Here is a 120,411-nt window from a genome sequence, read left to right as displayed (position 1 = left end):
CCTGACTACTTGCTTACTACATGAATCAAGTCAGGTCTAGGAAACTGGTCTTCCTACCTCCCAGTCATTCTCTTTTGTCCATGTACTACATTGCATCTCACTTGCTGACTTGGGAATGGTTGAAATGTTCCAGGTCTTTCAATAAAATGAACATTGCTCAAATGTTTCAGAAGGAAACTGGACAGCTGTTGTGATGTTGTGAAGTTGTGACTGGTATCTTGAATCGCTGGCTACACTTATTACTGGTGATACAGACTTCTTTCCCCTCTCTCACAACACACTGACTGTGCTTAATTCGTAGATAAAGAAATTTATACATAACTCATAGAAAAAGAGTGGGCCAGCCATCCCAAAATACATTATACCAATCTTCAGGACACTGCACTGCCAGACATGATTTCTGAGATCAACAACGTAGAGCTTCTTCTCTGACCTGTCTCCTGCAGAGAGAGGTGACAGTAGGAATACCTTGAGGGGTCCACAGTCACTGCCATCCACATGTTATTAGGGCTGGAGCACATGGAAAAGATGAATCTTAACAAATAGTGAGAGCGTCTTTATTGGTGAAGGCAGTGGGCTAGATGGGGACTTATTTGAAAAACATATTGCTTGAAAGCCTGGTTTAAAAAATATGTCTGTCATTTCATATCAGTATGGAAAAGATAGATTATCCAACAACTGTTTTGGGACAAGTGGGGGTAGCCATCTGGAAAAAAAAAATAGACAAAGTTGGATCTCTACCTAACAACTTATACCAATGTGTATTCCAGATGTGTGTATGTGTGTGTGCGTATGTGTATGTGTGTATTTTCCTCACTCTAGTCATGAATTTATACTCCTATTATTTCCCTCTGTATTGTATTTTTTTACCTTATTTATATTATTTTATTTTTGAATGTGTTTTTGTTCTAGAGTACCCCACATCTATTTAGCAAGTGAGGAGAATATTTGTTAAATATGTGGTCAATTGTTGTGTCCAAAAAATGAAGCACATCATAAGAGGAGATAATTGGTAACATAGAAATTTAAAATAGACTACTTGGAAAAGACTTTTTAAAGCATGCGTCAGAGCTTAGACACCACTAAAGAAAAGATTAATAAATTTAAATAGAAATTAAATACTTTTATACAGCAAAGTAAATAAAATAACTTTTTTTTTTCATTACATTCTGGGAAAGAGAATTTGGAACACATGCATAAAGTGCCTAATCACAGATTACAAAAAAGGGCTTACATAAATATATACTTAAAAATAATAGTTCTTCTTTAAAAAATATAGCTTTTCTTACTACTAAATGGCCATTTTAGAAATGACAGATCAGTATATACACATTGACATGATATGATATCATTATATGATATTAACAGGAGAATACATTTTTACTCCCACAAATAGTTTAAGCATGAATAATAAAAAATAGGTTATATATGTATTTTTTTCCTTCAAAAATGAGGTCATGCTATAGATATTGAAAATGCATCTGTGTACATGAAGGCATAGAAAGAGTATGGATTCTGGGGTGCCTGGGTGTCCCTGTCAGTTAAGCATCTGACTTGATTTCAGCTCAGGTTATGATCTCAGAGTGGTGATAGACTGCTTAAGATTCTCTCTCTCTCTCTCTCTCTCTCTCCCTCTCCCCCACTGCTTGCACCTACACACACTCTCCCTCTCAAAAACAAAAACAAAAAAAGAAGAAGAAGAAAGAAAGAAGGAAGGAAGGAAGAAAAGATTTCATGAATATGACTCCAAAAGCACAGGCAACAAGAACAATAATAGACAAATGGGACTACGTCAAACTAACGAGCTTCTGCACTACATAGGAAACAACAGAGTGAAAGGCAACAATTGGAATAGAAGAAAATATTTGCAAACCATGTATCAGAATGGATTAATTTCCAAAATACATAAGGAAGTCCTATAAATCAATAGCCCCCCTCCCCCAAAAAACCCAGTTGCCCAATACAAAATATAGGCTAAAGACTTGAATAGACATTTCTCTAAAAAACATACACAAAAGACCAATAGGTATTTGGAAAGATGCTCGATGTCACTAATCATCAGGGAACCATAAATCAAAACCATAATGAGTTATCACCTCACCTTTGTCAGGATGACCACTATACATTAAGAAAAGAAGAAAGAAAGAAAGAAAGAGAACAAACATTGGTAAGGATGTGGAAAAATTGGTACTGTTGTGCGCTGTTGGTGGGAATGCAAAACGATGTGGCTGCCATAAAGAATAAGATGGAGTTGTCCCAAAAATTAATAATAAAACTGTCACAGGAGCCAGCAATCCTGCTTCTGGGTATTCATCCGAAAGAAAACTGAAGTTCTGGAAGAGGTGTTGGCACTTCAGTGTTCACTGCAGCCTTATTCACAAAAGCTAAGATGTGGGAACAACCTAAATTCCCATTTATATATGAAAGGACCAAGAAAACTGTGCATATATACACGGGGAATAGTATTCAGCCTTTGGAAAGAAGAAAATTCTGTTGTAAGTGACAACATTGGATGAACTGTGAGGACAGCATACTACGTGAAATAAGGCAGTCACGAAAGGACAAATCCTGGAAGTTCTACTGACATGAAGTATGTTATTTTAAAATAGACTCAGAGGCGCCTGGCTGGCTTAGTCAATGGAGCGTGCGACTCTTGACCTCGGGGTTCTAAGTTTGAGCACCACATTGGGTGTAGAGATTACTTAAAAAACATTTTTTTAATCTTAAAAAAAATAAAAATAGAAAAAATAGACTCAGAATCAGAAAGGAAAATGGTGGTTGCCAGAGGCCAGGAGAAGACAGAAATGGGGAGATGTTGATCAAGGGGCATAAAGTCTCAGTTAGGCAAAGTAAAGAAATTCCAGAGACGTCTTGAACAGCAGTGTGCCTATCATTAACAGTATTATACGGCACACTTAAATTTTTGTAAAGAAGGTAGATCTCATGTTAAGGGTTCTTACCACAATAAAATAACATTTAAAAGGAAAGAAAACATATGGAAAGATAAATACTGCTACAGTGGAATTGGAGAATTGGAAGGCATCACTTTTACTTCTTTATTTTATAAAATTTTGTATAAAAATATAGTTTTTCTCTCTCTCTCTTTCTAACTTCTTAATGTGTTTTCAACATTTTGGCAGTAAAGAAATTTTGGGGAATAGGGCAGGAGCAAAGAAACATGAGGTGTGACTTGCAGTAAACCAATTAATGAGGTGATTTTCTTCAGGTTGAGGGATAAAAATATCTCAGAGGATTGGTTTCAGCTGTGATATAATAAAATGTTGGTAGTGGCTTTATGATTTCAACATAATTTTTATGTAACTACTAGATATTGAACCTCAGCAAGTGATATAAATATGACTAAAAGTTATTTCTCTTCTTTGGGAGAAGGAGATATATGTGCAAAAAAAAAAATTTGCAAAGCATTTAAAGGGGTGTGCTTGAAGCACACATGGAGTATTTAAATTTATTAAGATTTTGGCATTTTTAGTGCTGGAACAATCAGGGAAAACTTCTTGGGAGAAACTGCATTTGACTTAAACTAAGGGCTTACGTATATTTCATACAAAAGGACAGCTACTGTTTAGAAGTGAGAAAAATTTTGATAAATTTGAAGAATAAAAGACGCTTTGACAGTGGGTCAAAATATTATAATAACAAAAAGTCTCTATTGTAACATTCTTTTTGTCTCAGAAATAGTTTTTAAAAACCAGTTTAGCTTGGAAATAGTCACCTCTCTGATTCTTTTATGGGTAGCAGGTTGGTCTGACCGGTGATACCTGGAGGCCCGCTCATCAGGGAAGGAGCCCTGGTGCTGTAACTTCAGGATTCAGGATTCCTATGAAAAGCTGCAACCCAGCCATCAGGCCTGCTGACAGACACAGGTGGGGAGTCCGCTTCCAGACTTTTGACCACAAACAAGAATTTCAGGGGCGGTGTTTTTGTTTGTTTGTTTTTCTCTAGAGTAGACCCTTTCTTGTTCCTCCCTTTGCTTTATGAAAAGTTAACTGTTGGAAATGTACTTGCTCCCGGCTTCATGCTGGGCGGTTTATGTCCTTTGTCTCTTAAAAAGATGAAAAGAGAAGCCAAAGAAACTGTAGGAGTTGGGATAGGAACAGAAAACTTTTTAAAAGCCGTTCAAACACATATTGTCAATTAAGAATAAAAAGACATAGTCTAAAATGAAGATGGACAGCTAAGACACTCTTAAGGTCTTTCTCCTTTTTAATGAGGATTATGGGGTTTGAGATTATTACAGATAATTTGAGCTACTAGGCGACTAAGATTACCATCCATAAAGGATAAGACTAGATTTTTCTTAAAAACAAAAACAAAGCAAAACAACAACTTAAGGGGCACCTCAGTGGCTCAGTCGGTTAAGCACCTGCCTTAGGGTCAGGTCATGATCCCAGAGTCCTGGGATGGAGTCCCACCTCAGTTGGGGAGCCTGCTTCTCCCTCTGCCTCTCTCTCTCCGTCTCTCATTAGTAAGTAAAATCTTAAAAAATAAATAAATAAATACAAATAAAAAACTTAAGAGTGCAAAGGTCACTTGTTTTTGTCCTACTCCTATCATAGGACACCCTTTTTGTCTGTCACTTAATCCTGCAGGAATTATGAAACATCTTCACATAGCTGGTGGTGTACTATACCCAGTAGATTACATAAATATGAACAATCATCCCTATTAGACTAGTATTTTATAGGTAGGAAACTGATGCTTATGTCTGTACATGTAGATCCCCATCCTTTTAATGGGGAAGTCTACTTGTCTCGCAAGAAAATCCTAACGTTTGTTTATAAATTCTTAATCTCTCATCATAAACCAGTATTTTTATGGGGGGGGGGGAACCCATGAGACTGACTAATACAAAGAGAGTGTGCTGGCTCCGTGCCAGGCACCCTTCTCAATCCTTTAATATATTTACTCATTTAATCCTCCCGCAGCCCTATGACGTGGGTATCCTAGCACCGTTTACAGGTGAGAAAACAAACTGGTTACGAACCTTGCCCTAGATCCACAGAGGTGGCCTGACTGCAGAGTCCATGCTAGTACCCACAGAGCAAGGCTTCCATTGTGCCACAAATATTAAACTCCAAGTCTTTACAGCCGTGACCAAACACTGGTTTGCTGATTGCGCAAGGCTCCAGTCAAGCAGGCACTAAAGGCGGCTGGCTGAGTCTCTCCAGCCTCTCCCATCTATCTAATGGTAATGGGCTCCAGAGACAGCCAGGGGGCGCTCCTCACAAGTTTATATGTTGTTTGCAACCCCAGGTGTTAGGGTCAGAGGGCGCTCCCTTTGAGGTATGTAAGTTTATAATGACACAACTTCTTACTTATTTTATGTCACTGTTCAAAGTTATTACGGTATTGACTATATTCCCCATGATGGGCGGAGACATAGCTTTTTAAAAGAGCTAGTGAGATCTCTTGGGAAGAAACAAAATTGGTGCTGCCTTCACCATCCTAGTCCTTTCTTGGCCTTTGAGTGCCAATATAGTTGGAGAGAATTTTAAAGAATGTGGGTCCTAGCCATAGGAGCTCATGAACCAAAGAAATTCATGCCATTTACGAGACCCTGTGTGTCACTGGGGAAAACTACGGAGAACTAAAAGCTGAAGGCCTGTAAGGAGCTGTGACCTTGGGGAGGCAGGCAGTATTGCTGTGATCCTGGTTAAAAAGATAAGGAAAACTAAAGAAAGATTTTTAGGGATATCAGGGATGGTACACTCCCTAAAAGACTAAAGTCTTTGCCGGCCGGGCAACTGGGGCACAAAGCCTATTTTGTGGTCTCAGGCTGGGCTAGGATTCACGTTTCACATATGCTTTCTTCTGAGTGCCCCATCATGCCTCCTTTAAATCCTTCTAGTCTTAGAGTTGTAGTTCTCAAGCTTAGCTGCGTATGGAATCACCTGAAAACACCTGAAGCCCATGGCTTCTTCCAAGAGATTCTGATTGATTTCCTAGTGCCTTGATTGGAATGGAGGACCTGGACTCAGCATCACCACAACTTGTTAGACATGTCAGCTCTTGGGCCCCAACTCAGACCCACTGAATGAGAATTTGGGCGGGGGGGAGTCCAGCAATCTGTTCCTTAACCAGATGCCCACGTGATTCTGATGTTTGGATTCTAAAGTTTGGAAGCCACAAAGGTGTCACCATAGCTACAGCTCTCCAGGTAATTCTGTGCAACAATGTTTGAGAACCACAACTTTAGCAAAACTACGCCGCACACATGAGGTTCCAGAGCAGCTGCAGGTGAGTCCCCAGCATGGACGTAGCGGGTGAAGAGTATCTGAGAGAATCAGGAGCAGGGCCTTTAAAGTCCCAGACAACTTCTCAACGGGGTAAGAATGGCATTTAAAAACCCACAGCCGTGGGTGCCTGAGTGGCTCAGTGGGTCTCTGCTCAGCAGGGAGCCTGCCGCTCCCTCTCTCTCTCTCTCTGCCTGCCTCTCTGCCTACTTGTGATCTCTCTCTGTCAAATAAATAAAATCTTTTTTAAGTTTTTTTTTAAAAAATAAAAACACAGCCATGAGTGGCAAGAGAGGATGAAGGAATGTGATTGTGAGCCAGTGCCAAATCCCTGCTCCTGCCAAAGAGTCGATTGGAATGAATGATTTTTGTTTCCCCTTCTTAATCTTTCTCTGCCTCTACTGAAAAGGACAATGGCCACCTCCAACTGACCAGGCTTCCTCAAAGAGCTGACTTGTTCTAGCTGCTTATGCTTTTTAAACCATTTGCAACTGAATGTGGACACAGGTCTTGCTATGAGTGTCTCTTAAGAAGCTGGAAGGAAAGCCCGCATTGCACCTACCTCAAGGTCAAGGATATGTACAAGGTGAGAGATTGGAGGTGTACCCTGCAGGTAGGGATGATGGCTGAGATAACAAAATCCTCTGGAAATAGACTTAAAAACTCATATGTGATCCTAACCAAGAGAAACTGAAGAGGGTCTGTGTAATAGATCTGATGCTCCTTCGTGAGATTTGTTTTCTCTCTTGGGAACAAGAGTCTCACTGTGTTTACCACTGAGAAGGAGACGGAAATCTTTGAGGTAAGATTGTCTTGTCTTTCAGTCTCAATCTTACTACTTTGGGTTTTTAATGTGATATGCATTTAAATTATTTTCCTATCCCTGAGCTGTCAATCATGGAGGTTTGGGAGCCCCAAAAGATGCTTTTTGACTAGGAGTCATTTTCACCCTGTAAGTCCTGCCTAAGTGTGCTATAACTTATATTTGTATAGTTCTAGCATAGCAACCTCTGAGAGGAGTGAAGAGTGAAATTTTCTTTTCAGAATGAGGTCCGAGATATCCTGACAAGAGAGCATGTCCCTTGGAAGAGAGAAATGATCAGGTAAGTGTCCCTAGACTCTGCTGAATCAGAATGCACACATAATAAAGAAGAGTCTTCAGTGAGCCCAAGGCTGCAGCTCCGTCTTTAGGCTATAGTTCTGCCTTTACCAGAGCATCCAAACACCAGTTAACTCCAGTGCGAGGACCTGAATGGTACTAAAGGCTGACCTCGATGCCATGATCATTGATGACAGGTGAAATTCCAAGTCCAACTACCTATCAGACATCCTTGGAATTAGAGTAGGTCTAGAAATTGACCATGGGGCTAGAAATTCCATGCTCTACAATGCAAAATAAAAGAGTTGTTGCAGAAAATCACATTGGTTTAAACAGGACTGGTTCAAACCAGCATATTGCAGTTTTGCTCCAAGTAAAATCCGCTGAAGGTTAAGTACGTGGACATAGACAAATGCTGGAATCACTACTGTGGTAACCTGTCCACTGACATGATGGCCATTGAGTTCATACACTGCCTGCCTCGGTTTAACCAGATACTAACTTGGAGATGCTTACTGGGTTGTTCCTGTGTGCATTTTGTACTTGCCTCCCCACCTCCTTCAGCCTCAACCCTTCCCAAAACCTGTCAAATAATTTTACTCCATGAAAAAACCGTTGAGATTTTTTTGTTGTTGTTCATCATGTATTTTAATCTACTCCATGACTTTTTTTTTTTTTTTTTGAAGACTGTTAATGTTTTTATAAGCATCTGGTTCAAGTTGCACTGGGATTGAGTGTCCTGTTCCAACACTTATAAAAGCACTATTAGTGTATGATTTGGTGGAGTGAGGGGTTGTGTGTGTGTGTGTGTGTGTGTGTGTGTTTAGGAAAATATGTTATATAACAAATGCCTATATATAGAAAACAGAGCATTCCCCTCAAGATCAAGCTGGATTTAAATGAAAAGGACACTTAAAGAGTCCAGGAAGACAGTCATATAAAAATCTATCAAATGATAGGTGCTTGTTAAGAGCAGGAAGGTGTATCTTAGGCTTAGGAGTAGAAAGCTGGAGGGGCTATCAGGTCACTAACATGGTAAACTTGAGAGTGCTGCCAGGGCCTCTAACAAGATCCCGGTAAGTATGCCTGTGTATATATCTATTTTGCCACTGAATCATTAGATTTGGGTTCTAAGTAGATCTTAGAGATCTAAATATATGCAAAGAACTGTAATATTTACCGACTTCAGGTTCATTATTTCTGTAAGCTTAAGTTATCACAAGAATGTCATGCCTAGGGAGGTTTTAAGTCAAACCTCTGAAGTAGTCAAAGATACTGATTAGATTCAATAGATAACTACAGCCCGACTACCTGAAATGGCTTAGCCCTACAAATGGAACCAAACACAAGGCCTTTTGTGTGGTAAAGTTTGCTAGAATTATATAACAAGACTCAACTAAAACGTAGACATTCTTGAGTTTGCAAATTTGGTGTTTTTAAGACCAAACAGTCTAAATTCCTTGGAGGCACATTTTGCCCCCAGCTTGTGTTCTATAGGAAAGCCCATGTGTGGAAAACCCATAGGCAACACCATGTGAAAGTCTAATAAAAGGTTTTAGAAGGTGGAGAACAAACACATCTAGATGATAGGGGGAAAAAACAAAGAATGTGTTTGCTCTGTATTTAATAATAGCTTTCCCTTCAAACCACCAATCACTTTAAAGAAGATATCAAGCTTTTGCTTGACTGTTTGCCCAACAAGAAGCACCTTAAAAATGAGTCCAAGAGATGGATGAAAGCTACCTGAGCAAGATACGGGGAATCCTGGCTTTCCTAGCTCTCCCCTAGTTCCTACCTTCTTAGCGTCAGCTTCCTTGAGGCAGTATCTCCAGACCTCCTTAGGTAACCAAATTCCTCTTCTCTAGAAGCCATCTATTCCTTTGTACCTCTCCTTCATGGTCTTTGTGTTGCAGTTCATTATTTTTTTTAATTGTCTATCTTTTGCATTAGATTGCAATTTCCTTGTGTCAGTGTTTTTTTAAACTCTCGTGCATGACACATTGGAAGAAAGGCTTTTAATATGAGTGCTTCACGAACTGTGTGTCTCAGATTAACTTTGCCACAGGAGGCACCTGGGTGGCTCAGTGGGTTAAAGTCTCTGCCTTGGGCTCAGGTCATGAGCCCAGGGTCTTGGGATCGAGCCCCGCATTGGGCTCTCAGCTCAGCAGGGAGCCTGCTTCCTCTTCTCTCTCTGACTGCCTCTCTGCCTACTTGTGATCTCTGTCTGTCAAATAAATAAATAAATAAAATCTTTAAAAACAAACCAAAAAAAAAAAAAAAAACCTTGCCAGGAGAAGGTACTCAGAGTCATTAATTTTTAATTGTGGTAATGATTCAATAAACTGATAGCGACATACAGGCTAGACAAATTAACCTACGAAGGTAAGAAAATGTTTGTGTTTTTATACCATTGTGTTGTAACAATTAGTCAGATTTTTAAAAATGGCTGGATGAGAAGTATAACATGCATCTGTATGTTACATTTCTTTGTAAGACTCCCTTTGAAGGATTTTACTTCTTAAACTAGACAACTATAGCTAAGAATAGGTACTTGTTACTAGTTTTAAGACTGAAACATGCCACTAACTTCAACCGGGATGGAATTTCACAGTTCACTGACAATCTAACAACAAACCTTTTTCTAAATGGGTGAGAAGTTAAAGCTGTTGCAAAAAGTTATAAGATTCTTTATATCTATAGGAGACTTCTCTATAAGAGAGTTCTACAGAATCTGGTCAGAAAGCTGCTGAAACCAACAGCAATTCACTCATTTTACTGAACATGTTAAGACATTCAGGTAACTCGGGTAAATAGGTAAAGTAGGGCAAGTCCTTAAAAAATAAGAAATTATGTCCAACCTTTTGATTTAGGGAGAAGGAAGTTTCTTCCCCCTCTACAGGAAGTATAAATTATACTGGTCATGAAAAAAAAAATCCCAACTCAGAAATTCGTTTTCCAAGTTAAAGGCTGTGTCAAAGCTATCTCAGGCTCACATTTGAGGCTCTCATTGTGATCTAACAAAATCTTGTTAAAACAGAATTCTTAATGTGTTCTCCATATCCAACATAAGCTGCAGAAGTTGCCTGGAAAATCCATTTCTAACCCTATTTCTCTTCTTGGGCACCAAGTGGCAGTTCACCAGTGTTTGTACCAGCCTTATACTGCTGTGTAACAAATTATCACAAATTAAGCAGTATGAAAACCTCCACTTATAAGCTCATTATTCTGTAGGTCAGAAATCCAGCATGTCATGGCTGGGTTCTCTGCTCAGGATCTCACCAGGCTGAAATTATGGTGTTGGCAGGGATGTGCTCTCCACTAAAGTTTAAGATGTTGTTCCAAATGCATTTAGATTGTAGGCAGAATTCAGTTCTTTGCTGTAACAGGACTGAGGACCCATTTTCTTACCAGGTGAGGATGGCTCCCAGTTCCTAGAGGCCATTCCTTGCTCAGGGCCCGGTGTGCCCCACCCATCACCTAAGCCCCACATCCCTCCTGTAGAATCTTTCTTTCCACCAAGAGCCCAGCCCTCTTTAGGGGCTTACTTGACTAATTCAGGCCCTTTGGGGGGTCCTGTCTACCAGTGTCCATTTTGTATTTTGTTTCAGGCAGGATTTATCGAGGGAGTCCAGTGAGAGAAGGGAAGAAGGAAGCACAGTAACTCCATCCTTGTTCACAGGCACCATTTTAAGATTATTAACTTTTCCAAGGTGGTTTTGAGTCTTGACCACGAAGATAGAACAGATGAGGATTTTCAGGTGAGGTTCAGCAATGGTGAAATTGAGCTAACTTAACAAGAGCATAGACAATTCTATCATTTTACTACATCTCCAAGTTTGGAGCAATCAGTAAAGACCAAGGCTTATCCACATAGGACTAAGATCAAATGGAACTGTACCTGACACACAGAGCCTAAATATAAATACTGTTTTCTTTTCCTACCCTCTTTTGCTAGGGACTGCCAGTTTTGAGAGAAATCGTTTGAGTTTGGAGCTTTCCAATATATTCTGTCTTTTTTTTTTGTTCTTAAAAGCAAGTGGTTTAGAAAGCACAGAGAGGGGGCGCCTGGGTGGCTCAGTGGGTTAAGCCTCTGCCTTTGGCTCAGGTCATGATCCCAGGGTTCCAGAATCAAGCCCCACATTGGGCTCTCTGCTCAGCAGGGAGCCTGCTTCCTCCTCTCTTTCTGCCTGCCTCTCTGCCAACTTGTGATCTCTGTCTGTCAAATGAATAAATAAATAAAATCTTTAAAAAAAATAAAAATAAAAAAACCACCACAGTCTGAGTTCTTCATCATTTTTCCTTGCCTAAAGTCCTTCCTAGCATCCCACCCAGGCAAGGACAAATATTAAAGTCCTGTATCACACCCCTTGAGATAACTGTAAGATACAGTCTTTCATACCAGAGGAAAATAATTCTTCATACTAGCCCCCCAAATGCTGGCCTAAATGGCACATTACACATATAAATTCTTATAGTTCTTAGAGAGGTCTTATTTCTTACAGTTCTCTATAGAGGTCTTTCCTTCCTAGGTTCTCCTTCTCTCCTTAGTTTCATCTCCTATCCCCCAGCACTTCCTCTAAAAGAAAACAAAGATAACCAGAATGATCACTGTTAGTCCCACAACAAGCCATTTGTGTTGGGTCTTTCAGACTAACGCTGGGACAAGCAGTGTTATTAAAGGAACCCTCAGCTATTGATGAAGGATAGTGGGAGGCTGACAGGCTGGGACAAAGGACCACTCCACCCCCAAGAGGAAACCACCTTTGAAAGGATTTTACACCACCTGGGAAGGAGCCCTCCACCCTTTGCCCTGTGATAGATAGATGACAAAAACCTGATTGGATGACAGGCCCTTGGAAGGGTTAATCAGATTAAAACAGCCCCAAGAACCCATAACAACCCCTAGACTTAGAAACTTTGTGGCAACCCTCTACAGTCCCTTTCCTCTTCAGCAGGTTTGAATTGTGGCTCCATAAACTTCGTTATCACTCAATAAACTCTGCTTTGTTTCTCACCACTCTTCATCAGGTTTACCTCTTGGTTCTTCAAAGCAGTATAATCAAGAACCATGGGCACTAAAGGAGTAAAAAACTAATGGCAGGTTAAACAAGATAGAAGAGTACCAGTAAAAAACGAATGGCAGGTTAAATAAGAGAAGAGAAGTTCTTTTACTCAATCTACTATCTGGAAAGGCACTGTATATCTAAGGACCTAGACTTCTCTTTTTATTTCTCTTAATATGTATAGCTTTCCCCCCATAGAATATTTGACCCAAGAGAGCTGCTAGAGCTCCTGCTATTACATTCACACTGCAACCAGTTCTGGTCAAGTCTATAAGGTTGGCTTTTGCTCCTAGCCAGTAATTGGAGCAATCTTTATACATTTGCTGTTCATCTTTTAACACAAGTGCACTTTCAGGTCCTGCAGGATGTCCTAGTTGCTCAGATGACTTCAAGGTGTGCAGCAGACTTTTTGAGTCCTTGTGTTCTGTGAAGGGATAAGGGCGCATCACTTAAAGTGGTCACGCGCAAGCACACTTTAATATCTCGGTGATGGAGATAATGATTGAAAAGTATTTCTTTCCTAAGTAGGGACATGATAGAGACCAGTGATCTTGAAATTCTAGGATAAACATCTAATTAATAAAAACAGTATGTGCTTCAGTATAAATTAGTTACTACTCTTAAAGGGGCATAAAAATGCTCTATTTCTCATTTCCCAGTAACTCCTCTGTACCTTCTCTGCCACCTCAGTTGCACACTTCCTTTTCAGGAAGGCAATGCTTTTGACTCAGGAAGGAAAGATATTACTGCAGAGAGAAATTTCTCGTTACCCCCTTGCTCCTGTGTTTCATACAACTTCTTGTAATGCTCCCATGTAAACAAAAGCTGGTCATAATGATTCTCATTTTGCAGATGATGTTCAATGTTGCTTGCTGAAGGTCATGGCAGTTAGCTGGCAGAGCTAGAACCAAAATCCACTTTAGGCTAACTTCATCAGTTAGACATGAAAGTCTTCTCAGTGTGTGATCTTGGGCAAAAACCTGACCTTCATTTGCTCAGGGTCCTAACTGACCCCAGCTACAGTGAGCCCCTCTGCTTTGTTGAAGATTCTCTGGTTAAAAGAGAGGACTGGGGGCGCCTGGGTGGCTCAGTGGGTTAAGCCGCTGCCTTCAGCTCAGGTCATGGTCCCAGGGTCCTGGGATCGAGTCCCATATCTGGCTCTCTGCTCAGCAGGGAGCCTGCTTCCCTCTCTCTCTCTCTCTCTGCCTGCCTCTCTGTCTACTTGTGATCTCTGTCTGTCAAATAAATAAAATCTTTAAAAAAAAAAAAAAAAGAGAGGACTGATCCCAATGTTGGACTAGATGAGGTAAAGGTGACCTCTTCCTCTTACCTAGAAGGATTAGCTTCCTTTGAAAGAGAAAAAAAAAACAAAAAAACAAAAACCTGATAGGTTGGGTTTAGATAAGCCCTGATCTGCAAGGGAAAGGCAACAGTCCTATCATAGCAGTCTCAAGGAATGTTTATTCTTAAATAATGCCTCAAGGAAATAGCTGGACATGAACTTCTGGACCTCTTGGGAGTTGTGGGGAGCAGGCCAATGAGTGCTAAGCCATTGCTGCTGGTAGAACCACCTTGGAAAAGAAACCAGAGAACAGCTAGCCCTTCCTGAAGAATAAACACAAGGTGGCTGACCAAGAGGCACATCTCCACTACTTTCTGAAATGGGATGAGGGCGCTCTAATGCAGCAGAATGAGCCCAGAAGTAACAACTTAATATCTTGTTTGGCACCAGCCATATTTGTCCTCCTTAGAAGCTGAGCATATGATACCTTGGGATCTGTGGTGAGGGGACCCATGGCTAACAAATGTGATAGGACTAAGCATGAAATAAGCTACAAGGACCATGACCCAATCATTTTGTTCTCTGACAACGTAGAAAAAAAATTTATTTTTTTTAAGATTTTATTTATTTGACAGACGGAGATCACAAGTAGACAGAGAAGCAGGCAGAGAGGAGGAAGCAGGCTCCCCGCTGAGCAGAGATCCCGATTCGGGGCTTGATCCCAAGACCCTGGGATAATGACCAGAGCCGAAGGCAGAGAGGCCTTAACCCACTGAGCCACCCAGGCACCCAGAAAAAAAAATTTTAATCAAGGGCATGCCTATGTAAAAAGTTAACACTTTAAGTGATCTGTGCTCTTTATAATGTTGCTCTTGGCCTATTAAAGAATCTTGTGATAAACTGTAATGCAAACCTGAAGCATATTCTCTTGTAACAGGCAATGTGCCTGAATAATGCTTAATAAAGGTAATGAAGTATCCTGAAATTTGGCATCACAATCTTGTGACTCAAAACCTAGATCTGTAATCTTCTGTTACTGAGTACTTTGGGTCAATTACTTAACCTCTAAATCATCAGCTTTATCAGCTGTAAAATGTATTCTGACACCACCTGTCTCACAGGACTGTGTGATATATAAACAGAAAACTTTCTTAGCACACTACGTAACACAACTACTAGAATTATTTTAAGTTAAAATATTTAATCTTCTAGAATTGGTAATTTACTAGTTGCTTAAAATCTAAGATAGGCTTTAAGAGACTACTGTAGTAGACAGGAGAATTTTGCTTGATGTTTTATCTTTTGATGTGACGATTATGTCAAAATGAAATCTTATTAACTATGAAGCTTGGATCATGAGAATAAATGACAGAGTAACTGATAAAATCTTCACAAGTTGGGGGCATCACGGCTTAGGAAAAAAGGATTGGGTAGAAAAAAATATGTAGAAAAGGAGACTGTTCCAGCTGAGGAAGAAAGGGGCAAGCAAAAATGAGCACAGTCTCTCTGAAGGGGCCTGGGGGATCTGGGTTTAGCAGAGGAGTTAAGTGTTGAGATAAAGGAAAAAGATGTACTTAAAATTCCATGGGGTGGAGCCAGGTTCTGGAAAATCAGATTACATAGATAGATAGCAAGTGTGGAATTTCTCATTGTCTTGCTTGCAGTTAAAAAAAAAAAAATCACTGTAGTTTGATTAGCAGGGGATTGATGGATGTAGTGAAAAATGTTCAGAGGCAGAATTGTGAAACTTGGGAAGTTGTGCGTGTTTTCTCTACACTGAGGCCAAGGATGAACTATGGGATTATCCCCGGACTTCCCATGTGTGACACATTCCTCAAGCTGTTATTTCTACTCTTGATTTTTCTACCCACAACTAATGCCATGATCACTTCAGTGAACGTTGAAAACTTAACAGTGAACTCAGGTATTATTCTCTGATGATTTAAGATTAAGTTGTATGGCCTAGTTCTGAGGGAGCCTTCCCCACCCCGAGGGCCTCAAGAGCCAGGCATCTCAGGACCTCACAGTCCCATAGGTGGGCGGCCTCAGCACTGGGCGCGAGGGGGCTGGGGAAGGGGGGTGCTGCGTTCAGTCCCACCGCGTTTCTGCTGCCTCTGGACTCCAGTGTTCACGGTTAGTGGTCAGGCTCTAGCCCCTGCTGTTTGTCTACTCAGTGTGGTTGCTTCATGTGGATTAATTTATGGAAGCGTAAATCTATGTGTGTTCTGAGTATTTCGATGATAATGTTACTGGAACAGAAAATTCTTAATCCAGAAGGTAGTATTTATAATGCATCATCATTTCCTTATAGTGAAGTGCTTCAAGTTAACACTTGTTTAGATTTTTTTTACACTACAGCATTTATGCAGTGGTTTACAGAATTCATGGAATTATTTTTACCAGTCCAGGAATTAATTAAAACTTCGAATTTAAAAAAAAAATGGTATGGCTAAGGAGAAAACACAGTGAAATTCTGGGGTAAGGGCTTGTAGAAGGATTTCTTCCTTTGAATGAATGAATGAATGAATGAACAAATTAATTAATTTAAAAGGACATATATTTATTATATATACTATATATATAGTATATATATAGTTAAAACTTTAATTAATAAATTACACACAAAAAATTAAGGGGGTACTTTGTAGTAGGCATTGTTTAAAACCTTGGAGATAGAACAAAATAGTGACCCACCCGAAGAGATTAAACCAAGATCACTGGCTATACTGCACCTTTTAGAAGCTCATTAAAATATAAAAAGACTCCATACAGCTCTTTCAAATCCGAGGGGGGTGGAGCCCAGAAGTCTGATTCCATAAACTCAAATGATTCTAATGCTTGCTGAAATTTGATAACCACTATCCTAGATTTATTATATGGATAGAATTTGAAACATCACAGGTTTGCCACCTGAGGATGGGAGTGGAAGACCAGGGAGCAGCTGAACAGATAAAGGCTCTTCGGTTACCGATCTTCTCTTTGGCTTTTTCCCTGAAGGGAAATACCAGGATTACAAAGGTGAGCTTTCTCGGAAGACCGTTTCCGTAGTCATGGTTTTCTTTAAATATCTAGACTTGATCTGAATGTTTGTGGAAGATTTAATGTATATTATGGAATGTAACCATATAAAAAAATGAGAAAGCCAAGTCAGAGAAAAAAAATGAAATTAAGAAAAATGAAATAAGTGTTGGTAAGTTTAGCACATAGTCAATGTTCTAGGAAGACACACTATTCTCCAACTTTCCTTTCTCTTGTTTTCTGTAAAAATATCTAATCTCTCTTTTCACTGTCCTCTTATTTCCTTTTAACTTTGTGCTGACTTAAAACATTTCTTCAAAAAATATATATATATTGAGCATCTAGTATGTCAGGTGCAGATACATCTAAGAAACTCTAGTTTCTTGTGGATCGAGAGTGGCCAACAAATATATTCATTCATACTTTATATTAGATACAAAGAAAATGAGAGGAGTGAATGTTGGGAGAGTATTTTCAAAAGGGCCTCTTTGGAGGGACATTTGAACTGAGAACTGAAGGTAAGAAAAAAGGAACTAGAATTACAAAAATATGAGAGAAAATCATTGCCAAGCTGAAGAGCACAGATGGATTTATCATCATAACTGGAATGGACAATGGTTCGGTAAAGCTAGAGGTGAGATTATATGCAGGCAGGAAGACCACGGAGAACTTGGTTAGCCATTTGGATTATATCTATATCCTAAGTGTACTGGAAGGTTGTTAGAAACCTTGATTTAGGAATATATGTATATAAAAAATATATGTTTATAAAAAATAAAAAAAAATAAAAAATAAAATAGTACTCTGGTCGAACTGAGGATTTGGAGGTGTGAGTAGGGGCAGGGCTGAACATAAACTAGTTGAGATGTTGTAAATGAACGAATTTTAGGGTGAGCTGGGGAATCCTGGATAGTGTTTTAGAATTGCTAATTTGGGGGACGCCTGGGTGGCTCAGTTGGTTAAGCGGCTGCCTTTGGCTCAGGTCATGATCCTAGCGTCCTGGGGTCGAGTCCCACATCAGGTTCCTTGCTCGGCAAGGGAGCCTGCTTCTCCCTCTGCCTCTGCCTACCACTCTGTCTGTCTGTGCTAGCATGCTCAATTTCTCTCTCTCTCTCTCTCTCTCTGACAAATAAATAAATAAAATATAAAAAAAATAGAATTGCTAATTTGGGGTGCTTATTAGACCTTCAATTGCAAATGAGTTGGGAGTATTGTATGGAGGTAGAAGATTAAATTGGATAGTGGTACTTAAGTTTTTGGATATATAATTATTTGGGGAGACACTGAAACTAGAATAAGGGATTAGAATTGATCCATGAAGCACCCCAAAACTTAGAGGCTCTAGAGGATATGAGCTCAAAAAAGATTGCTGAGAAGCAGACCAGTAAAGTAGGAGGGATATCAGATCTATGATCTTGATAGCAAAAGAAAGAAAACATTCCAAGGGGATGGTCTTGGTCAACTTTGTTAACTGCTGCTGAGAAATCTAGTAAGATAAAGCCAGGAATGGTTGCTGGATTGTGAATGTGTTCAGTTGGCAACTGATCAGTCTTTTCAGTTGAGTGATCTGGGCCATGTTCAGGGAAGCAAAACAAAGGAAACTACAAGGAGGTTCAAGAATCCAAGCAGCAAAACAGAAATTGGAGCAAATTCAAAATGGATGGCAAGGAGAGAGAAAATATTTGCAATTTGTGTATTAACAAGTGTATGCTCTTTTCACTGTATAAATAGCTCTTAAAATGAAGGAAAGACGACCACAAAAATCAAGTAAAAGAAAACGGGTAAAAGTCTAAAACATATAGTTCACAGAAAAATAAATGAAATAGCCCTTTAGCATAGGAAAATAAAATGTAGGGGCTCCTGGGTGGGATGGGCAGTTAAGCAGACAACACTTGATTTTGTCTCAGGTCAAGACCTCAGGTGCGCACGGAGATCAAGCCCCATGTTGGAAGCACGCAGTCCGCTTGACATTCTCTCTCCTCCTTCCTCTGCCCCTTCCCCCTGCTGCTCACACTCATGCACACTCTCTCTCTAAAATAAATCTTCTATAAAGTGTAAGCTGAAAATATATAAAGCCAAGTGGGCAAAAAATTTGACACCCTTACTCATGTTGCTTGGAATGCAAAATTGTACAACCTTATGATTGGAATCCAGCAAAATGTACCAAAATTATGGGTATATTTTTACCAGGAATCCCATTTCTAAGGAATATGCCTTCTCTGAACTTTGGCCTCACGACTGCTCTGCACTCAAATTACTAATGAAGAGCCCAAAAAGCATTTTGTGTGTCGTATCTGTAGTCCCTGTATTACAAGTGAAAACTTAGTTTTAAAAAAAGTATCAACTTACTAAAAGTAATCCTAACATTTTTATGAGGAATCCTCTGAGCAGTTACAGGAAAGAGGGGCATGGTTTTACAATTTTGCAAATCTCTTTAATTTCTGGTTCATTCAATAGCTAGTACCTATTACATCTGCTCCAGCATTCCATCTATTACAGTGCTATTTTACTTGAAATGTATAAAGAACATCTGTCCTCATACAAGTACATTGTTGGAAAAGGAGAGCACATTCTAATAGCTTTTTTTCAGATAATTGTGACTTTTCTTCCTGAAATCACCAGTAATGTTTTCTGTTACATTAAAATATTGGTCTGTCTTACACTTTGCATCCACATTTTACCCTTGCATAATCTCATAATATCACGTATTGGTCTTTCAGAAAATATTGGTTCACTGAGTTTTCAGACTTTCCACATGTTGATGTATTTCAATATACAATATCCAAGTCACATTTGTTAATATCACCACCAATTTTGTCAGAAAAGAAGCTGTCAAAATCTTGAGGAGCTGTTAGGCTTACAATAGTGGATACAAGTTTTCCAAAGCCAGAGTTTTGTCATTGACAACTAAGACACTCAGTTGGTTTCCTTGAAATGACAGGGTCACTCTGTTAGTGTTTGAGAAAATATCTTCCAATTTGCTACATCTGAATAACCACTTTGTCTCCTTTCTTCTTTCAACAAAAAAAATGTGCTGTGAAAAAGTGTGGCTAGTATAGCTTGTAACTTAGTTATAGAAAGTGTTTTTCTTGAAACAACCACTGTATTTCTATATGCAGCATAAGTGCTTTATACATAATTTTCATTTTGTCACCCAGAATAGTAATTAAATCCTGTACTCAAAAGTTGAATTAAGAAATTAAGAATACTCAAGTAAAAAAAAAATTAACTGGGAGTATGCAACTATGTAGAAATTGAAAAATACAGTACAGGGGTGCCTTCCTGGCTCAGTCAGCTAAGCATCTGCCGTCAGCTTAGGTAAGGATCCTGGGTTGTGGGATCAATGCGTTGTATTGCTTCCTGCTCAGCGGGGAGTCTGCTTCTCCATCTGCCCCTCCCCCCAACTCATGATTGTGTGCTGGCTCGCTCTCTGAAATAAAAAAAAATTTTTTTCAAAAAGGAAAACACAATACATGACAACAGTTGGTGCTACTTTCTTGATTAATGGAAAGATGGCAACAGTTTTATCTGTGATTAGTGCACATGTCAACATGGTAAAAAGGCAAATCAGGTCTTGAGAACCACACTTTGAAAACAGCTGCTTATTCTAACAAATAACGAAGTTATCTCATATATACAGTTAATCAACTTCGGAATTATAAAAATGTTTTGCAGATCTTAAACATAATGAAAGGGCAGGAGGTTAGTTAACCACCAGGTTTCAGTGGTAGTGAGAGCATGGGGGGCGGGGAGGGGAGAAGGAAGTAAATCCACAGATTAGGGGGTTTTTAGGTCTGTCAGGTTGATTTGTTTCAAGGGACATTGTCCAAAGAGGTGGTTAATGAGATGAAATGGGAACAAATGTAAATAGGATAGAGGAATTTTTTTTTTAAAGAAATCAATACTTTGTACTATGGTGTACCCACCATAACAATGACTGGAGATGGAATTAGAAAGGAATTAAGTCAAGGCAATTAATCAATGGGGAAAAGTTTCCCAAATTAAGTGGTTAACCCCTTTTGAAATAATAAAATGTTTCTAGAAAAGACATAGAATTGTTGCTCGAGGGAATCAGAATTGTCTGGAAATGGGGATGCTGGAGATAACGCCTTGTTCTGTTTCCTGAACTCAAAAAAAATCCCTTTAGTATTTTTGTAAAGTTGTTATTTTGGGGGTTGCCTTTATATTTTCTTAACCGGTGTCTTTATTGGCCAGCTCTCAGGCGACACATGTGTTGGGCTTTGCACACGACACCTGAGGTGCCTCGCTCTCAGGCGCATGCGGACTTAGAAAATGGGAGCTCCTTAAAGTTGGCACCCACGTGCCGCTCCCTCTTAAGGAGGCACTGGAAGCAGCCAGCGCATTATGGTTTGCGCAATTCCTGGGAGAGGGAGCGCTTCCTTAAATGCCTAAAGCCAGGCTTTTGCCTCTAGTCCCGGATGTTCTCCAATGCTTATTAATGCGCCTTGCTTTTCCGTAAGTACCTTTTTTTTTTTTACCTTTTGCTGCCTTTTTTTGTTTTTTGTTTTTTTAAACACCTTACAGGACAACGATGTGAGAACATGTATAACTAATTCTCAGCCAATAGCTGTAAATCCTCAGAAAACCCGAGAGCCCCTCCAGTCTGAGGACTTGGTGTAACTCCTGGGGTCTTTCTCCCCAGGCGTGTGGCGGAGGAAGACCTGCCGGTTTGAGGCGCCCCGAAGGCGCGGCCCTGCTCTGAGGCTCGGTCGTGGGTTGCACAGGGACCGTGAGGTCGGCAGCTGTGAGTGCCCCGCTTCACCGTGACTCTCTTCGGTTCGGAGCGCAGGGGAATATTCCGCGGGAGGAGCCGTCGCCCAGGACACCTGCAGGGATGTCCGAGAAGCTCCGCTCCCAGTTACAGCATCAAATCCCAGAAGATGCCTACTGTGGGGAACACCAACAGCCACTGCAGCTGTTCTGTGATGACGACCAAATGCTGCTTTGTGGTCAGTGCTTCCACCCCGAGGGGCACGAGAGTCACGTGGTGTTCGGAGTCCAAGAGGCTGCTGGCCGCTACAGGGTGAGCCTCCTGCAGATCCCAGAACACTCAGGCACTGGCTGCCTCCTCTTACTAACTTATTTGGAGGACAGATTCCCTGACCCCCCCAAGACCATTCCCTCAGGCTCTGCTTATCAAAGAGTACTAGATAAGTACCGTACCTAGACAAACTTCGAGACTAAGCCAACATGGGGCTATTGGCCTTTTCCATAGTCTCCGATTAATAAGCTAACTGTTGTAAAGCAATTACTTGAGCTAGAATCCTGTGATCTGTTTCTCTGCAGGAGTTATTCCAGGAGATATTGAACACATTGAAGGAGAAACTTGAAGTAGCTAAAAGCATATTGGCTGATGAGCAAGAAAGAATGGTGATGATTCAGGTCAGTGCTTATCTCCAGCCTGAGCAGGCAATTACCTATAATGTTGGATCGCGAAAAGCATAAAGTCAGAAGATAAATAACAAAGCGGGGAAAATATTTGAAATCCATAGGTATGAAAAGTGTTAATTTCTTTACGAATAAAGGGTTCTTAAAAGTCAATAAGCAAAAGGCTAGAAATTCAATGGAAAAATGATTGAAGGAGTTTTCACAGAACAGAAAATGCAACCATCTTTTGAGCATTTAAAAAGATCCTGAACTTTGTATATGATAAGAGAGGTGCAGATTAACTCTTGAATTTGTGAAACATCATTTGGGAGCCTTATTGACAGGCAAAGAAGATTGATAACACAGTTTATACCAAGCCAGGGGAGAATGAATATCTCCTCTACTGTTGGTAGCCATATAAATCCTGAAACGATTTAAAAAGGCAGTTTGAGGGGTGCCTGGGTGGCTCAGTGGGTTAAAGCCTCTGCCTTCGGCTCAGGTCATGGTCCCAGGGTCCTGGGATTGAGCCCCGCGTGGGGTTCTTTGCTCAGCGGGGAGCCTGCTTCCTCCTCTCTCTCTGCCTGCCTCTCTGCCTACTTGTGATCTCTGTCTGTCAAATAAATAAATAAAATCTTAAAACAAACAAAAAAATAAATAAATAAAAAGGCAGTTTGAGAATTACGTCTGAAATGAGGGCTTATCCTCTGTTATGCCCACATTTCACTTCTGATTTCACATCTTTTCTTCGTATTTAACTGTGTTCTGTGCCAAGTATCCCAGATTCTGGGTCTTCTTCCTTTCAGTTTTTATTTTTTATTTTTTATTTTTTATTTTTTTTTTTTTTAAAGATTTTATTTATTTATTTGACAGAGAGAAATTACAAGTACACTGAGAGGCAGGCAGAGAGAGAGAGAAGGAAGCAGGCTCCCTGCCGAGCAGAGAGCCCGATGTGGGACTCGATCCCAGGACCCTGAGATCATGACCTGAGCCGAAGGCAGCGGCTTAACCCACTGAGCCACCCAGGCGCCCATCCTTTCAGTTTTTAAAGAGAATAAATGGCCAGTTGAGGATGGTAGAGGAGGAGAATTGACTGGCTCTCCAAGAATTTTTCAACTGATCCCCATACATTCAACAGATATTGGGGCCCTGCTTTTGGGAGAGACTATACTAGGTGCTGGGGATTTAGCAGCAAGAGAGGAGGGGAAAAAAGTCAGCCCTTCTGCAACTGAAGGAAGGTGAACAAAGCAAGTAAAATGAATGTTAAGTGGTAAATGCTATGCAGTCTTAAAAAAAAAAAAAAAAAAAGGAAAGCATAATGGGGTGTACTTTGAAATAAAGTGACCTTGTTCAGAAAGTGGCGTTTGAAAAAACTCAAGCTGGTGAGGAACTGAGTTACGCAGTCTTTTTTTTTTTTTTTTTTTTTTTTAAAGATTTTATTTATTTATTTGACAGAGAGAAATCACAAGTAGACAGAGAGGCAGGCAGAGAGAGAGAGAGGGAAGCAGGCTCCCTGCTGAGCAGAGAGCCCGATGCGGGACTCCATCCCAGGACCCTGAGATCATGACCTGAGCCAAAGGCAGCGGCTTAACCCACTGAGCCACCCAGGCGCCCCCTGAGTTACGCAGTCTTGGGAAGAATCTGGTATGTACTCATTTGGGGTTGGGAAGGCAGTGGAAGCTGGTAGGTGAGGTCAGAAGATAAGGGGGCCAAATCATACAGGGCTGCTGACTTTGAATGAAATAGGGAAACATGGAAAGTTTTGAACAGGGGTAGCTTGATTGAATTCCAGTTTTCACAGAAGCACTCTAGCTGCTGAGGTTAAGACTAGACTGTAGGAAGGTGAGAGCAGTGGTGGGGACACCCACCGGGGGACTGTTAAGGTCATGAGCCGTGGTCAGATTCTGGATAAATCTCAATTCCATGAAGTCTCATGAGATGAAATATAATTAAGCTGTCTACTCCCAATGTACATCTCTAGCTCAGTCTTCCAGGTGATAGACTTTCATGTTCATCTTCCTACTGAGCATCACTCTTTGGATGTCTGAGTGACTATTTAGAATCAGGATGTCAAAACCTGAGCTGCTGATACAGTCCCCACCTCGATCTATCTCTTTCTTGTTTCCCTTTTTCTGTTGCAGTTGCTTTCTCTAAAAACCTTGGGAGTCACCCTTTCATTCCTGTTTCCTCATTGATCCTATCCAAAGCTTTTGCAAAAGCCATTTGCCCCACCTTTCAGTTTTCCTGTCTCCTCTTTGTCATGTTGATCTTAAGATTTCTCAGTTTTCTAAGTCAATTAACATTTTTTTACCTGCATTTCACGTTTAAAGATTATGGTGATGTGTTCGTTAATCTTGGCTCAAAACTTCCTTTGTCCTTTGTATTTATGCCTTGTATTTCTTTCCCTGTACTTCAGATTTTCTTGTCTTTATGTCAGAGTTGGGTCTGGAAATTGACCATAAATATTTATCCTGGTGTTTAACTTGAAGTCTGTCATACCTTTATCTGTCTTGAAGGGAGAAGAACAGGATTTTAAAGACATGATTGAGTCTGAATATAGGATAAGGTTCCAGTTGATGGTTGAAGAGAAGACAAATTTCCAGAGGCTTCAAGGGGGTGTGTCCAACTCCAACACCAGGGAAGAAGGTCTGAATCAACTGATGGAGTTCGCCACAGAGCTGAAGGAGAAATCCCAGGAAACGCTACAGGTGAGAGGTGGAAAACTGCATGCTCACAGTGTTTGGGAACTGAGAGAAGGGAGAGCCGCGCATTATGCCAATTCTAAAAATGAGACATCCAGTGACAACCATGAACGTATTAAAAGAATATATATATATATTCACCCAGCAGTTCTGTTTCTGATCATTCTCTTATAATACATTTACATGCCTATAAAAAGATAATAGGGAATGCTGTAAATATTCCAGTATAAAGCCATGGTTTACAGGTAGTCTTTGAAGGCAGATTGATGAGGATCCTATCTGGCTTCTGCTATTTACTAATCTGTAAGTGGCTAATTTAACCTGTACACATTGTTCAACCTGTGACTCCATTTCCTTCACTATTAAAATGGGGATAATGCCCCTACTTTATAATACTACTGTGAGGATTGAGTGTGATAATCTACATAAAGCTCTTTTTTTTTTTTTTTTTTACATAAAGCTCTTTAAACAGTGTTTGTACATATTATGCAGTCAGTAACTATTAGGCATTATTATTAACACTGTAATGTTTATGATAGCAGGAGATTAAATACAACCTATATCCATCAATACAGGACTCTCAAAATAAGTTGTATTATATACTTACAGTGGGATGCTCTTCAGCATTTAGAAAAGATAACACAGCTTTATGTGTACAGATAAGGAATGCTCTCCAAGAACATATTATTTTCTAAGAAAAAAAGCTGTGGGGTGCCTGCATGGCTCAGTGGGTTAAAGCCTCTGCCTTCGGCTCAGGTCATGATCTCAGGGTCCTGGGATGGAGTCCCGCATTGGGCTCTCTGCTCCGCGGGGAGCCTGCTTCCTTCTCTCTCTCTCTGCCTGCCTCTCTGCCTACTTACGATCTCTGTCTGTCAAATAAATAAATAAATAATCTTTAAAGAAAAAAAAACAAAAAACCTGTGACATCAGCAGTAGGGTATAATATGCATCATTTATGTTAAGGAAAAAAAAACAGCATCTTTGCAAGGATTAAAAAAATCAGTGGCTTGTTTATTTCTTATTAATTGATTAAATTATTAGAATCAAATCTTAATGAAAGAAATGGAAACTTTCTGAACAAAATAGCAAAATAATATGATTGGTTTTACGGTCGGGTTGTTTTCTGAATAAGTGGACTACATGCACACCTTCCACATCAATATAAATACATCGTGTCAAAGAATCAAGTTTCAATTGAGATGTCTTCCTTAAAAAAAAGGGGTATTGGGCCTTATCTAATTATATGTATTTCTGAAATGGCAGTCAGTAAATTGGGTTTAAGGGATGGTTAAATTAGTGAATAAAAGAAGTTAACCACTTGTTAAATAGTAACAAGGAGATGCTTCTGCAGAGACTGAGCGATTTGGGGAAAGAGAACATGAATAAGCTGAAGGAGAGTGAAGTCAGGCTTTCTGAACATATCTGCAGCCTCCAAAGGATCATTGCAGAGCTAGAGAAGAAGTGTGGGAAATACAACTTAGCGTTCCTCCAGGTAAGATTCCAGAAATGATCGTCATTACAGTATTTGAGAAGGGAGAGGTGGATAGTACTCACTAGGGGTCAGTTGTAGAATATTCGATGGTTTTCAAACATGCATGAGGGTGGTATAGGCTATTTTTCAGTCACCAGAAACATTATGAGTTGTCTAAAATCCTGGCCTAGTGAAAGCTACTTCATGATGCAAATTCTCACCTTGAAGCTATCAATAATTAGTTTGAATTGAGAGGTCCCTCGGTAGGGTAAATAATTGATTAGTCCAACTATGACATCAATAGAGTAGAATATTCTGCAACCAGAAAAAAAAAAAGTGAAACAATTCCATAGTGGTAAAAGTTATTTTCAGGACATTTAGTTAAAGTGAAAACATGTAGAACTGCCTTTTGTTTGGTTTTAGTGGATATGTATCTATGTATAGACATATGGTCATTAACATTCACAGACTGCCTTTGGCAAAATAAACACAAAGAACACAAACTTTGAGCGGTAACCTTGGAAAAACAAGGGTGAGATTTATTTGTATAATATTGCATATTTTAAACCTTGTACCATGCGTTACCTTTCAACAAGTTAATTATTGTCTTTTTAAGACTCTATCCACATCCTTCTGCCACCAGGCTTACGTTTGCAAAGTGGGTGCTCTTATTTGGGAAGCCCCTGCACTTAAACTATTAGGTTCTATTCTAGGGCCAAACCTACTTCAGGACGGGTAAGGTAGGGGTGACTCCGTTAAGCTCAGCTTCTGACCTAGCTCCATCCACTGTCCTCAGTTAATTAGCATGTTCCTTCACCTACTCAACTCTTGTTACGCAGTGTATGAAAAGAAAGTAAATGGGCAGAGTTCGAGTGATGACTGTTCAGGATAAGATAGCTGAGGTAAGATATGGAAAATATGGCCTTTGAGAAATGCAAATCAAACCCACAGCTGTTAGGTAGATCCTCTCAGCTGTTAGAATGGCTATCATCAGTAAGAGATGATGTGTGCTGGTGAAGATGTGGCAAAAAGGGAGGGAAAACAATATGGAGGTTTTTTTAATTTTCAAAAAATTAAAAATTGATTTACTGTATGATCCAGCAATTCCACTTCTGGGCATATACTGAGAGGTAATGAAAACAGGATTTCCAAGGGACACACACACTCCCGTGTTTAGAAATAACCCAAATGCCCATTAACAGATGAATGAATGAAAAAAATGTAGTACCTTTATATAATGGGATTATATTGCATTTATGTAATGTAGTACATTTATATAATGGAATATCAGGAGAAAGGAAAATATCCTTCCATCTGGACAACATGGATAGACCTTGAGCACATGATGCCTTTAAGCAACATAAGGGAGAAAGACAACTATTGCATGATGTCACTTATATGTGGAATCTAAAGAAATTTAAATGTGTTTAAAAAAACAAGTAAAATGTTGGTTATTGGGGAAGTGGGGTAGGGGTAGAGGGACATTGATAAGAGTGATGGTGTTTCAAGGTACAAACTTGTAATGAATAATAATAAACCATAGAGATCTAATTCATGGTATAATGAATATGTAAAACAATACAGTGATATAATTGTATGATGTCATAAATATTGCTATATTGGCAATCATTACATTATACAAGGGTATCAAAATAACACATTATACACTTTAAGCTTACTGTTACATGTTAAATTTATTTAATAAAAGAAAAAAAGATACCCAGAATAAATATAAATCTTGCCAAGACATCATCTGATTGAGCAGGTTCCAGATGCCATATAAAATAACTATACAGTACCCAAAGAAGACAAAAACAGGAACATTTCCCTTGGGAATATAACAATAATTTCAAGCATTTTTCTGACTTTTACTAATCAGTGTTAAAATCTGATCTCTGAGATTTAGCACCACAAAGCTGGGGAAATTACATACAAATCAAGTTTCATCATTAGAACATAATTTTCAGGGGCACAGCTCAGAAGAGGCATGGCTCAAATACCAGAAGTGTGGCTCAGATAGTAACCTTATCTCTTTTTCACCCTGTAGAATGCGAAATATTCTGTGGAAAGGTAAGTTTTCATTTTGGAAAGGAATGGAAGCATTGGGGTGGGATCCAGGGTCTAAAACGTGAGCACACGAGAGTAGAGATACTGGGGTAAGTAAGGATCATGAGGTCATGTAATGACATCCATTCTCTGATTGGTGGGGGCCTTGGGTCTGCACAGATAGCTGAGATTGTCCTTTCTTTAATAGGAGCGAATCAATACTGCTTGAGTGTCTGGAGCCCGCCCATATCACAGACCTGAATCTGTGCCAAGTAACCGGAATGAGCAGGATGCTCAACACTCTCCAAAGTAAGTTGACACACATCCGTGATAACAGGGCACTTGATTTTTATATCTGAGAAGTCAAGTGAACATCCTACCATAAATAAAAGTCGATTCTGGAGAGCTTAAGGATTTAAAATGACTGGAGAGTTTAATACACTATATACATTGAATAACTATTTATAAAATAATTTTATGATCTTATGTTGAAAGTCTCTCTTGCATATCTTTTCCCACTTTTCCAAGCCTGAAACAGGATTGCAAGCAGAGTCTGATAGGGGAAAAAAAAAATTAAACTTCTAGGGAAAAAATGTTGGGGTGCCTGGATGGCTCAGTCAGATAAGCATCTTGATTTTGACTCAGGTCATCATCTCAGGATCCTGAGTATGAGCTCTGCTTGAGATTCTCTCCCTCCCTCACCCTTTGTCCCCTCAGGCTCCTACTTTCTCTCTCTTTCTTTCTCTTTTTGTGTCTCAAATAAATAAGTCTTTAAAAAAAGAAAGAAAAAATGTCAAGAAGTATAATGAAAGATTTATTATCTCCTACCCCATAGTTCTGCCTTTTCTGGAATGTCCCGTCGGTGGATCCATATAGTGTGTGGCCTTTTGTGTCTGGCTTTTTTCACTTAGTGTAAAGCATTTGAGGCACATACTGGTTTGTTGTGTATCAGTAGTTGATTCCTCTTTGTTGTTGTGGGATACTCCATTTTATGAAGATACCACCATTTATTCTCTTGAAATTCCAAGGCCATTTGAGTTGTTTCCACATCTATGCTATAAATAGTTGCTTACGGAGTTTTACATGGCCGTGACTTCATTTCTCTTCATTGTGTATCTAGGAAAGGGATTGTAAAATTTGTTTTCCAAACTTACTGTGTCATTTTGCATTCCCGCTGGTGATGTATGAGATTCAGTTATTCCATATCCTCACTAGCATTTCGTATTGCCATTTTTTTTTACTTATTTAAGGCAGACCTGGGATCCCTGAGTGGCTCATTGGGTTAAGCATCTGTCTTAGACTTGGGCCATGATCTCCAGAGTCTTGGGATTGAGCCCCACATCAGACTCCCTCATCAGGGGGGAGTCTTCTTATCCTTCTCCCTCTCCCCCTGCTCATGTTTTCTCTCTCTCAAGTTAAAAAAAAGAACAAACAAAAAACTTAAAAGAAAATTATATTTTAAAAAGTAACTTACTTTAAAAAATAAATAAAGCAGACCTAGTAGCTACGTAGTTGTATTTCACTTTAAATTTAATTTGTGTTTCTGAAATAACTAGTGATTTTGAGCATATTTTCATATGTTTATTTGCACTTGATTGTATCTCTTTGAAGTATATATATATATATTACTATTTTTTAAAATTGTGTTGTGTATTATTTAGTGCTGTGATTTCTTTATATATTATTCCGATTACCAGTCCTTTGTCAGATGTTTTGAAAATATTTCTCTCACTCTGTGATTTATATTTTCTTTTTTATTGTTTTAATCCTCATATTGTCATCAGGCAGTGTTATATTAGTTTCAGGTGTACAGTATAGTGATTCAGCAGTTCTCTTCATTACTCAGTGCTTATCATAAGTGTACTCTTAATCCCCTTCACCTGTTGCACCCATCCCCCACCACCTTCCCTCCGGAAGCCATCAGTTTGTTCTGTGTAATTAACAGTCTTTTTTTTTTTTTTTGGCTCTTTTTTTCTTTGTTTGTTTGTTTTCTTAAATTCTATGTATGAGTGGAATTATGTGGTTATTTGCCTTTCTCTGACTGGCTTATTTCATTCAACACAATGTATTTCCAACCGCGTTGTTTAAAATGGCAAGATTTCATTCTTTTGTATGGCTGAATAGTATTCCATTGTGTGTGTGTCTGTGTGTGTGTATATATATATACCAGTTTATCCATTCATCAGTCAGTGGACACTTGGGCTGCTTCCATATCTTGACTGTTAACGAACAGTGGGATGCATGTAGCCCTTGCAATTAGTGTTCTTGTATTTTGGGGGTAAATACCCATAGTACAATTAGATTGTAAGGTTATTCTATTTTTAAGTTTCTGAGGAGCTGTACTAGTTTGGCTACTACTACTAGTGGCTGTACTAGTTTGCATTTCCACCAACAGTGTATTAGGGTTCCTTTTTCTCCACATCTTCGCTAACACCTGTTGTTTCTTGTGTTGTTGATTTCAGCCATTCTGACCGGTATGAGATGGTATCTCATTATAGTTAGATTTACATTTCCCTGATGATGAGTTTTGAACATCTTTTCATGTGTCTGTTGATCTGTATATCTAATTTTGAGAATGTCTGCCCATGTCTTTTGCCCCTTTTTTAGTTCTATTTTTTGTTTTTCGGGTGTTGGGTTGTATCAATTCTTTATATATTTTGGATGCTAACCCTTTATTGTATATGTCATTTGTAAGTATCTTCTCCCATTCAGTAGGTTGTCTTTTAGTTTTGCTGATTGTTTCCTTCACTGTGCAGAAGTTTTTTATTCTTATATAGGCCCAGTAGATTATTTTTGTTTTTATTGCCCTAGCCTCAGGAGACCTATCTAGAAAATGTTGCTATGGCCTATGTCAGAGAAATTGTCACCTGTGTTCTCTTCTAGAATTTTTGTGGTTTCAGTTCTCACATTTAAGTCTTTGATCCATTTTGAGTTTATTTTTTCATATAATGAAAGAAAGTGGTCCCATTCCATTCTTTTACATGTAGCTGTCCAGTTTTGTTTTTCCATTGCATATTCTTTCCTGCTTTGTTGAAGATCTATTGACCATATAGTTGTGGGTTTATTTCTGGGTTTTCTGTCTGTTTTTGTGAAGTAATATACTGGTTTGGGGGTTTTTGGTTTTTTTTTTTTTTTTTTTTTTTAAGATTTTATATATGTATTTGAGAGAGAGAGAGAACACAGGAAGAAAGAGAAGTAGACTCCCTGCTGAGCAGGGAACCCAACGTGGGGCTCAATTCCAGAACCCTGGGATCAACACCCAAGCCAAAGGCAGATGCCTAACCAACTGAGCTACCTAGGCACCCCCCTACTGTTTTGATTACTACAGCTTTTTTATATAATTTGAAGTCTGGAATTATCCTTCCAGTTTTTTGGCAGCAAAACTTTCTGCTGGATTAGACATTAAAGTAACATACAAGGAACTATTCCAGGCTTTTTGGTTTATGATTTAGCAACTGAAGAAGTAAGTATACTATTAACTGAAGTAGAACTGAAAAGGGGTAGTTTTGAAGTTCCATTTTGGACATAGTATGTGTGAAATGCTTCCTTTATTTCTTACTGGTATTTGGCAGCTTCTTTACGAAGTAAGCCGTGAACCTATAGAAGGTATTGAAAACTAAGGCTAGGTGAAGTCACCTAGGGAGAAAGGAGTACAAGCTATAAAAAGGAAGATCCAATCCTATGCCCTGAGAAATCACAATATTTAACAGTTGAGGAGAAAGAGATAAGAAACAGTTTGAGATACGAAGTAAAGTGTCACTTTCATTCAAGTATAAGAAATCACATTGAGCTCTCTTGTTCACAGCTTGATTTTTTTCTGGAGGATTCCCACAGGCTTTCCCCTCTGTTAATATGTTCTTTTGATTTACTCAGTATTAAGAGCCTGCTGGCAACAGTTTCTAGGCATCTGTGTCACACTGTGGTGATATTTAAGGGGAGAGCAATTCAGTCACAGGGAAAACCCAGGAATCACGGGGAATCACAGCCAGTCACTGGGAAAAGCCTGCTCTGTTAGGAGATTCTGATGAGTCTTTAGGGGAATGAAGCCTGGAGTTCCAGGTTTGGAGATCTTTAGGGGAGCAGAGTTGGCTCCCAGCTGATGCGTGACTAAAATTGGATACCATTTTTACAGTCTGCCAAAATTCCTTTCTGGTCTGACAGGTTCTTCTAAACCTCCGAGTAGTCTTCTAACTAACTTCTAACCTCCGTTAGTCTTCTTCCTCCTCAGATTGCATCTCCTTCCAGTATCGTGCTGACCTTCTCTTCTGTGATGTCCAGTTCTTGAAACAAAGCTCAGAGGTCACCTTTCCTGAACTTCTGGATTGCCTCTTCCCATATCTATGCCTGCAACTTGTACCCATTCACTACAAGCCTCCTCTTGTTAGAAATCCTCCAAGTCTGGTGGTGGCATGGATAACTCTAACCGAACTTAAATGAATTTCTTTCTCCTTGCAGGAACTGTCACTTTGGATCCTAAAACAGCTCATCCCTTTCTGGTCTTATCTGAGGATCTGAGAAGTGTGAGTCTCAGAAATGTCCAGCAGGACATTCCTGGCAGCCCAGGGAGATTCATCTTTGGTGCCACTGTGTTGGGTGTGGAGGGTTTCACCTCAGGGAGGCACTACTGGGAGGTAGATGTGGAAAAGGCAACCAGGTGGCAGTTGGGGGTATCCAAAGACCCTGCCAGCAGCAATTGTGACCTACCCACTGTTTCCAGAGATAAATTCTTACTCACAGGTTCTATGATGGGAACCGATTATACGTTCTGGGTCTTTCCCCCTCTGAAAAGGGTCTTCTTGAGAGGAGAGCAAATGCATAAAGTTGGAGTCTTCCTAGACTGTGAGTATGGGCAGGTAGCCTTCTATGATGTGACAAATAGATCCCTCATTTATAATTTCTCTTCTCTCACCTTCTGTGGAGCTGTCAGGCCCATATTTTCTCTTTGTATCCCAAGTGGAGGCCCAAGTTCAGACTCGCTAAGCATTTGCTTTCCTCGTGTTTCTTCTTGTGATGTTAATGTTAGTCCACAGTCTTCCTCGGCATGAAATCTAAAACCACAAGGGGCCAGAAAGTAAAGAATTTGACTTTGTAAAAGAATCCATATAAAGTAATCCAATAAAAGTTTCTAACACTTGATTGAATTGGAATCCAGTTCATTACCCCAGAGTTTTCGCATTCATGTGGCTTTCAACACGTATTTAGTGAAAAAGGTTACGTTGAAACTGAGTGATGAATGATGATAATGGAAGGACCCTACACTAATTAGAACAATAAATGCATATGCAGCATAAAATTGGGAACTTAGAAAAGTAATATAGTCTGGGATCTCTAAGACTAAGTTAAGGACTCTAGTGTAATTTATGAAAACGCAATTAGATATAATCAAGACTTTAGATTTGAGGATATCATCATAGTGACATATGAAATGAAGACATCCTAAGACTGATCCTATTACTGACAGTGTTAAGACTTCCTGATATCATTCTAAACAGAGAACTTAATTTCCCTGGATAATGTATTTGGGTAGGGAGGTGGTGGTGTAGAAAATGTGAATATTTTAAAAATTTTTTCTCAAGTATTCTACTACTTTCTTGCAAGGAAAATTAGGTTTCTTAAAAGAAGCCTGATAATTCAATGCTTTGGAACATAGAAATAAAACTGTAATGTTGTTTTGTATTTTCTGCCTTCGTTGATCCCCTGGAAAGGTTTTCATGGAGCCTTGCTCAGGGGTGGTTCTACAATGCTGAGGTGATGATGACAGAATATTCATAAAGGGACTTTTACGTGAATGGTTTATCATACTGTATTTCCCTTCATATTTTTAACGACCTAGAAGTACATATTAATCTTAACTCCTCATGTAGAAACTGGGACTCAGAGGTGATTCAGTTTTCCCAAAGTCACAGTAAGTAATCAGGATAATCTGGATCATCCTATAAAAAAGCAAGCTCTGACTCAAATCCTGTTGCTTATGCAGTAGGTTCCATTACATGACTAGGTAGGTCAGTGGTCTAATTTTATTCAGATTTTCCCAAAATGGAAGCTAATTTCTATAGGAAGTGGCGGGAACATTTGTATTTGTTTCTGTAGATATTGTGGGGGCTGTGTTCTTCAGGAAGGACAGAGTAAAGGGGAAGAAAAGGAAAATACTACAAAATGGCTTCAGTCTTTTGGGGATCTGAGAAGGTGTAAAGTCTTACCTATTTTGGAGGACAGTTTTTTGTTTTGTTTTGTTTTTTACATTTATTTGAGAGAGACCGAGCACAAGCCGGGGAGGAATAGAGGAGGAGGGTCAAGCCAACTTCTGAGAATGGACCCAGAAGCAGGGCTCAATCCCACGGTCATAGGATCATGACATGAGCTGAAATCAAAGTGTCAGATGCTCAACCAACTGAACCACCCAGGTTCCCCTGGGGCAGATTTTTTTTTTTTTTAATTGACTATTTGCAATTCTCAGAATTTGCTTTTACTACATCATATGGATAATTTGTGTGTGTGTAGAGATGTAAGCTTAGAAAAAAGTAATTTGCACAAATCACAAAAAGTCTTGGAGGAAAATAGCCCCCATCTGAGAAGTGGAGGGTTAGGTTAGGTGAGTGAGTTGTAAGTGAAACAATTATTTGAGACACAGATCAAGAATTTGGAGCAGTGGCTCTCAAGCCTCTCTCCAGTTTCCTGAGGGAAATGATACATTATGTAAGAATATGAGAATTTAATGTCTCTGTGATTCTTAAACTCCATCCACATCTTGGGTCAGATTTCTCCTGCTTTTGCAGCTTACCTATTAAGAATTATTTCCGAAACTTGGACTCCAAGAGAGTGCAGTATGTCCTTGCAGTGCCAGTCTGGGATGAGGGGCACCTAGATGGCTCAGTTGGTTGGACATCTGCCTCCTCTCAGGTCATGATGTCAGGGTCCTGGGATCAAGCCCTGTGTCCAGCTCCCTGCTCAGGGGAGAGTGCGCTTCTCCCTCTACCGCTTCCCCATGCTTGTGTACCTGCTTTCTCAAATAAATAAAACCTTTAAAAAAAATTCACACGAAGTGGTTCAGTTGGCTAGGGCAGTCAGTCATACTGAAGTAGCACAAAGTGGGTAGCTTAAACAACTGAAATGTAGTGTTTCCAAGTTCTGGCTAGAAATCTAAAATCATGGTGTTGGCAAGGTTGATTGCTTCTGAAGACTGTCTCATGTCGCTTTCCTAGCTTATGGTGGTTTGCTGACGGTCTTTGGTGTTCTTGGCTTATTGATATTGATACCATCCCTTTCTCTGTCTTTAATCTTCACTTGGCATTCTCCCTATGGCTCGCTCTCTTCACATGACTTTTTTTTTTTTTTTTAATGAAGGAATCATTTATATTGGATTAGGGGCCCACCCTACAGTATGGCCCCATTTTAAGGACTGTATTTATACACGAGGTCATATTCCTAGGTACAGGAAGTTAGGGCATCTTTTTTTTTTTTTTTTTTCATTTATTTATTTGACGGAGGTATGACATGTAGGCAGAGAGGCAGGCAGAGAGAGGGGAAAGCAGGCTTCCTGCTGAGCAGAGAGCTCAATGCGGGGCTTGATTCCAGGACCCTGACAACATGACCCGAGCCGAAGGCAGAGGCTCAACCCACTGAGCAACCCAGGCGCCCCGGAAGTTAGGACATCTGGTTTTATATATATGCTACAGGGAGTAGGGACAATGACAGTTCAGTTCATAGCAAGTTATAGAAATTACTTTTCATGTACAGTAGCAGGTTTGCAAATTTGGTTTATCTTAAAATCACTTGAGTTTTAAAAAAATCTGAATATCTAAGTCACCCCTCACGACACACACCATTTACATTCAAATTTCGGTTGGAACCCTGGCATCATTTTTCCAGACTTCTCTGGGTGTTTATAATGTGCAGCCAAGATTAAGAAAATTAGGAGAGACAAGAAACAAAACATCTGGTTTGGTCAGTGGCTGTAGCCTTTTGTATGGCTCAGGGTTCCAAGTCTTAAAGTATAAAGACCTCGTGATAATACCAGGAAGGTGGACTCTTTGGTTTGCAGATGAGTCTTTTTTTGGCCTCTAGTGATGAGCAGGCATGTGTGGTTCAGGTGACTGGGACTGCCAATCAGACTGATGTTTTAGGAAAACTGTTGGTCAGGTAAGGTAAAATAGAAGTTGCTTTAAGAAACTATGTCTCTGATATCTGGGGTAAGTAAGCTAAAGAATATCTTGGGTCATAGGAGCCACCAGTGGTGTGAAATGCCTAGATTCATCCCACCACACTGAGGAGATACTGCTACCCTTAAAGCATTTTGCATATGGTTAAGTTTTTCACCTGGGATACATTTAAGTTAAAAATCCAATTTTAGGGGCGTCTGGGTGGCTCAGTGGGTTAAAGCCTCTGCCTTTGGCTCGGGTTGTGATCCCAGGGTCCTGGGATCAAGCCCTGCATCCGGCTCTCTGCTCAGCGGGGAGCCTGCTTCCTCCTCTCTCTCTCTCTCTCTCTCTGCCTGCCTCTCTGCCTGCCTGTGATCTCTGTCTGTCAAATAAATAAATAAAATCTTTAAAAAAAAATCCAATTTTATACTGCTCTTACAACTTGGAAATCGTGCTCTACAAATATGTAGCAAAGTCAAGCTGTGAGGCTCTTTATAGATGAACTACTGATACCTTTCTGGGTTAAGAATTAAGGGAAGGCTCACAGCAGCTACCAGTCTAGACCTACTCCTGCCTTCGGTTGAGAGTCAGGGAAGGTTGCTTGAAATTCTGTCTGTGGCTAAAAGAAGGAAAGGTAAGTGACCTCACTCCAGTTAATTTTCTTGATCTTGTATAAAGCAAGAAAAGGATAAAGAGAAGATAAAGAATTCATGGGAAATTATTTGAGGTTCTGATTTTTTGGCTTTCCTGATACAGCGTGATAAACATCATCCATCAGTGGTACATGGAAGTTTAAAAGCAAATAGACAGGGAATGTGAAAAGATGGAGAAGGTTACATTTTAGTTGTGTCTTGACAAATTGGAAAGTATAGGAGAGAATGGAAAATTGGTCCTGAGAAGAACCTAGTGTAAAACAGGAAATTTATACCCACAGGAGAAGAGGAATTCTCTGAAGCAATAGATGAATGTGGTATGATGACAAAAACTATAGTAAATTTAAATACTACATATTAAGATAATTTAAGTTGATAATATGCTGTCTGCAAGGTAAGTTTCCAAATAATTTTATATGTATCATCTTGTTCTTTTAACTCTCTTAGAATCAGAAATATGCTAAAAATCCCCAAATACTAATAGAAACTCTTAAATAGCAGGCAGCTTAATCTCTTCACCCACAGGTTGTATTTCCCAAAAGGTATTCAGTCAGATAACTGGGATTGACTGGAAGGGAAGGTGGGGGAAGTCAAAGCCTGATAAGATGTAAAGTGAAATTCACATTTCTCAAAAGCAGTTGATGGAGAGGTAAAAGTATTTTGTGAAAATAATTCTACATTATGTATTTGAATAGTAAAATTTTTAACAAATTATTAGAACTTAGGTGAATTTTTTTTCTAAATGAGCATTTCAATGATCTTTGTGTTTATTCTAATGGATATTCTCCAGTCAACTAAAGATACTCCTCATGTGTTTCTTAATACAGATAGAACTATGTGGTCATTCTAGATAATTCAGAGATATTCCTGTGAAGAAGGGGATGGATCTGAGGGACGAAGGGTACTCGTTGCAGTCTCCTTAACTCTTGTTCTTTGGCCTGTGAAATTTCTGAAGCTAAAAGCTATTTCTATGTTTTGGTGTTGAAATTCAGAACTTCAGAGGTGAGGAACCTTAAGTGTGAATTTTCTCTGAGAATATACTATCCTTTTCACTATTGTGGAGTTAGATGGCTTGTTTTGAAGGAAAAGGCAGAGATTCTACTTTCCCGGTCGAGTATTTTGAGGAACTGAAGACAGATTGTGACATGCCTCACCTCTTTAGGACCAAAGCTTCTTTAAAACCTGATGAAAAAGACGTGTGAATATTCATCAAGAATATCTTTCCCACCCTCAGAGCCCACGAGGTTCCCAAATGTGTCAACATCTTAGGCTTCCTGTGCTTTCTGTAAACTTCGTGAAGCTTTGTTTCAAATTACTCTGGAGTCTCACTGATTACTTTATTTCCGCTCCCATTCTATATTGAATCCATCAGCAAGTGCTATTAACTCTATCTTTCATATATATCCCAATTCAGACTTTAGTGTTTTTAAATTATTTCGCCTCTTAGAACACTAGTCCAAACTTGTCTTTCACCCATACAACTGTGGTGGCCTTTCTGAAGCGTTCCTTCCACTCTTGTCTTCCTCACTCTGCGTTCTATAAAAGCTACAGCTACTGATAAAAATGGGTCATTATAGGTTAAGATTTTGTACTAACTAGAAATCCCAAGAGCCCTTTCCCTGTTAGTTCATATTAGTTGCCCTGGGAAACTCCCCTGTGGCTTTCACATGAGTATCAAAATCCAAGGCATTCTGAAGAGGCCTGTTTGGCATTTGCCAAAGGAAAGCATTTGCCGTTCCTCTCTTTGGTTACTTTCCCCTAAATTAGAGCTTCTACACAAGGTTTAAAACTATTCTGTCATTTTAAAAACTAGGTCCAGGAGAAGATAATGCATATCATTAGGTATCAAAAGTATATATACATATATGTGTAGATACAGACATATATAAGACCACTAGCTAGTTGAGAACATGACGAGATTTATTCCCCTAGTGGAAGATTAGTGGCTTATTTTTGACAATAGAGCTATACTTTCATAGCGTATAGCTTAAATAATGCATTTTCCCTTTGGAAAAGATATCTTATTTACCTCCGTCTCACTTTAAACACTATGAATGTTCACAGTAGCTATTCATTAAATATTGGGGAAAAGATACCTGATTTACCTCTGACTCACCTTAAACACTCTGAATGTTCACAGTAGCTATTCATTAAATATTGGTGAATGGCTGCCTTGTTAAAAATAAATGGCCTTTTGGGGCTCCTGGGTGGCTTGGTCAGTTAAGCATCGGCTTTTGGCTCAGGTCATGATCCCAGCATCCTGGAATAGAGCCCTGGGTTGGGCTCTCTCTCTTTGAAAGAGAGAGAGAGAGCGCGCAAAGCAAGCAGGAGTGGGGGAAGGGCAGAGGGAAAGAAAGAATCCCAAGCAGACTCTACATGGAGCCCCATTCAAGGCCCAAACCACTAATCTTCCACTAGGGGAATAAATCTCGTCATGTTCTCAACTAGCTAGTGGTCCTATATATGTCTGTATCTACACATATATGTATATATACTTTTGATACCTAATGATACGCATTATCTTCTCCCGGGTTGGGCTCCCTGCTCTACAGGGAGTCTGCTGCTGCTTCCACCCTGCCACCACCCCCACTCTTGACCCTCACTGTCTGTCTCCCTCTCAAATGAGTAAAACCTTAAAAAATAGAAGGCCTTGTAATGTCTTGGCTGATAGTTTACTGAAAAGAGGGAAAATAAGTTAAAGCTCGACTAGTGAACAGTGAAACCCAGGTCCCTAAATGGCTTCTGGAATGTTGTCAGTCAGGTTTATCCCTTACCCTGAGGAAGACTAGAAAACTAAGAGGGAAGACCTTGTATTTGGTGTTTCACATAGCTTCTCAGTCACCTTTTACGTGCCCTACTCTGATAAAAATTAACTACAAGGGGGCCTGGGTGGTTCAGTCAGTTAATTTCCTGATTTGATATCTGCTCAGGTCACAATCTGGCTGTGGGACTGGGCCTTGAATGGGGCTCCATGTAGAGTCTGCTTAGGATTCTTTCTCTCCCTCTGCCCCTTCCCCCACTCCTGCTTGCTTTGCTCTCTCTCTCTCTCTCTCTCTCAAATATTTTTTAAAAACAGCAACAAATAAGGGCACCTGAGTGGCTCAGTGGGTTAAAGCCTCTGCCTTCAACTAGGGTCATGATCCCAGGGTCCTGGGATCGAGCCCCACATCGGCCTCTCTGCTCCTCGGGGAGCCTGCTTCCTCTTCTCTCTGCCTGCCTCTCTGACTACTTGTGATTCTGTCTATCTAATAAATAAATAAAATCTTTTAAAAAAAGCAACAAATAATTTAAGAAAACTCTGGAATGTGATAGACAAAGACCAACAGTAAGAAGTAGAATTTGGAGGAAAACCTCAAAACCATTTTCTCATAGAAACGAAAAGATACTCTAGAAATACTATATACAAATAAAACAACAACAATAACAAAAACTTCACAACATAAAAAACAGCAGTAACGAAATTGAGTAAAACCATTGGAAGAAAATGGAAATGTCCTAGATTAGGAAAACAAAAAAATGAAAAATAGTTGAAAAAGATAAATCTAATCCAGGGAGTTTACCAAGTGACCAATGGGAATTACAAAGAGAACTGAGAAAGTGGAGGGGAGGAAAATTTTAAACCATTTTAAATTGATGAATTTTTACATTGAAAGGGTCCCTCATGTGCTGGTATGATGAATGAAAACATCCACATCAAGGTAGAACATTCTAGGGCTATCTCTGAATATCAGGATAAAGAGAAGAGTCCTAACAACTTCCAGGAGTAGAGAGAGTAGGTCGTACATAACAAAATTCTATTTCGAAAGGGCTTTGGACTTTGCAATATTGATAACTAGAAAGTAGATAATAGAAATAAAAGGACTTATGCCTTTCCCAGTTTGGGGGAGAAATGCTTCCAACTTACATTCCATATCTAGCCAAATTATCAATTTTGTGTAGAATATCTTTGCTTGCAATGCCATAATAGAATGTGCTCCATTATAATGAGGGAGTATACCAAGAAAAAAAAAATCTCAGAAGTGCTAAGTGGAACACAGGAAAGAGGTAAGGGAATTACCAAAATCATGGTGAAAGACAAAAATCCCGAAGATCAGCAGTAGCTTGCCCAAATTAGAACAAAAGACTCATGGAAAGAAGTGGAAAAAATAAATAGAATTGATTTTGAGAGAGATCTATCAAGAGCTTGATAGCTCCATAGGAAAATTAAAGGAATGATTTAGGTGATTGGTACTTTGAAGAATAAGGAAAGAAAACATATCAAAAAATGATTTAATGGTTAACTCCATAGAAAACAATGTTGGTAAAAGAAGACTATATTTGCTCAGCTGAAGGATATGTCTTGGGTCATAAAGTTCAGTGAAATGTGATTTCAATCAAATGTTGGCATCACTTTATTGCAATGATGGGGGAAAGGAAATTTATCTGGGGGTGGGAGATAATAAAAATTCTGAGTTCTTATGGTAGGGAGCTACTGATAATGCCTAAAAAGGAAACATTAAGAAATCTAAATTCTGTAAGTATTGACTTGAGTATGTCTATGGAATGGAGGGAGGTGGAAGGCTTGGACATACAGATTTCATTTTGATTTTTCTTCATATAACCCTCATGGCACTTCTCAATCTTATGAACTAAGATTTTTATTTGAAAAAAGTAAAAACACTGAAGAGTCAATGGTATCATTTCATTTATAATGACTACACAATCTCAGCGTTTACCTTGACTATCAGATTATTTCCATGAGAGTATTAAAATATTCTAACTGTGGTGTTATCAAGATCTTTGGAGCTCATGAGAAAATTACATAATTCTGAAGAAAAGCAAAACATGCACACCTCAATTTCACCAATTTAAAGAGAGAAAGGAGAAAAAAAGGCAATGAGAGAGAAGGAGGCTAGGCAGTGAGAGCTTGTCAGACAAGCTTCAATGCTGGCAAAGAACGTGGAACTTGGGTAAAGATAAACTATCCACTGTTGCTGGATCGCTGAAGTTGGCACTTTAAAGAAACTTGATAAAATGAAAGTCGAATACAGAAAATTATTCTTGTAAGAACATAGCTGGAGGAAAAAAAAAAAACACCACATGAGACGTTCCAGCTGGGATTTGGTACAGAGCCCAGTGTTTAGCTACTGGTTATTTTGTGAGTGATTTTGGTCTCCACCAATACTGCTGTGTTTCCTTAAACTTGGGTTTAACAAAAAACTTGTGCTTTTCAGGCTACTGGTTTCCAAGTTTGACAGCTGTAAACAAGTAGTAAGCACCAGTTTGAATCCCGGATGGATGGGAATTGTTTTAAATATTTAAAATTAATAAATGTTTACTCTTAATTAATATGTGACAAATTGAAACTCCTTAATATTATTTATATTAATACCAACAATTAACAGGTCATAAATTAATCAGCTGACAATTGTGGAAATGCTAGGATCTTCCAGGCACTCAGAATAACAAGGAGATTGGGAACAATAAATCTAGGGGTTGACTGGCTTTTCTTGTCCCCTCAGGATAATGAGGTGTTCTGACACTTTCTGTCCCAGGTAGATCCCAATGTTTGCAGAATTTCTAGAAGTGGAAATATTATGAAAAAATCATGTCTGTATTTTTGAATGATAATTAAGCATTGCATAGAAAGTGTCTTGATTCAGCTTGAAACTGTACTTTGGGGATCTGTCCTGAGACTTACACAAAGGATGTCAGTAGTAACTGGAAGATATACTAACCTGTCTGCTCTTGCTCTGCGTGGCTGCCTTCCTCCAGTGAAGTTTCTCTGCTACTGATGAAAACAATTGGGGAATGTCGTGTGACCTTACTAGGGGTTCCTGCCTTTCTTTCATTTTTTTTTTTTAAGATTTTTATTTATTTGACAGAGAGAGAGAGATCACAGTAGGCAGGCAGAGAGAGAGAGGGGGGGAAACAGGCTGTCTGCTGAGCAGAGAGCCCGATGTCAGGCTCCATCCCAGGAGCCTGAGATCATGACCTGAGCCAAAGGCAGAGGCTTAACCCACTGAGCCACCCAGGCACCCCCCTGCCTCTGTTTCTGTGCATGCTCTTCCTGCCGGTCTGTCTCTCACTGGAAATGCTCACCCTTTGCCCTAACCACGTTGAGTAACAGGCAGCACGGAACCCTCTACAGCCCTCATAAACAGGGTGGTGAATCCCAGACTGATTTGACAGTCCCACCATCCGAAGATTGGTCCATGTCCTCTTCACCCTTGGCCATACTCCATCCATTCTCCCCTCCCTCCCTTTCTCAGTGTGTTGCCTTTTGTCTTGGGAGGGGCTGTCTTTGACCACAGGCAGGCACTGGTTGTAGCTTTGGGAATTCGTCCAAATAAGAGCATCCAGAGCTGGGCAGGGAGGGAGCATATGTGTTTTTGAGAATCTTTAAGATAAATTGGGAAGTGAGTGAAGAATATAGCGTGTCAAGGGCCTGTGTCAGGTAATTTCTAAGGTGGGTTTTGCAAGGCAGAGAGACTAAGGGCTTAAGTATTGCTGAGCATGCTGTTGGTCTTGCTAATCCAGTCATTTTAGGTGGTTCATAGTCTTATCTTTCAGGAGTAAATTGCCTGAAGTCAGTTGCACAATTACCTTTGGTCTTAATGTTTAACATAGGGGTGGGGCGTTATGTTGATTTCAGTTCTCATTTCGTAGGCACAATTTTTCATAGTTTCCAGAACGCTGCCCTTACCTTAACTGGGTCATGTATAGAATTAAATAAAACAACTTAGTGTGTTTCTCCGTGTATCTCTTGAGTGTGTGGAAAGATAAAGTATCATAGAAACTAGATCACATTAGAGATGCCCCCCCTTCTTTTTTTCTTCCTCTGTGTTACTCAGGGAGTTGGAAAGCATTATTCAGCCTCTTCCAGTTCCTGTTTGTCCCCATTTTGTCAGTAGACTTCTTTAATCTGAATGCTGATAATTCTGTGTGAGTCCCCCTTTCTCGTTACTGTGTTAAAGCTAGAGCTGATTGTGACATTCTCAGGAACTGTGCCAGCCAGCTGACATGACATTCAAAGCCTGAAATCGGTCACAATGAATGCCACCCCCCCCCCCCCCACGCCATGCTGCCATCAGAGCTGCTCCCCTCAGCTGGTTGGTAAGCATTGACCGGCCCAGCACTACCTATAGGTGCCACTCTTTAACCACATATTTGATTTTAAAATAACTATAGGGGCACCTGGGTGGCTCAGTTGGTTGAGCGACTGCCTTTGACTCAGGTCATGATCCTGGAATCCCGGGATTGAGTCCCGCATCAGGCTCCCAGTCCCATGAGGAGTCTGCTTCTCCCTCTGACCTTCTCCCCTCTCATGCTCTCTCTCACTCTCTATCAAATAAATAAAATCTTAAAAAAACAAACAAACAAACAAAAACTTTAAAATAACTATAATTAATTTTTCAGGGAAAAAATCGAAGAATTGTTTAACCTTAATACTCATTTGCTATGAAGAACAGCATTTCCTGTAGGCCTTCTGAGGTTATGACAGGGGAAAGTTATGAAAAACATAAAGGTGTTTCACTTTTCATGCATTTGGAAACCGAGCTTAATTAGGTTTATTATTCTTTGACTCTTTGACCCATCTATCTTGTAAGTGTTCCTCTTTCTGATTGGCTGTATTATTGTTTTCGAGATTTCATGGGCCTTTGAGCAAGCTGACTGGCATGTGAAATATGCTGATGAACTCCTACAGGTGGCTCATCTTCTTGAGTTGGTTATTAAAAACTTCATCTGGGGGCACCTGTGTGCCTCACTTGGTTCAGTATCCAACTTGATTTCAGCCCAGATCATGATCTCAGGGTCCAGGAATTGAGCCCCTGAGCAAGTCTGAGCTCAGTGGGGATTCTGCTTTGGGATTCTCTCTCTCGCACTCTGTCCCTCCCCCTACTCACTCGAGCACACTCTCTCTAATATAAATAAATAAATCTTCTTCAAAAAATTTCATCTGAAATTTTCCAGTTCTTTAAATGAGAATGTATGTGAGAAACGCTATCCTCCTCTGTGCACCTTCTATGTTGTACGTCTGCACACCCTTTTCCCAAGCCACCTTGCCACCTGTCCTGCAGTTTATCTCTCAAAATATTTGAAAAGTACCTTGGAAAAAAATGCCTGGTAGCTAGTAGGAGCTCAGTATTGTTATGCAGTTGTTATGCAATTGGAAAATTATCAAATATATCAGGCACTTTCTTAGTTTCCTAGGACTGTCTGCTGTAACAGGTTGTTATAAACTGATTGGCTTAAAACAATAGAATTATATTCTCTGGAAGGCAGTTCTGGAGGCCAGAAGTCTAAGATTAAGGTGGTTTGGGTGCTGTATTCCTGCTGAAGGCTCTAGGAAAGAATCTTCCTGTGCTTATTCAACTTGGGATGGCTCCAAGTGTTCTCATCTTCTGCCTGCACCGTTGCAATCTCCGCCCCCACCTTCAGTTGGCCTTCTCCTACTTCTCTGTATGTCTCTTATAAGGACACTTGTTAGTGGATTTCCTGCCCACAGGATAACCCTCATTTTGGGGTCTTTAACTTGATTATACTGGCAAAGACCCTTTTACCATCTAAGGTCATCGCCACAGGTTTATAGAATTAGACCATGACTATATCCCTATTTGAGGGCCACCATTCAACCCACTTGTATGACCTAGACCTAGAAAAATGATTAGAACATTCACTGAGCTGACCATGAGTTCACAGTATACAACCACAGAACTCAATGGCTGTGATCTTGAAGAATCACATACAGGGTATTAGCAGAACACAGAGGAAGAATGCTTTACCTCATTATAGTTGGGGTGAGGATGGGTTGCTGAAAAGTCCTAGAGGCAAGTGCCCTCTATACAGAAATTTAAAGATGAGTCTTGAGTTTTCTAGGGCAATGGGTGGCTTGGAGAAGGCCATTTAGGCAAAACAAATCACACCATAACAGCAAGAAGACAAGACACTGGTTTGAGTAGGAAAATCACAGTATTGCTATAGTATAAAGTTGCACATTAGTAGATGGTAAGTAAAGGTGAAACAGGAAGTGATCAGGGCCTCTTAAACATTAATGTACAATGAAATCTTCTAGGCTTCTTGGTAAAAAAGTGGACTCTGATGAAGCAGATATGAAATGGGCCTGTAATTCTGCATTTCCGAAAGTTCTAGGTAATGCTGGTGCTACTTAGCTACAGAGCACCCTGCGTACCACAGATTTAGATTAGTGAATTGAACTCCTACAGGTATAAAGAAGAATGAAGCAGGGCAGTGCTAACTAGGGTGTACTAGAGGCATTCCATTCCACAAAAATATTGGCTGGTTAGAAGCAAAGGGTCCATTGCTGCCAGATCTTCCAAGAGAAATACAAATCAGTATTTCTATTTGAAGTCAAATAGAATTCTAACAACAAAAAAAAATGTTTGTCTACTAATTTTTGACCCCTGGGAAGAACTTTGGATTCTTTTAGGAATTCTTACATCTGGGAAACTGAGATAGGGAGACCCTGAGGGCACCTTGGAACACCCAACAAAAGGGGCAGAATTAGCAAGTATCCTAAAGCCAATTACAGTTAAGAAAAGAATGACTTCGATCTGAGGAGACAGAATGACCTTTGGACATTGCCTAGGATCAAAAAAGAGGAATCAAAAGAACCCTCCTGATTTTATCACATACCTGTAGAAAAATGGGGTTTTAGTATTACCAGTGTTGCGGGGGGAGTGGTTTTCTCAAGGTTTACCCCAGGCATGATTTGGCTTTGGAAGGTTCTTGAAAAATGGTTTTTCCTCTACATGATAATCACTGAAGAAAGCACCAGAGAAAGGTATAAGTATAAATCCTTACAAAATCAAGAGCAGATGTACCCAATTTTAATTTGCATCCGAGCATTCTTTTCAGTGATAGAATGCATGTCTGACCAAGAAAGCCAAGCATCGGGCACCTGGGTGGCTCAGTGGGTTAAGCCACTGCCTTCAGCCCACATCGGGCTCTCTGTTCAGCAGGGAGCCTGCTTCCCTCTCCCTGCCTGCCTCTCTGTCTACTCTGATCTCTGTCTGTCAAATAAACAAATAAAATATTAAAAAAAAAAAAAAAGAATGAAAGCCAAGCATCATTCTTACTTTAAAGGAGGAACTGTTCTGGGCGCCTGGGTGGCTCAGTGGGTTAAAGCCTCTGCCTTCAGCTCAGGTCATGACCCCAGGGTCCTGGGATGGAGCCCCACATCGGGCTCTCTGCTCCGTGGGGAGCCTGCTTCCTTCTCTCTCTCTTTGCCTGCCTCTCTGCCTACTTGTGATCTCTGTCTGTCAAATAAATAAATAAAAATCTAAAAAAAAAAAAAGGAGGAACTGTTCTGGAGCAGTCAAAGCTATGCCGTTGGTGTAATCAGGCACCACTCTTTTCCATGTCCTATTTCCATTCTCAGGAATGGGGAGCTAGTGAATTGATACCAAAGGCTGCAGAAGAATATTGGGTTGGATTCCCGGCTTGGCCCCAAGTCTACAGCTTCCTCTTCACTATCCTTGAAGGAATTATGTAACCTCTCTTGTACCTCAATTTCCTCATCTATAAAACAGGGAATAATAATAAAGATCTCACTGGGTTGCTAGAAAGTATTAAATGAGTCAATAACTCTAAAGCTCTTTTTGTTTGGTATATAGCAATCCCAGAAAGAATAAAGATCCCTTGATGGTTCTCCTTTGATGCCAGGGACAGAGAAACCCACTTGGGCCCTGACTTGATGGATACTGACTGCTGACTGAGTATTAACAGCCCAGTATTGACTGGGCAGTTTTGTAGGGTGCAAGCTGTAGAGAGGACATGTATTTTCATTTTCTGGAGATTAAAGATATTCTGGATAACCTTAGGAAGGATTATGAAGACCAGAGACTGACGAATAAGAGAAAGAGTTTCTCCCTCAGAGAAAGGTCTGTGTCTTGTTTCATCTTTTTCTCTGATGCACAGGTTTACACAGAAAAACTATAGCCGTAAGTTGCATCTTCATATAATTGGCTGCATCATATAGAAGGATGGAACTCATATTCAATAAGAATATGAGTCAGTCTGCATCCCCAAAAATATCCCATTGCCTGGCAGCTGGGAGGCATTCAGTAAAAATGCCCTGGAGTAAAGATTTATCTAGAGTTTCTGCAAACCCCTTTGATTTAAGGTTTATCTCTATTTTCTCAGAATATAAAATTACTTTTACAAATATTAGCAATGATAAAGGAAGTTTTAGACCTCTTTCCATTTGATTTGTATGTTAGTATCTGTGGATATCTTAAGAATATCTTCACTTTCAGGAAGGAGTGAAAAGGTATACAATGTTTTTGAAATTAAGACATTGGGAATAGTACCTATTCTTGGCGAAAGAAAAGATTATAGCATAAACAATGTAATAAGAGAAAATACCATCGACCACAGATCTCACTGAGTAAATATGGCCCATAGAAAATGATGTAAAATTTCAGAAACCTTTCCAAATTATAAAGTTATACCAATTTCTAAAGATATTTTTACGTGGACCTCTATGGTGATTATATACACATAAGAACAGTGTAAACTAGGCTAAAAGATTCTCCTAGATTATTTAATATTCCTAATTTGGAAATATCCAAACTAGAACCAAATGGCACAAATCATACAAATATCCTCTAGGAGAGACTGGGCTTCAACTATTTAAAATGGGAAAGTGGGGAGGGTCTTAAAGATGATGACAAATGATGCACATGATCTCTGAAAATACAAGGAAGAGCAGTTTGAACAGTCTTAAAAAAATACTTTTTCTTGTTAAGGTGGTGTGGCAGACAGTCTGTAAAGGGGCCTCCTGACCCCACTGCCTGGTATTCGTGTGTGAGTTAATCCACCCCCGTGGAGTATAGGCAAGACCTCAAATAGAATACAGCAAAGGTGACAAGATACTGCATCTGTCATTATGTGATGTAAGATTCTAACATTTGTCTTTTTGGAGAGGCTTTCTCCCTTGCTGACTTTGATGAAGCAAGTGGACTTTGGGGTGGTCATTATGGCAAGGAACGGTGGGAAGCCTCTGGCCAACAGTCAGCACGAAATGGAGTCTCTCAGTCCAAGACACATCCAGGAAGTAAATGCTTTTAACAATCTCAAGAGTTTGAAAGTGAATCTTTTTCCAGTAAAGTTTTCAAAAGATAGGGGTGCCGGAGCGACTCAGTTGGTTAAGTGACTGCTTTCAGCTCAGGTCATGATCCTTGAGTCCCAGGATCAAGTCTTGCACCAGACTCCCTGCTCAGCACAGAGTCTGCTCCTCCCTCTGACCCTCCTCCTTCTCATTCTCTCTCTCTCAAGTAAATAAATAAAATCTTAAAAAAAAAAAAAAAAAAAGGCTTTCAAAAGATAACAGCCCTTGACATCTTGATTATAGCATGGCAGAGCCCTGAGGTGAGCCATTCCCAACGCCTTATCTGCGAGTTGACAAATGTTTTGAGGTAGGAAATTTATAGTAATATTGTTATACAGCGAGAAATAGTTAATGTAGGGTATATGTTGTTATGATAGTTCTTAAAGACCAGAATGATACCAATGTGTTAAAAAACATGTAGGTAAGGCACAGTAGTGTCTTTTATATAAGAGCACGACCCCTGCAACCAAAGACTCAGATAAGGCCCACTCAATCACACCCCAGTCCTCCACTCTTAGGCCTCCCGTATTAGAAATTGGCTGGGACTGGAGAACTTTCTATATTAAGTTTTGACTGTTCGGAAATCCTTCCTAGCCAAATTCTTCTTTCCTTTTTAACTCAACTTTTTATAACAAACAAAAAATCCTATAGAAAAAATGAAAAGAGTATCTGTGAACATCAATATAACTTTGCATTTTGCTGCATTGGGTTTATCACCTCTCTCCACTCACAAACACATTGAGTCTCTAGTTTTGATGTGACAAAATCAAATAACTCTGTGTAGTCTTTGGGGGGCTGTGTTGTGGTAATCTCACAGGGCAGTGTCACAAACTAGCCTAGATCCTCTTGTTGACTAGAAGAATAGTTACAACACTTCTCCTCACTTTTTCCCTCTCCTCAAGGAAGAAAGCAATTCACCTGGGAAGTTTGAATCTCTTCTGTTCTCCTGGAGAGGGTTTGGAATAGAATTGTATGTTTCCAGTTAAACTGAGGAGGTGTCTTTTTATTCATTCACCAACAAGCTACAAACTGTTACTCCAGCTTTTGTTAAATGATGTGAGAGGGTAACTGAAAATTTTCCCCACACAGGAGGAAGGAACTAATATTTTATCCTTTCTCAAATTTTGTCAGGACCAACTCTTTACGATAGCTCATAAAAAACACTGGAAGTTTGTGTTGTTAAGTGTCCATGAGCTGTCCTTATGAAAAAGGAGAAATGTGAATGAGCCTCTGAGCTCGGTCACAAAAATGCAACTATAATTAATTTGCTGTCGAGTGTTTCTTGCAATTTCCTTTCCTCCGTTAAGGTGTTAGTTTATGTAACAGGAATCATACTATGTATAATTATAAAATGTACTTAATTTACTTTGATGACTAATTACAAAGCTATGTGGAAACTTTTTTTTTTTTAAATTTATTTGACAGACAGATCACAAATAGGCATAGAGGCAGGCAGAGAGATAGGAGGAAGCAGGCTCCCCGCTGAGCAGAGAGCACGATGTGGGGCTTGATCCCAGGACCCTGAGATCATGACCTGAGCTGAAGGCAGAGGCTTTGACCCACTGAGCCACCCAGGCGCCCCTATGTGGAAACTTTTTATTTTTTTTTTTATTTTTTATTTTTTTTTTTTTTAAAGATTTTATTTATTTATTTGACAGAGAGAAATCACAAGTAGATGGAGAGGCAGGCAGAGAGAGAGAGAGGGAAGCAGGCTCCCTGCTAAGCAGAGAGCCCGATGCGGGACTCGATCCCAGGACCCTGAGATCATGACCTGAGCCGAAGGCAGCGGCTTAACCCACTGAGCCACCCAGGCGCCCCAAAACTTTTTAAATAAATAGATAATACTCACCCTTTCTTCCATCTGATCTTTCATCCAACCAAGTATCCCTCTCTAGAGAATCTGTAAATGCGCAAGCATGTATGTATTTCTTTTTAATAAACTAATTATAGCATATTTTTCCGCATAGTTTTTCACAAAATAATATATCATGAAATTCCTTTATCTGTCTTCTTTTTTTTCTTTATTCTTTGTTACAGCTGCATGTGTATTAAGAATATACTACTGTGTTTTATATACTAGGCTCCCTGTCAATAATTTGTTACTGTAACTCATGATGTTACAATAAATAGCCTTGTATAATGTAATTTCATATAATACACGTTCAAGTATATATTTAAGTTTCCTAGAGGTAGAAATATTGGGTCAAAAGTAAGTACCTTATAATTTTTATGTATGTCATAGTTCTCCACAGAAATATCAACATACATTTTCACTCAAAATTGTTTTTTTCTCTTTACTCTGACTCATAGGGAAATCAAATCTTATTTAACAATTAGTTTTTTTTTGGAAATATACATACAGAATATACACGTGTAGATAGATAGACTACACACACACACATATCCACACAGAGTGATTATAGAATAATCAAACACTTGTGAACCCATCACTTAATTGAAAGAAAAAAAAAGCTTACAAGTACCTTAGAAACGATCTACCAGCTTCTAATTTTCTTTTTCTCCTTTCCCAAAATAATGACTATTTTGAGTTTTTATTTATATCTCATGTATATTTTTATTCTCTGTTCTCTGGATTTATAGAAAATACCTAGGTATTAAGGAAATTTCTCCTGGATGGTATTAGTTGCAGACTTCTCAGTCATTTGTTTTGATACTGCTTTTTGTAGTTTTTGTCATGTAGCTGAGTCTTCTATAGTGTCTGGGTTATGTGCTGTGTTTAGAAAAGTCATCTCCATTGTGACATTATTTTTTAATCCCCCTTTTAATAATTAGTTTTCCTTTCCTCTTTTCAATTTAAATCTTTGAATAGATGGACACTTCCAATTTTGGGAATTGGTAAACATTTATTAGAATACTGCTCCCACCGTAGAATTACACTTGACATTGTTTGGGGACATATATGGAGTCTTTTCCAGAATCTCCATCAGTAGAGACCTATTGTTGAATAATTTAAAAAGCTAACCTTGGGATTTCTGTTTGCCTATTATTGCAGCGATGTATGGATTTTGCAGATAATGGTTACTAACTCAGAAATTACATCTGGTCTGGAAATATGCTGCTGGATTTGAATATGCTGTTTTCATTTTTAAAGAGTGTTAATATCAATTAGCATAGAAAATTTTGATTGACTACAAATTCTACCACCTGGAGATAAACTACTGCTGTTAATATTTTAATGTATTTCCTTTCAATTTATTCCTCTGTCAATGTCTACATATTTTCATATTAAAAATAAATTAGGATTGGGATGTTTAGTATTTGATATCCTGCTGATTTTATATTATAATTTGATATAAATATCTTTCTGTGTCAGTACAAATCTAAATCATTTTAATAGCTGTATAGTAATATCCTATTGGTATACCATAAATGAATCACCCAAGTTTTGATTGGATCCAATTAAGTTTATAATTTCTGCTTGTCTGTATATGTAATAGACAATATAGCCTGGCTTCAGTCACACATAGTATCTGTCATTTGGATTGGAGGCTGCAATAAAATGCTTTTTAAATGGGGGTGGTAAGTAGAAACCTTTGGGACACCTGTAGAACAGAGTCAGACAACTTAAAAATAATCTAGCATTTATGGTCACTGGTGAGAAGAGCTCTTTTTTTTTTTTTTAATTTTTAAGATTTATTTTTTTGTCAGAGAGAGAGAGCACAGCAGTGGGAGTGGCAGGCAGAGGGAGAAGCAGGCTCTGGCTTACCAAGGAGCCAGATGAGGGCCTCAATCCCAGAATCCCGGGATCATGACCTGAGCCAAAGGTATACGCTTAACCAACTGAGCCACCCAGGTGTCCCTGAGAAGAGCTCTTGAATTAAAAAGCATTCTTCCTCGATGACTGCAGCCATGTTAGAAGAACAAACCCAGCTTAGAGAAGTGTATTAGGCTGAATAACTTGTTTGTTTTTGACTATGAGGGATAATTGAACTGATATTGGTTCAGGAACTTCTCAGGTCCAGTCAGTGAAGGTGTAACATCTAATCCCATCTGTGGAGCTGTGCCTTCAGAACTGCATTGTCCAACCCACTGGACACTAGCCACATTTGGCTCTTTATGGTTAAATTAATTGAAGTGAAATGAAATTAATAATTTAGTTTTCCAGCCAAACTGGCCACATTTCAAGTGCCCAGTACTTGTGGCTAACACATTAGATGGTACAGCTATAGAATACTTCCTTCAACACAGAGAGCACCGTTTTAGAAAATTAAACTGAGAACATTTTGCAAACTACACTAGGACCAGAGATTGTGTGGGGAATATCCCATCAGAAGGCTATTTTTTAGTCCATTCGAAGATAGTGTTAGTAAAAAGGGGAAAAGAGATTTATATGAGATGATGTTCAGTTATTATAGGGCGTAAAACATGATGCTGTAACTTTTAGCTTGGGAGACTAGGAGATAGAAATGTCACGAAGAGAAATATAGGACACATAAGGAGCAGCAGGTGTAGGAGGAAAGATCCTCCAGGAACACGCTGCATCGAATATTGGGGGCTATCCAGATAAAGCAGACCGAAGCATAGGGGCTTAGAATGAGTCTTATGGTCAAGAGCAGATTTTTGAGGCAGGTCAGACAACTATTTTCTCTTTCTTTTTTTTTTCCCCCCAGTTTGATTTTTATTTTACTGACTGGATAGGCACAACCCTATTAGGAAGCTTACTTTTAAAAAATGTAGGTAAAATTTATGTTGAGTACACTTAACAAACCTTAAGCGTGTAACTCAATTATCTTTTACACATTTATGTACCAGTGATTCAATGAGTTACTTTTAGAGTAAAAAAATTTCCGTTATACCCCAAGGTCATTGGCCCACCTTCCTAGACAATACCTAACCTCTCCCAAAGTATCCACTGTCCTGAGTTTTATTACAAGATTAGTTTGCTGCTTCCCGAACTTCACTAAGTAGAGTGATGGCATTCTACTCATATTCATGAGATTTTTCCATGCTGTTTCTTGTATCAGTAGTTGTTTTATTATTGTTGGTTTGCTGTGTAATACCCCACAGCATAAACAAATCACAATTTATCTATTCTCCTAGTGGTAGACATTTTGGATTGTTTCTGATTTTTACCTCTTGTGAAAAAAACCGCTATAAATGTTTGTATACACATTTTTTTGGTGGACACATGCATTGATTTCACTTATCTGGGAGGGTAAGTGTTGGGCCACAGAATCCTGAAACATGTGGAAATAGCATGATGCACCCAAAGGTTCGTAGGTTCATATCCATCGCACATCTTAGTACTCTATTATTTTTTTTAAAGATTTTATTTATTTATTTGACAGACAGAGATCACAAGCAGGCAGAAAAGCAGGCAGAGAGAGAGGAGGAAGCAGGCTCCCCGACGAGCAGAAAGCCCGATGCGGGGCTCGATCCCGGGACCCTGGGATCATGACCCGAGCCAAAGGCAGAGACTTTAACCCACTGAGCCACTCAGGTGCCCCTTAGCACTCTATTACTAAACTCATTTGCGTGTGTGTGTGTGTGTGTGTGTCTGTACGCACACATGCAAAGATCCATTGTATGTTATAAATGTAACATTAGCAATATGTAAAATAATGTAGCAATATCTAAAATAATGTAAGGCAAAAATAATATCATTGAAAGGAAACAAACCCTCAAGGGTTGCCTGGATGGCTCAGTCAGATGAGCATCTACCTTCGGCTTGGGTCATGATCCCAGGGTCCTGGGATGAGTCCAACATCAGGCTCCTGTTTTTCCCTCTCCTCCCCACCTATGCTCTCTGTCGCTCGCTCGCTCTCTCTCTCTGAAATAAATAGATAAAATTAAATATATATATATATATATATATATGTATATGTATATACATATATGTATATAAATATAAAGAACCCTCAAAATCATACAATATATAGGAATTAACAGGAACTGAAAGACGTATGGAGAAGTTAATGAGAAAGTTTATCTAAATATCTTAGAAGAGGGAAGACACACTATGCCGCACAAATGGCAGTTCTCACCTAATACCTAAAGTAATTTCAAATGTAGTCCTTTCAGGATATTCTTGAAACACAACAAATGGTCCTAAAGTGTATGTGGAATAACAAAGGTGTGAAAAGAGCCGATACATAGTATCCAAAAAATAATAATAATGAGATGGTCACTCCCAGTTGGATATAAACAATAAATTATTCAGTAAGCAGTCTAGAACAGTTGGCTCTGCATTTAGGAATAAAATGCGTATCCTTACCTCAAACTCAGTAATGAAGTCCAGATGGATTACAGCTACAAATGCAAACAAATTAATCCAAGAGTGTGAGAGACTACAGAAAAAAAAATAGCTTTATAATTTTGGAATAGGAAGGCTTTTCTAAGCAAGCCGTAAATCCTGGATTCCATAAAATAAAGGTTAAAATATTTAAAACTACATAAAAACAAATGGCAAACTAGGGAAAATAGTTTCCAACACATACGACAAAGTATTAATAATCGTAATATAGAGAGCTCCAACAAATCAATAAAGACAAAGAATCCAATAGAAAAATAAGTAAAACAAAACAAAAAAAAGGTGGAAAAGTATTTTTCAATGACAGAAACAAAAATAGACACATAAATATACATTTACCCTCACTAATAATGCTGGAATACCTATTCAGGCATTAAGAAGCCAATGTTTTATTTTTTTACATGTACAAATATTTATAGCACCTCTTGCCAAGGTTGTGGGGAAACAGACTCTCTCATAATTACTTGGAGATAATGTATTTGAGTACAATCTCTTTATAGGGTAAGGTGGAAAAATCTATTTAAATGCATTGGTTTAAATCCAGCAAGTCCACTTCTGGGGCTTACCCCATGGCGATAATTGAACAGGTGCACAAACGTGTTAGAAGACATTCATTGTAAGGTAGTTACAAGAGGGGAAAATGTCAATGGGGAAGAGCCAAATAAATAAACATCATGTGACTGTTACCCAGGAGATGGATAGGTAGGTGGGAAGATAGGTGAAAAAGATTACTGAGATACATTTTGAGTGATAAAAGCGACTTCCAGAAAATCTTCTGGATTTATATGTATTGCAAATCCTGGGCTAAACAATTTACATGTATCATCTCATTTAATTCTCAAAACATCGATTGTCTCCTATATCCAAACACTTATTACAAATCTATCTTCCTCATAAGAACCTGCCTTAAATGTACAGAAAACAGTTAAGGCTTTTATGGAATTATTTCTTGACTTTTATGTTTCAATGATGTTTTATTTATTTTTTTAAAAGATATTATTTATTTATTTGAGAGGGAGAGTGAGTGAGGAGGGAGAGAGCACAAGCAGTGGGGAGCAGCAGAGGGGCAGGAAGAAGCTGACTCCCCTGCTGAGCAGGAAGCCTGATGGGGTCTTGATCCTGGGTCTCCAGGTTGATGACCTGAGCCAAAGGCAGATGCTTAACTGAGCCACCAGGTGCCTCTTCACTGACATTTTAATCCTTAATGAATTGATACTCTTTTTAAATTCTTTTTTTTTTTTTTTTTACTTTTATGGAATTTTCCAAACATATTCAAAGTAGAGAGAAAAATAAAATTAATCCTCTTATGCCAGCAACTTAACCTCAGTAAGTGCCCACTCACTGCTAGTTTTATTTCATCCATACACCTGCTTCTGCCTGTTGGAGGAGCCTAAGCCAGATCCCAGATGTCACATCCCTTCATCCACAAACACATCCATGAGCATCTCCAGAAGATGAGCCTGCTCTCCCCTCATTATGCCACTTTGCCCTTGAGATAATAGCTCTATCATTATTTTTTCCATGCTTTCAAACCTACTCCGTGCGTGTAACAGCTTCTTAGTTCTTAGTGTTCTATAGTGTGTCGATAGTATGGAATTTTTTTTATAACTGTTTCCCTATTGTGTTATTTCAGTTGTCAGATTTTCACTCTAGCAAACAATGCTGCAATAAATATCTTTGTAGATTGCTTTTTCTTTTTCTTGTTTTCCCTGTGTATGTTTGCGTCTCTTTCAGATGGATATCTAGAATTGAACGGGCTGGACACTTAACAGATACCAAAAATTTAAAAATTTTGCATATGATACTTCTCTGCTCTACTCTGCGTCGTATGTTCTAAATCTGCCAGGAACTTTTCATCCTATTCAGACTAGAAGCCAAAATCCTTATAATGATCTATAAGGACCGGTGTGACTTTATCCCTCACATTCCATACCCCAACCACCATGACCTCTCTGATCTTTTCTTTGATCTTTACTCAACTCATTCTCTCTGCTGCAGCAATATACCAGTCTCCACATTCTTCCAACGCATCAGACACACTAGGCCCTGACACACACTATCTCTTTGGCCTAGAATGTTCTCCCTAAAATAGTTCCCTGGCTCCTTCCCTCATTTCCTTCAATCTAATTCTCAGTACACATTTTAATTAAAAGAAGAAATTTTAAAGCAGAAAGCCAATTTTAAGATGTGTAAGAAAATTTTTTAAATAAGAAAAACTAGAAAAATTCTAAAGCAGATGAATACTCTATGCACGTGAGTGCCCTACAAGATAACAAAACAATATAAACAGTAGTAATTAAATCATGGCATTACTAGTGCAGGAATATATAGACTCATACCTGGGTAGCTCAGTCAGTTAAACATCTGCCTTTGGTTCAAGTCGTGATTCCCGAGTCCCGGAATCAGGTCCCGTGTCTGGCACTCCACTCGGTGGACCTGCTTCGCCCTCTGCCCCTCACCCTGCTTGTTGCTCTCTCTCTCTCTCTTTCAAATAAATAAATAAAATCTTAAATTAAAAAAAAAAAAAAGAAAAGAAAAAAGAATGGATCCAGTAAAGGACTCAAATACAAGAATCTGGTATTGGATAAAGGCAGCATTCAGGCAACATTCAAATCAATTGGGAAAAGATAGATTTTTCAACAAATGGTGTTGCAACAAGTGGAAATAATTCAAGAAAGATCTAATGGTATCCATACCTCACACTTTGTGCCAAAATAAATCCCAATGATCATGTATTTACACTTGAAAACTGATCAAATGAAGTACTAAAAGAAGACACAGAATAGGTTGTAATCTTGGATTTTACAACACTCCTCAATATGACACTAACCTCAAAAACAACATAAAATACAGATTGATTTGGGTTAAAAAATAATAGAAACTTTCTTCATCACTAAAAAATTAAAATAATAAAAATGAAAGGTATGTGTCAAATTAGAAAATGCATACTTCACATTGTAGACAAAAGATGAATTTACTTAAATAGAAAAATGTGCCAATAATATGTTTCTGGAGAAAGAAATGTAAATAGTTCTTAAACTTAAGAAAAGAGATTCATAATAAGGGAAATGGAACCTAACTCTATTGACATACCATTTCTTACCCATGAGACCGACAAAAATCCAAATCTTTGACAATTACCCTTGGCAGGGCTGTGGAAACATAGGCACTCTTCTGTCACTGTTTGTGGGATTGGAGAATTCCCTGTACCCAAGCACACTAGACTTTTTTATACCCTTCCTTAGGAACTTTCACTGAAGCTTTCTTTGTGTAGTGCCTAGGAACCCCTATTTAATTCTTGAGAGCCAAATTTAACATCACATGCTGAAGGAAGTCTTCTCTGCCCTTATCTCCCACCCCTAACTGTTCTGCCACAAATGCTCATTTGGAGTCCTCTTTCATAGCATCTCTCATAAATGGCAATTATTAACCTGGCATTTGTTTTCCCCACTCAAATCGAAAATTTACAAGGTCAGGTAGGTCAATAAACTTCACTATTACTTCAAAAAAGGAAAATATTCTAATATTTAATTATGATCATCATTATGAATGCAGCATGTTTCTGGCTGGCGAGTGATCAATCAACATTTGTCAAACACCATCCTTAACTCTGCTTCGCTAGTGTTGCAAGAGCTATGTTCTCTCTAAACTCTTATTTACTTAATTTTTCTTTGCTGTGACTGACTTCTTAAAATTAACTGTCTACTGTAACCTCATACCAGATTAATCTTCACAAATTATGGGTTTTTGTAATATATTTTTTGCAGTAAATCATTATCTAATAAAAAAGTGTTTCTGGTGACCAACTAAAATTATCACGAGAAGGGGCTACTTGACTCAATCTTTGGAAATTGCTGAGATAGATAATTGCTTCGTGTTTAGTATTTTCTTTCTTTGCATGTCTCAATTGCACCTATTAAAGTTATTTATCTCTGTGTTTATTTTCGTCATTAACTGGGATCTCTAAGGGCAAGGATTATGACTATAAATCCTATTGCCAGTGATTACCAAGATACTTTCCCAGAACAGCAGCTCAATAAATGTTTGCTAAGTGAATTAAACAGTTTTTGAGTACCTATATTGATTAAGGAATGTGCTAGGCATGTTGGCAGAATTCAAAGAATATATTATGCGTATATAGTTAGTTTTCATGAGTGTTAATTATAGTAAAGATAAATAACCTTCAGCTCAAAATTACACTTAAGCTATACCTAAAAAACAAGAATGGGAATTATTAACAAGTGTGTGTTAATGTGTGTGTTTGCTCCTGTATAGGTTACATATAAGCATTGTATAAAATCCAAAAGTATGAACGTTATTGCAATGAGAAGTCTAATCTCTGTTTCTGTTCACCCAGTTTGTCTACCTAGAAATAATCTGGTACAAGTTGCACCACCACCTGGAGATACTCTATGTATACGGAATTAGGATTCCCAGTTCAGACACAAGGCAATGCTGCTAACAAGCGTTTCAGGAAGAGGATTGCAAATGCAAAGCCAGTAAGGTGGGAAAGTGAGAAAAAGGTACCGACTTAAATTGCAGTAGAATAGAAAACAGTAAAAATAACGTTGATGATGTATAGCATTCCTGGCAATTCATAGAAATGAAAAGACAGGTGTCTTTAAAATGTGAGAATAATTTGTTTTAAAGATTTTATTTATTATTTGACTGAGGGAGTGAGAGAGCACAAGCAGGGGGAGCAGCAGAGGGAGAGAGAGAAGCAGGCTCCCCGCTGAGCAGGGAGCCCAATCTGGGGTTCTATCCCAGGACCCTGGGATTATGACCTGAGCCCAAAGCAGACACTTAACTGACTGAGCTACCCAGGTGCCCCTAAAATGTGGGAATAATTGATTCGATATGTCTGTTAACATATTAACATATATTATATATTATTTACGTTTCTTTTTCTTTTTTGAATTTGAACATCACATAATTTTATTCTGGTATCAGGAAAAAGAAGACAATTATTTTATCAAATTTGTATGCACATTAAAAATACTTTGTTATGACAAATTGCAGACATACACAAAAATTGAAAGGAAACATAAGCAATCTTCCTGTACCCTTCAACCACCTTTGTGAATAATCTTGTTTCTTCTATACTCATATCTGTTTCCCCTCTTCTCATTATTTTGCTGAAAATCTCAGCTGTTATACAATTACATTCATAAGTGTTTCCATAGATGTCTATAAAAGGTAAGGACTCGTAAAAAGAACATATTTTATTTATATTTAAAAAGGATGTGAAAGTTATAATGTGATACTATTTTTCAACTCATACGTGTAAATGATCTCAAAATCTGATGATCTTGTTAGATGAGTGGATAAAGATGTGGCTATATATATATATATGTATATATATATACATATATATATATATAAAGGAATATTAGCCGTAAATAAGAGTGAAATCTTGCCATTTGCAACACAGGTGGATCTAGAGAGTGTAATGTTAAGTGAAATAAGCCAGTCAGAGAAAGACAAACACCGTATGATTCTGATCACATGTGGAATTTAAGAAATAAAACAAAGAAAGGAAAAGAGAGAGACAAACCAAAAAACAGATTTTTAAAAAAAGATTTTTATTTATTTATTTGGCAGAGAAAAAGAGACCACAAGCAGGGCGAGAGGCAGAGGGAGAGGGAGAAGCAGACTCCCCACAGAGGCTCAACCAACTGAACCACCTAGGTGCCCCATACACTGGAATTAAAAAAACAAAACAATAAAAAAACTCAGATGATAGAAACATTAAAAAAAAAGAGAAGAAAAAAAATTCATGGTCTTGTCTTGGCCACTATGAAGGAAAATGGTACTCTTATACACCATTTTGGTGGAAATATAAATTGGTATGTCTATGAAAGGAAATTTGCCAATATCAATGAGAATTTTAAATGCATTTAATCTGGTGTAGCAATTCTACTTCTAGGACATTATCCTCCGTATACTGGCACATAGAAGCAATGAGATCCCTACAAGAATTGTTTAAAAATCACAAAATCCTGGTAGCCCAAATGCTCCCAATAACAGACTGATCAAATCAATTGAGTACATGTTCATTTGAGGACTACTATGTCATCTTTATAAAGATGAGAGAGTTTTCCAAAAAGAAATGACCCCTAAAATATATAAATTAAAAAGGTAAGATAAATTTGTATAGATTGTTCCCATTTGAGAAAAAAGATAGTTATGGTGTGTATACACACACACACATACACACAAAAACTCATATATCTGCCTGTCTGCATAAATGCAGACATGCTGATCGGACTTAACAATACCTCCAAAAAAATACAAAAGAAAATGCTAAAGTGGTAATTGCCTCTGGGGATAGAAACTAAGTATTTGGAGAGATGGAAGGGAAAATTACTTTATACCTGCTTGTAGCTGTTGCAGTTTATAATTTTGGACTCGGCAAATATTTACTGAGTACCTACCAAATGCCTGGCACTTAGGTAGTCACTGGAGATAAAGCACGTACTCTTATGGAGTTTACATTGTACATGTTCATAGTACAAACAAATTTAAAGCTCATAGGACAAATATGATCAATCTGGTGGTTGAAATAAATAACACTTATTTTTTCTTTCATTTATGTGCATACATAAAATAATTGTTCTAGCCCTTGCTCTTTTTCAAAGATTTATTTATTAGAGAGAGAGAGAGAGTGAGAGAGAGCATGCATACGTGCATGTGTGGGGCATGGGCAGAGGGAGAGGGAGAGAGAAACTTAGGCAGATTCCACACTGAGCAGAGAGCCTGACTCAGGGCTTGATCTCAGCACCCTGAGACTGTGACCTGAGCTGAAGCTAAGAGTTAGAGGCTTAACTGACTGCACACCCCGGCATCCTAGCCCTTGCTCTTTTTCAAATCCAAAACTCTTCTAGGGGCACCTGGGTGGCTCAGTTGTTAAGTGTCTGCCTTCAGCTCTAGTCATGATCCCAGGGCTCTGAAATCGAGCCCCTCATTAGGCTCTCTGCTTGGTGGGAACCCTGCTTCTCCCTCTCCCACTCCCCTGGCTTGTATTCCCTCTTTTGCCATGTCTGTCAAATAAATAAATACAGTCTTGAAAAAACAAAAACAAAAACTGTGCTAGTTTTTATAATGAAACACAAGCATTAAAAAAAAACTTCTTACATCAATTTTAAATACAAGTAAAACTGTGCATTTGAAATTATTTTTGTTGTAAATTTTTTAAAAATTTAGAAAGCCAAACCTTAAAGTTAAGTGAAGAAGTTAGGGCTCAGATAAAGGAGGCTAGAGTTTGAATACTAGACTTAAAGGATGAAAATCTCAAATTTAGTGGAGGAATTCAAGGATTATCACAGTGGATTTTTCAACAGGTTTTATGAACCTGAATAAACAAAGGGAATGGTGCAGGTGAAGCAGGAGCTGAGAGAGAGGGGGGCGGTTTAGAGGTTTCAAGGGCAAAATCTCAACTGTGGTCCTAAAGATTTGAGTCTTCTTGACTCTGTGGTAGAATATGGCAGAGTGAGAGAGAGAGAGAATAAAGTGTGGGCTGCATTTGGGATATGTTCAGTTCTAGATGATTTCAAGACTTATCATTTGCGGTGCACCTGGGTGGCTCAGTTGGTTAAGTGTCGCCTTCAGTTCAGGTCATGATCTTGGGATGCTGGGATTGAGCCTCACATGGGGCTCCCTGCTCCATAGGAAGCCTCCTTCTCCTCCTCCCTTTCCCGCTGCCTGCCATTCCCCCTGCTTATACTCTTTCTGTCAAATAAGAAAATAAATTCTTAGAAAAAAAAAAAAGACATCATTAGAAATAGCTGAGAATGGGAAAAAAGGTCGAGGGGAGGCAAACAGGTGGGGGTTTGAGATTTGCTTGGCGTTTCACTTGCATACAAGGTAACTATGGGATGACCAAGGTCAAGTCCACAGAAAGAAGATACATCTTTTGGGGTAAAACCTACAAGAGAAGCCATTGAAGACAGAGAGGCAACAAAAGGATTAAAGAGAAAATAAGGCCTCGAGGGACAAAGCAGTCAGGGAGGTGAGTTTTAGGATGACATAGTTCATGGGATCATTGTGCAGGGTGAAGAGGGTATCACTAGCCACTAGTTGTGCCACCTGAGGTATTTGCTTTAGAAAGGCACACTTCGGAAATGTTCTGAGAATAGAAGTTATTATATTAGAAGTTAAATAGTAAGCTACCAAGGAAGACAGAAAGAAAGTAAAGTAGAAATATAGATTATTATGAGGTCAAAATAGAAATGACTGAGGGAATGTTTGTTTCATACATTTCTTGCCAATCAGTTAGCTAAGTTGAAGTATCTTAACTTGATGTGCTTTGTGGTGTATCAAGAGGCTTGTAATTACTGGGATAATATTCCACACACCATACACTAGTACTGTATTTAATGTGATTATTCTTCTTGTTCAGTTGATTGAATTAAATTCCTTTTTATTTTATTGAGCTGTCTAATTGCTCTATTATAATTTCTGTGTATTCCCCAAAAGACTAGCTTCCTTATGATAGAATACAATGCAATAGCCCATGGAGATAAGCAAAGCATAGGCATATTACCGTTCCTTTACTTGAAGTAGAAATGTATTTGTTTTTGTGTTAAAATTAGATTGGATAGGGAGGTGAATTCTATTAAATTAAACCACAGAGAACTTACATAAATATGGATGGAGGGAATGTTCGTGAGGTCACTTTCCGGTTGTGTGCTGAAATCTGAGAGGAGAGATGCTTTAGCAAAACTTCTTTGGGAAAGTGCCGGGAGGTGGCCTGAGCCATTACAGTGTCCTTGAACATCACAATTCTTGGACAGCTTGGGGTCATTGGGTCTCTATGCCACTGAGCTGGTATAACATAAAAGAAGGGTACAGTTTTGTCTGTTGCTAGCTTTAAGGATCTTATCTACAAGCAAGGAAGATCCTTTTTTAGCTGTATCTGAAGATGACCAAAGATCACCTAGTTGTTCAGTTGTTGTTGTTGTTGTTGTTTTAACAATATGATTAAATCCGCAGTCTTAGAATGTAGGTGTAGGTCTTGCTGAATATCTCAACAATATCTGTAAGATTATCTGTAAGAAGAAAAAAAAAAAGCTTACCCCCATATTTCTGACTTGACTGGATATTAGCTTTGTATTTTAGAGATAGAGCCTTAAGTTAATTTGGGGAAGATGACCAAAATCAAAAGGAAACAAAGAAACCAGTCTCACTTTCTATAATTAAAGGTGAAGTGAATACAATGTGAAAACCAAAAACCGTAGGAGCAGGACCAGTGGAAACTACTCTGTCAGCAGAACCAGAGCCCTTGTGTGCTCTCTTTTCACTTCCAGGAGTACATGGCTCATTAAGTGCTTCCCAAAGAGAAGGGGACAGACTGTTGCTGGGAAACACAAAGAACTAGTAGTTCCTGCAGGCTAACCGAACATGTCATTTACCAGAATGTATAAACCGGAAAGCATAGTCTCCTGAAATTGAAGAGCTATCAGTCAGTACGTGTGTGTGTGTGTGTGTGTGTGTGTGCATGCGTGTGTGTATAATCTTAAATTAGGGAATCTCAAAAAGAGAATAAATCAGAAAAACAAAATAAACAACAAATTGTGTATGTGTATGTGTGTGTGTGTGTGTATGAATGCTCTCTGCAGATAATTTTTTAAAAAATCAGAACCTTCATTTAACCAGAGGTGTGCTACTAAATTGAATTTCTAAATCAGTTAAATTAACTAATTTTTTGTTGTTGATGATGGTGGTCATTCAATACAAACTATTCCTCTGAGGAGGTACAATCATTTTTATAGTAGTCTGCTTCTTACCTCTCCTATTTATCAGGAGAATTGTTCCTAGTAGTTGCTATGGTTGTTATTATTGTGATTTTTTTTTATCTTTGTGAAATCCAAGTTTTCAGATCTATAAAGTTTTCTGATTCCTGGGCTTTAGGTTTTCTGTAACAAGAGGGATCTTTGGTCGATCTTCAATTTCATAGTCGTATTTGTGGTTATATAGATTAGCCAGAGAATGCTTTAAAGTTGACCCGCTCAGATATAAACTCAATACAACTTATTTGCTTTTTTTACAGTGAATAATACTGAATTCTGCAAAAGACAGTCCTTTATTCTTAAAAATTTGAGAAGTGTTAGATATAGAGACTTTATGCAGTATATGCTTGAAAAGTAACCTGGAAAAATTTAAAGATTCAGGAGTAAGTCTTAACCTCAATAAATCTTTATTCAAAGTGGCGGGAGTGGGGGTGGGAAGTTTGGGGTACCAGGTGGTGGGTATTATAGAGGGCACGGATTGCATGGAGCACTGGGTGTGGTGAAAAAATAATGAATACTGTTTTTCTGAAAATAAATAAATTAATTAAAAAAATCTTTATTCAAAATGGATATTTTTTTAAAAGAAAAAAATCCTTGTCTGACCTTATCAAAGTTATCACTTTACATGTTCCTGTAATATTTCCTTGTGTATGTTTTCAGATATTCTCTAATTGTTTAATCAGTTATTTAAAAATTTTAAAACATAAATGGAATTACACTATATACAGTGTTCTGAAACTTGCCTTCCTTACTAAATAAATCTTGCCCAGCATTCTGTATGCTTACAAAGAGAACTACTTAATTGGCTTTAATGGCTACTTGGCATTTTTACTCTAAATGTTCCACATTAAGTTCAGCAAGTCCCCTCTTGATGAACCCTTGATTATTTTTACATTTTTGTAACTATAAGTATTCCTGTCTTGAATATCCTTCTACATTATATTTATGAACTTGACAAAGGTCTGTGGAATATCTAATCATTGAATTGGTGAGACCAAAGGAAAATTCTGATTTTAGAATCTAATTTTTAAAAAGTGTTGATATTTTCCTGTCCTTGCAATTTTCTTTTCTTTTTAAGATTTTATCTATTTATTTGACAGAGCGATAGAGAGCACAAGTAGGCATAGCAGTAAGCAGAGGGAGAGGAAGAAGCAGGCCCCCCAGTGGGCAGGGAGCCAGATGCAGGCCTGGATCCCAGGACCCTGGGATCATGACCTGAGCAGAAGGCAACCACTTAACCGCTTAACCGACTGAGCCACCCAGGTGTTCCTCTCCTTGCAATTTTCTTTTATTTACAAGTATATTCTCAAGAAGCTATTAAATACATTTATTGGAATAAGTAAAATCTCATTAGGTAATAATCTCTCATTTGGATGAAAAATAACACGAGGTCTGTGAATGTGGTAAAACATTTTATTGTGCACACATGATGAAATAACATCTCAATTTAATAGTAGGGCGACTATTAAATTTAATAGCAGGGTGACTAAATAGTATATGGCTTGTAATGTGATATAATATAAAGTATAGTAAAACTTATAAAATGCCAAAAATGTTTACTCTATAACTAATGAAATCTTTCCATCTCATTTTCATGTTATAGGAAATACAGGTGATAAAGGAAGTTAAATGATACCATGAGGAAACAACTAGACAAATGGAACACTACAGCTACTAGACCAGATTCTTCAATATGTCAGTATGATTTTAAAACAAAGAGGGGGAATTCTTCTAGATTAAAAGATACCCTAAGAGGCATAACAACAAAATGGGAATACTTGTCATTTATTATGTTTTGGTTTAAACAAATATCTCTTGTGCCAGAAAACAAAGGCATGCTCAAAAACCAAGGAGTTAGGAGTCAACTTGAAAACACTCTTGCTTGTGAAATTTGGGACAATTTTAACATCCAAATGAATGATGACAGAAATATATTAGAAAAAGTTAATAAAATGGGGCACCTCTGTAGTTCAGCCTGTTAAGTGTCTGACTCTTGGTTTTGACTCAGGTCATGATCTCATGGTCCTGAGATGGCAGCCCCATGTGGAAACCTGCATCAGGCTCCTTGCTCAGTGGGGGGTCTGCTTGAAGAGTCTCTCCCTGTGTCCCTCCCCTTCCTCTCAGGCATGGGCATGAACACGTGCATGCTCTCTCTTTCTCAGATAAATAAATCTTTAAAAAAAAGAAAAAGGGAATAAAATAAATTCAAATCAAGGGGATTAACTTATATAAACTCTTTGTTATAAAGTAAGTCACAAAGATGAAAAAAAAGTACAGCATAGGGAATATAGTCAGTAATAATTTAGTAATGTTTTGTGACAGATGGTGACTATACTTATCATTGAGCACTGAGTAATGTATAGAATTGTTGAATCACTATGTTGTACACCTGCAGCTAATATTAACTTGTATATTAATTATACTTAATTCATTAAAGTATAAATTAATCATACTTACATTAAATATACACACACACACATATATATACGTGTGTGTGTGTGTATATATATTAAGGAGTCCACTCTGGCAAAAAAAGAAGATTTTAAGATTTATTTATTTTAAAGAGAAAGAGTGCACACAGGGTAGGAGGCAAAGGAAGAGGGATAGAGAGAATCTCAAGCCGACTCCTGGCTGAGCGCAGAGCCTGACATCGGGCTCAGTCTCACGACCCTGAGATTGTGACCTGAGCTGAAATCAAGAGCCAGTGGCTTAACTGACAGCCACCTAGGTGCCCCTGGAGGGGTTGGGGGGATTGTTTTTAAATAGGAAGAGGGAAAAGAGTTCTCTTTTGAAGAAAAATTCCAACTAATACATGTATTTTTAACTACCATATGATAACTACCATCAAAATTTATTCTGACAAGGATCATCAACGAGCTAAAACCAATGAGTGAAGGATTATTGGGGGACATGACAGTCACTTGGTATCAAATTATCAGCCAAAAAATAGCTTATTAATTACAAAGATAAAAGAATACTTTTCAATGATGAAATCTAAAAGATAACTTTTTAACCAAATAGTCAAATTTAGTATCCTCAATAAGAGGACAAATTGATATAAGCTTCCTGATGCAACACACCAAGGACACATGAGCAGGTATTCCTGCTTTAGAAATGCTTAACCTGAATCTAATTATGAAGAAACTATCAGACAAACTCAAACTGAGATAATTTGCAAAACAACTGCTTTTTAAAAAGATTAATATCAGGGGCGCCTGGGTGGCTCAGTGAGTTAAACCTCTGCCTTCAACTCAGGTCATGATTTCAGGGTCCTGGGATCGAGCCCCATATCAGATTCTCTGCTCAGCAGGGAGCCTGCTTCCCCCTCTCTCCTGCCTACTTGTGATCTCTCTCTCTCTGTCAATAAATAAATAAAATCTTAATAAAAAAAGATTAATATCATAAGAGTCCTAAAAAAAAGAGGCTAACCATTCTAGATTAAAAAGACCTGACAACTAAATGTAATTTGTGTACCTTGATTAAATTTTGGGTTGGAGAAAACAACAACAAAAAACCCTAGCGGGGGCGCCTGGGTGGCTCTGTCATTAAGCGTCTGCCTTCGGCTCAGGTCATGATTCCGGGGTCTTGGGATCGAACCCCACATCGGGCTCACTGCTTGGTGGGAAGCCTGCTTTCCCTCTCCAGTTACTCTGCTCATGTTCCTACTCTCGCTGTATCTCTCTCTGTCAAATAAATAAATAAATAAAATCTTTAAAACAAATGAACAAATAAAAAAAAAAAACCCAAGCTATGTTAGGGCAAATGGGAAAATTTAAATTTAATAGTATATTTAATAAATATATTATATTTCATTTATATTTCCTGAATGTAAAAATTTGTGATGTGGTTATATGAGAAAATGTACTAGTTTTTGGGAAGTGCCCACTCTGAAGTATTTAGAGAAGAGTATCAGGATGCCTGCAGTTAACACTCAAATAGTTCATCCCTTCCTCTGGCCTGGCCGAAAGGTGGTTTTATAGGTGTATATATGTATGCTTTATGTATATATGTATATGTGTGCTTTATATTCAGTGCGTGTGCACGTCTGTGTGAGTGTGTGGAGAGAGAGAGGGGACATGCAAATGTAGCAAAGTGTTAACAATTAGTTCTATATGAAAAGCATATAGGGGTATTCACTAGAGTTGCATAATAAAATAATACCAGCTGGCTGGCTTAAACAACAGAGACCTATTTTCTCACATTTCTGAAGGCTGTAGAGCAAGATCAAAGTGCCAGCTGGACTGGTTTCTTCTGAGGCTTCTGTCCTTGGCTTGTAGATGGCTAGCATGTTTCTGCCTCTTCACAGGCCCTGTGCATTTGCACCTTTGGTATCTTCGTGTGTCCAAATTTCCTCTTCTTATACTAGTTAGATTCAATTAGGGCCCATCCCAATGGCCTTCACGTAACATGATCACTAACTTAAAGCCCTATCTTCAAAAATAATCACATTCTGAAGTACTAGGAGTGAAGGCTCTAACACATAAATTTTGGAGGGATACAATTCAGTCCATGGAAATAGGTATTCACTGGATTTTTCTGGCAACTTTCCTATAGATTTGAACATTTTCAAAAGAAAAAGTTGGGAGAAAAAAAAAATGAGGACCCAGCTGGTTGCCATATACTTCTCTAAAATCAAATTATTTTGAGAACCAGAAACATTTTGATATATACTTGTGGCTAAATTAGTTAGACAAACTTTATAAGACACTGTAGAAAAGGTGTTTTTTTTTTTTTTTAAGAAAAGGAATAAACGGAAGCTGGACTATGTTAGTCAATTTCTATTTGCCCAGTCTGTGAAAGGAAAATAACTTACACCAACTATCTTTCTAACACCCCTGTCTTCTAAATAAAAGTATTCTAGAAAGTGAAGCACAAGTATGAAATTCAAAATGAAAAACTCCCCTATTACCTTTTCTGCAAAGTCATTTCTTCATTAACTTATTAAATTTAACATCTCATTGAAAATGGATATTCTTAATGTACAACAGATCAACATTATGATACTGCTAATGGTTATAATCAGTCTTCAGATTAAAAAAATATATTTCTATTTGCTTTTCTTCCTATCATAATTTACCTATAAAATGAATGAATATAATTGCATTCACCTTTCATTTCTAATTCCTCTTGATATTTTTCAGTCCTAAAGCTTTTTCACCTCAAGCTGTGATTTGTCAGGTTTTATAACCTCTGAGTATTGTCAGTGTTGCGTATGTGTGGAGAGGAAGCCTCTAGGGAAAATTGAGGTTCTGTAGAAAAAAGGTATTGGTGATTCAGGAAGTGCTGTTCATTCCTCTGAGTGAGTATTGAACCAATGCCCCTGCACAAGAGGTGCTATCTTTTTGAAAATGACATAAAACAGAGGTCTTAACTTTAGTACGAGCCTCTTTCATAAAAAAACATCCAAAAACGACCTCAGTTTCAGATTTCATGAGAAGTCTTAAATTTTTTTAAATGTATATACAGAAGTTTTAATACTTCAGAAAAGGAGAGGAATTTTACTGAGTTGCAAATATATCTTTACTGCCTGATTTCTTTTCCAAAAGGAATGCTTCCCCCCCACTCCAATTGTAAGGTTAGACATTTTTCATTTAAAAAAATCTGAGAAATGGAAGTATAAATGAAGTAAATATTCATTTATAATCCCACCATCTTGAGATGAGAATCATTATTTAATCAATATAGCATTCTATAGTCTAGAACTGTATGTACTTCAGGAAAACTAAAAAGTTAACTCTTAATTTGTCTGTTGCCAACGTTTCTTATTTCTTTTTTTTTTTTTTTAAGGATTTTGTTAATTAGAGAGAGAGACAGACAGAATGAATAGGGGGGAGGGGCAGAGGGAGAAGGAGAATTAGACTCCCCACTGGGCAGGGTATCTGACTTGGGGCTCAATCCCAGGACCCTGAGATCATGACTTGAGCTGAAGTCAGATATTTAACTAACTGAGCCACTCAGGAGCCTCCAAAGTTTCTTATTTCTTTTCTTTTTTTTTTTTTTTAAAGATTTTATTTATTTATTTGACAGACAGAGATCACAAGTAGGCAGAGATCACAAGGAAGGGAAGCAGGCTCCCCTCTGGACAGAGAGCCCAATGCAGGGCTCAATCCCAGGACCCTGGGATCATGACCTGAGCCGAAGGCAGAGGCTTTAACCCACTGAGCCACCCAGATGCCCCAAAGTTTCTTATTTCTTGATTAATGTATTTAAAGTTATTTCCCTCTAGATACTGCTTTAGGTTTCTTCCACAAATATTAACACAAGATGTTTTTGTTGTTTAATTCTAAATTGTTTAATATTATTCTTGGGCAATCCTCTCGGGGCCCCTCCCTCTTTGGGAGCTTTGTACTAGCACTTTACTATGGCTCAATAAACTGCTCTGTTGTGACCTAAATAAATAAATAAATAAATAAAATTATTCTTATTTTTTTTAAAAGATTTTATTTATTTATTTGTCAGAGAGAGAGCGAGCGAGAGCGAGCGTACGCAGACAGAGTGGAAGGCAGAATCAGAGGGAGAAGCAGGCTCCCTGCGGAGCAAGGAGCCCGATGTGGGACTCAATCCCAGGACGCTGGGACCATGACCTGAGCCGAAGGCAGCTGCTTAACCAACTGAGCCACCCAGGCATCCCAATTATTCTTATTTTGTTCAGAACTAAAGAAGATGGCTCAGCATTATTCTTTCAGGAGCCATTGTATATCTTCTTCTGGTTTTGTGTATTCAACCAGGAACAAGTCTTGTTTTTGAAACTCTGAGGACACAAGCCATTTACATGTTACTGTCTTCTGCTATACAGTTCTTTGCTTTGCTTCCTTTCCCTTTTTAGATTATTGGACTCATTTCCAGACTCCCTATTTTTCTTGTTTCCTTGTCCAATTCTTCCTTCTGATGTATCTAATTTAGGCTCATTATACTTGGATAGTACCAGATGTTCCAAAATTTTTTTTTAAGATTTTATTTATTTGACAGACAGAAACCACAAGTAGGCAGAGAGGCAGAGAGAGAGGGGGAAAGCAGGCTCCCTGCCGAGCAGAGAGCCTGATGCAGGGCTCAATCCCAGGACCCTGGGATCATGACCTGAGCCGAAGGCAGAGACTTAACCCACTGAGCCACCCAGGTGTCCACAGATGTTCCAAATTTGACTTTTTATACTGTCAAAATTCCCAGTTGCTTAATCATCTACATTTGAGTTAGCCACTGCCCCAGAAGTGATCATATAGGATTTGAAAGACTTGCCATTTAAACAAATTTTCCTAGGCATCATTCTTTGTGTTAGCAAGGCTACTTAGTGACTTTGTTACTGTCATATGTAACTACTTAAAATTGGCCAAAAGATGTTATTTGTTATTTGTGAAATGCTCAGGTAATATTTGACTTCCAAAATGTATATACTTTTCCATAGAGGTATTAATATAATAGTACTAATTTGAATTGCGTTATTTTCTTCCTTTAGATAAGGCAGGTTTATAGTGAATCTACCATATGAGCCCGTGGATGGAGCCAACCAATCTGTGGTGTCTGGGTTTGTGTTCCTGAAAGTCTCCAGTTCCAAGGAGATCCAGTGTCTTTTCACTTTCTTATGTGTGTGTGAGTGTGTGTGTTTATGTGAGAGCGCACGCATGTGTGGTTTTTTCTTTCGTGTCTAGTATGAGGGTAGACTTCTTCATAATGGTCTCTGTGACCTCGGACCCTTACACTCCCCTCTGTATTTTCTCTCAGGCAATCTCTCTATCTGATTGATATGACCAATCTCTCTATCTGAGCTGATATTTTGCTCCATTGCAGTACCCATGATAATTTGTGATCTTTTTTCAAGAAGTCATCTCCTTTGGGGGCTCTGAAGCTCAGCCATGCTGTTGGAGGAAACATTTGCTGTTCATAACCATGGCCTTTGACTGATATAAGGCCATGTGTAAGCCTCTCCACCACCTGACCATCATGAGTCCATGAATGTGCATTTTTATTTTACTATTTTTATTTATTTTTAAAAAATCATATGGTCCTTTTTATTTTTTTAAAGATTTTATTTATTTAGGGCGCCTGGGTGGCTTAGTGGGTTAAGCCGCTGCCTTCGGCTCAGGTTATGATCTCAGGGTCCTGGGATCGAGTCTCGCATTGGGCTCTCTGCTCAGCAGGGAGCCTGCTTCCCTCTCTCTCTCTCTGGCTCTCTGTCTACTTGTGATTTCTCTCTGTCAAATTAATAAATAAAATCTTTTAAAAAAAAGATTTTATTTATTTATTTGACAGAGAGAGACATAGTGAGAGAGGGAACACAAGCAGGGGGAGTGTGAGAGGAAGAAGCAGACTTCCTGCTGAGAGGGGAGCCTGATGTGGGGCAAGATCCCAGGACCCTGGGATCATGACCTGGGTGGAAGGCAAATGCTTATGACTGAACCACCCTGGCGCCCATGGGCATTTTTATTTTAGTGGTTGCCTGGACCATTGGTCTTATTTGCTCATTTGTCCATTTGGATTCTGTGATAGACTTGTCCTTCTGTAGCCCTTAACATATTAGACAGCTTTTACTCTGACATACCTTGGCTCGTCAAATTTGCCTTCACAGATACTTATAACTGAAGTTCATGGTCACTACTAATAGTGGGTTCATTTAACTTGGTTGCTTTCTTCTTGCTCACCCTTTTACACCTCCATCCTGGCCACTCTGCAGAAACACTCCTCAGTGCTCCGAGACTCCTTTTACTCAGCCAGCTCACATCACTGTGTGATTTTATTTTTTGCCCACTGACTTGTTTTTCCGTCCATGTGATCCTGTCCTTCAATACATCTGGATAAACTTCTACCTGTATTTGATGTAGTTTTAATTCCTTTTCTAAATCTAGTCACCTACACATATGCACATTCAGAAACAGAGATGAAGATGGCAATGAGGAGAGGATTCAGTTTATGAGTTTTAGAAAGAAAGATTGCTAAATGGCTTTATTGAAACTTCTGGATGACTATTAATAAATCTTCCTCATGAAGAAGAGACCACCTTTCTCAGATACTAGTTTTTTCTTTCATTTGGAACATATTTCTCTCTTTCTTCATTTTGCTTGACTCTCTGTGTTGGTCTCTATGTCCTAGATAAAATGTGCACCTCTTCCGGTCTTGAAGGAGGAGACTCAGAGGAAATGAACCTGATTGTTCAATCGTGCCCTACCTCTCAGTGGTCTCTCAAAACTTTATGATTATTCAAGCAGCCTATTTTGTTTTTAATATCAACCAGTAGTTGAGGATATACCAAGACCTGTCGGTGTTGCAAAGCCAGATCCTCAGGGATCAGCTTTTAAAGTATGCAAATATAGACGGTCCAGTGGGACTGCAAGCCTAAACTCTGTGAACCACGAGTGTCAGGCCATCTAGAGTTGTCCCCTGGGCAGCAGCTACAAATATCGGGACTCCAGATCAGTGCATAAGCTCCGGTCTGGGATATAACGGTAAGCTGTAGCAAGGCGGTGGGAGAGCACAAAGATGGAGTGCACCAGCCTACATTCTTTGAGAGCATGAGAGCAGAGGGATCTGATGGGGTTTGAGAGTCAAACCTAAAGCCCATCTCTTAGGCGTAAACTTTAGGGCAAGCAAATAAGCTTTTTTTCCCCCAAACAGAAAAGACAGGTCTGTCAGTCTGTGCTGTGCCCTGGGCATGGTACCCTGCCAAGAATGATTTCCCGGATTGTTAAAGCCCCAGAGGACCCAGGAGTCCAGCAGCACTCCCTTCAACCCCCCGCAGCCACCAGAGCCTGATCAAGGGGCATCTCCTCCGCGCAGCCGCAATGACCCGCGCAGCCGCAGTGACCCCCGCACCGCACGCAGGATAAAGCTGCCGGCGGAGAGAGACCCGCAGGCAAGCTGAGGCTCAGGGGAGGGCGCCCAACACAGCTCCCACGGCCAGCAGGTCCCCTCCCTGGTGAGGCCCCCAGCAAGTGCCCGAATGGGTGTCAAATTACATGCCTGCCCCTCGGGCTCAAGCTCTGAGACAAGTGAAAGCAAAGGAACATCTCCCACGCGGAGTCTGGACGGCCCTCGCGGCTCAAGAAGCTGCTTCAGCGCCTACCACTGAGGCGGGTGAGTCCGAGCGCGCGAGCCCGGGATAGCCTTGCGGGTCTTGGGGACGAGAGGCGCCTTGCCTTTCAGAGCTACGTATTGTGGGGGCTTGGCATGCAGGTGCAGGTCTTAAAAACTTGGGGTGACGGTTGTGGGGTTTAAACCCTTGCTCCTCAAGGAAGAGCTCAGGGTTTTGAGTTCCCTCCCAAACTGCGCCAAGGATGGGGTTCGTGGCTAGATGGTGACCCAGCTTCTCCTACCTGCTGATGTGGGCCTTCTCTTCCTGGGGTAGGAGTCGAACCACCAGCTTTTGGTCTGTCTTGCCCCCTGAGGCCCTTGTCCCAGATGTTACTGTGGGTTAGGTGTGTTTGTGGGAGGATGTGGGTTCAGGGGACTCATGCGTCACCATCTGGAACTAAAACCCCTCAGGAGCTTTCGAAGAGCCACGTTGGTAGTATTTTAAATCTGTTTTTAAACCTGCTTAAACCTTTAAACCTTTTAAACCTGATTAAACCTTTAAACCTGTTAGTGATTTTGAATTTATTGCATTGACAGCAGACCGTAATTTATAGGATTGATGTTGATCTTCAGAATGTTTTGAGGCTTTCTTGTGTCCTGCAACATACTCACAAATTTGTTTTAATATTCCATGTGTGCTTGCAAAATTAATGTGTTTTTCTGTGGAGTGAGTATAAACTTCTTTCTATAACTCATATTTCAAACATTATTTTTAAGGGTTCTTTCTCAAATTTAGGTTCTCCCTGAAAATCATACCCTTCTAACGAGTATTTTGGTTGTATATTTTAACAAAAGTAGATTCAGACAAGTTTAGGAAAAAAAGAGCAGTAAGTCTTTAGTATATAATCTGTTTATGTGGCCACCACCGAGGACAGGGTCAACATTCGTAACTGTTCTTTCTCTGTACCTCTTGGATTCCCATCCTATCTCTTCTAGCTCATTAGGTTCCAGAACTGGTCAGATCTCCAATTTACTGCTTTCTCGAATCTCTAGAAACACATAATGAATTCTAATCGGTTTTAACTGATGTGGTCAGAGGGAAGTTCTCTCTCCCTTTAAGTTCAGGTCAATTTTATTTTACCTATAAAACTCATACAAAATAGACATACAGTAGGATTGCAATAATTGAATAACTAGGTTTCTGAGGCAAAGTGAAGTTTTAAATCCTGTTACCCTATTGATCCATTTAGTCCTCCCCCCAACCCCCCTGGGAGGGAGAGAGAGAATCTTAAGCAGGCTGCAGGTCCAGCATGACATGGGGTTCGATCTGACAACTCTGAGATCCTGACCTGAGCTGGAATTCAAGAATTAGACGCTTAGCTGACTCAGCCACCCAAGGCATCACAATCCATTTAGTCTTATTGAAGAACGAATAACTCAATAATACTTATTTGTGATTAGTTGTTGGGTGATTTTGTGTATGTAGTGGTGGAACAAAGGTGGGAGAGAAGGCGCGTAATCAGTTATTAAGATGTTGAACTGGTTTGTTTAAGTAGCATCTATTAACATGATATGGAACTTACTTTGAGAAACTATATACGATAAATGGTATAGTTGACCGGAAACCTATAATCTATGGCAGTTATCTTTCAGGCTTACCAGAGTGGGGATAATCATCATTTCCTTCCTCCTTCCACCCCCGGGGGTGGAGGGGAGACAAAATGTTCCCCTTTTTCCTCTTCTACTGATTTCTATAGTATTGACTTTCTCATTACATCTTGTGTACTTTCCAGTAAGAGGCCTGTCTGTATCATGATAAGCTAGCTTTCTCATGATGTTCCCCATGAAGAGCTCAACATTTTAAGCAATGGCAGTCGTGCTGAAATAAGCAGGAGACACTTATTGGGGAGGCTTTGAAGTCTCCTTTAATATATGGGTTCACATCCATTCTGTTCATAGATTTGTCATCATGCCATGCCACAACTACCATTTTCAGTAGGGCTTATCCCCTGAGCCCTCAGTTTAACTCTAGAGGGGTCAGTGTTAGTCCCGTTGTTGTTGCAATCCCAGTGGGGGTCTCAGTGATGTTTATTGACTCATATTTATCTTCTGGATCCATGTTATTCTTAGGGCTAGGAATCACCCACTTGCGTTCTTCCCTATCATTGGAAAGATCTTTATTTTGCAGGACAAGTCAGCTTTACTCTTTTGAGAAAAATCACAGCATTCTCTTGTTCTAATTACAGTGATCAAATGTGGTACTTTCAAAATCAGAATCACTTCTTTTCTGTTAGGATCAGCAAAAACTATTTCATCTCTGGGGAAAAACAAGTAGGTTAGTTTTTCCCCTGAAAGGGGATTTTAGAATATGAAACTACTCTCTACCCAGAGCATGCACATTCACACCTGTTTTCACACCATAATTATTGGACTATGAAAATCACTAGTCAGAATTTGTAGGAAATTAGATGGCTAGGGTAAAGGCTTTTAGAAACAGGTTAGGGACTGCTTGGGAATACCATTTTCATTTTAAACTTAAGTAGATACTGCAGTCTAGCCTCACTCATAAAGAAGGAAAAAAAAAAGGTATTATCTCTGAAACTTGGAACGCTTACCAGAATGGTTCCTGTCACCATTCTAGCTGGTATATATGATTCTGTCAGTTATCTGTTGCTTTGTAATCAACCATTTGAAACTCAGTGTCTGAACCCTACAATCATTTTTTGGCGCATCATCCTTTATATCATCACTTTGGGCTAGGCTGATCAGGACAGTTTTTCTACTTTTCTTGGAAGGGCTCATTCATGTGTTTGTGGTCAGTTGCCCATTCTCTGGCCAGTGAGTAGCCTACCTTGGGGTTGGTTTATCCAGATGGCGTCACCTGCCTTTCTCGGAGTGCCTGTTAATACTTGAGGTACCTCGGTTCTCCTGCACTGGTCTCATCCTTTAACAGGAAAACCTGAATTTGTTCACATGCCAGCAGGACTCCAGAATCAGCACAGAAATGAACCCCCTCCCTGAACTAAGTTCTCTTAAAGCCTGTGCATAATGTTTACTTATTTCCCAATAGCAAAAGACAAGTCATAAGAGGCCAACCCTAGATTAAAGGGTAGAAGAATGGTCTTCACCTTTTGATGACCCAAATGTAAAATCACATTGCAAAGACATGCATAAAGAATGGAGAAAATAGGGGCACTGGGGTGGCTCAGTGGGTTAAAGCCTCTGCCTTCGGCTCAGGTCATGATACCAGGGTCCTGGGATCGAGTCCTGCATTGGGTTCTTTGCTCATCGGGGAGCCTGCTTCCTCCTCTCTCTCTGCCTGCCTCTCTGCCTACTTGTGATCTCTGTCTGTCAAATAAGTAATTTAAAAAATCTTAAAAAAAAAAAAAAAGAATGGGGAAAATATGTAGCCGTTTTTGATGATTTAGCTTGAATACTTATAACAGCTTTGAGACAATAAGAATAAGAAAGCTCAAGGAATTAAAGTTATTAATCTAAAATTAGACCACAATACCTGGGAGACATTGGTGTCAAAAAAAAAGCACGTCAGTCTCCAAAGACCGTGGTTTTGGGGTTTTTTTTTTCCCTTTTGTTTTACATCATTCCACCAAACCACAGAACTATATTAGTAGGAGGTACCTATTCTCTTCCATCTACCACTAATTTTTACACATATAAACAGTCGACAGTTTTGCAATGTATAAAGATCTACACAAATGTAATTTAAATTACCTGGGATCCCCTTCCTTCTAAGAAGTTTGATGACCATAATTTCCTTCTGAATAGAAGTCCTTAGTGTGTTCTGTATATTCATATATTCACACTAACTAATGACACCATACTGTATATTTCCATTAGACAAAAGTTTCATTGTGAGCATTCAGTGTGTTATGTAATATTTATCAGTTGCTTAACAAAGAAGCTTGTCTAAAGATGTTCAATATATGTTAGTTGGATAACCTAACAGTTAACTCAGCATTTACTTTTTTCACTTAGAGGTATAACAGAGATATCTCAGGTAACAATGTTTAATTGGAGCTAGTGTTTCTCATAGATAAATGCAAAGAACCCTGTAATACACATGAAGTAGAGTCAATAGTGGAGAAGAGACAAATTTCCCATAGAAAAGAATTCCATAACATTTACATAAATACCTCCCCCAGTTAATGAGGCAGAGCTTAATTTCCTTCTCCCTTGAATGGGCTTATGCTCAGTGACTTGTTTTCAAAAATTAGGGGTGCCTGGGTGGCTCAGTCGTTGGGTGTCTGCCTTTGGCTCAGGTCATGGTCCCAAGGTCAAAAATTAGAGTATGGAAAAGAAATAGAAGGAGTCATTTTATAGGAAAGGAACCTGTCAAACATTTCTCACCCAGGTGCTTAAGGTTGACATCATCAGCAATGTCATATTGATAGCAAGTACTCTGATATGATAAGAATGGTACTTCATCTTGATCTTCATCCCCAAAATCTGTAACTCCAGTCTAATCATTAAAAAAGCACCAAGCCACAATTGAGGAACTTCTGTAGGAATTTGTTGTAAAATATCTTGTCCGTATTTCTCAAAGCCATCAAGGTCATCCAAAAGGAAGTCTGTGAAATTGTCACAGACCAGAGGAGGCTAAGAAGACTTACATTAGGGAAAAATTAATTTCTTAGTCATCTCAGGTTGCTTGAACAAATTACTATAGACTAGGTGGCTTAAACAACATATATTTCTCACTCTTCTGGAGGATGGGACTCTAAGATCAGGGTACCAGTGTGGTCAGGTTCTTGGTGAAAGCCCTCTCCCTGGTTTACCCACAGCCACCTCTTGCTGTGTTTTTTTTACATGATGGAGAGAGAGATATCACCTCTTTTGTTTCCCTTTTTATAAGGGCACCAACCCATTCAGAAGGGCTCTACCCTCATGACCCAGTTATCTCCAAATACCCCCACCTCCAGCCATCATGAAAGGGAAGATTAGTGCTTCAGCACATGAATTTGGGGGATGGTAGACATAAGCATTCAGTCCATAGCTCTAGTGAAGTAGAGTAAACTGTGTATAGTTGATAGTTAATAGTATGAATGTTGGTGCTTAGTTGTGACAAATGTACCATCACAGTGTGATATATTAGCAATAAGGGAAATTGAGGGCAGGTTATGTGAGGTATCTCTGTACTATCCAGATTTTCTGTAAACCTACAACTATTGTAAGATAAATGTTTATTGAAATTAAAAAAAAAAATATCTCAGCTAACAAAAAAAGTATATCCACTTTCAGTTCTGAAGCAGTTCATTTTCTGAAGAAATGAAAATAATTATTGAAAGAATGTAAAGCACCTTGGGCTTTACTTGTAAAATGCCACATAAGCCCATCTTAAATGAATAAAGGTTATAGAAACATTGGAAAGTGCTCCCTCATTTTCCAGTTTTTCCCAGAGATGACAAAACAATTGTAAGCTGATCTCAATCTGCCAAAATTATGCAAACTGGTAGGAAACAGGGTGGCCGGGAAATTTGTATGAGAGAGAGACTTTCCATTGTAAATCATTATGTGTATTTCAAATTTTGTATCCTGGGCACACATGTACTACTTACTCTTAAAAAGTTAATTAACAGTTGGCTCTGTTTGAAAATAACAAATATTACAGTTGAAACTTTGTATGTATGTAGGTGAAAATCTGCCTCTCTCAGCCAAAAATGACAAGATCAAGCCTGATAAGCTATAAAGTCAGTGGCCATGTAAATTAAGCCAGTAGGCCGAATGCCTTTTATGCCTGGCACAATTTCAAATTGACACTACCTCACAATTTGACTCATGCCAAATAATACAGCCAGGGTTTTAAAAAAACAGAAAAACGAACAACAAAAAAATTTTCATCTGGAAACTTTCTGCCATGAGAATTAGATATTAGCAGAATAAAGCCAATTTGATAGTATTAGCAAGGTCCTTTAGCAATTAAGTAAAACTTTTAAAATGTAGTTTTATATTTGCAAGACAGAACCTACCCCAAAATATCACCCTAATGGTGGTGGTCTTCGAACAGAAGATTAATGTGTATTCAGGCTTCATGTGTTTTATAATCATCAGGTTTGGCAACTTTGATTAGCTTTTAAGTTAACAAGGCAAGTTATGAATCAGAAGATTTTCCAAATTACTGTGCATGTGATCTTATTTACACAAAGGTTTTCCAAGACCCTGCAGAAGATCTAATGTGTAAAACAGTTCTGTTATTGAGCAGTTGTTAATCACATGGTTACCTTATCTTCCTAGTTTATGAAGTTTTTTTGATGGTGGTTATAAGGTAGACTCTATTAATACTCTCATGACTGTTGGCCCATGAGCAGACAGAAAATCTTGTAGAAATCTGACCCCCAATGAACTAAGAGTTTTTAAGGACTCATAGGATTTTAGACTGGGAATAGAGTTTAGGAATCAGTTTAATCAAATCCCTTTATTTCACAGATGAAAAATCTAAAGGTCATAGAAATTAGGTGACTTGTTCATGGTCACCCGTTAAACACTTTCAGAAGAGAACTAAACTCTAAGTTTCTCCCCAGGTTGTCTTGCAAGGGATGAATATATACCTATCATTAAATTGACATATGTCATTCACTGATATTCCCAGTATAAACCATGACATAAAAATACTGAGGTAAAAAAGAGGTATTCAGGAAGTGAACAGTTCAATACAAACTGAATCATAGGAGAAATTTTGAGACCTAAGAGAGAGGTACAGAAATTAAGCAAGGGAGAAAAAAGATAGCTATCTAATATCTCATAAAATAAACCTCTGTTTCTTGATTTCATGACAAATGTTCTCTAAGTAATAATACTCTAAATGTTGGTATTCATTTCCAGGTAAGTATCCCTATCTAAAATTCAGCATAGGCTCTATCATTTTTGAGATATTTTCCAATTCAAATTAATATTAGCCTTGCCCCCTACTTACATCAACACTGGACGGGGAAGTCAAATGTGGAAATCAGGCAAAGGGATGAAAAGTCGAGCTGAGAGAGTGTCAAGAGCCAATTCTGGGGTAATGACAGAAAAGGAAAGTTCTAATTAGTAAGAACCCAGGCAATACCAAATAATGAACTTAGCATTCTAATTCTTAAAAGGCTGGTATAAGAACACCTATTTACTGTATCCCAATTTGCTTGTTTCACTGGTATACCTGGAATCATGTTTTTATTTATTAGCTATAACTAAAATAATGCTTTACTATCTGTAATTATTAACAATATTTATAAACCACTTCTCTTTGGTGCAGTCTTGCCACAATCATCCTTAATTATGTGGCTTTATTTTGATCACTTAAACAAAATTATCCTTGGACTTTGTATTGAAAAATGCAAATTAAGCATTCTACTAATTCTTCTAATTAGATACACACATGAACAGTGAGTGGTTTCCGAATAAAAGATGCTTACAAAAGGCCTCTGTCATATTTATTTGAGAAGCCTTGTTTTGTTTTTTGTTTTTTAAGAAACATATCTCTCCAAATTTTCTTGTTGTCCTTGGTTTTTACTTGAACAAGAGTGAGAGAAATGCAACCAACAGTCTTTCAGCAATTCCCTACTCCAGTATCCTGCAGTGGGTACTTGACATTTTGATGCAGGGGTTTAATGTTGCAGTTTTATATGTCAGTTTTGACTCAGACTGAAAAAAAAAAATGAACATTAAACTTTTTTCTTATATAAAGAAAGTTTTATTTTTCCTGCATATTTAATAATAAACAAATTAACAGTTAAAAATGGAAACTTGATTTCATTGTTTATGTTTATATGTTTATATATTGTTTATGTTTATACATGTCCTGAAATGTCACTGAAAACATATTTAAAGAATGTAAGAGATTTCAAAGAATTTTTGGAAAGAGAATAATACTGGTTGGGAGCTTGAGTCTAGCACCATGTAAAATAAGGCATTATAAGTAACCTTACCTTCAGTGAGTTCACTGCATAGGTGGAGAACAGATCCATACATGAGAAATTTGAAAAGACAGTTGACAATTAAGAGCTAAATTGTATTGCAGGAACCAAGAATGCTACCAGTTGAAAACACGGTGGCCTAGAGCAGAAAAGAAGGCTTCCTGGTGAAATGTCTTCATACCTCCTTCTCCCCACTTGCCTGCTTCAGAGGTTTATACTTTCAGGAAAATAACTAATTTGTTCTCTCACAAAGAATACATGAGAACACTACGAAGAAAAAAAAAAACTTTAGTGGTTAAAAAAAAAATTATAGGAAAGAGCATCTAGAATGAATCATAATTTTGTTGGATGTGATGATGGTATTACAATTGTTTTAAAAATTTTTCCTTATCTGTTAGAGATGCATATTAAAATGTTTATAGATGGTAGGGCATGTCTGAAATTATTTTAAAATACTCAAAGGTTTTTGGTATAATAAATGAAGTAAAAGAACAGAATATTGATCATTAATGAAACTAGGTAGTAGGTACAGAAAGACCTTTTCTATTTAACATAGTAAAACAAGAAAGAAAGAAAGACAAAGAGAAAAAGAGAAAGGGAGAAAGAAAGCAAACAAAACTGTAATCTAGAGCAATTGTTATACTGAAATGCAAGATTAAAGTCAGAAACAAAAATAGAATGTTCTCTGTCATCATTATTTCTTTGGCATCTCTAGAATTTCACTGTGGAAGGAAATAGGTGGCCTGCCCCAGTTGTCTGTTTTCCCATGTATCTCATATATAATATATGAGATATATATGAGATATACATATATATGTGTGTGTGTGTATATATATATCATTTATATACATCATTTATATGTCAATATATATATATAAATTTATATCATTTATATATAAATGATATATATAGAGAGAGTAACAAAATATAAAAATATGAGAGGGACTGTGGATATTGCTAGTTGACAGCTGAAATCCATTTTCTTTTTCTTTAACATTGATAGAGCCATTTTCTCACTGTTAAGTATGGTCTTGTTACTCAATGCTTATGAATGGAATGAGTGAGAAACTAATTCATGTCACTTGTGGAACTGAATTTTTAAGTTTTCCCAGCCCATTGGCTCTGATAGAAACATAGTAGCAACCCAGCCTTAGCCAGGTAGTTGGTAATGGAGGGCGTGGCAGAACTAAAGAATGGGGAGGATCTTGTATCCCTGAATGACCATGTGGAACAGAGCTGCTCAGTCATCTGGGCCCTCATTGAAAAAATAGGAAAAAGAAATAAAGTTTACATTTTATTTAAGCTAGTGGGCAGAACATTCTTTTTTAATATCACTATTTTATGTATCTATCCCTATGTAAAAATGTGTACATAATCACATTTCTACAGCAAAAAATCACTGAGATCTTTAATGTACAGAGGACTAAAATTATTTTTAAATGTATATACTTAACATATTTGAGTACTCATTTTGAGAAATTAAATATTAATATTTCAAGTCCACAAGTCATATAGGTTATATTTATACATCCATTTTCACACAGATGCCAATATATTTAATATATAGAAATTTAAATATTTTTTTCTTTGTGATAATATTTTGGTGGTATTATCTGATCTCCATTGAATCTAATGAACTTTTGATCTTTCAGCCATGTAGCTGAGTTTAGGAATAAAGTAACACATACTTTATGTTTTATTAAATCTCATTTGAAATTCTGAAGACCTTAAGGTTTTTTGAGTAACAACTTACTAATTTTGTGAAATGTAGAGAAATTATTCTTAGTAGATAATCAAACTTAACTGATAAATGTTTGACACACTTTTTTGGTACTGTGAATAGCCACATAAAAAGAATGATTTTAGAAGGGAAAGAAAAAAAACTTCAATTAGAACACATAATTTCAATTAGAGAATCTAACTAATGAGGCTTTCAACAGTAATTCTGAAAATCCTTTAAAATTTTTGTACATAGGAAGATATTTTTATTTGATTCTATTTTGAACTTAGTATGAAAAAGTTAATGGTACCATATTGGATTTAAGTGATGTCTATCTTGAATGGATAATAAAATTTTAAGTTGAAAAGACAATTTAACTGAGCAGAACTGTGTATTTAACTAAATAATTTTGAATGCTTGAATATCTTTTACTTGTGATCTCTGAATAAAGTAAGAAGTCAAAAGCAAATATTTTGTGGTTATTAAAGGAAATAATGTCCAAACCCAAATGTCCATTGGTAGGGGTCTGTTAAGAAATTATGTCCATAAAAGTAGAAAGAAGCAGCTGCACAAAAAATGAGGATACTTCAAGAGACTAATAGGGAAGAATTCCAAGACAGATTATTAAGTTAAAAAAGCAAGGTATAGACAGAGAGCATATAATATGCTGTATTTGCATCAAAAATGGGAAGGATAATTTTCTTTTTTAACTATATGAATAAATTATTATATAGTTTGCACACAAATTAAAAAATAAGTTGTGCTAAAATATATCTATAAGAAGCATTAAAAATTGGACTCATTTCAGAAAGTTACTTACTTTGCTTTATTTTATAACAGGTAATCTATTAAGTAAAAAATGAATATTATAGATCCTTTACAGGAATGAAAGATGGGGGAGGCACAAAGGTTACTAGAATACTATGAAGTAGTAGTATTCTTTTTTGAAAGAGTTCTTCAGAAACTGCCTATTTTTTAGATCACTCACTTTTACTGTTATAGGAATGTCACACCTGTCTGCTCATTGTTTTTTGCATCACCTTTTATCACAGATGAATTTCCAACACTTTATTAACCTCTTCACTGTTTAACCTCTTCACTGTTTCTGTTTTTAACATCCTTCTCTATTTGCTTATTACCCAGCAGGGCTTGAAAGGGAGCAAGTTTCAGATTTCTTTATGACACAATGGCTCACCTGTTAGGAGAATTGCTTTGATTTGAAAAATATCCTATCTTTCCTGAAGGCTTGAATTCATAGTCTTCTATTGTTTTGTCTCATCTTCCTAGAGAGACTTGTTCTTTAATTTGGACCATCCACCTGACTTTTCAGATTATTACACATAACTATATATTCAATTTAGAATCTAAGACACATGAGAGAAGTCATTTTTTAATTTACATATATAGCCTGTCCATTTTTATGCACCCAGTCCATGCAAAGAAATAGCACTTATTTTGAGACTATTTAAACACTTTCTATGGCTTTTGCCAGGAAGGTTTTGTAATTTCTTTTGTTTTCACATAGGACTTTGATTACCCAGATGATTACCCATTTGACATTTGTCAAATATTATTACTTGGATTTTGTTTCTGAATATTGAAATGTTTTTTCTAATTTGCCTTAAAAATTGCTTATTTCTCGCCAGTAACAATAAGCAAAAAAAGTCAAATTTTTCTTCAGTAATTTATACCTGGTTTAGTTAAATGGATTTGTGTTGAAGAATTTTAAACTAGTTTAATTTTTACTAGTTTAAAATTTTTTTCAGCAGACTTCAAGAATGATGAGTATACTATCAGCCCAGTATTCAAAATTCAAAATTTAAAGATTTTTAATAGTTTTTAATTAATTACTAAACCTTATTGATTTTTACCTAAATATCTCCCAATTGAACTCTACAAAAACCTTAAAGCTGATTTTTATGCCTCTAGTCTTTCTCCATCCAGTTGTTCTTGTTCTTTTCTCAGATTCTACTTTTATTATGCCATTGTTCAAGTCTAAGTCATTCAAAAACTAATAACTAATAACTTTAATGATAGTTACTTAAAAAGATTTGAGGTGAAAGAAAGAAGATTTCAGGTGTTTGAAACATAGATGTATCAAAAAAACAAGAGATGGTTAAATAAATTGAAGAATTTATGGCTTTTTTTTTAAATTAAAGCTTTGTTTCTTTTCCTTTCCTCACCTGTTGTTGGAGTTGAGTTTGCTGATAGACTTCACTGTTTGATCAGTGTCCTTGAAATTATTTTAGCATGTTCTCAAATTCATTGATAACTCTTCCTTAGGTGGAGCTTAATTCCCCTCTGCTTGCATGTGGGCTGGAATCTGTGACTCTCCTTTAGTGGAAGAGTGGAAGTGGTGCTGTGTGACTTCCAAGGAAAGGGGAGCTTCCACTTGGCCTTTTCCTCTTGGATTAGTCTGGGAGAAGCTGGCTACCTTGTTAGTAGGAGAGTCAATCAGCCCTGTAGAGAGCTCTCCATGTGTAAAGGAACCAACTTGCTGGCTTTCTGGGAGAGCCAACTCGGAAGCAGATCCCCTTGCCTCAGTGAAGCATTCAGATGACTTTAGCTTTTTAGCCTAGAGTCTTCCAGTTGAGGACCCAGATGTTGTGGCACTAGAACAAGGCCCCACCCCTATGCCCTGACCTATAGGATCTATGAGATAATTGGGGCAGCTGGTTGGCTCAGTGGGTTAAAGCCTCTCCCTTCGGCTTAGGTCATGATCTCAGGGTCCTGGGATGGAGCCCTGCATTGGGCTCTCTGCTCAGTGGGGAGCCTGCTTCCTTCTCTCTCTCTCTGCCTGCCTCTTTGTCTAGTTGTGATCTGCCTGTCAAATAAACAAACTCTTTAAGAAAAAAAAAAGAATCTAGGAGATAATCAATGAATATTTTGGTACAACTTATTACACAGCAATAAACAACTAACAAATTCCCTGAAACTCAGGCCTTCACTGTGCTGGACAGTAAGGACTCTATATAATAAAGGCAGATTTTGCCTTCAGTGGTGTCTGGTTTTTTCTATAATTCTACTTATCAGTATTTGTTTCTGCTTAAGGGCTTCTGGCTTTGGGCTTTGTTATAGCAGCCCAGGTAGGTAACTTAGAGCTCCTGGTTGTATAATTTTATCTTATATCTTTATATTTCATATATAAGGTTATTTTATGATGTTTTACATCTTACTATATGTGTGCATCTGTATGTAGACATATTTTACAATGAAAAGTTGTTTTTAGAAAAAGAAACCATAAGCACATTTCAGATGTTTTAAATTTTATACAATACTATGTCTTTTTAAAAATACTGTCAATATTTTTATAAAACATAGACAAATATTTGTCAAAGACAAAATTTAAAAGAGGATATAATCATGGCTCCCATACAATTATAAAAATGAGTGAAGATTTTTGTTATTCTCTTAGTTTATGAAGGAATCAAGCAACATGTTATAATGAGTTTAAAGGAGAATTTCAAAAACTACATATATATGTCAAATAAGGAATGTGGTAATGGATTTACCAATAGATGCAAAAACTAGTGTTGTCAGTATCTCTGTGGCAGTAATTATTTGCATTCCACTGGACACAGTTTGTATTTTTATGGACAAGATTAATTTATATTACTATCATCCTTTTTTTTTTTTTTCATAGCATTGCCATTTTTTGAAAACTGAGGTCGCTATCTTATAGGATATTCTGAGAACTGCATTAATCTAATTGTTTCCTTGGGGTTAGATTCACAATAAACAGTTTGATGAGATTTTCTAGGTGTTGTTGAGACTAATATGGTTTTTGGCCAGGTACCAGTTTTCCACTGTTATAGACAATGCTTCCATGACTAACTTTTCACACTTGTGTGATCATGTCTTTGAGATAACAATTCTAAACTTGAAGGTGCATAAGTGTCAGCTGGGGAATTTATTGAAATTGCAGATTATCATAAATTATAGATAACTTTAGATATTTTAATTTAATAAATCCTAGATAAGGGGTGCCTGGGTGGCTCAGCGGGTTAAGCCTCTGCTTTCTGCTCAGGTCGTGATCTCAGGTCCTGGGATTGAGCCCCGCATCAGGCTCTCTGCTCAGCAGGGAGCCTACTTCCCCCACCCCTGTGCCTCTTTGCCTGATCTCTGTATGTTAAATAAATAAATAAAACCTTTAAAAAACAAATAGTGTGGTTCCAACATGGAAGATGTAACGGAACCAAGAACACCAAGAACACTTTCATACACAGTGTTTAACGGTTTTAAATTTTTCCGGAGCTCCCGCGCATTTAGGAAAGATGCAAGAACTGGGGAAATGCTGGCTGCCCACACGAGGAGGGAAGTAGACAGACAATCCCCAGAAAACATGAATTCCTGAGTTATTCTTGAGTGCAAAGAAAATACTCCAAAGGGATTTTCTGTTCAGTTATAAAAGATTAGGCATATACAATTTCTTCCTCCCTAAATTAAATCATTATGTTATGATGGGACTTCATGTATACTGTTCAAACTATTGTATAATAGAGCACAGGGTATTATCAATAAATATATCATCTCCTTAAAAATGTTAGTATTCAGATGGGTCAGATTTTTTCAAAACTATCCGATTGCTTGATTGGGAACTTGCCAAAAAATCCGTTGGGTAAGAATCTACACAGGCTTAGGTCCTAGAAAGCAGCTTAAGCAGGCTGAGTAAGAGGAACTGATAAAATGACTATAAATGCTGATGACCTTCATTTTACCCACAGGCTGGTAGGCTCTAGGGTTGGGCAGCTGTGTATTTTTTTTTTTTAACCACACATTGACTATTAGAGATGTTGGAATGATGCTGTCCTAAAATATATCTAACAACTGGAGTTAGGACATGGTGATTAGTGAAATTTCTAAAGATAGTGTTGGCACAAGTAGCAAAGCCGTTTTAAGAGCTGATAATTTTATCAGCAGTTCTCAAATTCAGTATAGCAGCACAAGGATTTATCTTGATCCACAACTGTGAGATAGGTTCTTTTTTTTTTTTTTTTTAAATATTTTATTTATTTATCAGAGAGAGGGGGGTGGAGAGCGAGCACAGGCAGACAGAATGGCAGGCAGAGGCAGAGGGAGAAGCAGGCTCCCTGCCGAGCAAGGAGCCCGATGTGGAACTCGATCCCAGGATGCCGGGATCATGACCTGAGCTGAAGGCAGCTGCTTAACCAACTGAGCCAACCAGGCGTCCCGTGAGATAGGTTCTTTGCTACTGATAATAAAATACCCCAATTGTAAACTGTATCATTAACAAATTAGAGTAGTTATACTTCCAGAACCTTTTTGTCCTGGATTTCTTGAATAGGAAATAAGAATTTCAGCTAGTACACATGCATGTGGAAAGGATAATCTTCTAGTTTATAGGATGTGATTTAAAGGATTTGGGGAATGCCTTTTGATCCTCAATCCCACACTCCTTTCAGTCCACCCCTACCTCTGTGAAACCTCCAAATATTGATATTGTCTTTCCCCTTTGGTTTAAGATTATAGGCTTAAAAGTTTCAAATGTATTAAACCAAATAGGGGCTATAAAATTTCTACTAAATGAGTTGAAGTGTAATGGGTTAAGAGCTAGGTTGAAATTCAATTAAGGAGCAAAGTATTATGAGGAGAGGACAAACTCTAGAATGGTATGGCAATGGATAATTAGCAGAGTTACTCGTGGGGCTTTGGAAAGGGCAAGAATAGGAAGAATACTCATAAATGAAGGGAATTCATTTTATTGCTGTATTCTCTTCCATGACTCTGGATGCCAATAGATTGCTAGTCTTGAGTTTCCTTCATTTATTTCCTTCATTTGGAAATCTTCATGACTTTAAATTTTCTCTTCCAAAGAAAAAAATAACATAATATTAAATGTTTTTTAAGAGAAGCATCTTCCGTACTGCTGGTAGAAGTAAAGATTGACACAGCCTTTCTGGAGTTTCAGTTGACCAATATATGGGTTCATAAAATTAGTATCATGTTTTGGTGCTAATTTTTCAGGAGGATAATACCATTTTTTACTTTTGTTACTTGTTATTAAGGGTTCAATTTCGGCAAAATGTAATGTTATTTATAGTTTTATTTCTTTTAATTTCTTTTTTATAGTTTTATTTCCGACAAAGATGGAAATGATTTCTGTCTAGTAAGAAAGATAACCCAAAGATTATGGTTTATTACTCTGTTAGATATTAAGTAAATGAAAACAAAAAGCCCTAGCCTACCAGCATTATTCTAATATTTCTTTTCTTTTCTTTTTTTCTAAATGCCTTAAATACCAAGTTTCTTTTGGAACTAGCTTAGTGATCTTACTGATTCCCTCATGATTGAATGAAATAAATATTTAATAAATGTCCAATTTATATTTTTATGAGAAGCATGTTTTAGCTTTTAACAGTTGGTTTATTGATCTTTGACATTAGGGTTATTATAAATATTATTTAATAAATAAAAAAAGAAAAGAAAAGGATACTAACCTAAGGTTACATCATCATCTCTTCTAAGCAAAGGAAAAAACAAACTGGCTTAATGCTATCTTTTTGTAAAAAAATATTTAAAAAAATATTTTAAAAAATTTCTCATGAATTTTACATTTTTGTCTATTCCTGCGTTGATAATATCCATTTATCCAGTGAATAAGCTAAACATTCATGATTTACTAGTTTTATTCCTCCTTAGTCTCTTTGAATTTTTATCTTTTAGTTTTTCTCAATTTTGAAAAAAATGTTTTTTTAAGAGATCACTATTCTTTTATAAGGTTCATTTACAGGGCATCCAACTCTTGGTTGGCTCAGGTATTGATCTCGGGGTTGTGAGATCAAGCCTTGCACTGGGCTCCATGCTCAGTGTGATTGGCTAGAGATTCTCTCTCCCCACTTTCTCTCTCCCTCCCCCCCAGTCATTCTCTCTCCCTCAAATAAATAAATGCCTTTATAAAAAAGTTCCATTTATATAGCATATAAGGTAAAAAATAGCATAGAATATTGTTCCTTTATATCCTTGAGTATAAAAATTGTGGTGTGAAATTTTCTGTCAGGAAGTTGCAAATATTTTCCCCACCAAAGAATGTCTTATACTAATATAAGTTCTTCAGTCCTTTGAGAATAAAATATTATTCAAATAATTTTGTTTATTTGTGTGTACTTTGTGTTTCCTGTAAGAGTGATAACGTGAATTTTTAGAGAGTAAACAAAGATTTCAAATTATATTAGTCTACTGGGACTGCTATTACAAAATACTATACACAGAATGGCTAACACCACAGAAATTTGTTTCTCATAGTTTTGGAGACTGGAAATCCAAGATCAAGGTGCCCTCAAATTTTATTTCTGGTGAGAGCTCTCTGGTTTGCAGATAGTTTCTTCTTGGTATGTCTCCACAGAGCCTTTACTTGATGGCATGTATAAAAGAGAGAGAGTTCTCTGATGTCTCCTCTTTGGGACATTAATTCCATCAGGTTGAAACTCCAACCCTTACAACCTCATTGACCCTTATTTCCTTAGAGGTCCATCTCCAAATACTGCCTCACTGGAGGTTAGGGCTCAACATGTGAATTTCTGGGGGTGGGGGGATAAAAAGTCTCCGTCCATAACAAAAGTTTAAATAGGTTTTCAAGTACCTGAAGTTAGTTTGGGGGCTTATTAATAATGGAAAAGAAAATACTAAAAGTCATTTGGAAACATCAGTAAGGTTTTATCAATTATAGAAAGTACAAGGCTAGGGCAAAAATACATATTTACATCATTTGCTCTTCTTCAACATCAAAAGTAATGATATCACACATCAATGTTTAGCAAATGGTGGTGCATTTTTCTGTATATGTAAGTTTTAAACTGAACAGAAGATCATACTTCTTAAACACAGGGAGACCAATGTGAAATTTTTGAACTAATTTATTAGGGAGTGAAAAGTAGTAGTTCAAGACCATTTTGTTTCTTCAACACATTGAATTTTTTCTTCTTTCTTTTTTTGATTTTAGAGAGGAAAGGAAGGAGGAACAGTGGGAGAGGGAGAGAGAGAATCTTAAGTGGGTACAACACCAAGTATATGAGTCTGACCTGGGGCTTGATCTCACAATCCTGAGATCAAGGAGATCTCTGAGAGGAAGTCAAGAGTCAGTGGCCTAACTGACTGAGATACCGAGGTGCCCCTGGCTATTTTTCTTAAAACTGCCTTAAACATCCCTGTCAAAACCCCACCCATTTTTTTCAAAGAAATGGAACAAATAATCCTAACATTTATATGGAACCAGAAAAGACTTCGAATCACCAAAGGAATATTGAAAAAGAAAGCCAAAGTTGGTGGCATCACAATTCCGGACTTCAAGTTCTATTACAAAGCTGTCATCATCAAGACAGCATGGTACTGGCATAAAAACAATGGAACAGAATAGAGAGCCCAGAAATAGACCCTCAACTCTATGGTCAACTAATCTTCGACAAAGCAGGAAAGAATGTCCAATGGAAAAAAGCCTCTTCAATAAATGGTGTTGGGAAAATTGGACAGCCACATGCAGAAAAATGAAACTGGACCATTTCCTTACACCACACACGAAAATAGACTCAAAATGGATGAAGGACCTCAGTGTGAGAAAGGAATCCATCATAATCCTTGAGGAGAACACAGGCAGCAACCTCTTCAACCTCAGCCGCAGCAACTTCTTCCTAGGAACATTGCCAAAGGCAAGGGAAGCAAGGACAAAAATGAACTATTGGGATTTCATCAAGATCAAAAGCTTTTGCACAGCAAAGGAAACAGTTAACAAAATCAAAAGACAACTGACAGAATGGGAGAAGATACTTGCAAATGACATATCAGATAAAGGGCTGGTGTCCAAAATCTATAAAGAACTTAGCAAACTCAACACCCAAAGAACAAATAATCCAATCAAGAAATGGGCAGAGGACATGAACAGACATTTCTTTAAAGAAGACATCCAGATGGCTAAAAGACACATGCAAAAATGCTCCACATCTCTCAGCATCAGGGAAATACAAATTGAAACCACAATGAGATACCATCTCACACCAGTCAGAATGGCTAAAATTAACAAGTCAGGAAATGCCAGATGCTGGAAGGATGTGGAGAAAGGGGAACCCTCCTACACTGTTGGTGGGAATGCAAGCTGGTGCAACCACTCTGTAAAACAGCATGGGGTTTCCTCAAAAAGTTGAAAATAGAGCTACCGTATGACCCGGCAATTGCACTACTGGGTATTTACCCTAAAGATACAAATGTAGTGATCCGAAGGGACACGTGCACCCATATGTTTACAGCAGTAATGTCTACAATAGCCAAACTATGGAAAGAACCTAGATATCCATCAACAGATGAATGTATAAAGGAGATGTATGTATGTATACAATGGAATACTATGCAGCCATCAAAAGAAATGAAATTTTGCCATTTGTGGTGATGTGGATGGAACTAGAGGGTATTATGCTTAGCGAAATAAGTCAATCAGAGAAAGATAACTATCATATGATCTCCCTGATATGAGGAAGTGGAGATGCAACATGGGGGGTTTCGGGGGTAGGAAAAGAATAAATGAAACAAGATGGGATTGAGAGGGAGACAAACCATAAGAGACTCTTAATCTCACAGAACAAACTGAGGGTTGCCGGGAGGAGGGGGATCGGGAGAGGGTAGTGGGGTTATGGACACTGGGGTGGGTGTGTGCTGTGGTGAGTGCTGTGAAGTGTGTAAACCTGGCGATTCACAGACCTGTACCCCTGGCGATAAAAATATATGTTTATAAAAAAAATTTTTTTTAAATAAAAAAGATGAAAAAAAAAAACTGCCTTAAACACCCACATAGTACAAACTTGTACTTATCTTTCTTTACCTCATGAATGAGGCTTGGCTTTGCCCTTGGCTTTATCATAAAAATAAAAAAAAAAAAAAAGAAAGAAAAAAGATGAAAAAAAAAAACTGCCTTAAACACCCACATAGTATAAACTTGTACTTATCTTTACCTCATGAAAGAGGCTTGGCTTTGCCTTTGGCTTTATCATGGAGCAAAGCTTTGTCAAACAAAGCCTAAGTAATATTCATATTTGCAGGGAAACAGCACTGAAATTAGAACAGTAAACACAAATCAGTGTATATGACATTTTGTTTGCTTTTCATGATAAAACAAATCTTGCATTCCTGGGTGGCTTAGTGGGTTAAGACGCTGCTTTCGGCTCAGGTCATGATCTCAGGGTCCCGGGATCGAGCCCCAAATCAGGCTCTCTGCTCAGCAGGGAGCGTACTTTTGATCTCGCTTTCTCTCTGTCAAATAAATAGATAAACTCTTTAAAGAAAGAAACTGAAACAAAACAAATCCTTTTCTGTTCCTTTATTCAGTGCTAGTATAAAAAAGGAGCTTGACCTAAAGTACATATGTCACTTGAAAGTGTTAAGTGCATGATATGAAATTCTAAATGTTCCATCCATTTCCTCTAAATTTTAGAGGTTCAATAAATAAAAACAAAATAAATGGATAATCAAAAAAAAAGATTGACTATTTGGAAAAGATCACTTAAATTAAAAACAGGATTATTTTTCTTTTCAAATATATTACCTATTGAACAAAAAAAATGGGGCGCCTGGGTGGCTCAGTGGGTTACTCTGCCTTCGGCTCAGGTCATGATCCCAGGGTCCTGGGATGGGGCCCCACATCAGGCTCTCTGCTCAGCAGGGAGCCTGCTTCCTCCTCTCTCTTTGCCTGCCTCTCTGCCTACGTGTCCTCTCTCTCTGTCAAATAAATAAATAAAAATCTTTAAAAAAAAATTAACCAAGATTTTTTTATATCACAATCCACTTGAAATTAAAGTTAAGCATTGGTAAAATAAATATTTTAAAGTAACTGTACCAAAAATAAACTTTATATACTTAAATAAAGACAGCTGTGGGAGTTAGCAGTAAGCACCTGTTATTAGCTAGACAGGTACTTTAGAGCACAAATAAGTCAATGCATAAATGATATTTTAAAGATAAAGGGAAGAATCTTTAAGACCCAGAAAATGTATTTGCCCTGAATGGATCTCAAAATCAGGAACTCAACAAAATCCTTGAATTCAAAAATATATTCTCCCTTACAAATATATACATACACACACACCTATATATGTATGGGTATACACACACATATACATACAGAAGGCCTAAAATTTTTATTCTTCTGTGTAACATTTTAAAAATTAATATTTTACTTTTTACAACAGTTGATGGTTCATAGCAAAATTGAGGGGGAGGTGAGATTTCCCATATAACTCTTGCCCCCATTTATGCACAGCCTTCCCTATTATCAACATCTTCCAGCAGAGTGGTACATTTATTACAACTGGTGAATCTATGTTGATAAATCATAATCAGTCAAAGTTCATAGTTTAAATTATGGTTCACTCTTGATGTCGTATATTCTGTAGGTTTGGCTAGATGTATAATGACATTATTCCATCATTATGGTATCATGCAGAGTATTTTCATTTCCCTAAAATCTTCTGTGCTGTACCTATTCATCTCTCCCTCCTCAACCTCCAGCAGCCACTGATCATCTTACTCTTCTTCATAGTTGTCTCTTTTCCGAAATGTCATTTGGTTAGATTATAAAAGTATATAGCCTTTTCAGATTGGCTTCTTTCACTTAGCAATATGTACTTAAAAGTTTCATGGCTTGGTTGCTCATTTCTTTTTAGCACTGAGTAATATTCCACTGTCTGGACATACCCCAGTTATTTATCCATCCATTTGCTGAAGCACATCTTGTTGCATCCAAGTTTGGGAAATTGTGAACAAAGTTGCTATAAATATCTATGTGTAAGTTTTTGTGTGGGCACGAGTTTTCAATTCCTTTGGAGCACAATTGCTAGATTGTATAGTAAGAATATATTTAGTTTTGTAAGAAACTACCAAACTGTCTTCCAAAGTGACTGTACCATTTTGCAGTGAACCAGCAATAAATTAGAGTTTTTGTTGCTCCACATCTTTGTCAATATTTGGTGTTGTCAGTGTTGTAGATTTTGGCTGTTCTAATGTGGGTATAGTGGTACCTTGTTTTAATGTTCATTTCTCTGATGACCTGTGAGATAGAAAATTTTAATATATGCTTATTTGCCATCTGTACACCTTCTTTGGTGAAGAGTCTCTTAAGGTCTTTGGTATATTATTTAATTGGATTATTGTTGAGTCTTTGTATATTTTGCATAATAGTCCATTATTAGACATATCTTTGCAAATGTTTTCTCCCAGTCTTCTCATTCTCTTAGCATTGTCTCTTTTAGAGCAGAAGTTTTTAATTTTAATGAACTTCATAGATTTTCCCCTGATGTTGGACCTAAAAGTCATTGCCATACCCAAGGTCATCTAAGTTTTCTCCTGCCTTACATTCCAGGATATTATACTTAGTTTATACCTTTGCCTTTTATATTTTGGTCTGTAACCTATTTTGAATTATTTTTTATGAAGCATGTAGGGTTTGTGTCTAGATTTTTTTTTTTTAATGTGTAGATATCCAGCAGTTCCAGGGCCATTTGTTGAAAAGACTATATTTGTTCCATTATATTGCTTTTACTCTTTTGTCAAAGATAAGTTGACTATCTGAGGCTCAATTTCTGGACTTTTTATTCTGTCCCATTGACCTTTTTGTCTATTTTTTCATAAATAATACACTGTCTTAATTATTCTAGCTTTATAATAAGTATTGAAATTGGGTAGTGGCAGTCTTCAACTTTGTTCTCATTCAATATTGTGTTGGTTAGTCGGGTCTTTTGCCTCTCCATATAAGTTTTAGAATCAGTTTGCCAGTATCTGTGAAATAATTTGCTGGGAATTTGACAGATACTTCATTGAATCTATAGATCATGTTGTGAAAAACTAGCATCTTGACAGTGAGTCTTCCTTCTCATGCACATGGTTTATCTTTCCATTTATTTAGTTCTTTTCTGTTTTATGAATCAGAATTTTATAGTTTTCCTCATATAGATCTTGGACATATTTTGTTAGATTTATACCTAAGGATTTCATTCTTTTAGGTACTAGTATAAATGGTATTGCATTTTTCACATTCTACTTGTTCATTCCTGCTATATGGGAAGGAAATTGGCTTTTGCATATCAACCTTATATCCTGCTACCTTGCCATAATTACATATTTACCTGCCTATATTTAATAGCAAATTTAATAGCAAACACATATGAAAAAAGTAATATATTGGCCATAGCAGAACCAAATACTTCCATTTTTAATGAATCCTAAGTTAGGACTTACATTGTGGAATGTTATTTCATTATCGAAAATGGAGAGTATTACTACCTCATGTATATTATGACTATGTAGTCATGTATAAAAAACTGATCAATTGAGGGGCGCCTGGGTGGCTCAGTGGGTTAAGCCGCTGCCTTCGGCTCAGGTCATGGTCTCGGGGTCCCGGGATCAAGTCCCGCATCGGGCTCTCTGCTCAGCAGGGAGCCTGCTTCCTCTTCTCTCTCTCTCTGCCTCTCTGCCTACTTGTGATCTCTGTCTGTCAAATAAATAAATAAAATCTTTAAAAAAAAAAAAAAAAAAAAAAAAAAAAAAAACTGATCAATTGAAAAAGTGTCTTTTTTTTCTAATTATTATTCAGCTAATTTTTTTCTTGTTGAATTTTCAAGTCCTGGAATTTCAGACTAGATGGGGCATATATAAAGTGAAAAGTGTGAGGAAAAGCACATTTGAAACAGTGTCAGAAGATCTGAGTTGTAGTCCAATGTTGGCATCCATTTGCATGGCCATGGACAGATACCTTTATACTCTATGCTTGGTGGAGTGAGGGTGTACAAAAATAAGTATAAGAGAAATTCCTTTGTTGTAGGTGCTGTATGAAACTATGCTAGTGATATTAATAATCACCAAATTACAGTACCCATCTGCATCTGCACATGGAAAGGAAGAACTCACTTCTCCACATGGTAGTCAAAGAATCTTTGTGATGGAGTCAGAAGTTGAACTTAATCTTTAAAATGTGGATTTTGATAACTGATTTGCAGTTTTAAATATTAGTCAATAGGATAGTATATCATGATTGAGAGTAAGGCCTCCTGTCTCATTTAACAGAAAATGTAGAATTGTGTAGCTAGTTGTCTAACTCAAATTTTCGTGACAGGAAAGTCTTTCCAATTTAATAGTTCAGACTTTTTTTTATTAGTTAATAAACAGAAGAAATTGGGTCACCAACTATCGTTTGGTCATTCAGTTAATTATTTTTGTATCCATTTTATATCTAGTACTTAACTTGAGGAAATAGATATTGGTGTTTTACTTTAAATTTACAATTTTGACTAAATCCAAATAATTTTCAGTTGTTACATAAAGTAGTTGCAAACTTTGACTGCCAGTATTTCTTTTTTTTATTTTAAAATTAATTTCATTGGCTTCCATAGATTTTAATCCTCTAAAATGGCTAATAGTAAATAATAATAATAGTATCACATGTACTAGTGTTTTAAAGAATTTTACACATGTTGACTCTAATCACTCACCAATAATCTGCCATGTAGGTACTGTTATTATCCTTATTTTACTGATATGAAAACTGAATAGTTAAGAAACTTTCCCAAGATAACCCAAGTTGAGAAACTTGCTGAAGAAACTTGCCAAAGTGGCAGAGCCAGAATTTACAACCATAGTTCAGGGACCAAAGCCTTTATAACTTATAGCTTCTCTAATGAAATGGCTATTGGGCCTCCATTTTGAAAGGCCAGTATTAAAGTTTTAGAAATGTCATATTGTTTAATTTTTTAATGCAAATATAATTACTTTAAACAACTAAAGTATAACTTAATATGAATATTCTAGAGTCTCTGGAAATTATTTTAGGTTTTAGGTGTGAATAGTTTTGCATAGTATGTATCTTGGCCTGTTCCTTTATGTACTGGAGGATCAGAGGTACTTTGTTTCCTTACTCTAGATATGGACATGCAATAATTATGATTCGAAACATTGAAAGTTGAATTATTTGATCCCGTAAGTACATTGGCAAATTCTGCTTTACAAAGAAACTTCATATCTGTGCATTGAGATCTTTAATCCTCAGATCCTCATACAGTATCCCATTTTATCTTAAACTCAAACTCAATATAGTAAGACAGTTGCTTATTGTTTGTTCTTCACAGATGAGAAATTGAAGTAAAAAAATTAAGTACATTGCCTAGGGTCACACAACTAATTAGAGATAAAGGCCAGTCAGGATGTTGGTTCATTGAATTCTCAGCATCAGATTCTATATTATTCTCCTCAGAAGAAACTACTGTCCTCATTGAATATCTTCTATTATTTCCTTCCTCCCTTCCTTCCTTCCAAATCTTTAGAAGAATTTTTTTTTAATTTTAATTTTCAATTTTTTTAAAGATTTTATTTATTTGACAGAGAGATCACAAGCAGTCAGAGAGACAGGTAGAGAGGGGGAAGCAGTCTCCTTGCTGAACGAAGAGCCCTATGCAGGGCTTGATCCCAGGACCCTGGGATCATGACCTGAGCTGAAGGTAGAGGCTTAACCCACTGAGCCACCCAGGTGTCCCACTTTAGAATAATTCTTTTTTTTTAATAAATGATTTTTTAAATTAAAATTTTAAATTTTTTATAAACATATAATATATTTTTATCCCCAGGGGGACACATCTGTGAATCGCCAGGTTTATACACTTCACAGCACTCACCATAGCACATACCCTCCCCAATGTCCATAACCCCATCTTTAGAAGAGCTCTTAACAATTGCCTTGACTTCGCTATTTTTAGGAGTTGTGGGATTAATTTTAAGTGCATTTTCAATAATTTATACACTAATTTGTATGTATTTGGGACTTTTTTTGGTAGGAAGGAGTAAGAGACACAGAACTGTACACTGCATTTGAATTTCCTCATGGGGCAATGAATAATAATTATGTGGTTGCTAAATTAGTTCAAGTATTTTGAATGTTAAGCAGGCAGACAAGGGCAGAGAGGTATTCCCCCAACTCCGACAGGAAACTAATGACAAAAACCTTTAACCAAGGGAAAAATAGCTCTGGAGTCAGTAAAAAGGTCTTTAGTTCAGAATAATTATCATTAGTAAGTGATTAGAGTAGAGCTTTTTAAAGTGGACTGCTGGAGTAAGTGCCTCTGAATCATCCTAGGGGCATTTGTTAAATCCTAGGCTCCACCCTCAAGGTACTGAATTTGAATTTTGGGGCTGGGACTCTGAATTTATAGCATCATCTAACTTCAGGGGGAACCCATGAAATAAAAGTAGGTAAAATAGCAGAATGCTTAGTTGCTTTCAAATGCCTGAAACTTTCACTTTTAAAAATGCCATGGATGGGGACCCCTGGGTGGCTTGTTTGGTTAAGCAACTGCCTTCGACTCAGGTCATGATCCCAGGGTCCTGGGATCAAAAGTCTTGCATTGGGCTCCCTGCTCAGCAGAAAGCCTGCTTCTCCCTCTCCTGCACCCTTGTCCTTTTGTGCTCTCCCTCTCTCTCAAATAAATAAATAAAATCTTAAAAAACAAACAAACACACGCATGCCATGGATGGAGAAGGGAGCACAACTTAAATATAGGCTGCATATGCTGACTTCCCTCCAAAGACTACAGCATGAAAAAGCTAACTTTTCAGTGAAGAAACCTATGAAACACCACCTCAGCTAAGTGATCAAGGCCAACATCAACTGCAATAGTAGAAGGTAATGAAGTAATGACAATGGCACTTAACCTCAGTGGTCTTCCTTTCCAAAACATATTAACCCAACCTAATCTTGAAAAACAGCAGAAAGATCCTGATAGAAGAGCATGCTACAAAATACAAGACCAGTACTCTGAAAAACTGTCGAAGTCGAAAGTCATAAAAAACAAGGGAAGTCTCAGAAACTTGTCACAGCTAAGAGGAACCTAGGGAGACACCAAAGGGGAACCTAAGGACTAATTGTAATGTGGTATACTGTGTAGGTTCCAAGAACCAAGGAAAGGACATTAGGTTAAAATTAAGAAGTCTGAGTAAATTATGTATGAATATTAGTTCAAAAATTGTTACAAGTGTGCCATACCAATGTAAGAGATTAATCATAAGGGCTGTCTAAAGTATTTGGGTATTTCTTCTATTTCTCAATTTTTCTATAAATCTAAAACTGTTCTAAAAAAATGCTCTGACTTGCTTATGGTAACTGGAGGCATTTATAGTAAATGAGAGAGAAAGACAAAATTTACCTGGCACCAGTTGGTGCCAAGGCTCAGCAGTTACTGAAGGTAGGCTAGACCTGGGTCAGGAGCAATTAGCTTGCAGACTGACGTTCAAGATGGGAAGACAGGCTAGTTGGTCAAGCACAGAGAGCTGTTTCCCCAAGCAAAGAGCTTTAAGCTGACTAAATATCCCTTTTAGGGGGAAAAAATTGAGTGCTCCTTTAAGTCTGTTTCTTGAATCTGATTTTGAGAAGGAAGAGTTGACACTCATTGAGGGCTTATTGTGTGTCAGCCCCATTGTAAACATGTTGTATGTGTTAACTCATTTTATACTTTAAATAGGCCCACGTGATAGACACTGGATTAACCCCATTTTACAAAATGAGAAAAAGGCTGAGAAAGGTTAAGAGGTTTGCAGGGCCCTCTACAAGCCACAGCAGTATCTCCCAGTCTAGCCTCTTTACTATTGTATTGTACTGCTCCCAAGTGGGTTTTCCCAGTGAGCGTGTAGTATATAGTCTTTGACAATGGTTGAGAGAGAATATCTTATGTCATTGGAGGTTCATTTACCCTCTTCTTTCTTTTTCTCATATTTCACATCCAAGCTGTTAGGAAATCCTGTGACTCTGTTTTCAAAGTAAATAAAAAATATGATCACTTCTCTCTACCAACTTCCTCCACTACCACATGGGTCCAGCTTTCATCAGTTTGCTTGATTATTGTGATTCTTTAAGTTTTGACAAGCACGAAAAGTCACAGAACAACAAGAATCACAAAACGGAAAAAATTCAATCCCCAAACCTTCCTCATATCCCTTTCAGTTAGTCCTTCTATCACATTCCCTACCATCTGCTGACAAGTGTCTGGCAATCACTGATCTGATCTATCACCATAGATTTGCCTTTTCTAGAATTCATTTTGTTTATATGGCATCATACAATATATATCCTTTTGCATATGGCTTATTTCACTTCGCAGATGCTTTTAAAATCTGCTTATGTTGTTGGATGTCTCACTCAGTTTCTTCTGATTTTACAGAAATATTCCATTGCATAAAGATACCACACTCTGTTTCATCCACTCACCAGTTGATGGACATGTGGGTTGTTTTTAGTTTTTGTCAATTTTGAATAAAGGTGCTATGAAAATTGCAGTGCAAGTCTTTCTGTGGACATATTTTTCATTTCAGTTGGTTAAGTACCTAGGAGTTTGCCATAAGTACATTGTATAGTTTTTAAGAAAACTGCCTAATTTCCAAAGTGGTTGCATCATTTTGAATTCCCATTAACAATGTTTGAGAGTTCCAGTTGCTTCATAGCCTTTTTATAATGTTTGATAGTGTCAGTCTTTTTAAATTCAGTCTTGTAGTAGATGTGTGTCGTTAATCTCATTATGATTTTAATTTGCATTTTCCCAATAAATTACAGTGTTGTGTTTCTTTTTATGCATTTATTTGCCATCATATATATTTATGATGAATTTCCTATTCATATCTTTTGGCTGTTTTTTAATTAGCTTGATTGTTATTTTACTTTTGAGTTATTATATAATTTATGCACTTTAGATACAAGGTTTTTAAATCAGATATATCTTTTGCATATATTTTCTCCTAGTCTGTGGCTTGTCTTTTTATATTTTGAATTTTGGTGAAGTGCAGTTTTCAATTTTTTAAATGTACCTTTGGCACCTTATCAAAGAAATCTTTGTTAAGAGGTAAATATTCCCCATATTGATCTATGGGTTTCATTGAAATCTGGATCTGTACCCCAATAGGTTCTTTGGTAGACATTGAAAAGCTGGTCCTAAAATATTCATGCAAGTGCAAAGGGCATAGAATAACAAAAATAATTTTGAGTGAGAACAAAGTTAAAAGTCTTTAGATTACCTGAAGTCAAGATTTACTGTAAAGCTAGAGTAATCAAAATAGTGTTGTGTTTGTGTAAGAATAACCCAGAAATGAATGGAGTATAATAGACTCCAGAAATAGCACATACACACATTCCATTGATTGTAGACAGAAGTGCCAGGGTAAAAGGAAAAGCTAATCTATTCAACAAAAAGTGCTGAGCAATTAGATATCCATAGATGAAAAAGAAAAAAAATAACTAAGTTCTTAGCTCATAACACACAAATGACCTCAAAGTGGGTCCTAGATCTACATGTAAAAATAAAACTATAAACTTCTTGGGAAAAAAACAAAACAAAACAAAAAAACAGGGGCAAAAACAATGTGTCCATAATTTAGGCCAAAACAGAGGTTGGCAAACCATGGCCAGTAGGCAAAATGTGGCCTAATTTTTTTTCCCCCTAAATAAAGTCTATTGAAACTGAATCATGCTCATCTGTTTCCATATTGCCTATGACTTTCATGCCATAGGGACTAAGTTGAGTAGTTGCAAAGGGGATCATTTGGACTATAACGTTTAAGACATTTACAATCTGGAGTTTCACAGGGAGAGTTTGCTGGACTCTGGGCCAGAATATTGTTTGTTTGTTTGTTTATATTAACATATAATGTATTATTTGCTTCAGGGGTAGGGGTCTGTGAATCATCAGTCTTACACAACTCACAACACTCACCATAGCGCAGACCCTCCCTAGTGTCCATCACCCAGCTACCCTATCCCTCCCTCCCACCCCCCAGCAACCCTCAGTTTGTTTCCTGGGATTAGGAGTTTCTTATGGTTTGTCTCCCTCCTGGTTCCCATCTTGTTTCATTTTTTCCCTCCCTGCCCTCCATGACCACCCACCCTGCGCCTCTCAAATTCCTCATATCAGAGAGATCATATGATAATTGTCTTTCTCTGATTGACTTACTTCGCTTAGCATAATACCCTCTAGTTCCATCCACATTGTTGAAATGGCAGGATTTGGGGGGTTTTGGTGGCTGCATAGTATTCCATTGTGTGTGTGTGTATGTATGTATATATGTATGTATCTTCTTTATCCATTCATCTGTTGATGGACATCTAGGTTCTTACCATAGTTTGGCTCTTATGCACATTGCTGCAGGGCCAGAATATTTTAAGTGGAAGTCCATAACACTTGGAGAAACCATCTGAGTGCTTATAAAATCCTACGTGGTTCTTACCCTCATCCAATCTCCTATCTCTGTGTCCGTCTGTTTGGTCTCCCCACCCCACCATGTAGCCCCTTGCTATCTCAGAGGTTTAAGCAAGCCTAGGGCTTTATCCATCCTAGCACACAGCTCTTGCTTAGGGCCTTTGCCCTAGAAATTCCTCACCGGAAATACTCTTTTTGCAGATATCTACCTGGCCCTTACCTACTTCAAGTCTCAGATCAAATATCACGATCTTAATTCAGCCTATATTTACACCTTTTTATCTTTGTAACTCAAGCCTTCTCAGTTCCCCATGATCTGTTTAAAATCAGTTCTGTTATTTCCCGATTCCCCCCATAGCATATATCATCTTCTAATGTTTATTTCAATTTGCTTGTTTATAATTTGTGGGGTTTTTTTTTTTAGATTCTATTTGAGAGAGAAAGAGAGCACAGAGGGAGAGTGACAGGGAACAGACTCCCCGATGAGCAGAGAACCTGATGCGGGGCTCTATCCCAAGATGCTAAGATTATGACCTGAGCCTAAGGCAGATGCCTAACCCGCTGAGCAACCCAGGTGCCCCTCAGTTTGCTTGTTTAAGTCATTCTCCAGCTTGGCCTTCCAGAAGCTAAACTCCACAATTGCAGGAATTGTTATCTGGTTTATCACTAAGTGCTTTAGCACTATGAGAAATTTTTCATGTTAGGTATGCTTCTTACGTATTTCAGCATATTTAACATTTATGAAGACATTTACCTAATCAAAACCTTGTCAGCTTTGATAGAAAAATATTATCCCTGTGTATAATTATTAGGCTTAATAATAGTTACCATCTACTACGTGTTTACTAAGAGGTTAGATGTAAAGACCCACATTATCTTATTATTCAATTCTCAGAGTAACCCAGAGTCATAAATTATCATAATATTACAGAAATGAAAATTAGGGTATGGGATACTTGGTAATTTCCTTATTGCTATATAACTTACTAAACTGAAGACAAAAGATTCAAACTGGATCTCCAGTCATGTGCTTGACAGTGATAGGTTCCATTCAGTGTTTCGTATTCAAGCTACACTAAGTTCTAGGCCATAATCCATAGATGCTGCGTAAGAGAACAACCACCTGGATTTTAAAGTCGGATAGGAACAACATAATTCTTTCTAAAACTTGTGATAATTTAATCTTATTTGATATTCTGCAATTTCTTTATACTGATATCTGGATTCAAATATTCATTAAAATATTCATTTTAATTCAAACATTAATTTTAATGGGCATACTAATTTAATTATTAATGCAATTAATAATTGCAATTATGCAATTAATTATTAATTGGCATATTAAATATATAGGTCCAGCAATCCCTCTTCCAGAACCCTTTGAGGCCAGTTGTGGTTCAGTATACACAATGGTTTTTAAGAAATAAGACAATACAAATATGATTTATCAGTTCTATAAGGGCAATTTGGGGCAATTTTTGGTATTTGACTTAATATATGTAAAGATGTAAAAAATTCAGAATTCAGTGACTATGCATAGTAAGCGATTAACAAATATAACCAATATTATGTTAGAAAGGCCCCTAGGTGGCTCTGTCCTTTGGGCCTTCCATTGCCAATTTCGGCTCAGGTCTTGTTCTAAAGAATGTTTGTTCTAAAGAACAAGACCTGTGCTCAGGCTCCCTTAGGAGTTCCTCCAGGAGTCCTTCCCCTGCCCTCCCCCATCCCCCAACCAGACCCAACGGGGTATCTGCTTTTCTTCCTTGCCCTTTGTTCTTCCCCCTCCTGCATGTGCTCTCTCAAATACATAAATCTTAAAAAAACAACAAAAAAAAGAAGTTCAGTTCTCTGTCAGAATTATAAAATAATTTAACTCTGTAATATAGAGGTCTTTTCTTGCTTATCCTAATTTATAATTTATGGGAGTATTAAGAACACCTAAAAGAGTAATCATTTAAAGCAATTTATTTGCTTCATTTTGATTCACAAATAAACCATTCAATATGCTGTAGAACTGAGAAGTTTTTCTAATTATTTAATCCTTGTCTGTATTAACATAATCTATTATTTATTTTCAGCCAAATCACCGTGGTATTTGATGTTTCAGCTAGGTTAGTGACTTCTGGTCAGGACCAGAATAAACTCTTAAAAGTGGTTTCAGCATTTTAATGATTCAGAACATCCTAGATGCAGCAGAAACTCCCATCCTTTGATTCCGAAATGAACAAACTAAAATCAATGTAAACTATGTCAAAACCTTCTCAAAGTGATAGGAGTGATACCTGAGCGATGTTAATCAAGTGGTGAGTTGAGAGTGCAGTCTTCAAGGAGCTCTTATTTCACTCAGCCTTTAGCTTGTTTACCTCCCTTGCAGTATTGTTTTGTCATCTGCCCTGACTTTCCCTGTTCCCATTGTAATGAAAATGTCTGCATAGCCAGGGGACCTTTGGAAAATGTTCCTGGGATATTTGGGCCCTCTCTCCACTACTACCAACCCACATAGCTCCTGCTCACCTTTCATTTCTCTGCCTAAATATCAGTTCTGTCCACAGTCTGTCACAACACTAGAGTCTGCATTATGGGCCTCTCTTAGTATACTGCACAGATCTCAATCCTCCCATTTGTTAAACATTAGGCACAGAATGTTTTGATTGGCTGTTTACTTGTCTGTCTTGCCTAGATTATAAGAGAGCCATTTCTACCTTTTTCCATATTGTTTTTCCAAGGCTTAACCATCTTGGCACAGGGTAGTCATGATTTGCTAAGTCAATAAACCTCTCAAAGTTTCTCTTATGTGAAAAAAAGACAATGCAGCTACTCTATAGAATTGTGATAATAAAATAAGATACTTAGTATGAATGGGAGTGTGTATCATAATGCTTAGCAGGTAATAGACTTTCAATAAATGTTAATGAAATACAAAATCTGCATTTTTTTCCAGTTACAGTATAACAGTTTTTTAATTTTGTCATAGAATCAGTTAAACGATGTGTATTATACATACTAACATTTCTTTCTTTCTCTCTCTCTCTCTTTTTTTTTTTTTTTTGGTTGGTAAGTAAATTGTGAAAATAGTTCAAAATTTTTAGTAGGGTTGAGCAGCTCTGATTTTTAAACTTCTGAATAGATCAGTCTGTTTTTTGAAAATATATTTCATTCAATAAAGCCTTAGAATGCACTCTGTGAAGCACATCTCCACTGAGTTTTGAGTAAACATATTTTATAGAAAATTGAAGCCATACATTTCCGATTTGTTTATAGTTAAAATACAATTAACATTCTGCTTCAAGAAGTTTCTTAATAGTTAATTTATTATTATATATTTGTTCAAAATATTCCTTTTCTTATGAGTTTGTGCTAAAACCACTGAGTGAATGTTTGATAAGAACAGGATATGTGCATAGTCTCCAGGTTTTTCCCCACAAATTACTTACGAAAGACAAAAGAAAGACAGTAACTTTCCAATAGAGAAACATAACAGACACAACCTTAACAAAGTACTCAAAGATAACCTGGCCTTGGAACAAATCAATGTCATGTGCCTTTTGGTATAATGCACAGTGAAGGCCCCCAAATCACTATGGTTATATTCCTGCCAAAAATGCACAACCTGAGTCTAATCATAAGGAAACAACAGACAAACCCAATTTGGGAGACATTCTACAAAATAACTGGCCTGTACTCTTCAAAAATGTCAAGGTCAAGAAACACAAAGAAAGGCTAAGAAACTCTTCTATATTGAAGGAAAGGAAAAGATTATGACAATTGTCATGTAATAAATATGTGAACCTGGTTGGATCCTCAACCCAGGGGACAGGGGAAGTAGTAGCCATAAAGGATATTACTGGGGAAATGGACAGAATTTGAAACAGAGATTACCTATCAGATAATAGTTTTATCAAAGTTAAATTTGACAACTGTGTTGTATTCATGTAAGTAAATATCCTTGTTCTAAGAAATACTCACTGAAATGTTCAGGAATTAAGGGATAGGATGTTTCTAGCTTATTTTCAAATCTAAGGAAGAATGACAGAGAAGGAGACACAGAGACAGATAAAGAGAGACAGAATCATAGAGCAAAGATGATAAAAATGTAAAGGGCATATGGGAATCCCTCATCCTATTCTTGTTATAACTTTTCCGTGAGTTTGTGATTATATCATAATAAAATATTAACCAAAAAAAATGCCTCCCTCTGAAAAAAACTTCATGTGGCTTAGTGTTAGATATTCAAATATGATGGTTGAATGGTCAATTATTCATTGCTTACTTTGAAAAAAGTGAGTTTTCATTTGCTGAATAATTAAAAAACACCAACTCAGTGACCTAAAACAACAACAATTTATTATTTTATCTATAATCTTGAGGGCAGACTGAGTTTAGCTGGGAAACTTTTCTTCATCGCAGTGCATCAGATGAAGGTATTCTGGGCTGCTGACTTGCCATCCAGACTGAGGAAGACCCGAAAACTTTGGGGCCACATGAGCCACGGCCACAGTCACATTGTAAAGCACCAGAAGCACCCAGGAAGCCGGGGTAATGCTGGTGGTGGAATATATCACCATAGGATCAACTTAGATAAATATCCCCCAGGTTACTTTGTAAAAGTATGAGACATGACCACTTAAAGAGGAACCAGAGCTTCTGCCCAACTGTCAACTTTGATAAACTGAGGACCTTAATCAGTGAGCAGACATGGGTAAATGCCACCAAAAACAAGACTGGAGCTCCTTCTACCATTGATGTGGTGCAATCTAGCTACTATAAAGTTTTGGGAAAGAGAAAACTCCCAAAACAGCCTGCCATCATGAAGGCCAAATGCTTCAGTAGAAGAGCAGAGAAGAAGATTAAGGGTGTGAGGGTGGCACCTTCATTCTAGTAGCTTGAAGCCTCCTTGGGGGAGGTTCATTAAATGCTAACAAGTACTTTTCAAAAAAAAAACAAAAAAGATGAAGGTATTTGTTCTGCTGTGTTCAACTAAAAGCTCAGCAGTGGCAGGACTACACCCAATGGGTGGTCATTTCTTAGGGTTTCTCTTCATTCAATAGTTTAGCCTTAGCTGCTTTATAATTAGAAACTTCTGCCAAAAAGCCTGGGCTCAGAAGTCCTAGAATGGGTCCTCCACCAAATTCTATTGTTAGAACAAGTCATAATACAGCTCATCTTCGAATGGAGAGGAAATAGAATCTAATTTTTTTTTTCCCCAAAGATTTTATTTATTTATTTCTTTATTTGAGAGAGAGTGCGCATGAGAGAAAGAGTGAGAGGGGAAAAGGTCAGAGGGAGAAGCAGAGTCCCCGTGGAGCTGGGAGCCTGATGTGAGACTCTATCCCGGGACTCCAGGATCATGACCTGAACCGAAGGCAGTTGCTTAACCAACTGAGCCACCCAGGTGCCCTAGATCTGCTCTTGACATGAGGAGTGGTCTGTGCTTGAAGGGTTAGTTGGGAAGAATTGTTGGCAACCATATTGGCAGGCTGTCTAGCACAGAGCCCAAATCAACTCATTTAGATGACTTGGAGTGTACTTATCTATGAGTATAATTTAGGAATATTGGCATATGAGATATGTGTCAAAAGAATTTTAATTTGAACAGAAGTTAACAGAATTTATGTATGAATTTGGAACCATTGATTATAATTTTGGATTAGATGCAGTCTATTATAAATTATTTTTTCATTATAAAAGTGTCAGTGTTTGATGCATGGTAGAGAAGGATATAATGACTAGTTCAGTTTGGTGCCAGTGCCTTGACTTGTTCTAAACTACAGACTGACTTATTCATTGTTGCTCTTGCCTCATAGGTGTAAATAATGACACAAGTACAAAGGGACATAACGTACTAGGGGGCTCCAGACCCACACTCTTGAGAACTACTGACCTAAAGAAATAGTCACAACTTATGCACAAGTCATACACCAGGATTTACTGTACTATTTCTGATAATAACAAGACATTGTAAATAATTTAAATACTCTCTGATAGCAAATGGTTAAATAAAATACAACGTATTCATATTAAGGAATACTATGCAGTCATTAAAAAGAATGGATAGACTTTTATATACAGAAAACCCTCTAGAATATAGTGCTACTAGTAAAACATGGTCATATAATATTCAAAGTAGCCCATTTTTAAAAAATCCAAATATATCTAGACACATATAGCAAGAGTTTCATGGGGGAGATAAAGTCATACCATGCATGCTATAAATATGTATTACAAACTTAGGTATATACACATACGCACACTTTCAGATGCATACAAGGAGAGGGAAAATACTACACACTTAACAGTAGTGACATATGAAGAAAGAAGTAGGGGGTGGGATGTGGCCAACATTTTACTCTGTATATTTTTTTTTTCCAAGATTAATTCATTTACTTGAGAGAGAGAGAGAGAGAGAGAGAGAGAGCTCACTCACACAAGCAGGGGGAAGGGCAGAGGGAAAGAGAACCCCAAGAAGACTCTCTGCCCAGCACAGAGCCTGATGCAACGCTCAATCCTGCCACACTGAGATTATGATCTGAGCCCAAATCAAGAGTTGGACGCTTAACTGACTGAGCTACCCAGGCACTCCTGTACATTCTCTGATTATGCATCATAATCATGTATTACTTCTATTATCAAAAATTATAATAAGTAGAAAGTAAATGCTTACAAACTTTTATACAACCTATGAATTCATATACAGTTTACTGGAAGGAATTTTAAGAATGAAGTACTCTCACTGATAGCTCTTTTTCTTTATTCAAGAGTAGAAGATAGAAGAATTAGAATTTTAGTGAAGCTTGTACAGATACCCCTTGTCACTCATGTATATGCCACTTGAATTGTACTTTTGCTTATTGTTTTGTTTTGTAGTGAATAAAATATTTCTTGTATTTTTCATTTTTTAATTATAATTTTTATATTTTTGTGTTTTTGAAATTCTTAGGATATGAAAGATGCATTGTGTATCTTGTGTTAGAGTTTACTAAAATATATTGAGAGTAAAATATGGAATGAATTTCAGGCTGATCTTCGTATAGTGGGTAAAATTCTTCATTGCTTATTTTGACTCAGGCAAGATACTGAGAAAGGTTGCAGCACATAAAAACCAAGCGATTCAGAGAGTATAAATGAAACAACAGTTTGAAACTATTTTATGTTATCTGTGAGAAGGCTTCACATATGTAAGAGAGAGTAAATAAGGTAGATTATAATTTCTTTTTGTGAGCTACTTGTAAGACTCTATTTGTAGTATTATCACTAATTTCAGGCTATTTATTAACATTACCAAATAAGATTTCAGTAAGTTTATTATTCATTTGGCATATATTTACTGTATGGCTACTGTGCACCAGACTCTCTTACTGGTGTTTAGGATATAGCAAAAACAAAACAAAGTTACTGAACTCATGGAGTATACAGAAGTGAACCAACATTCCTGCCCTCATAGAGTTCACATTTCAGAGGAGAGAGAGAGAAAATAACACAAATAAACAAGAAAATATATGTTAGATGGTGATGAGTGATAAAGCAGAAAACATTAATTAGGTGAGATCTTGCTGAGAAGTTTCCCTGAAAGACTTAATGAAGATTATGGGGTGGGGAATCCAGTTGGGTGGATATCTGGAGTCTTCCAGACAGAAGAAAGAGACAACAGCACGTATAAAAAGGCCTTGAAGTGGGAACATACTTACACCTTCCTTGTGGAATAAGGAGGTCAGTGTGGACAGAGAGGAGTCTGAGCATGCAAGAGTAACACCAGAAGAGAGTGGAAGGAGGGGAATTTGAAGTGTAGAGATAAAGACTTGTTGAATTTGAGATTCATAGAAGATATTTAAGTGGAGGTGATAAGTAGGTAGTATACATTTGAGGAATTATGTTACCCACAGAAGGCATTTAAAGGCATAAAACAGAGGGTGCCTGGGTGGCTCAGTCGGTAAAGCATCTACCTTCAGCTCAAGTCACCATCCCAGGGTTTTGGGATCAAGCCCCGCATCAGACTTCCTGCTGACTCTCCCTCTCCCCCGCCAACCCTGCTGCTGCTTTTGCTCGCACTCTCACTAGTAAATAAACAAATAAATAAACAAAATCTTAAAAAAAAATAATAAAATGAAGGCCTAAAACTGGATGAGATCACCAGGGAGGGTAGACCAAATAGAGAATGTTGGAGACCTGGTTCATGGGGGAGGGAACTGAGCACACACACAACTAATAAAAAGGACTCCCACCCATCACTTAAGACAACTCTTTAGAGGAATTTTCCCTCTCACTTTAGAAAACTGAAAATATCTTTTAAAGTTCGTCATATACATATCCAAAGAATGAGCAGTTCCATTTCTAATTATATTCAGAAGAAATGAGAACATTTTTTTCTCCAAAGACATAAGAAAAGACACAAGAATATTCATAGCAGTATTATTTATAACAGCCTTAAACCAGAAACTTCCCAGATGCCATTAACAGTAACAGTGGTGTTAGAGGTCAGCGGAGTGGTTTTGGGTCAGGGTGGATAATGTCTGGAAAGGGGCAAGTGGAAGGCAAGGGACTTCAGGATCTATACATTTGTCTGCATCTAATACGTCAAAAAGGGATTTGCATTAAAAAATAATTTGGTAAATGAATGGTTTTTGCTCTAAGAATACTTATTACTTCTTGTCAGTACATGTCCTAGAATTGACCTTTCCAGAGTTCGTTCTTTCAACATATAGTTTAGTCCCTGCCTACTACATACTAGATACTACGGTAGGCACAGGGGATACAGAGATAAACAGAAAGTTTTAGTTTATCTTCCTTCATGCAGTTTACAGTATAGTTTATTTACTTTGAGCAAAAGAATATTACTGTCACCATTTCCATGTAAGCTTTCACCAGAATTCATTGGTGGAATGCACTGTGGTCCAATTTTTTTGTTTGTTCATTACTTTTAACTATCTCCTTGACCAGAAAGTCCCTGTATTTAGATAAAACTTTATATGTCAGAATCTCCTACTAGTCTCTAGAGGCTAGTGATGTCAAATTTACTGTTTCCAAAGTAAGATATTTAAATGTGATCATATCTAAGCTCTGTGAAAGGATTACATTTTATTGAGACTACGTTTCTTCTGAGTTTTTTCCTTAATGAGTGAGTGATTTACGAAAATGCATGCTCTACATTTTCTTCCTTTAAGACTTATGTGAGACATTATCAGCTCCCCATATTTCTTTTGGAAGGACACAAAAGGGACATCATTATCTACTCCCCTATCTTTAAATGTGAGAAGCATGTGTCCAATTAAATCTAGTGCTTCCTCTTCATTGTTCTGTATGAATAATTAACCTTTCTAAGTGCTGACATCAGGAAGGTTTGAATCCTTCTTTCTTCCAAGGGAAAAATAAAATGAAGAACAGAACTGATGCTTCTTTGAAGTTTTCATTTTAATCATTTTGAAAGACGGTTCATAATAATAAAGTATGAGTGTTAAAATCCAACACGTTGATTCTGAAAAGTATTACTTTATTTATTCCTTGGTGATAATGATTTTATTATTAATGTGAGCTTCTCTAAAGTAATAATGTTCTCTAATGCAATCATTTAGAACAATATGGTCACCAATCTACTTTCATTAGTCACATGGGAACATTATAAATCAATTTATATGATCTTTGCAATTGAAACTTGCTGGATGCCAGCTGTGTCAATTTCTGTTAATTATCATCCTTTTAAACCTCATTCTTTCTGTAAGTAAGATATGCACTTTAGGACTTTTTTTTTATAGTTTAAATTGTTCTGCTCATCCTCCTACAGGTCTCCTACAAGGTTTTGCCCCTCTAAGTTGATTTATAATGTAACCTTGTAACAAGGAGAAGCATTAGTCGCCTGCTGTTTTAATAAATGGCTTGTCAGCTATTTTACAACTATGGTTATTTCTTTGACTAGAGAAATTTCTAGATAGCAGGTCTTTGAATTCCTAATTATTTAAAAGATTGGCTGGACATTCTCGATCATATCTATCTTATGTGCAAATAAATATTTGACTGCTGCAGAAAAATGACTTTGATCTGTTTTGATTTTGATTTTACATGTTTCAGGTTTGCCATGGACTTATTAGTCAATCTGGTGGGTTGAAAATGTAATGAAACTATCTCACATTTAATCTGTTAAAATACTACTTATCCTCTCTGATTTATTTACTTATTTATTTATTTTGCAATGTAGAGTTTAACTGTCTTAAGAAGTCCATAAAATTGTGGAATGTGAATTCTTAGCTTCCCCAAATTTGATTTATAGTGATTCTTATTCTTATCCCAACACACACATTGAGTCTCTTCTTAAACTGAACATATCACATAGTTTCTCTTTGCTCCTCCTCCTTCATTTTTAGCTTCCGTTTCCCTTCCTGGTATCAACAGCCTACTCACTCTTCCAAACTGGAAACCTAAGGACCATTCCAGAAGTTTCTTCCTCCTCCCATGCATCACCATAGGCCTGATGATTTCACCTGCACATTACCTTATTCATCTCTTTCTTCTTTATCCTTACAGTATTTGCCTTTTTTCAGGCTTTCTGTGTCTTTTCCAAATAGAGCTATCTTCTCAATCTGTTCTTCTCCCCTGCTTCACAGATGCTGACATCCACAGGTCACAATGATAGTGTTAGACATAACATGTAGATCTGAACGTATTGCTCTTCTGAATAAACTCTCTGATATTTAAGGAATGTATTCACCAGTAGTTTCCTTCTAGTTGGTAAAAATTTTAGTGTATTTTACTCTTATTTATGCTTTATACTTTGCTACATTTCTTGAAAATATTCTCAGTTCTTAAAAGCAACTAAAAGGAAACAAAACAAAACCATCCCCAGTGACCTAGAGCTCTCCCTTCAAAGGCTTAAGTTTCTACTTGTGAGAACTTAAAGCTCCTCAGCACAGTATGAAGATCTCGTTAGCCCAAGGCACCCATGCACGCCTCCAGTCTGTTCTCTGGAACTTCTTGCCCAGCGTTTATTCCTGCCTGTGCTGTGCTGTTTCTGGCCTCCGTGCCTTTGCTCTTACTTTTTCCTCTGACTGCACTTCCACAAAGTGGCCTGTGTAATCTCTTCGAGTTGTAATAACATGCCACAGATTGGGTGGCTTAAACAACAGATATTTATTTTCTCACATTCTGGAGGTCTGAAATTCAAGATGAAGGTGTCAGCAGGTTCTGTTTTATTTTGTTTTGTCCCCACCCTTCCCTCAAGTTCTCTCTTGGCTTGTAGGTAGTTGCCTTCCGTCTGTGTCCTCACAAGGCCATTCATTCGTGGGCACCCATCCTTGGGGTCTCTTCTGTGCGTCCAGATTTTCTCTTTTTATAAAGACCGCAGTCTGACTGAATCAGGGCCCATTCTAAGTACCTCATTTTACCTGAGTCACATTGTAAAAGCTTTATCTCATATTCTGAGGTACTAGAGGTTCAAGCTTCAACTATGGATTTTGGCAAAGACACATTCAGTTCCATTTTGCATCGCATTTTGTGCTCACACTTCACCTTTCATTCTCAAAGCACTTTGCAAATGTGAATGTGTATCTTTATTATTTAACCACTCTAGACACCTAGAATTTCCTCCAAAGCCAAGACCATGGTTTTTGAAATTGCGTCTCTAAGTCATTAGTAATAATAAAGCAATAATAACAATAAAACAGTAATTTATCTTTCTTACCTTTTACTGTGTTATCTTAACAGGACTCATTTATCATATGTCAACACCATTAAATTAGAACAGACTTTCAGACCTAAAAAGGTCTTAGAATTATATTCTAGAAATAGAACTCTTTGAATTAACATCTTGCTATCTTGTCATTCACATGTCACTGGTTACAGCACTCAGAATATTTTGTGGGTCTCAGACCTTACTTGTAACAGATGTACCTAGTGGCCTCAAATATTACCCAAACTTGAGGTCCTCAAAGAGGCAGTGTATTTTCCTAACACTGCAAAACACCTACTGATGAACCTGAATTACATTTATAGACCAGGCAGAAGGAACATCTTGAAGGTCTCCACTAATGCAAATTAGGACAAGGGTATCATTAATTGAGCCCCATCCCCCACTTATTATTTCAGAAAGACACTAAAAATCAAGAACTTGGTAAAAATTCATAAAATTATGAATACTCTTTGTATGTTATTTTCACTTTATCCAAAAATATCTGGCAACAAAGGAGCACTAATATTTATATTAGTGAATGAAAACTTCGGGGAAAACCTAGACCTAGAAGGATGCCGTCAATTCTAACTGAGGACACTTGTGGCTTTGCCAGAGGAACCAGGGGAAAGCCGTGCTACTGAGAAAGGTCTCTGAATTGCCTTGTTCCTTTAATAACAGAAAATGTCTGTTGAGGCTGGCTGGTGTAAGGGAGAGAAGGTGAACTGGGCCTCTAAATATCAGATCTACCCACTTTAAGCTGCCCTTGGAAAACCTTCAAATGTGTAAGTCACAGGGGTTCAAGTTTTAGAAAACAAATGAAACTACAAGATGCTGACCTTAAATATTTTAATCTTTAACACACAAAAATAAATATGCTCCTTAAGGAAACATAAATATAATTTATATCAACCACCTATAATGTGCTCTAAGATTTTAAGAACCTGAAGGGGCAGGACCATGGTTTTGACACAGTACACCCACTAGAGGTCAGATTTATAATACACAGAATAACAAGATCTAACATTCATTTCTTAGGCACTTCAGCTCAGGACTTTTCTGCCTGTTGTCTCATTTAACGTTCACAGCATCTCTGGTAGGTATTATTCCTACTTAACAGATGACTGGAAGCTCAGAGACGTTATGTGATTTACCCAAAGTCACACAGTCTCTTTGTGATGAAACTGAATTTCCCCTCAGTATGCCTGATTCTGATGTCTGTGTTCTTAACCCTGGTTGATGTGCTTAGTTATTACTTTTGATGCAAGCATCTGTAGTTAATAAGACAACAGGAGTTTGCAGAAGTGATTATTAGAATAACAGCTTTATTGAGATGTAATTCACATACCATAAAATTCATCCTTTCAAAGTATACAGGTCTTTTTTAGTGCATTCACAGTTCTACAGTAACCAGGTAAAAACATTTTTTATCACACCAGAAATAAGCAGTTAGTGGTCACTGCTTATTCTCTTCATGTCCTAGACCATGGCAATCACTAAGCTACTTTAAGTTTCTGTGGGTTTGTCTATTCTGGACATTTCAAGTAAATGGAATAATACAATATGAGGATTTTTGTGTCTGGCTTCTTTTCAAGGGTTACCATATTTTAACACGTTCCTTTTTATGGCTGACATAACATTCCATTGTGTGGATATGCCAAATTTTGTTTATCCACTTATCAGTTGGAGGGCATTTGGCTTATTTCCATTTTGTGGCTATTATGAATCATGCCATTATGAGCATTCATATACAAATTTCTGTGTGAAGAGTTTTACATCTCTCTAGGAATGAACTTGTTGGGTCATGTAATACTCATGCTTGACATTTTGAGGAACTACTGCAGTGTTTTCCAAAGGGACTGCCTCATTACACATTTCCACCCACAGTGAATGAAGGTTCAGATTTCTCCACCTCCTGGCCAGCACTTCTGTTTTTTGTTTTTGTTTTTTTATAGCCATTCTATTGAGTGTGAAGTGGTATGATGGTGGTTTTGATTTGCATTTCCCCAGCGCCTGAGGTTGAGCATCTTTACGTGAGCTTATTGGCCATTTATAGATCTTCTCTGAGGAAATGTCTATTCAAGCCCTAATCTCATTTTTTTTTAATTGCATTATTTGTCTTTTGATTGTTGTGTGCCAGTGATGTTTAGTGCATCTGTTGCTTTTCTATTTTTACTACTGCTTAGAAATACTTTGTTGTGTCAAGTCAAGCATTTATTTAAACATCCATTAATCATTTATTGTGTACTATGCCTGTGCTGGAAATACAAGGTCCAATAAGACATGTCGTATCTCCTGTGGATTATTGCAACGGCTGCCTGTTTTCCTATTCCCCAATCAATCTTTCACCCTGCATCCCAAATGGTTTTTCTAAAAAAGTAGATTTGATAATGTCACTTATTTCCTTCAATGCTTTGACTGTAAGACAAAATTCTAACTTTTAAAGATGGATTTATAAAGCCTTCACAATTTGTTCGACAATTTCTGCAAGATCTTCTTTGTGTACATCCTATATCCCCGTATGGGATAACTTTAGGGGTCTCCTTAAATACTCCATCTAGACATACTGAGTTTAGTAAGCAAGGAGAGTTAAGTGGGTCCTCAGTCAGAAATCTAAACCAGGTCTCAGGTCAAAATTAACCATTGGAGCTATTTTTAACTCTGGATCCCAAACAGGTGGGTATCTCTTAAGCTTGTGACCTGAGAAATCAGGCTGTGTGGTATGTTCCTCTTGCCTCTAATGGGACTTTTAAATGTCCAGTCTCATTTTCACTGAAAATGAAGAGAGCTGTGCACTTATGCTTGGGTCAGTATTATGGAGTACGGCCCTATAAGGAAGGTGGTAGCTGTAGTTAGTTATTGCAACCCAGGATGACATAAACTGTTGGTCAATAGCAACTTTCTCCCAAGGGGAGATTCTCCCTCCATCAACTTTAGAGAAACTCAGTTTTGGTTTTATTGAAGGCAGCTGTGGTTTCCTTAGATATCCTGCCAACAGATCAGTCTCTTTTGGTCTAAGGAACTCACTACCTACTTTGCTGTTGCGGTTTACTAAAATTAGATAAATATGTAAATTAGAAAATACACTAAGTAGTTTCTTTTGAATTTAGGCATACACTATATGGATACACACAAGTATACATGTAACAATCATTACAGAGTGGAGACTATAAAATTTAAGTAACAATTCTGAAGTGTTTATATCTGATACTGCATAATGCACAAAAACCAAAACTCAAGTGACTTAAAACAATTGTTTTTCAGCTTTATTGACATATAATTGACAAAATTTAAGATTTTAAACTGTACATTGTGATTTGATATAGGTATACATTGTTAAAGGACTCCCCCCACCTAGTTAGTTAATACATCCATCACCTCACAATGTTCTCACTATATGTATACGTGTATATACTAATACATTTAAGTTCTACTCTCAGCAAATTTGAACTATATAATATCGTTTTATCAGCTATAGTCACCATGTAAACAGTCATTTTATTTTGTTCTTCATTTTGTAGGTCAGAAGTTAGAAAGGGACTATCCAGTTTATTTGTTATCCGTTTATTTGTTATCACTTGTGGGGACAGGCTGGCTGATCCTACAAGATGGCTCCTTACTGCTT

General features: G+C 37.7%; 1 protein-coding gene, 1 long non-coding RNA gene and 1 pseudogene across 7 annotated transcripts; all 3 read left to right on the top strand.

Moving 5' to 3' along the window:
- Window positions 1-6,168: 6,168 nt before the first annotated feature.
- Window positions 6,169-71,325, top strand: TRIML2 (tripartite motif family like 2). 6 transcript variants are annotated; one of them, XR_009349617.1, is made up of 14 exons: window positions 6,169-6,258; window positions 6,664-6,840; window positions 7,299-7,357; window positions 16,600-16,716; window positions 21,380-21,760; window positions 22,024-22,119; window positions 24,618-24,809; window positions 26,155-26,295; window positions 28,322-28,344; window positions 28,529-28,629; window positions 32,776-32,840; window positions 59,852-59,998; window positions 63,358-63,502; window positions 65,543-65,631. XR_009349617.1 is itself a non-coding variant. In XM_059155956.1 (13 exons), the coding sequence occupies exons 5-12, from the start codon at window positions 21,572-21,574 to the stop codon at window positions 59,954-59,956; spliced, it is 912 nt and encodes a 303-aa protein (XP_059011939.1). In that variant the 5' UTR covers window positions 6,169-6,258; window positions 6,664-6,840; window positions 7,299-7,357; window positions 16,600-16,716; window positions 21,380-21,571; the 3' UTR covers window positions 59,957-59,998; window positions 65,543-65,669. The 6 variants fall into 6 exon arrangements, 3 of the variants coding, with proteins under 3 accessions (XP_059011939.1, XP_059011941.1, XP_059011938.1); XR_009349619.1 differs by lacking the exon at window positions 32,776-32,840; XM_059155956.1 differs by lacking the exon at window positions 63,358-63,502 and having other exon boundaries at window positions 65,543-65,669.
- Window positions 71,326-71,348: 23 nt separating this feature from the next.
- On the top strand, window positions 71,349-94,812 carry LOC131820382 (uncharacterized). The gene is made up of 2 exons (XR_009349616.1): window positions 71,349-75,347; window positions 92,878-94,812. It is a non-coding gene; the product is annotated as an uncharacterized LOC131820382 (long non-coding RNA).
- A 13,344-nt stretch (window positions 94,813-108,156) lies between these two features.
- LOC131820380 (large ribosomal subunit protein uL15-like) lies at window positions 108,157-115,121 on the top strand (annotated as a pseudogene).
- The last annotated feature ends 5,290 nt before the right edge of the window (window positions 115,122-120,411 follow it).

Source organism: Mustela lutreola, chromosome 18, assembly GCF_030435805.1.
Source record: "Mustela lutreola isolate mMusLut2 chromosome 18, mMusLut2.pri, whole genome shotgun sequence".
In the NCBI taxonomy this organism is placed as follows: domain Eukaryota; kingdom Metazoa; phylum Chordata; class Mammalia; order Carnivora; family Mustelidae; genus Mustela; species Mustela lutreola.
Note: the sequence above shows the minus strand (reverse complement) of the source record. Positions and strands in the feature narration are given on the sequence as shown.

Coding starts and splice junctions, on each gene's coding strand:
- TRIML2 (XM_059155955.1), top strand. CDS start 21,572: ATGTCCGAGAAGCTCCGCTCCCAGTTACAGCATCAAATCCCAGAAGAT. Junction 21,761..22,023: donor AGGCTGCTGGCCGCTACAGG/GTGAGCCTCCTG, acceptor GTTTCTCTGCAG/GAGTTATTCCAGGAGATATT. Junction 22,120..24,617: donor AAAGAATGGTGATGATTCAG/GTCAGTGCTTAT, acceptor TCTGTCTTGAAG/GGAGAAGAACAGGATTTTAA.